This window comes from Eptesicus fuscus, chromosome 2 (genome assembly GCF_027574615.1).
Source record: "Eptesicus fuscus isolate TK198812 chromosome 2, DD_ASM_mEF_20220401, whole genome shotgun sequence".
NCBI classification, from domain to species: Eukaryota; Metazoa; Chordata; class Mammalia; order Chiroptera; family Vespertilionidae; genus Eptesicus; species Eptesicus fuscus.
This window is the reverse complement of record NC_072474.1, coordinates 115364287-115476274: the sequence shown is the minus strand read 5'-3', so window position 1 is coordinate 115476274 and position 111988 is coordinate 115364287. Positions and strand designations below refer to the sequence as shown.

The 111988-nt window shown below is 64.6% G+C and overlaps 2 protein-coding genes across 6 annotated transcripts in view; both read left to right on the top strand.

Annotated features, from left to right (window-relative positions):
* Positions 1–8818: 8818 nt before the first annotated feature.
* On the top strand, positions 8819–105755 carry ABLIM2 (actin binding LIM protein family member 2). 2 transcript variants are annotated; one of them, XM_054708360.1, is made up of 22 exons: positions 8819–8879; positions 35307–35450; positions 41792–41975; positions 47095–47210; positions 49981–50107; positions 52294–52387; positions 58665–58752; positions 60861–60919; positions 65362–65439; positions 66592–66735; positions 68137–68169; positions 69486–69606; positions 72484–72582; positions 76500–76598; positions 77361–77414; positions 80986–81038; positions 81683–81824; positions 89721–89782; positions 95087–95141; positions 96354–96361; positions 96586–96666; positions 104247–105755. In XM_054708360.1, the coding sequence occupies exons 1-22, from the start codon at positions 8870–8872 to the stop codon at positions 104358–104360; spliced, it is 1965 nt and encodes a 654-aa protein (XP_054564335.1). In that variant the 5' UTR covers positions 8819–8869; the 3' UTR covers positions 104361–105755. The 2 variants fall into 2 exon arrangements, with proteins under 2 accessions (XP_054564335.1, XP_054564331.1); XM_054708356.1 differs by lacking the exons at positions 72484–72582; positions 76500–76598; positions 77361–77414; ... (3 more) ...; positions 96586–96666; positions 104247–105755 and having other exon boundaries at positions 81683–81841.
* A 5840-nt stretch (positions 105756–111595) lies between these two features.
* The window catches only part of AFAP1 (actin filament associated protein 1), a 77681-nt gene continuing 77288 nt past the window's right edge, over positions 111596–111988 (top strand). For 2 of the 4 annotated variants that reach the window (XM_054708332.1, XM_054708324.1), the window contains exon 1: positions 111599–111767. The gene's annotated coding sequence lies outside the window, so the exon portion shown is untranslated. Of the gene's footprint in view, positions 111768–111988 lie in introns of all 4 variants that reach the window. The other 2 variants (XM_054708346.1, XM_054708339.1) reach the window with 2 other exon arrangements.

Here is a 111988-nt window from a genome sequence, read left to right as displayed (position 1 = left end):
AGAACACGGGGCCTAGCTATGAGTTGTAAGAAGTAAAATAGGAAATGTGAATCATGCTCTGTTAACCTGAGTGCTTGTTCTGATTAAAGAAGCACATTCTAACCGGCTGGGACTGGTACGTCCCCGGGACCTGGGACTCAACCTTGTGCCTGGGAGTCAACCTTGGACCCGGGAGTCGGCCTTGGACCCGGGAGTCAACCTTGGGCCTGGGAGTCAACCTTGGGCCTGGGAGTCAACCTTGGACCCGGGAGTCAAACTTGGGCCCGGGAGACAACCTTGGACCCGGGAGTCAACCTTGGACCCGGGAGTCAGCCTTGGGCCTGGGAGTCAGCCTTGGACCCGGGAGTCAACCTTGGACCCGGGAGCCGACCTTGGGCCTGGGAGTCGGCCTTGGGCCTGGGAGTCGGCCTTGGGCCTGGGAGTCGGCCTTGGGCCTGGGAGTCAGCCTTGGGCCTGGGAGTCGGCCTTGGGCCTGGGAGTCAGCCTTGGGCCTGGGAGTCAGCCTTGGGCCCAGGAGTCAACCTTGGGCCTGGGTGTCGACCTTGGACCCGGGAGTCAGCCTTGGGCCTGGGAGTCAGCCTTGGGCCTGGGAGTCAGCCTTGGGCCTGGGAGTCAACCTTGGACCCGGGAGTCAGCCTTGGGCCTGGGAGTCAACCTTGGACCTGGGAGCCAACCTTGGGCCTGGGAGTCAACCTTGGACCCGGGAGTCGGCCTTGGGCCTGGGAGTCGACCTTGGGCCTGGGAGTCGGCCTTGGGCCTGGGAGTCGACCTTGGGCCTGGGAGTCGGCCTTGGGCCCGGCACTTAACCCTGGAATGTGGGCCATCCCCATTCAAGAACGGCCGATTATCAGGAAAGATGAATAACCTTGTTGCCCAAACAGTGGAGCCTTCTCCCACCTCCACCCCAGCCCAGCCCTCTTCCCCTGGCCTGTGGTTCCCGCTTCCCCAGGTAACCCTTGTCCTCCCCCATAGAAGCAACTGGCTTATTGGGGGCGGGGGGGCCGGGGGAGGTTGCAGAGCAGATTTCCGGGGACAACCGGCTGCTCTCCCTGCTGCCGGGGGGATTGGAATAACCGCTCATATGGGATTCAACCCTGTCGCTGCTGAATTGGCTCAACCCACTGTCCGGGTTCACACCCTCCTTCCACCAGCCGTGACCCTGAAGGGCTGGCCAGGCCACCTTAGCCTGAGAGGGGGCCTGTCTGACGGGCCCTTTCCAAGGCGGGTTTCCTACACGTGCGGGAGCCAGGGCCCTTGGGGTGGGGGACGACGACCCGGAAGCTCGAAGGTCCTGGAAAAGGAACTGACCGCAGGCCCGGCCCCAGGAGCTCGGCATTGCGTGCACGGCTGCCCGGCCGGCCGCTGGGGCGAGAGTGTGGTCCGAGGTGGGGCTCACTTCCCTCAGGGCGCAGACGGGAGTCAACCAATGGATGCGTAATAAGTGCAACAGCAAGTCAACCCCTCTCTCCAATCAGTAAAGTGAAATAAGAGAAATGGATGGGCGTGGTCTGTCTCCTTCTGGGACAAGCGACCGGAGGGGACCGGAGCAGGGCAAGGAAGAGGAGCAGAGGCCGTGGCCTGCGGGCTGGGCGGGGCAGGCAGGGCCCACCAGCAGCCTGACATTTGAAAAGGAGGTTGAGCAACACCCCAAGGACTTGAACTTGGTCCTGAACTGGTCACAGGGGCAGGGGGACCCCGTGCAGGCCCCGTGCCCACCCGGCCAGGGGCGGAGGGACTTCTGACAAGGACTGACGCTGGCGGCCGCACACAGGAGCAGGTACTCGCTCCTCTCCTCCAAGGTAGAGGGAGGACGGGTTTCAAAACGTCATGATGGCTGAACTTCAAAAGGCCCTTCAGCCCAGCCGGCCTGGCTCAGGGGTTGAGCGCCGACCTATGAACCAGGAGGTCAGGGTTCCATTCCCCGTCAGGGCACATGCCTGGGTTGCAGGCTCCATCTTGGTGGAGGCGTGCAGGAGCTGATCCATGATTCTCTCTCATCATTGATGTTTCTCTCTCTCTTCCTCTCCTTGCCTCTTTGAAATCAATAAAAGAGAAGGAAGGGAGGGAGGGAGGGAGGGAGGGAGGGAGGGAGGGGGGAGGGGGGCACTTTAGAGGACAGAAACTGGACAGAGGACTGCAGAGCGCCTGCGTGGTCCTCCGGCCAGTGCGCTGAGGCGGTCAGTGCTCTCTGCTCCTGCGTTTTCCATGTGTGTTTCTCTGTGTGTTTCCGTGTGTATTTCCGTGTGTATTTCTGTGTGTGTTTCCATGTGTGTTTCCGTGTGTATTTCCATGTGTGTTTCTCTGTGTGTTTCCGTGTGTATTTCCGTGTGTATTTCCATGTATATTTCCGTGTGTGTTTCCGTGTGTGTTTCCATGTGTGTTTCCGTGTGTATTTCCGTGTGTATTTCCATGTGTATTTCTGTGTGTGTTTCCATGTGTATTTCCGTGTGTGTTTCCATGTGTGTTTCCGTGTGTATTTCCGTGTGTGTTTCCGTGTGTGTTTCCGTGTGTATTTCCGTGTGTGTTTCCGTGTGTGTTTCCGTGTGTGTTCCGTGTGTATTTCCGTGTGTGTTTCCATGTGTGTTTCCATGTGTATTTCCGTGTGTGTTTCCGTGTATATTTCCGTGTGTGTTTCCGTGTGTTTCCGTGTGTGTTTCCGTGTGTGTTTCCGTGTGTATTTCTGTTTGTATTTCCGTGTGTATTTCCATGTGTGTTTCCGTGTGTATTTCCGTGTGTATTTCCGTGTGTGTTTCCGTGTGTGTTTCCGTGTGTGTTTCCGTGTGTGTTTCTGTGTGTACCAGGTTGTCATCCTGGTTACAATCAGATGGTCCTCTTTGGCAGCTGTGACTGTGTGACGATGACGGCCGTCTTTGGGCACAAGGTTAGAAACGGAAGTGCTGCCCATCCAAGGAGGGGCCCACCAGGAACCTGTCCTCAAAACCCGGCTCCCAGGGCCTCTGCCCCAGGGTTCGATTTATTAGGGTGTGTCCCCCCCCCCCCCAAGCCCCTTGTGAAGAGCCCCAGGAGCGGGGAGGGGTGTCAGTTCTTTGCCTGGGTGACCTTGAGCAAGTCTCTCCCCGCTGGGCCTCTGCTGCCCTCCCCAGACCCAGGAGTCTGGATCCCTCCCTGCAGGTCCCAGTTCCCGGCTGCTCCGCCCGCACCTGGAGGAGAGGCTCCGCCCACCACTGCCCTCTAGTGGGGAGCAGGAAGATTGCCCACAAGCACTGTTGAGCGTCCTAGGATCCCCAGAGGTAAGACCTTCTGAGTGACCTTGGTGGGAGCGCCTGGAGGACATGCTCCTTAGCCACCCCCTCCACGGACCAGGGGGACGAGGCTTGCCCGGGGGTGGTGACCGACAGCCTTGCCCCCGAGAGCACCCAGCCCAAGAAGTCTCCCGGGCTCACTGAGGTAAACTGAGGCCAACTGCCGGGAAGCAGCTCTCAGCGGGCGGAGACAGACATGGCTGGAGAACGGCGGCTCTGCAGCTTATTTTATGCGTTAGAATCAAAGGAGGGGCCGGAAGGGGGCACAGGACACGCACGGGAGGTAGTTAAGGGCGGGAGGAAGCCAAGCAAGGAAACCTCGGGGGTTGGAGAGAAAGCAAAGCAGAGAGACAGGCCCTTCTTCTCCGTCGGAGGGGGCCGCACCGTTAGCATGTACAGAACCGGAGGAGGGTACACACGGTTAGCATGTACAGAACCGGAGGAGGGTACAGCACGGTTAGCATGTACAGAACCGGAGGAGGGTACAGCACGGTTAGCATGTACAGAACCGGAGGAGGGAACCACACAGTTAGTATGTACCGAACCGGAGGAGGGCACACACGGTTAGCATGTACAGAACCGGAGGAGGGTACACACGGTTAGCATGTACAGAACCGGAGGAGGTACAGCATGGTTAGCATGTACAGAACCGGAGGAGGGTACACACGGTTAGCATGTACAGAACCGGAGGAGGGTACACATGGTTAGCATGTACAGAACCGGAGGAGGGTACACACAGTTAGCATGTACAGAACCGGAGGAGGGTACACACGGTTAGCATGTACAGAACCGGAGGAGGGTACACACGGTTAGCATGTACAGAACCGGAGGAGGGCACAGCACGATTAGCATGTACAGAGCCGGAGGAGGGCACACACGGTTAGCATGTACAGAACTGGAGGTGGGTACACACGGTTAGCATGTACAGAACCGGAGGAGGTACAGCACAGTTAGTATGTACAGAACTGGAGGAGGGTACACACGGTTAGCATGTACAGAACCGGAGGAGGGCACAGCACGGTTAGCATGTACAGAACCGGAGGAGGGTACAGCACGGTTAGCATGTACAGAACCGGAGGTGGGTACAGCACGGTTAGCATGTACAGAACCGGAGGAGGGCACAGCACGGTTAGCATGTACAGAACCGGAGGAGGGTACGCACGGTTATCATGTACCGAACCGGAGGAGGGTACACACGGTTAGCATGTACAGAACCGGAGGAGGGTACACACGGTTAGCATGTACAGAACCGGAGGTGGGTACACACGGTTAGCATGTACAGAACCGGAGGAGGGAACCACACGGTTAGCATGTACAGAACCGGAGGAGGGCACACACGGTTAGCATGTACCGAACTGGCGGTGGTGTGTGAGCGGCAAGCGGACAGCGTGGTCCCGCTCTGGTGCAGTGGCTGTGCCTTCCAGGGGTTTGGGCAAGATTGCGCTGCTATCTCAAAGGCACCTTCTCTTAGGTGCACAGACAACAGGCCATGTCACAGGCATGTCATCTCAGGGCACAGGACTGTAGACAAGGTCAAAGGTAAAGACTGACCTTGGCCACAGGCCTAGGAAGGGACTCCTCCCCGCCGGCTTTTAGTTAGGAATCTTGGCGTCAGACGGTCCTGGGTGCTCCTTCCGGCTCTGGGTGTGAAAGGCCTGCCCTGCGGCCTCCCCGAGCCTGTGGGGTGGGGTGTGCGGCCTTTCCGCCCACAGCATTAGTGAGGCAGGGAGGCTCCTGGTCCCCAAGAGCAGGTGGTGCTCCCGTCAGCTCCTCAGAGCGCGGGGAGGCGAGGGGGATGGGGAGCGGTGAGGTTCCCTGGCGAGGCTCATGACCCATCTTCCCCAGAGCTGTCAGCAGTGCCCCGCCCCCACCCCCAATACCTGAATTCCAGCCGCCCGGCCTCCGGGACAGCGAGAGAACAATTTTCTGTTCTGATCCGCGGCCCCAGGAAACGGGTCCACATGGCGCTGTGGACCCTCAGAGGGGAGGGCGCCGGCCAGCGCTCCGCCTCTGGTTCCCAGCAGGGGCCTGGGATGCAGTCGGCACTCACCACTGAGCTTCCTCTCCCCATGCCCCCCCTCTCCCTCCCCCTACCCCCTGCCCCGCCCGTCCTGCCTCTCCTGGTCTGTCTGTGCCTGGGCGCAGAGTTGAATGACAAGAATGGCTTTGGAGCACCGGCCAAGATGCACGTCTCGTGCAGGGGAGTCCTGGTCAGAACCCTCTCGCCGTTTCCTGAGGTGACCGAACGCCACGTCCTCAGAGCTCCTGGGCAGGTGAATGGGGGCAGAGACCCGGCTGCTAGGGAGTCAGTGTGCGTGTAAGCCCCCGGCCCAGGTGCCCTCCGCGGCGGGAGGACCAGGTGACCTGCAGGTGTGTGCCGGGAGGTTGGGCCTGAGTCAGCGGGGAGCCGGCCGTGTGGCCCGGCTGGTGGCGAGAGGGAGGCCTGAATGTGAGTCACATGTTATTTTTACTCCCGGTTTCGCGTGGCAGGGTTTAAATTATTGAGCGGCTGGAGAGATCCCACAATGAAATCATATTTCATTTGCTCTCCACTTGGCCGTGAAGTCAATCAATGTCTGGGCTGGCTTTGGAGGCGCAGAGGACAGACCTGCAGTTTGGCGAGAGAATGCGCGGAGGTGCCCTGGGCTGCCCAGGCCCCGGACGCTGTGAGCACCTGCGACCCCAGGCTTTCTGCGCAGCTGGGTTTGGGGGGGACGCTTCTCTACGTGAGGCCCCTGGTGAGCGGCCACCGTGCTTTCCATGCGGAGCAGCCTGAGGGGGCCCAGCAGACAGGCAGGGGCCGGGGTGGTGGGAGGGGCTCGGGGATGGACCGCTTTCCCTTCCATTTGCTGAGGGAGGGGCTCAGGGAAACCGCAGGGGGTGCACGCTGACCCCACAGCTCACTGGCTCCTCCCCTCTGTGCTGAGCGTTTCAGCATGTGCTGGAGCCCCCGGGATGCCTGGAGCCCCCAGAATGCTCTGGAGACCCCATCATGAGGTGACCCCGCCCCCCTAGGAGACCTGACATCTGGCGAGGGAGCCAGGATAGAGACAACGGGCAAGATGATGGAGCCATGTGAGGGAGAGTGGGAGCCCTTGTTGCATCCCGGGGAGCAGAGGTGGCCCTGGCTTAGCTGGGGGTCGGGGGCTCCTCCAACTGGGGGATCTGCAGCAAAGTCCGGCTGGTGAGTCTGCGGGTGAGGGCGGGGCATTCCCGGGGGCAGAGGCGAGGTTTGGATCTGTGGAACAGGTCCCTCTGCGCTGGGCTCCGCCCCTCCTGCCCAGGCCTCTCGCCCCGAGGAGGTGATGACAGAACCGGGAGGGGCCACAGGCTCTCTCTTCAGAAGGGCCTGGCTGTGCACCTAGCAGCTCCACTAGCCAATAGTGTGCGTTTGGGTAAAGGCCTCAGTGTATGCTGCTCTAAAATGGGACGATGATGATGACGACGACGATGGCGGTTCTCTGGCACAGAACGGTCCCTGCTTGTGATTGCTGACCTGGATGGGCCCTCGGCATCTGGTGCAGTTCCTTTTCTTTTCTTTTTCTTTTTTTTTTTATTGGTTTCAGGGAGAGGGAGAGAGAGAGAAACATCAATGATGAGAGAGAATCATTGATTGGCTGCCTCCTGCATGCCCCCTACTGGGGATCGAGCCTGCATGTGCCCTTGACTGGAGTTGAACCTGGGACCCTTCAGTCTGCAGGCCGATGCTCTATCCACTGAGCCAAACAGGCTATGGCTGAACGACCGTGCTTTTAAATAAAGCAGGTGGTTTTATATATTTAAAGGTGTTCGTGAAAGCATATATTTGCATGTATTATTTTATATATATATTTATTTATTGACTTTTTACAGAGAGGAAGGGAGAGGGATAGAGAGTTAGAAACATCGATGAGAGAGAAACATCGATCAGCTGCCTCCTACACACCCCCTACTGGGGATGTGCCCGCAACCAAAGTACATGCCCTTGACCGGAATCGGACCCGACCCCTGTCCATGGCCCGCCACTCTATCCACCGGCCGAACTGGTCAGGGATGCATGTATTATTTTTGTGTTTTATGACCACCTTTGAATTACCAGAAATGGAACCCCAAAATTATAACCTGCTGCCCTCAGGGGAGCAGAGAGGACTTGACCCTGAAACCCAGTGCCTAGGGGTCTGAGGTTGCCCCCCTGGATCCTGCCCCATCGCCAGAACAACCCACTGAGAACAGGTGGGGTGGAGCCTTTACCATCCTCTCTGGCCTCCTGCTGACCCCGCAGGACCCCTGGGGCCCAGGTGCTCTGCCATGGCTGTCCTCCGGGCCAGGTTAGAACAAGCAGCGCGCCAGCCCACAGATCAGGGGAAGGGTGCTCCTTCCATCCCATCACACGCGTTCTGGGCAAAAGGCCCCAGCGGGCAGGCCCCGGAGCCCTGCAGCTGCCAGCCCAGCCACCCAGCGGGCCTCCGGGTTTCAGGGTGTGTGGGGCTGGGGCCGACTGGCCTTGACCCTGGCTGGCTCTGCAGGACTCCAGCTCTCTCCAGGAGTCATGAGGCCAGAGGAAAAGATCTCCTTCTGCCTCGGTATCCCATTCAGAGTCCACAATCTCCGTGGCCCGCCCTCCGCCCTTGCTGACAGCACCTCCAAGCAGCCCTGGCCCCGCTCCCTGCAGTGCCGGGTCCCAGAGATTCCGCCTCCTGAATGCTGGTCCCGTCCAGGCCATCTGCACCCCCTTCCTTAGTACAAGGCGCCAGTGGGTGCACCTGTTCCCACCCTCCCTCTCCCGTACCCATGGCCTGTGCTGGGCGCCTGACGTCACAGAGGGCAATCGGTCACTGCGGGGTCTGGGGCCCGTCCTGTCCTGGGGGCGCCCCTCCCAGAGCAGCTCCAGCCAGACCAGGCGGCCGCAGGTGCAGCGTGCCAGGAGCCTGGGGTGTGCGGCCCTAGACCTGGAGTCAGGAGCCCTGCGCCGGAACCACAGCCTGTTCAAGCCTCGCCGCGGAAATGGGCAAATCCTGCCCTGCCGCCGCCGCCTCAGTTTCCCCCTCTGCAAACGGGTAGGAGGGGGTGGACCCAGTAGGTATTCAAGGCCCTTTGCAGCTCCAGGACTCAAGAGCTGCACCAAGTTCGCTTTCCCCTCGGGTGTCCTCCTTGGCATTCCCGGGCCGCCAACAGCTGGCGCCAGCCAGGCAGACAGCCAGGCAACGGTGACAGCTCCGCAGAGACCCACAAGTGGCTGCAGGAGGCCGCAGCGGCGTCGACTCTTTGCGCATGCGCTAGGCGCGCGGCCTGCCGGGACTTGTAGTCCGTCCGTGAGGTGGCTGGGATGTGAAGGCGGAATGATGGGGGCGCGGCGCCTACACTTCCCAGGGTGCGCCCCGCCCGCGACGCGGCGGGGGTGGGGCGGGACGGGGCGGGACAACCCGGGGGCGGGGCCGACGGGGCGGGGCCGACGGGGCGGGGCCGGCGCGCCCAGGGTCTGCGGCGAGGCTGCGGGCCGGCGCCGCTGTGCGCGCAGCCGCTGACCCGCGGGCGGTGGGTCGTCGCGCCGCCGGGCGCCGCACCTGCGGGCTGGAGCGCCGGGCTGCAGCGGCGCCAGCAGGGCCCGAGTCGGAGCTGCCGCCGCGATGAGTGCGGGTGAGTGAGGGGACCGTGGCGTGCGCTTTCCCGAGCCGGGTCGCGGCGCAGAGAGGGCGGGGGAGCTGCACCTGCAGCCGGGGCACGTCGCCGAGCGGTGCCACCCAACTTTTGCTCCAGGGTCTCTCGGTCCCGAGGGCCCGGCGCGCAGCCCGCTCCCCGTTCCTGCGCCCCGGGCACGTAGCTGTGCCGCGCGGGCTGGGGAGCCTTCGCAGCGCACGGGCTGGTGGCTGCGCTGCGCTGCGCTGTCTGGACGGCACCGCTCCTCCGCTTCTCCTTGGGGTCCGGGGTCGCCGCGGGTGCAGGAGGCGGCCGGGATCCCGGAGGGCCGCGGGGCCGCCGCAGACCCTGGCGCGGAGAGCCGTGACGACGACACGGGGGCCTCTGCGGCAGGGGGCGCCGCCCGGGCGCGGTTCCCGCCGCGCTTGGTCCCGGGTGGAGGGCGTCAGGCCCATCCCCGGTGCCCTGCTCGCGCCAGGGCAGATTTGGGGCACGGAGCCTGCAGGTGTTTGCCACTCGCCCTCATCTCTGCCCGCAGTCCGCCGCCTCACCCCTGCGCATCCCCGCGGCCGCCTCCTGCGCCGCACCCTCCGGATCGCGCGGCGGCCTCTGTGCGGCGCTGGAAAATCCCTCGTCGCCACAGGCCAGCCGCGCCAAGGGCTTGGGGAAACTGAGGCCCGGAGCTGGGGGCCTTGGCGGGGGCGTCTGGGTCCTGGCCTGAGAGACCGGGTTTGACAGCCTCCTGGGGGCGGCCCTGGGCCGAGGTCTTGCCTTACATTCCCTGGCGGGGAGGGGCCCTCACCCTATTTTTCAGGGTGGGACCGAGGCCTGTGCGCTTGAGTCACTTGCTCAGTTCCCACAGCGGGGTGGGGACTCGAACCCGTGCTTCCTGCCTCTCCACAGCCTGCAGTGTGGCCCTTGGCCCTGCTGCAAACACCCGTGGGTGGGGTGGAGGGGTCGTCCTGGGGGGACTGTGTCTCCAGGGAGCCTTCCCTCCCGGAGGGGTTCCCCCCCCCTTCCCAGCCCAGGCAGGCGGGATGGCAGGCTGTGGGCGTTGGGAGACGGGCCGAGAGCAGGTGGTGGGGGCCGGGGGGGGGGGGAGGCCGCATTCATCCTCTGGAAGAGGCCTTCGGAAATGGCCTGGGAACAGGGCAGCCCCAGACCGGCCGACCGCCGGGCACAGTCGTCTGATGGGAGGCGGGGTAATGGCAGGGCGCGCAGGTAATTTGGGGCTTCCTGAGACCATAATTGATACCTCCCACCCTCCTGTAATCAGAGGGAGCCCCGGAGGACGCCCTGCCCCCCATTGGCGGTAGTCCTGGAAGAGGGGTGTGTGGGCACCGGGGCCATGGGGGTGGAGGATGGAAGAGCGGGGTTTGCACCTGCCTGCCCACCCGGTGGTCTCCGCACCCTCCCGAGCGTGGCTCCTGGTGTGTAGGAGCAGCATCGCTGGTTACCTGCACAGAGTAGGTTCTTTATAGCTTGTGACGGACATCACCCCGGCTTCCTGAGCTGATCCAGCGCTTCGGGCCGGGCAGTGAGCATGCTCGGCCGTCCATCGTCCCTCGAGCCCCAGCCCCTCCCCAGCCCCTCTGCACAGCTGTAGTTCCCACCGCACTCCCCCGTGCCCGCACCGGGCTCTGGTGTCTGGCCACTGTGCGCATCTGGCAGGTCAGGCTTCCGTCATCGGCAGGGGCAGGTCCCCCGGCCGCCCGCCCCACGGGAGGCTGGCATCACCCGGAGCCCGGCGCCAGCAGGTGTGGAGGTGTCACGTGGTCCAGGCTCCAGCTGCCCAGAGGGCGATGGTCTACACCGGAGGCAGCCTGCACGCCTCCCCTCGCCTTTGAGCCCCTGGGGCTGCGGGAGCGTCTCTCCCGGTTGGATAATGAGGTGGCACTTGTTTTGTTGCCATGCCGACTTCGAGGGGCTGGGGAGATGGTAGGAGATGGCACTGGGCACCCGTCGGATCCCAGTCCAGCGCACTCGCTGGGGGCTCCCCTTGCCTCAGTTTCCCCATCGGATAGAGGGCCAGCCCACAGCGGGTGGGGCCCCAGTAGATGATGAGATGGCAAGTGTGACGGCGGCTTCATAGCATCGCAACCCATGGGGTCACCGCGGGTCCACGTGGGGCTCAGGAAAGAACCCGAGCTGGGAGGGGTTCCTGTGTCAGCTCTGCCCCCCGTGGCACCTTGAGCGAGACCCAAGCTTCCTCCGAGCCTGTGACCTCCCTGGCGGCTGCGGCTCCGGGAGGCAGGGTCCCCGGGGTCAGAGGTTCGTGCGAGGGCGACGCTGTCCTGCCAGGGCTGCAGGAAGCCAGGCTGAAGCGATGGAGTTGATCCTCTCCCCGTCCTGGAGGCTGGAGGTCCAGGACCGAGGCGTCAGGAGGGCTGTTGGTGCCTCCCGAGGCCTCTCCGTGCCGTGTAGACGGCCGTCTCCTCCCTGTGTCCCCACAGGGTCCTCCTCGGCGTGTGTCTGTGACCTAATTGCCTCTTCTTATAAGGACACCAGGCAGACTGGATGAGGGCCCGTTGCTACGACCTCATTTGCCTTAATTACCTCCGCGAAGGTCTTCTCTCCAAATGCAGCCGCATCCCCAGGTCCTGGGGTTAGGACTTTAACATCTGGATTGGGGGGTGGCGGGGGGGAGGGAGAAGATTCAGCCCAGGCCGGGGGTGCAGGACCAGGTGGAGAGCCCGGGCAGCTGGCTGGCTACTGTGTTAGCATTGCAGAGCTGGAGGGGACCTGGAGGATGCTGGGGGAAACCGAGGCCTGGAGAAGTGAAACCACGGTCCAGGGCCAAGGAGAGTGGGCGGCAGAGCCAGGCCGAGCCCTGGCCCCACTCTGGCTGGCGCAGGTCCCCGTATCTGGGACAGAGAGGTGAGTCCTCCCCTAGCCCCATCGCGGGCAGGGAGGCAGCCACCACGGGTCCCTGTGAGCATCACGGATGACAGCTGAAGTCGGAGCCGCCTCAAGATGGAGGCAGCGAGGGGGTCGAGGGCATGTGATCATTCGTTCCGTCAACAAATGTTGGCTAAACGCCTGCGGCGGGGAGCGGGACGCGGGGAGAAAGTGCTTAAGAAACGTTACATTTAGAAAGCAGCGAGGACAGACTGCACGTCACCCAGGACCTGCGCCCTTCAAAAGAGCACTCTGACCCGCGGAGGAGCGGAGCCCGGGAGGAGACCCCCGCAGCGAGGCCCCCGGGAAGGGGAGAGCGAGCCCCTCCCCCCGCGTCCTTCCCGGTTCTGCGGCTTCCCCAGGACTCCCACATTGCCCTGTTTTCCCTTTGCCACGGGAATCGGGTGAGAGCAGAAGCCATCGCTTCCCGGGCTCCGGCGGGCGCTCTGCCGTGGAACCGGGGCTCGGGGAGAGGCCCCTGGCGGGCGTGGAGGGCTCCCAGGTGACAGCATCCGGAGCGTCCCTCGGGGGTGGCGCTGGTGACTCCATCTGACGTCGGTGCCGCAGAAGACAGGGCACCTGCACCCGGAAAGTCACCAGACGTCGTCGCCTCTGAAAGGGCCGGTGGTGGCCCAGGACCCCCGTCCTGCTCAGCTCAGCCTGGGCACCCCGAGCTCAGAACCGGGGCGCGTCCTGACCCCTAAGCGGCCACCCGGGACTCTTGGACTCTGGTTTCCGTCGATGAGGCAGTCTGGGGGCAGATGGCGCATTTTCTGCCATCAAGTTCCGAGTTTGGTGAAGGTGGGAAAGTCCGGTCTTACGGTCCCAGGAAAGTGGGTGTGTCCCTCGCTATGGAGGAGTCGCCTGTCGGACCCCTGACCCTCCGGGGCCAGGTTAGAACAAGTCCCCCCTTTCCCGCCAAGGGCCGTTTGGATATTTATAACATCGTCCCCGCCGTACACAATTAGCCACTAGCAATCAGCCTGCGGTGTCCGGTCAAACAGTTCATGAACTCACCCTGGTGTCCTGGTGCCCGGCGGGGCCAGACCACGTGATCTCACGAGGCTTATCGGCCCTGGGGCAGGACCTTCCCCGCCCCCACCCCCGCCCCCCCGCTCCAGAGCATCACCTGGGTCTGGGGGGAGCTGTGAGGGCCCGGGGACATGGCGGTGACAGGAGGGGGCGGGTCCAGCCTGTGGACGCGTGTGTCCCGCCTCTGGTCCTCGGGCCAGGCCAGCCGCCGGGGCTCTGGGCTGCTGGCCGGACCCCGGACCCCGGGCCCCGGACCCCTCCCTTGCATAGACCCGGCGCTCCCCGCTCCCCGCCTCGGCAGGACGTGGAAGGCCTCCCCTGAGCTGGAGTCTCGGGCTCCAATCCCAGCTCTGCCACCTGCCAGCCTCCTGGGTTGTTGGGCTTCTCTGAGCTGCCAGTGCCGCCCTCCGGGGCGTCCATAGGGACCGAGGGCGCCGAGGGCTGAGCATGGGGGGCGGGGAGGCCTGAAAGGCAGGTGCAGGCAGGGAACCTGGGCGTCAGATCGCGGCTCGTGCTTTCTCCTGAGGTTGACGTGGTCTTGCGAGCGGCCCAGGGGACCGGGAGCCAGGAGCCGGCGCGGGGCAGCGCAACCTGCTGCGCGTCTCTGTTTACCGGCCGTTTCCATCGCCGCGAGGCCGGTCTGCAGGGTGTCCCGGCAGCCGTGCCTCGGCCGGCCAGGCGCTCCTGAGTGAGGTCCGATGGCTGGGGCGTCCCCAGTGCACATGGGGACGTGAATGCCCAGGAGGCCTGTGGGTGGCCTGGCGTCACGTCACCCCACTGGTAAAGGGCGGCGCTGGACTTGAACCCCAGTTTGCCCAGACACATGTCTCCCCAGCGGGGCGGGCGCTGTCCGTCCCCGCTCTGCTAGCCGCTGCCGGGGTGACTTCCTGGCTCCGCATGGTGAGTGGCTGCGCGTTTGGGGTGGGTGAGGCTTGATCCGTCCGGGCATCGTGACGATGCTTCTTAGTGAGGGGGCCACGGCTCATCCTCTCACTTTTGTAAGATATTTTATTGATCCCGGAGAGGAAGGGGAGGGAGAGAGAGAAACGTCAGTGATGAGAGGATCATTCATCGGCTGCCTCCGGCACGCCCCACCCTGGGGATGGAGCCCGCAACCCAGGCCTGTGCCCCGACCTCCGTGTCCCCCGGACCTGATGCCCCAGTGGCTGCAGTGGGCTTGGGGTTCCGAGAGGGGAGACTTGCGAGGACCCCCTCAGGGCCACGTCCTTGGCGGCGAGTTTCAGATGATCTCACGACCCCAGGGGCGTGGCAGGGTGGGCGGCCGCTGCCTGTGAGACCCGGATGCTGTAGCTGGGAGCCCCGGTTCCCTGCCTGAGGCAGCGGCCCCTGCACAGCGGCATCATCCACACCTCTCGCCGAGTCATGGACTCTAACTCAGGGTGCCCCGAACCCCAAAAGTCTGTGCAGTTGTGAATCAGCCGCATGTGCAGGGTCCGGAGCCATGTCCACACTAGCTCTGGGGGCGCAGTCTCCCCTGCCCCCTGGGTGTGGGAGCCGGGCCAGCACAGTGTCCCCCAGGTGTGGGGAGGGGCCAGCACAGTGTCCCCCAGGTGTGGGGAGGGGCCAGCACAGTGTCCCCCCAGGTGTGGGAGCCGGGCCAGCACAGTGTCCCCCAGGTGTGGGGAGGGGTCAGCACAGTGTCCCCCAGGTGTGGGGAGCGGGTCAGCACAGTGTCCCCCAGGTGTGGGGAGGGGTCAGCACAGTGTCCCCCAGGTGTGGGGAGGGGTCAGCACAGTGTCCCCCCAGGTGTGGGAGCCGGGTCAGCACAGTGTCCCCCGGGTGTGGGGAGGGGCCAGCACAGTGTCCCCCAGGTGTGGGAGCCGGGTCAGCACAGTGTCCCCCAGGTGTGGGGAGGGGCCAGCACAGTGTCCCCCAGGTGTGGGGAGGGGTCAGCACAGTGTCCCCCGGGTGTGGGGAGGGGCCAGCACAGTGTCCCCCAGGTGTGGGGAGCGGGCCAGCACAGTGTCCCCCAGGTGTGGGGAGCAGGCCAGCACAGTGTCCCCCAGGCGTGGGAGCCGGCCAGCACAGTGTGGTGTCCCTGGTTCTGAGGGAGCCCCATGCTCCATGCTCAAGTCCAGAGGCTCACGGGCCTCCAGGCCCTCGGACAGGGCTCCCCTGCGGTTCTGGTCTGAAACTGAGCCTGGCCTGCCCGGTGCTGGGGAGCAGCTGTGGGTGCAGAGTTACAGCCGCAGCCACGCGTCCCGCCGAGCTCAGAAGTCAGGAAATGCGATCTGTGTGCGCGGGGCCAGCGTCCAGCCGGGCCGCCCGCCTCCCGGGGTGCGGGTGTGGGTGCAGTGCTGGTGGGTGCTGAGGGCCCAAGGGAGGATGGGGCTGGCCGGCTCCCGGGGAGGATCCCGGACTCTGTGCTGGACTGCTCTCCCCGCCAGCCCTCCCAGCCGCCCTCTAGTTCCCTCTCCAGCCGGGCGGGCCGCAGGGCCTGGAGCTGCCTCTGGAGAGCTTGGCTCTGCCCCATGCTGCCTCTCCCCCGCCTCGGCCCCCCCCCCCGCCCCCACCTCCCTCCCGCCCGGGCACCTGTGAGGGAACTAAGAGGAGTGAGCCTATCTGAGACCTTGTGGCGGGGGGGGGGGGGGGGGGGGGGGGGGGGGGGGGGGGCAATGGGGTTCTGGAGGAGGCATGTTGCAGCCAGTGCAGGAAGGTGTTCTAACTGGTGATGCCCTTGGAGGGGGGCGGGGGGCGGGGAGAAGGGCGTCGCCCCGTCCCTGGAGGTGCTGCACCCTGGAGGATGTTGAAGTAGGTGTGGGCACCACGCACTGCCCCCGAGGCTCAGGGAGGCTCTGACCCGCCTCTCCCGCTCCGGGGCTGCCCGCATCCCTTGGCTCCTGGCCGCGCCCCTCCCACCTGCAAGGCCAGCACCTCCAGACCTCGGTGCTGTCTGCACGGCGCCTGCCCCTCGGTGCGTGTCCAGTCCCCGCCTCCCTCCCAGAAAGACGCTCAGGTGGCATTTAGGGCCCCCCCCCCCCCGGATAACCAGCAAGCACCCGCCTCCAGCTCCTTAATTAACCCCACCTGCAAAGACCACCCCCCTTTAAAAAATGGCCTGAGGTCCCAGGCGCAGGGACTAGGGCGGGGTCGTCTTTGAGGGCCTTATCCGGGCACCGCAGGCGCCTCAGGAGCCTTCTCTCCCGGACCCACAGCTCTCTCCCCTGGGGTCTCAAATGGCTGCGGGTCTGAGAGCACGCCTTGTCGTGCTCAGTGCAACCCTCCCAAACCCGCAAGCTGGACGCGGCCGCAGGCTGCCGACGGGGTGGCCCTGTGTGCGCGTGAGGGGGCACCGAGGCGGGGCTGGGAGCCCTCGGGAGAACCCCGCGCTGTGGTGGGGTCCGGGGGAAGGCTCGGGAGCGCGGGCGGGATTTAGGCCCAGAAGCCGCTCGGGGTGGGGGCTGCCACGCCGCGCCCAGCGTCCGCCACAGTGAGACCACCGCCCAGGCAGAGGTTCTCAAACTCCAGGGCCTGTGCCCCCCACGCAGAGGGACTGAGGACGCACGGAGCTTCTGTCTAACGGGCGCTATTGGCACTCACGGCATCGCTAGTTAAACGGACAGAGGTCTGAGGTGCGTGCTCATCGTGAATCAGAACGACAGCCCTCTGTGCTGCCCTGGGCGTGTTGTCCGTGACCAGACGGCACGGCCGTGCGGTTTTGCAGATCTCCTTCCTCCCTGGCTCAGTGCGGCAGCCGGGACCTCGTGTCCGGTCCGCGGCCTCCGCACAGCTCCGCCGGACACTCGGGGGAGAGTGGAGCGAACAGGGAACGTGACACCTTCACCTCCTTCTCACAATGGCTTTGGCGTGGCTGGCCCCTGATTCGGTCTCGGGGATCCCTGGGGTCCCCGGACCACACTTGGAGAACTGAGGGTGCAAGACGGAATATTATGTGCTCACTGGCATTGGTAACATGTGTCCGTGCTGGTGGCAAGGGAAGATACGGAATCCAGAATTTTAGAGAGTTTCTTCTCTACAAAACCTGCAGAGAAAACACTAGAAGAAAACACAGCGCGATGCGGGGGGTGGAGGGGGGGTCCTGGAGGGGTGTCCCAGCAGCGAACCCCTACCCACGCCTGCTGTTTGACTCTCTCCTGCTGACTCGTCTGCACGTGAAGGGACAGACGCTTTTCAGGAGGCTCCGTCCCGGAGCAGCTGACACACCGGCCCCCGCGGCCGTGCCGAGGTCACGGTTCCCTGTTCGGGGCGGTGGACTCTGTGGAGCGGGGCTGCGGGCGGCGCTGCCGTGAGGCCAGCAGGGGACGTTAGCGGGCACCGTGTGTGTCCTCGGGCGGGACTGAATCTGTGGTTATAAACAGGTCCCGGGTCGCGACGGGGAATTCGGAGCTGGTCCGAGATGGCTCGCGTGCCTCAGCTGGAAGGCCTGCCCCGGCCGGGCCCCGGCAGAGCTAAACGCACCCTGGGCATGGGCTGGCAGCCGGGCCGGCCCCCACGCGCTGCCCCGCGCCCCGGGCAGTGACTGATGGGCCTCATCCGAGGCGCTGTCTGCAGGCAGAGGCCGTGCCGGCTCGGGCTCCGGTGCCACCCACCCCTGTGGGGTGGGGACCAGGGTGCTCGGACGAAGACGGGGGAGGCGTGCCTGGCCCAAGGTCTCTTGGCTGGTGCGGGGGCCTGCCCTGCTCTGGGAGCTCCCCGTGCCGCCCCCCCGAGAGCACACGTCTCCCCGCTGGTTCTTCCGAATCGAGGAGCTTCGCTCCCCCTTTCCTGATGACGGTGCCCCCGGGGGTTCTGGCGCTGCAGTAGGAGTGGGCACTGGGCAGCGTCCCTCATGCCACCTCTCAGCGTGCGGCGTGCTTCCCGTGACTGCCCATGTACAGGTGGCGTCACGGAGGCGGGTGATGCCCAGGAACCTGCCTGAGGATCCAGCGGGGGGGGGGGGGGGCGGTGGAGCAGGTGAGCTCAGGCAGCCTCCTTTCCTGGTGCTGAGCTCCCTCCCCCCTCCCGCCCTCTGTAACCTGCATCTGATGTGGGTCAGCCCGGCCCCCGCTGTCTGTCTGCCACCCGACCTGGTTCTTGTAAGGCGTCTCCCTGACCCTCGGCCTGCAGGGAGCCTGCCTCCTGCTCCCCGGCCGGCCAGCCTGGCGACCAGGACCTTGTCACCACCTGGGAGCTGTGGAGGGGCAGCCTTCTGAGGGGACTTGTCAGGAACCTCCTTTTCTTACTTAAAAGAGGCCCGCAGCTGCCCAGGTGGGCCCCTCGCACAGAACATGTTGCTGGAAACGGGGGGCTTGAGGGCCTTCCCCCCCCCCCCGGGTGCAGCTCGGAACCTTGGTGCTTTTCCCCTGACCCGGGGTACCCCGTGGCCCAGAAGGAGAGCTCAGCAAGGCTTTGGTCTGGATTTGGGGGGACGGCCGGGCCTCAGCCTGCCCGCTAGCCACCACCCTGAGGACGGGCGCTTCTCCCTGGACCGCCCCCCCAAGTTCCTAGTCCCCCCCAGAGGAGCTGCCTCTCCCCGCGGCGTCTGACACCAGGAAGGACACCCCCTTCGCAGAAGACCCTCCCCTGGCCCCAAAGGCGGGGCCCCATCCTGGGTCTCAGGGACAGTCACTCCTCTAACATGGGAGCAACCAGCCCAGCACCCCGGGGGGGGGGGGGGGGGCAGAGGCGGTGGTTTCATGTGAGTGTGCCCACCCAGGGCCAGGTGCACCATCAGGGCCGGGGAGGGACATGGGAGGCTGGCCAGCTGAGGAGGGGTCTCGGGGGGGGGGCTCCAGGGCGTGTCTGGCCCATCTCGCTCAGTCCCGATCAGCCGGACTCCAGCAGCAAGCTAACCTACTGGTCAGAGCATCTTCCCCCTGGTGGTCAGTGCACGTCATAGCGACTGGTTGACGGGTCCACTGTCTGCCCCCTGGTGGTCAGTGCGTGTCCTAGTGAGCAGTTGAATGGCTAGTAAATCATTCGCATATTACACTTGGATTGGTTGGACAGCCGACTGGAGGACTGGACACTTAGCTTATTAGGCTTTTATTATATAGGATTTTTAGAGAGAGAGGAAGTGGGAGAGAGAGAGAGAGAGAGAGAGAGAGAGAGAGGGAAGGAAGCATTGATGTGAGAGTGAAACATCCATCCGCTGCCTCCTGCTCGCCCCCCACCAGGGATCGAGTCCAAAACCGGGCATGTGCCCGGACCGGCAATCAAACTGCGACCTTTCGGTGCCGGGGATGACGCTCAACCAACCGGGCCACCGGCCGGGGCTGCCGAGCTCCCTTACGGGGCCTTGATCAGAAGGGCAGGGCCTGAGGGGCAGCGGCACCATCCGGCCTGTAGCCAAGCAGGGCCCCGGTGAGGCCTGGTGTGGACGCCGGGGCCACTCCCACCCACACAGCGGGCACGCCCCCCCCCTCCCCCCCCCCCTGGGCAGCCCGCTGGGCCCGGCCTGTCATTTCACCGGAGAAGAGCAGACAGTTTGGGGCAGCGCTGGCCTCGGACTCTCCGTCTTGTTACACCTGGTGGCCCCTCGGGTCCCAGGAGGTGAGGGCGATCCCTGAAGCCGGTGTCGGGACACGTGCCCGCTGCCTCTGAGGGGAGAGCCCTGGCACCTGGCTGCGGTGCCCACCTGGATGCTGGGCCCTCTGTGCCCGCCCGACAGCGAGATGAGGCCCAGGGCCCCTGCGCCCGTAGTGCAGCCGGCGGGGAGCTGGCCGGGGGCGGCCGTAGGCGGGGCCTCTGGGCCACGTGGACCAGCCAGACGCGGGCTCAGGGAGGCTCCGGGGCGCACCGAGACCCCCCAGCGCCCGGCCTGGCTGTCCCAGTTCTGGGAAAGAGGCTGCGCCAGGAATAGAAGCTGCTATTTCCCCGGCTCCGCCTGACGGGGCCTCGTGGCCGGGCTCCGGCTTCAGGGAGAATGGCCGGCCCTGGGGCTCAGGAGCCGCTCTGCAGTCTGTGTCCCAGACGAGGGGGCCGCCGCCGACCACAGGTTCAGGGTCCGGAAGCTGGGTCCCGGGTGAGCGTGTGGACGAAGAAATGTCTGCGGCTCCCGCACACAGACCCAGGCCCGGGCCCTCTCCCTGTGCTGGACCCGGCCTTCCCAGGCTCAGTGCATGCTCTCCCCCCTCCCCCCCCCCGCTCCCCCACCCCCTCACCCTCCGGGATGGGGTCTCCCCACAGCGCCTCAGCTTCAGCCCCGCGAGTGATTCTGTTGGGCAGCTGATTCCCACGTTCCCTCTCCCTCGCTGGGCGGGGGAGGGGGGGGGGGAGGTGCTCTTTGAGTTTATTCTAGTTGTGTCCTATTGTGGTAAAATATTCACAGCGTAAAACTACCTCAGTGAGCCCTGACCGGTGTGGCTCAGTGGATAGAGCGTCGGCCTGCGGACTCAAGGGTCCCAGGTTCGATTCCAGTCAAGGGCATGTACCTTGGTTGTGGGCACATCCCCAGTGGGGGAGTGTGCAGGAGGCAGCTGATCGATGTTTCTCTCTTATCGATGTTTCTAACTCTCTATCCCTCTCCCTTCCTCTCTGTAAAAAATCAATAAAATATATATTTAAAAACAAAACAAAAACAAAACAAAAAACTACCTCAGGGAGGGAGTCCAGGTCCGGGGCATGAGGCACATTCGCACTGCTGTGCGGCCGCCTCCCCTCCACCTCCAGAAATTTCCATCTTCCCAGGTGACACTCTGTCCCCATTAAATAACCCCCCCGCCCCGCCCCGGCACCGCCATCTACTTCCTGTCTATGATCTGACTCCAGGGGCCTCCTATGCCTGCCCCCTGGGGCGTGGGTCCGCGTGACTGGCTTATCTGTCAGCACCATGCGCTCCGAGCCCCTCCCTCTGCCTGCAGCAGGCGCACGTGCTCCGGGTGTGGAGGGACCTCGGTCGGTCTGTCCCTCCCTCCGTCGATGGGCCCTGGGCTGCCCTCCCTTTGGCTGTTGTGAGCGATGCTGGGCACAGACCCCCGCGGGGCCGTCCTGCTGGCTCGCCTGCCCCCGCCCCTGAGCCACGTGCTCGGCCACTTGTCCGGCCGTCGGTGCCCTCTCCCGCGCTCCCTCCAGCAGCGACTCCAGAAGGGCCGTGGGGTCCCGGGCTCAGGCCTCCGAACCACCCAGCGCCTGCCGGCCCCCCGGGCTAGTGGCCCCGGAGAGCGGAGAGCCGGCAGCCTGGGCCCCGAGACCTGAGCCGACCCCCGCCGGCAGCACCGGCCGCTCAGGCCGCGGGTAAATTTAGCCTCGCGGCCGGGAAATGTGCGCACCTTCCTTCCTGAGCCTCCCTCTGCCCGGGAGCGTGAGTCAGAGGAGGCATTGTTGTCAGGGCCCCCGTGGCCCCGCGTCCGGTGACCCGGGGATCCCACGGGCGATGGACCCCTGACCCACACAGCGGGCCCGCCCTGCTCTGCCCCGGAGTTTCTCTGGCCGAGGCGCAGACAGCGCTTGGCGCCGTCCATAAAACTGCGGTGAAACACACACAACGTGGAGCTTGCCACCTTCTCGGTCGCTGATGCCCAGGTCGGTGGCGCTAGGCACAGTCATGCCGTGCGGCCGTCACCACCGCCACCTCCAGGACTTTCCGTCTTCCCAAACTCGAACCCCTCCCCCGCCCGCACCCCCGTCGGCGGCTGCCCGTGGGCCTGCCTCTGGGACGTCCCGTCAGCGGGGCCACAGCGCTTGCCCGTGGCTGCTCCTCTCCCTCAGCCCAGCTCACCACGCAGCGGGGCCGGTGCTTCCTCTGTGGCCGGGCGACGTGTTTCTCTGTGCGCGCATCAGTGGACACTGGTGGCCCCCACTCTGGCCGCTGTGACCCCGGGGTGCAAACCCACGGCTTTGATTTTAATGGTCCGTCCGCGCCCCGTGACAGGTGCCCTCAACCGTCCTGTGGACCCGCCCCCAGCAGGGACCAGGTGTCCGGCCCAGCAGAGCACGTGACGTGTGGAACTTCCCGTACCCCTCACCACAGCCCTGTGAGGTGGGCGCTCCCGGGTCCCCAGTGTACAGGGGGGGAAACTGAGGCCAGCACGGTGGCATGTCTTGCCTGCGATGCCAGCCTCGGGGCTGGGTGCGGGGTGCTCGGTGGAACCCACGTCAACACTTCTTGCGGGGGCTCCGTTGCCTGTGCATCTGCCCGTCCTCAGCCACGCGCTCAAACATGGCGCGGGCCCGCTCTGCGCTTGCCCTGGTGCCACCTCCCGGAGCGGGCAGGACGGGAGCCTGACGCACGCACAGGCACAGAATAGGCGAGCCCCTGTCCGGGCCTGCACGGGTCCACAGGGCTGTGTGTGCCCGTGTGTGTGTGTGTGTACAGGTGTCCCGGTCAATGAAGAGGACTTTGTTCACCAGCTGGAGTTACACATATGATGACATACATGCGATTTGGTATGTATGCTGTTTTGTTGTATTGACAACAAGCTTCAAAACTTCATATGTCAAATTTGCTGAAGGTGTTAACATCATAGATATTTTTACACGTAAAAATGTCGAATTTTGTGCCATAAAAGGAGCATTTGCGGGAAGATTTAATTCATTACTTTATTTTGAAGAAAAGTGCTGCTGAATACTTCGGGAAGCTTATGGTGAACATGCTCCATCTCAAGATACTTGTGAGCGCTGGTTTAAACGCTTTAAAAGTGATAATTTTGATGTGAAAGACAGTGTCCAGGTCAACCGAAAAAGTTTGAAGACCAACAATTACAAGCATTACTGGATGAAGATGCATGTCAAACTCAAAAACAACTTGCAGAAAGATGAAACGTTGCTCAGCAAACAATTTCCAATCGTTTACAAGCAATGGGAAAGATTTTAAAGGAAGGAAAGTGGGTGCCACATCAACTGAACGAAAGACAAATGGAAAACCGAAAAGTCATCAGTAAAATGTTGCTTCAACGGCACGAAAGAAAGTCCTTTTTGCATCGAATTGTGACTGGCGGTGAAAAGTGGATTTATTTTGAGAATCCCAAATGCACAAAATCATGGGTTGATCCAGCTCAACCATCAACATCGACTGCAAGGCCAAATCGCTTCAGAAAGAAGACAATGCTCTGTGTTTGGTGGGATCAGGAAGGTGTGGTGTATTATGAGCTTCTAAAACCAGGTGTAACAGTTAATACTGATCGCTACCGACAACAAATAATCAATTTGAACCACGCTTTGATCGTGAAACAACCAGAATGTTCCAGAAGACACGGCAAAGTAATTTTGCTGCATGATGACGCACCATCACACATTCAAAACCAGTTAAAGTCACGTTAAAAGATCTTGCCTGGGAAGTATTCACCCACCCGCCGTATTCACCAGACCTTGCTCCTTCAGATGACCCCTTGTTCCGATCGATGGCACACGCACTGTCTGAGCAGCACTTCAAAATGTCCGAAGAAGTGGAAAATGAACGAGTGAGCGCCGGGGCGGCCGCAGTGACCAGTGGGCTGTCAGGGAGCGAAGATCCTGTCAGAACGCGGGGCAGAGGCTGTGCCAGGATGAGGGGGCGGGGGGGGGCAGCACCGGGGCCTCTCTGGTCAGAGCCCCTTCCCCAGCCCCCCCGAGAGCCAGACTCCTCGTGGCAGGTGGGCCCCAGGGGGAGGCCGTCCATGACCTCCAGCCGCCAGGACACCCTCCTCGGGTTGGGGAGTCCTTCCGGGCGCTGTCAGCCCCGCCCCCCCCCGCCTGGAGCATCAGTTTTCCCTGGGCCCGCCCCGCAGGGACGCACAGGTGTGGGGTTAGGATAGAGCTTCCTACGCGGCGGGGGGCGACCCACTTAGGGCCCAGAATCAGGTTAGTGGGCCACGTCGGTTACGTAAGCTGAACCGCACAGAGACGCGGCAGGGCCCAGCGCGGGAGCGAGGGCGGGTACATACTTACGACCGTCCAGCCCAGGCTGAAAAGGCCCTCCCCGCGTCCTCATCCTGCCCCTGCGCCGCATTCGGAGAAGAGTCTTCGCGCTGGGCGTGAGCTCAGGTGCTGATGCGAGGGGGCCCGGGTGAGCCCTGAATGCAGCCACGGTGTCCTCAGAGGAGAGGCAGAGGGAGGCTGCAGACAGACACACAGACCAGAGGCAGAGGTGGGGGGTGCAGCCGCGAGCCACGGATGCCAGTGGCCACGAGCCACGGATGCCGGTGGCCCTGAAGCTGGCAACAGGGCCAGGCCCTCCCCAGCCTCTGAAGGGAGGTGGCTGCCCACCCCTGGTTTTCGCCCAGGGAGACCCATTCGGGCATCTGGCCCCCGAAGGGGAGAGAATAAACGTGTGTCGCTTTGAGGTCCCCGTTTGTGCTGCATTCTCACAGCGGCCCCAGCGAACTGAGCCACAGAGGGACTGGCCATCAGCCTCCTCGCTGTGGCCTGTGGCCTGCGGCCGGCTGGAGGCTGCCCCGCCGGACTCTCGGGCTCAAAGCCTGCGACCCGTCATGGTCACAGCACCGGCTCATCCGCGTCCCTGCTCAGTGCCCTCACGGGGACGGAGGGGTGGGCGTCCCGCCTGGGGACGAGGCGGCACGTGGACCCTTGTCCCTGTCGCCGCGTCGTTCCTGCCCTGAGTGGGCGCGGGGCTGCAGGGCGGGCAGCGGAACAAACAGGGAAACGTCTCGTTGATGCCAAAGGATGGCTCTCTCTGCCGTGGGTGCGTAACCCGCACCACCCGCAGGCCTGAGGCAGCCAGGGCCCCGCCCCCACTCCGAGCGCTGACGCTGACGGGGAGGGTGCCCGCAATGCCCCGGCGCCTCTGCCGGGGTCCTGGCCTGGTCCGCAACGGGCTGGTGTGCACACGCCACACGCACCAGGAGCCGCGATGATGCCGGGTGTGCACACGCCACACGCACCGGGAGCCGCGATGATGCCGGGTCTGCACACGCCACACGCACCGGGAGCCGCGATGATGCCGGGTCTGCACACGCCACACGCACCGGGAGCCGCGATGATGCCGGGTCTGCACACGCCACACGCACCAGGAGCCGCGATGATGCCGGGGCTTGCTCGCTGCGGCCACGTGCCGGGCCCAGGGCAGTGCGGCCACTTGCACTGCGGGCGGGTCAGAAACATGGCCACCTCCCAGGATCTTAACACCGAAACCGCAGAGGACGGGGGACGCCTCGGGGACTGTGGCGTCAGCCAGACGCAGGCAGGGGCCCAGCACAGGAATTCTTTAAACATATGTAGATATATGTAATTTTTTTATTGATGTCAGAGAGGAAGGGGAAGGGAGAGAGAGATAGAAACATCACTGATGAGAGAGAATCATGGATCCTCTCCAATAAGGACACCGGGCACTGGGCTTAGGGCCACCCTGAACCACGATGATGCCACCTCCATCCTCACTCATTGCATCTGCAAGGACCTCATTCCTCCTGCACGCCCCACACTGGGGATCGAGCCCGCAACCCGGGCCTGTGCCCTGACCGGGAATTGAACTGTGGCCTCCTGGTTCATAGGTCAACGCTCAACCACTGAGCCACTCCGGCCGGGCCCAGCGCTGTCTTTCATGCCCAAGGGTCTCCCATTAGTCACTGAGCATCCCGGCCTCAGTTTCCCCCGTTGCACGGGGCTGTGTAGGATAAATGAGCGGGGAGCAGTCCCTCTAAATTCCTGTCTGCTCAGAGCCCTGCCGTGGGCCTGACGTGGAATGAGGTCCTTGCAGATGCAATGAGTGAGGATGGAGGTGGCATCATCGTGGTTCAGGGTGGCCCTAAGCCCAGTGCCCGGTGTCCTTATTGGAGACAGGAAGGACACGGGCACGGGGCGAGGCCTCCGAAGGACAGTGGCGGAGATCGGAGCGATGCGGCCACGGGGCCAGGATGGCTGGAGCCACGGGGAAGGGGGGGCGGCACGCAGGCTCTGGAAGAGGCGGGAGGACCTTCCCCGCAGCCTCAGGAGGGAGCACAGCCCTGCCCCCACCGGGACGTCAGCCTCCGGCCTCCAGGACAAGAGCCACGTGTCCGTGTGGAAGCCCCGCGTGTGGGCCCGTTGGGCAGCCCAGCCCCTGGCAGAGACGAGCGGGTGGGAGGGCGTGGGGGCCGCTCCGCTGCCCCTGGCATGCCGGCAGCGAGTGTCCCAGCCCTCCGCCCCTCCCCCGCCCGCCACAGCCCCTTTCCGGAGCCTGGGAACAGGTGCGCCCGGAGCCTGGCGTCTATTTCGGGGTGTGGGCACCAGGGTAGCAGCGGCCACGTGACCCTCTGGGTGTCCGTCCGAGCTGTGCTGGCCTCAGAGGCGCCCGCACCAGCCCAGCTGCTGCCCGCAGCCTCCACGGTGCCCCCTCCGGAGGAGCCGCGCTCCATGGGGATGCCCGGAGGGGAGACCGGTAAGGCCCCACACCGCCCTCTGCATGGGACCGTGGCGGGAGGAAGGCCGTTTTTCCAGCGAGAAGTCTTGGGCCCCAGGAATAAGCCTTGGGCGCCCGACAGGGAAGGGGGCCGCCCAGCTGAGCTCCTTGGTTATGAACAAGGGGGCAGCGCTTACGAGCGCCGACTGTATGCCAGGCTTTGGGGCTTGGTGGAGTGGCCCCATTCTACAGGTGAATAAGCTGAGACCCAGGGAAGGTGAGGTGGGGGCGCCGGAGCGGGATCTGGCTCCAGCGCCCTTTGACCCCCACTGGGCGGAGTCGCGGGGCCCACAGCCCCTGCCCCAGTCCCTTCCTCCTCCTCCCCTCCCTTCTTGTCCTGGAAGGCGGGGCTCTCAGTCGGGCCGTTTGCTTCCAGGGAATGTCTGGCTGCGTTGCTGGTTGTCACAGCTTGAGGGGCGGGGGTGCTCCAGGCATGGGGGGGGGGCAGGGGCGCTGCTCAGCTCCCCGCGGTGGCGGAGGCCCCAGCAAAGGGTTGCCCGGCCTAAAATGCCAGCTGACTGAGGCTGAGGCCTGCTCTAAGGCACATCAGAAAGACGCCCGTCCTCCTGGTGTTGACACGAGAAACGGGCCGTCTGCCACTTAGATGGAACCGTCAGTAACTTCTCATCTTCTCCAGGCCCGCGGTGAGGGTGCCTGGGGGGGAAGGCTCCAGACGAGATGGAGGAGGGTGGGGTCGGAGCCTGGACCCCAGAGGCAGAGATTGGGGTGCAGAGGGAGCGCCTCTGTGAGCCCGGGGTGTGCAGGGGTGGGGTCCAACCTCGTCTCGATCCCGGAATGCTCCGCCCTGGTCCGGAGCCTCTGTCCCAGCAGGAGGCTCTGTGCGCAGCGGGCGCCCCCCCTCGGGGCCTCGGACAGAGCCTTCCCCTCAATGGCACGCTCCTTGGGCCGCGGGTCTGTCCAGACGCAGGGCCAGGCCTGGCGTACACCTCCCGTCGGCGCCGTGCACTCCAGGGTTTGCATTGACGGGGCAGCTCTGGGCTGGGGCAGTGCCCTCACGCTGGCCTGACCCCACCGCGCCCAGGTCCTGTCACCGGAAAGGGGGCCTGGCCCAGAGCGGGTCTGCCCGGGGCCGGCCAGTGCGTGTGGGTTCTTGACGTCATGCAGGAAAGATTTCAGAGAGGAAGGGAGAAGAGAGAGAGAGGGAAACATCGATGAGAGAGAATCATCCTGGATCGGCTGCCTCCTGCACCCCCCACAGGGGACCGAGCCTGCAATCTGGGCCCTGACGGGGCGGGGTGGGGGGGGCGGGAATCAAACCGGCGGCCTCTTGGTTCCTGGGTCGATGCTGAACCGCTGGGCTGCCCGGCGGGCTGGGGAGGTTCAGAGGAGGTGTGTTAACGGGGACAGGGAAGCAGGAGGGGCTTGGGGTGGAAGGAGCCACGGGAGAGGGACCAGGTGGGAAATGCTCCGGCTCACTGAGGAGTCCGGGGAAGGGGGCCTTGGCGACAGGGTCGGGGTGAGCCCGGACGAGCTGCCGCTGCCAGTGCTCCCCTGGGTGCAGGTCCGTGGGGTCCCTTTGTGGGTACGCCTGTGGGGGAGGAGGGGGATGCCACCCGCCTGCTCCTGGGAGGAAGCACACCGGGGCCTTCGTTCTAAGGGTGTTGAAGGCTGGGCGTTTGTTTTATTTTTATTTATTTATTTTATTTTTAAAATATATATATATTTTATTGTTTTTTACAGAGAGGAAGGGAGAGGGATAGAGAGTTAGAAACATCGATGAGAGAGAAACATCCATCAGCTGCCTCCTGCACACCTCCTACTGGGGATGTGCCCGCAACCAAGGTACATGCCCTTGACTGGAATCGAACCCGGGACCCTTCAGTCCATAGGCCGACGCTCTATCCACTGAGCCACCCTGGTCAGGGCAGGCTGGGGGTTTAGAAGAAGCCTTAGGGGAGGGTCCCAGTGGAATATGCATCCGTTCATGCTGATGTGCCAGGAGGAGGCTCGATGCCTAACTTCCCCTGTCCTGCGTGGTGGGCACAACAGCACTGATTGGAGTGCCACCGTCTGTGTCCCTGGTTACAGAAGAGAGGATTTTGCGATTTACTAGTTGGCTGTGAACTGCTTGGCCCTGTAGCTCTGCCTCAGTTTCCCTATTCTGCTTGTCCTGGCTTCCTAGCCTGTTTAGTCGGGGCCCCGTCTGTGAAGGGGTGACGGATCCTCCCTCCAGGGGCCCCTCGTGCGCAGAGCAGACACTGGGGTTTGTTTCCCGAAGCCGGCGGCCGGGGCTCCCCGCCCGTGGGCCTGCCTCGCCCCTTGCGGACCGGCCTTTGAGCTCCAGTTGGCTGGGGCTCAGGTGACGTCCCCGGGCCTGGCTGGGGTGCTGCTTGTTCTGAAAATACCCGTGGGCTCCCGGAGCCGCGACACGTGATGGTGTCCGTTTCTCAAATGGAATTTCCATGCTGGGGGTGGGGCGGGCCCCCGCCCGCCGAGGACACTCTGTCCTTCACGCCCTGTTGTGTTTCCCCGGGGCGTGGCCGGGAGCGCCGACGGCACAGAGCAGACAGGGCTGGAGTGCAAACAGACACTCCTGTTCCGATGCACCAGCGAAGCCGCGGCGTCTGGTGCCAAAAACAGCGGCAAAGGAAGGGAGCTGCTGCCCACATCAGCTCTGTGGGAGCAGAAACCGAAAAGCCATAGACCTCTTAGAAGAAAACAGGGAGAGGTCTGTGTGATCGCAGATCAGGCAATGGTTTCTCTTCTTTTTAAAAGGAAGATGTTTTTATTGATTTCAGAGAGGAAGGGAGAGAGAGCAATAGAAGCATCAGTGATGAGAGAAAATCACCGGTCGGCTGCCTCCTGCGCGCCCCACACTGGGGATGGAGCCCGCAGCCCGGGCAGGTGTCCTGAATGAGAATCACACTGGCAGCCTCTCGGTGCACGGGACGGCGCTCAGTCAACCGAGCGTCACCAGCGGGCGGCCGTGGGTTCTTCAGCACGGCACCAGGAACATAACAGCACAGAAAACGTACAGGAGCCCTGGCCGGTGTGGCTCAGTGGATAGAGCGCCAGCCTGTGGACTGAAGGGCCCTGGGTTCGATTCTGCTCGAGGGCACATGCCTGGGTGGCGGGCTTGATCCCCAGTAGGGGGCGTGTGGGAGGCAGCCAATCAATGATTCTCATTGATGTTTCTATCTCTCTCTCTCCCTTCCTCTCTGAAGTCAATAAAAATAAAAAATATATATAAAAAAGAAAATATACATGAGTTTGATTTCATAAAAATTACACTTTTTTGCTGCAAACAACCTTACGAAGAGGATGTGAACACACCTCACAGGATGGCGGTAGTGTTTGCACATCCTGTACTTGATGAGGGAGCTTGCATCTGGAACGTAGAAACAATGTATGAACCGGTCATAGAAAAGACGTTCGAATTAAACGGACCAAGGACCCCGAAGAAGACGCAGATGGGCCCGCGTCCCTGCGTCCCGCGAGGAGGGCGGGTCACTGTGGCCTCAGTGGGGCTGACGGAAAGGCCAGCGTCCAGCGTCTCTGCTCCCCGCGCTGGTGGAGTCCAGTCTGTGTCAGGCTGGCTCAGTCCGTCAGCCCGGGGCCCGTGGGGAGCTGGGGGGGGGGGGGCAGGGGTGGGTGCTGAGCCAAGAGTGAGCCACCAGCCAGGAGAGCGGGCGCCTTGGTTGAGGAGATTATTATTCCCAAATTTCCGTGACCTTGCAGTGGCCATACCCATTCCGGCCCCTGACCTCGGTTCCCAGGTGTGACTGACAGGCACCCTCCCTGGGCACCCACCTTCACTGCGCATGCGCCCATCCCTCTTTGTTGGGACCCCCTCGCCCCCAGTGACCTGCGGGAACGGGCCGGGCTCCCCGGGGAGTGTGACGCCGCAGCTTCCCGTGCGGCTGCCAGATGACATGCCGCTGGTGTCTGCTCTCCCCTCTGCTCCTTCCTGTGACTCAGAACCAGCGAATCACACGTACCATCTGGAGGTCAAGGCTGCGGCCCCCTCTGCAGAGGCCTGGGCAGGAACGGGCGGCTGGTGACTCTGAGCTGGCCAGAGCCTGCCTGGGGGTGCGCGGGCAGGTCCCGAGCCCCAGGATCTCCCTCACTGGGGTGTCCCGTGGCCGGCAGAGGCCTAGCTGGCCTCACAGACCCTCTCGGGGGGGTGGGAGCCTGCGGCCGCGGTACGGATCCTGGCTGTGCCCTTTGCCCATTGCCAGCTGGCCGCCGGGGCTGGTGGTGCAGGTCGCCGAGCGCAGTGCCCGGACACCCAGGCACAGGCCCGGGAGAGGAGGACGCCCAGAGGCTGTGCACCACCCCTGCCGGGCACTGCGCGGGGCTCCGTCACCCAGCGCGCTGCCTGCTTCTCGTTAGGCTGAAGGGACGTTTACTGGGCGTCGGCTGGGTGCTGGGCGCTGGGTGCTGGGTGCTGGGCGCTGGGTGCTGGGTGCTGGGCGCTGGGTGCTGGGCGCTGGGCGCTGGGTGCTGGGCGCTGGGTGCTGGGTGCCGGGTGCTGGGCCGCCTGGCCAATGGCGTGTGACCCAGGCACAAGCACGGCCTGGGAGCCCAGAGACCCGAGTCCCGGCCCAGACTGCCGGGCCTGGCATTTCCCCGTGTGTGTGTGTGTGTGTGTGTGTGTGTATGTGGGGGGGGTGCGGGGGGGTGATGGGCCCAGATGCCCGCTAAGCATGACCTTCCGGAATGCCGCCATGGGGTCCTCAGACGCCTCCCGGTCAGGAAGGCCTGCTCTTCCGGGGATGGAATATCACCCTGGGGTGGGGGTGGCGCGGGCGCCGGACCAGCTGCTTGAAGCTGGAGTCGTCCCAGGAATTGCCGGAAGCCGGGGCTGAGCCCGTGGGAGCTCACGGCCCTGTCTCTCCCAGCTCCTGCCTCTGGAAGGAGCCCCCCTCCCCGCCCCCAACACCCCTGCTGAGCCCCCACCAGGTGCCAACCGGCCCCGTCACCACCCTCGAAGCAGAGGGACCGGTGTGGACAGACAGGAGGGGAGGGCACAGCACGCGCGCCCAGGCCCCGTCCTGGTGGGAGAGGCCCCACGGCACCCGGCAGGGCCACGGGGGGGGCCACAGCGAGCGCGGCCTCTGCCCTCAGCCCCCGCCAGCCTGTGCCTCCAGCCTCCATCGAGCGGGAGCCGTGAGGGCGGGCGTTCCCAGCCCCGGCCTCTCCATCCCAGCGGCCGTGCTGGGTTCATTACCACCGGCTACGCAGGCCACGGCCTCGGGGATTGATCCAACCACCCGAGTGTGTTTCGTGCTGTCAGCACAGTCAGGCACTTGGCAACCACAGGCTAGAGCCGATCTGGCAATGACGGTGAAGCAAGCCTTGGTGTGTAGGTCTCAAATGTGACAGTTTCTCCCTGTCTCCTTCCCCCTCTCCCCTCCGTCCCCCTCTCCCTTCACTCTCCCTCTCCCCTCTCCCCTCTCCCCTCTCCCCTCTCCCCTCTCCCCTCTCCCTTCCCCTCTCCCCTCCCCTCTCCCCTCCCCTCCCCTCTCCCCTCTTCCCTCTCCCCTCCCCTCTCCCCTCCCTTCTCCCTCTCCCCTCTCCCCTCCCCTCTCCCCTCCCCTCTCCCCTCCCCTCTCCCCTCCCCTCTCCCCTCCCCTCTCCCCTCTCCTCCCCTCTCCCCTCCCCTCCCCTCTCCCCTCTCCTCTTCCCTCTTCCCTCCTCTCTCCCCTCCCCTCTCCCCTCTTCCCTCTCCCCTCCCCTCTCCCCTCCCCTCTCCCTCTCCCCTCTCCCCTCCCCTCTCCCCTCCCCTCTCCCCTCCCCTCTCCCCATCCCCCTCTCCCTTCACTCTCCCTCCCTCTCTGAACATTTTTTACAGACTATTTCTTAGAGCAGTTTTTAGGTTGTAGAAAACTTCAACAGCCCTAGCTGGTGTGGCTCAGTGGATAGAGTGTCGCCCGAGGACAGAAGGGTCCCGGGTTTGATTCCAGTCAAGGGCGTGTACCCAGTTGCAGGCTCCACCCCCGGCCCAGGTCGGGGCGCGTGCGGGGGCAACCAATCGATGAGTCTCTCTCACATCAGTGTTTCTCTCTCCGTCTCCCCCCCCCCCACACTCTCTAAGAACCAATGGGAACACACCCTCAGCAGAGGATTAGCAACAGCCAGAGAGAAAGAAAAGGAAATAAAAGCAGTGCTTCCGAATCCACGTTTTTAAAAAGAAAAGTTGAACAGAAAGTCCAGTGTTCCCGATATGCCCCCAGCCGTGTCCGTTGTTAACCCCACACAGGGGGGGGTTCCCTGCAGCGGGTCACCCCGTTCGAGGCGTCGAGTTAACTGCAGTGAGCGCGAGGGGCGCGCCTGGCGCCGCGTGTTCTCTGGGTTTGGACAAAGGCTGCGACAGGTGTCCGCCATCACAGGGTCCCGGAGCCGCTTCTCCGCCCGAGAGCCCCCCCCCGCCCCCCCCCCGCTCCCCCTCCCGCTCCCCCACCCACAAGCGCTGGGTTTTCCCCGTCGCCACGGCGCTGTCTCCTCCCGCGTGGCCTGTGGTTGGAAGCGCGGTGCGTGGCCTTCTCGGCCGGCTCGTGCCTTAGCCACACGCGTCCAGGTCCCCTCCACGCCCCCTCGGGTTGGAGGGCTCAGCTCTTCATATTCACGTCTTCCTTTTCTTTTGTCAGAGAGCGTTCCCTGGGTAAGCAGAGGTGGAGAAGCCACTCGGGGAAGAAATGGGAAGAAATGGGCGTAGGACACACTGTGGAGGCAGGGAGGGCCCTGGGGGCTCGGGGTGAGGACGCTGATGGGCACGTGCTTGGGGCGGGGCGGGGCGGGGCGGGGGAGGGGCAGGGAGGCGCACTGGGTCCTCGGTCCTCAGGGCTTTAGGGGGGAGGTTTTTTGTGACCTTCACACACCAGACAGGAACCGTGGCCAGCGCTGCCCATCCCTGTCTGGAGCCGCGTGGAGAGAACCGTGCCGTGCGCGGTCCCGGGCATTCTTGCCGCGGCCCCGTGCCAGCGGGCCACCCCTCTGGGCCTCGGTGGGCTCGGCGGCAGCAGCGGCAGCGGCAGCACCTACTCCGCCGGCTGCTGTAAGGGGCGGGCCCCCTGCGACGCCCCGTGTGCACGGCTGACCTCGCCCATCTTTGGGGTAACAGGCCCAGGTCCACACGAGGCACAGACCAAGCGGGCAGAGGGGCAGGTGCGGGCTGGCGGGGTCACCGGCCTGCACCCCTTGTACCTGCATGGGGACTGGTGTCTGTCGCCACAACGCAGTGTCTGTGTCCCACCACCAGGGGGCAGCACCCTGCTCTCACCCTCACAGGCCTCAGGTCCTCCCAGGAAACCATGTCTTAAAGCTGTACCCTGCCCCGCCCCCCGCTCCCCCCTCCCAACCCAATACAGCTCCAGGAGCCAGGAAACTGGAGGTTCAGGCCGTGGGGCCTTGGAAAGGACCGTGGCTGTTGGGTACTGAGCAGAGGGGTTGCTGCACCCTGGGCTGGCACATTTTTGTCTGTGGCCCTGGCATCTCCCGGGCAGGGGATGTGGGTGGAGGGTGGATGGACCGACAGATGGAAGTCTGGGAGCTCCGGGTCCCAGCACGTAGGAGGTGGGGCTAGGGCTGCACCCCAGCGTCTGAACCGCAGCCGGCCGTGCCTCCAGGTCCCAGGCTCTGACACTGATGGGGGAGGGGCGGGGGGAGGGGCGGGGGGAGGGGCGGGTGACGTCCCCCTCGTGCGCCTTGGGCCGTCCCGGCAGCACCAGCACTGCCTGTGTTCCTGTGGGGATGAGGATTGTCCTTTGTGTGCCTGGATGAGAAGATCACAGTGGACGATCCTGGTCCCCCCCCCCCCGCCCCCACAATGTCGATTTGACCTCCGACCTGGACTTGACGGCTGTCAGCCCCCGAGCCCCGGGCAGCCGGCTGTGCGTGGCGGGAGCCGGCTCTCTGAGGCTTCAAACCTCGCTGGCCATGGCTCGTTCCCCACGGCGTCTCAGATTCAGGCCCAGGAAACCCATCGATGCTATTGGTCACCGAGGAGGCGGCTCTGCAGTGACTCTGTGGGAAGGGGAGGTGGCATGGGATGCTGCTGGCGCTGACCCAGAGCGGACCTGCGCCGTGGCTCCCGGACCGCGGGCCGAGCGGCTGCGTGGTCTCCGCTCTTCTGGAAGCGCCAGGCGGGCACGGACGCGGCCCGGTGCCACGGGTCTCCCTCCCGGCACCGCCTCCCCGGCCAGGTGGTGCCCGTCCCAGACAGCTGGCACCCGCTCCCCGTGGGGCACTCAGAGCCCCCTCCCCGGAAGGCCCGCTGTCCCCAGCGTGGCCCGGGCCCTCTGTGCCGCCGGCCAGGGCAGTGACGGGGGAGGGAGGAGCCCTGCCCTGGCCGGGGGGGGGCTGTCCGAGGTGGGGCTCTGGGGCAGGGCCCACGGAGACGGAAGGGAGCACTGTCCTCCTCGGGGATGGGCCTTGCAGGCCTGGGGCCCGTCAGTGCCAGTGCTCAGCGGCTGTGGCTTTTCGGAGCTGGTCCTGAGTGGGAAGGGGTCCAGCCCACTGACCCCGCGTGGGCCTCTGCCGCTCACCAGCTCCTCGCTGTGTGGCTGCGCGGGGAGAGAGCTGGTCCCAGCCCCGGGCTCCCTGCCCCCCACCCCCACCCCCGGCTCTGACACGGGTTGTCCCTGTTGCTGCCCAGCCGCCTGCACCAAGCTCCTCGGGGCAGGCCCTGGGCCCGCGACCCGCACGCTGGCCTCCGGAGGTCTTTCATGGGGGCGGGGGGGGCGGTTTGGAGCCCACAGTCCGGCCCAGCCATTCACCCGACCTGGCCTGTGTGGGTCTCCGGCGCCTCCCTGCACCTCCTCGGCTCTGGGCGCAGCAGCAGTACCCAGGCCCATGTCCCCGGCACAGAGGGAACGGGGGGGGCCACAGAGGACTGTGCTTAGGGCGCCTGCATTCGAGGGAGCTGGGCTCCTGGCTGCAGAGGCCTGCCCAGCTCCTGGGTGGGGTTCTGAGGCCCTGGGACCGGGTCATGCCAGGTCCAGCTGCAGGGGCGGGGCCCTCCAGGGGGAGGTAGTGATCGCCCCGTCCCTGCAGGGGTGCTCACAGGGAGGGGGCAGGAGCCCCTCATGGGGGTTGACCACGTTGTCCGACTCCCACGGGTCCCCAATGAGAGGAAAGCCGGTGCCTGACGCCCGGGGACTGTGCTGTGGAGGGCGGGGAGGGAGTCCCTGCCCCCTGGCCGGCTGCTCGCCCTGCGCCTGCCTGTCCGCCCCCGTTAACGCGGCTCCTTTCCCCCACAGTGTCGGAGCCCCCGGCGGCCCCGGGCGCCCTGGAGAAGCCGCCCGGCTCGGCCATCCTGTGCACCACGTGCGGGAGCGTGTGCAGGGGCGAGGTGCTGCGGGTGCAGAGCAAGTACTTCCACCTCAAGTGCTTCGTCTGCAAAGGTGGGTGTCGGCCCGCCCGGCGGCGGCGCCTCCGAACCGGGCTGCCGGCCGCCATCGGCCCGCAGGGCGTCTCCGGGCACCGGGCAGGCCGGGAGCCTGGAGGTGCGAGTCCAGAGCCTTCCTCCCTCAGCGCCGTGTTAGCCGTGTGGCTGTCACCCACGGGTGTGGCGGGGGCCCCAGGGTCTCCGCACGCAGCTGCGCCCCCACCGAGGACTCAGGTCCAGGGCCGAGCATGGCCGTGGGGGCCCAGGGTGGGTGCTGGGGCCCTGCCGTCGGCTGTGTGGGGGTGCGGGGCCCCCGCCGGGCATAGGAAGAGAGCATCGCCGTTCATTCCAGTGAAAATGGCCTCCGTGGTCGGACGGTAGAGACGGCGTGAACAACACCCGCGATGAGATGAAACCAAAGCAAAGCGTTGTGAGGAGGCCCGCCAGGAAGCTGGGCCCACCTGCTTCTCTCTCTCTTTTTAAAATGTGTTTTTATTGATTTCAGAGAGGAGGAGGGAGAGAGGGAGAGAGAGAGGAACAGCAATGAGGAGAGAGGCATGGGTCGGCTGCCTCCTGCAGGCCCCACGCTGGGACCGAGCCCGCAGCCCGCGCTGGTCTGGGCCGGATTCCAGGCCTGCCCCGGAGACAGCGAGCGCACCTCCTCCTGGGGTGGGGGGTCCACGCGGGCGGCGCCTCCGGGAGTGAGCGAGCAGCAGTGAGCCCACGCCCCGGAGGGCCTCTGCCTGCCGCCGCCGCTGTGGCCCGCCTTTTGGAGAGGAAACTTGAGACCCCAGTCACGACCCCCCCTCCCCAGGGAAGGGGCCTGAGCCAGCCTGGAGCCCCCTGTCCCTGGAGGGTCACAGTCAATGGGCGGACCCTGGGTCGGCTGGGGGGCCAGTGACTCAGAGAGGATGGGCACCCCCACAGCTGCCCCACCTGGGACCCTGGGACCCCACCCCACACACCCCACCCCTTGCAGGTGCCGCCCCTGGTCTGGGGCCTTGGTGGCTGTCAGGGACGTGCTGAGGGTCACGATGCCCCTGAATTTCCTGGGTCCGGCCGGGCTCCCTGGTGCATCCCCCGCAGCGGTCCCCCCAGGCCCCGCTCCCCGCCCTCAGGAAGGTGCCGGGCTGTTGGGCGTTGAGGGGAGGGCCGGGCAGCCTGGGCGCTTGTTTTCCGGGAGAGGATGGGGCGGGGCGGAGCCGCAGCGTTTCCGTGGCGGGAGCGCAGTCCATGCCTCCGGGGCCCGAGCGAAGGGACGCGCAGCCGGGAGGTCTTCCTGGAGGAGGTGCCCTGCCCGTCGGGCCCGCCCGCCCGAGGCGTCCCTCCCTCCCTCGGAGCCCGGCCGCTGGGCGTGTGTCCGGTTCAGTCTCCCTCCTCCCCATAGCGACCATCGGCCACGTGGCCGAGCAGCAGAACCGGCTGGGCCCGTGTTGAAAGCGGTTCACGGCCGGAGGGGAGAGCGCCGTGTTGGAAGGGCTGTTGTCCTTAGTGCGAGCCTCAGCGGCACATGGACGGCGCAGGCTCCGAGGATGAGCCTCCGGGCTTGACCCGCGGGTTTGGTGGGAGGCGGGAACTGCCCGGTGCCCCCCCCCGCCCCGCCCCGTGTCACAGGGCAGATGGCGCTGCCCCCTGAGCTCGCCGCCCCTGAGGACCGCAGGAGCCAGGCCGAGAGCCGCCCGGGCCGGCTAGGGGAGGGTGCCCAGTGCCTGCGCCCTCGCCTTTGGGACGTCCCAGGCCTTGTGGGAGACCCCCCTGCTCCCCTCCACCCCCGGAGCTTACAGCCCCGGGAAGCTGTGCAGAGTGCGGCATCCGTCGGGCACAGCTTGTCCGCAGGTGACCCCGGCGGGGCGCGCCAGGACCCGGGTCCCGCGGGAGAACCGCGGGAAGTCACCGCGGGAGGGATCTCCGACGACACGCCTGTTATTCCAGGTGGCGAGGCCACGGCCCAGGTCAGGGTGGACCGGGCAGCACAGCCCACCAGCCCGGCCAGCTCGCTCCCCTCGGGCGAGCCCACGGGTCCTCTGCTCTCTCTGTCCTGCCGTCCTCCCGCCCAGCACAGGGGCCCAGGCCACCGGGGCTGCCGTCCTCCCACCCAGCACAGGGGCCCCGGCCACCGGGCTGCCGTCCTCCCGCCCAGCACAGGGGCCCCGGCCACCGGGCTGCCGTCCTCCCGCCCCAGCACAGAGGCCCCGGCCACTGGGGCTGCCGTCCTCCCACCCCGCACAGGGGCCCCGGCCACCGGGCTGCCGTCCTCCTTCCCCCGCACAGGGGCCCCGGCCACCGGGCTGCCGTCCTCCCGCCCAGCACAGGGGCCCCGGCCACCGGGCTGCCGTCCTCCCGCCCCGCACAGGGGCCCCGGCCACCGGGCTGCCGTCCTCCCGCCCAGCACAGGGGCCCCGGCCAGCTGGCCTGGGCACCGCGTTCACATGTGGAATCGTGCTGCACACACATGTCTGTCTCGGGAACATTCATGTTGAGGGCGGAGGAGCGCCCCCATGAGATACGCTCCTCACCGTGCCTCCCACATCTGCCCGGATCCTCCGAGCGCAGGGCCCACGCGGACCAGGCCGGCCCTCCCGTCGGGCATTTGCGTCGATGCCACCCGGGCACCCGGGCAGTCGGTCCCCGAACCTCATCTCTGAGTCTTTCCGACAGTCCTGCCAGCGAACCCTGTTTTACAAATGAGGACTTGGAGGTTCAGAGAGGTGAAGGGACTTGCCCCAGGTCACACAGCGGGAGAGCAGGAGGGAGGACTCCAGCCCAGGCTGCCCCCAGGGACCACTGGCCACGGGCTGTGTGACGCTGCAGCCAGCGCAGGGCCTGTCTGTCCGCGGGGGAGCCTGGTCACTTCCTCCCGGGGTCAGGAGGTCGCTGGGTCAGAGGGCGGGGGCGGTTCTCACATTCTTTAGAGTCAGTGCCAAATGGAGTTCCAGAAAGTGCCTTCCCCCCACGGCGCCCTCCTGACCGCTTCTCGTAAAGGACCACAGCGAGTGCCAGGGGCTGAGCTCAGGGTCACCCCGCTGCTCCGCGACCCCTGCAGTCTCGACGGGTCCAGTGGGCAAGAGAGGCTGTACGAGCAACTATCTTAAATAGGAGTTCTCCAATTATTCGTGAACTTGGACTTGGACTCAGACTTATAGCAGGCCTGTCCGTACCAACCCCGGTGAGCACAGCAGCCGAGGTTCGATCGGCAGCCACGTGACCGGGAGGAAGTGGCAGCTGCCCTGGGCGGGCGTGACAGGAAGGCGGCCTCGGTCCCTGTCCTGGCGCTGGCGTGGCGGAGGCTCAAGTTTCCATGGGGCACGAGGCCCGTTACACACTTCGCCCTCCAGGGGGCAGTCTGGCCTCACGCCCTTAGGAAGAATAGGAAAACAGCCGGACGCAGAGGCCGGGTGTCCAGGGCCTAATTGGTATGGGGGGGGGGTGTTGCAGAAAAAGACCACAGACCTCCTGGCAGGCCCAGAGAGCCTGTTCCTCCCGAGGGGGCACCGCTGTCCGGCCTCTGTCGTGATGCGAGACTCAGCAAAGGGCCCCACTCCCGTGGGTGTGAGCCGGATTCAGCTCCGGGCTCTGGGTGAGAGACGTCAGCACAGCCGGCCTGGCAGGTCCCCCTGCCGCACTCACGTCACCCCAGCTCCTCTGCGCTGCACTTTTACCTCTGAGGAGGCCCAGAGAGGTCAGGAACTTGCCCAGGGGCGCACAGCACAGCACAGGTGGAGCCTGGAGCCGGGGCCCAAATCCAGGCGGCTCCCGCGGCCGGGCCCTCAGCGCTCAGCCTGCGCCTGGCCTGTCCGGGGAGCTGGCCTCCCCTGGAGAAGAGGGAGGAAGGACTGTCCGAGGCCCTCATGGCCGTCCCCAGCCCCCAGCACAGGCAGCCCTCGTGCCGGGAGGGGGCAGGGAGACGCAGGAGGGCCCCCCTCCCCCTGTGGGTGAAGGGCTGGGCTGGGGTCCACCTGATGTGGGGAGGGGGGTGCACTGATGGAGCGTGACCTGAGGGAAGGGCTGGCCAGACTGAGACGCCGTGGAATCAGTTTCCACGCTCCACACTCCCAGTGCTCTCGGCACGTGGCCTCCCTGGGAAGTTGGTGGTGGAGGGAGGTGGCTGGCCTTGTCCCAACCCCCGGGCACCACGCGAGGCTCCGGTCAGCAGTGGGGCTCCCTTGGTGAGACCCAGCACGCTGTCACAGCCCAACCATCAGCGCTGTGCTCAGCGCATGTAGCACTCAGCGGGGTGTGTGCCACGCATGTTCCAATAGCATGTAGCATTCAGCGGGGGGGTGCCACGCATGTTCAGGTAGCATGTAGTACTCAGCAGGGGGTGTGCCACGCCTGTTCCGATAGCATGTAGCACTCAGCGGGGTGTTTGCCACGCGTGTTCCAATAGCATGTAGCACTCAGCAGGGTGTGTGCCACGCGTGTTCCGATAGCTCTGTACTCATCGTCGTCAGGGTAACCCAGCCCAGGCCTCGCGGAACCCCTAGAGCCTCGTGACCACAGGGGCTCCCAGGAGCCGGTGTCCCGGCGGCGTCCGCGGTGGTGCGGAGAGTGTGTGGCACGTGCAGTGTCCAACGCCTGCATGCGTGCAGCTCTCCCGCAGGAAGGGGCGGGAGAGGCCGCTGTGCTGGGAGCCTGGAGGCGGGTTGTGAGCGGCTGTCAGTGGTCTCGCCCTGGCACCTGCCTCCCACCGGAGGTGCTCAAGTTCAGAGAGGCCAGGCCTGCCCGGGCCGTTGGGCTCAGTTCGGCCTGCAGGCCGAAGGGTCCTGGGTTTTGATTCCAGCAAGGGCAGATGCCCGGGTTGCAGGCTGGGTCCCTGGTAGGGGGCATGCAGGAGGCAACCAATCGGTGTGTTTCTCTCACATCGATGTTTCTCTCTGTCTCTCCCTCTGTCTCCCACTCTCCCTAAAAATCAATGGAAAAGCATCCTGGGATGATGCCGGGGTTCTTGTCCCAGCCTTAAAAGGGTTCAGCATTCTGGAGAAAGGGGCTGATGCGTAGATGATTAAGAAGGAGTCCAAAGACGAAAGGTAATTTTGAATGGCATTGGGGGTCAGAGGAGCTTCAGCTAAAGGAACTGAAGACTCACCTTGTCTGAGGACCCCGTGCTATTTATTTAACACAATTTGTCCTAAGACAAGGTGGAGATAATACACTTCAAAGGGTAGGGTACAGAAGCATTGTCAGTTTGGGGAATAGCCTACAGCTGTTCAGGTGTTTGGCCAACAGGAAGCAATAACATGTAGATTAAGATGCCCTGAGCTGTCTGGCAGCAAACAATCATCCTGTTCAGGTTTGGGGGAAGTGCCATTTAGCCGTTCCAACAGGTAAACTACACTTGACTCACCCTTGTTGAGCCCCCAAGCTTCACCAACCTTTTGGTGAAACTCGTGTCATTAGTACATGCTGGCGTTGGTTCCCGGCAGGATGCGGATTAAAAACCAAACAAACAAAACCCCACAAAGACCCAGTACTGGGAACTCGCGGAAACGACACCCTTTGCCGTCAGTTAATATTTTAACAAAAATTCCGAGGGATCGATTCAAAACCTTATGAGGGCCACGTGGTTTTTCACGCCTCTATAGGCCATGACCTGTGAGGACTGGCCTGGCCGAGGTGCTGGGGCTGCCCGGAGGGGTCTGGGGCCTCCAGCAGGGAGGGGGGGGTCCAGGCAGTGCTCCCTCTGAAACCCTGCCTGGCTCCCACGTGTCCCTGGGGCAGGAGGGGCGTGTGCGGGGTGAAGGCTCAGGTGTCCCGGTGGTTGAGTGACCAGCTGCCCCCAGGCTGGGTGCCCAGTCTCCGCCCAGCAGAGTCCCCCAGCCCCTCAGCTCCCTGGGGCAGCAGCTGTGTGTTGGGGGCCAGGGGACAGAAGGGTTCATGGTCAGGTGTCCCGGGTCCCTCCTGCAGGGCCTGGCCTTGTCCACAGGTGGGAGGGTCAGGAAGCTCACAGTGACCTGGCACAGACCTCCGGACTCATCTGTCCTCTGCCACAGGGACCTTCCCACCCAGGCAGCCTCGCGCGGAGTAGGTCCCTTTCTGATCCTTCTATCCCGCACGGGGACAGGAGCCCGGTCGGCGGGGGGCTGGGGCCTCAAGATCCCCCTGGTGGGTCCCGGAGCGAGGGAGGGAGGCTGGCGGCCCTCAGCACCGCGAGGTGTCCGCCCAGGCGTGCGCCCCTTTCTGGAAGCGTCCACAAGGAAGTGCACTCCATCAAGGCCGAGGGCGGAGCTGGAGCGGTGCCGGCCCGGGCCCCACCCGAGGTTTCTCAGGGAACCGCTGAGCCTGCATCAGGTGGGGGGGTCTGTGGGGGCCCTCCCGTGGGAGAGGGTCCCGCCTGACGCTGCCTCGCGCTCTCCCCAGTGTGCGGCTGCGACCTGGCCGAGGGCGGCTTCTTCGTGCGCCAGGGCCAGCACATCTGCACTCGGGACTACCAGCGTCTGTACGGCACCCGCTGCTTCGCCTGCGACCGCTTCATCGAGGGCGAGGTGGTGTCGGCGCTGGGCAGGACCTACCACCCCGACTGCTTCGTGTGCGCCGCCTGCCGGTGAGTGAGCCCCGGGCCCTGCGCCCACCCGGGCCCCTGCGCCCACCCCGGGCTCCTGCGTCCACCCCGGGCCCCTGCGTCCACCCCGGGCCCCTGCGCCCACCCCGGGCCCCTGCACCCACCCCGGGCCCCTGCGCCCACCCCGGGCCCCTGCGCCCACCCCGGGCCCCTGCACCCACCCCGGGCCCCTGCGCCCACCCCGGACCTCTGCGCCCACCCGGGCCCCTGCGCCCACCCCGGACCTCTGCGCCCACCCCGGGCCCCTGCACCCACCCCGGGCCCCTGCGCCCACCCCGGGCCCCTGCGTCCACCCCGGGCCCCTGCGCCCACCCCGGGCTCCTGCGTCCACCCCGGGCCCCTGCGCCCACCCCGGGGCCGGCCGGGCTCCCTCCCTGCTGCCCGGTGGGTCACAGCTACAGAGGGAGGCAGGGCCCAGCCCGGGACGGCAGGTGGACACTGGGCAGCCGCACAGCAGAGCACAGCCTCACAGCACAGACCCTGCGGCCTCCTGCCCTGCCCGTCGCCCAGGACCGAGCCCCCTTTCCTGGGGGTGCAGAGGCCGGGCCGCTGAGGCTGCTGGTGCGTGGCCTCCTTTGGCTTCTGGGAAGGTGCTCTGTCCCCGACCCTCCTCGGCCCCCGCGGCCAGCTCCTCCTGTCCGCGTCCTCCTCACACGCCATCTCCCGGGGCACCTGCTTCAGCCCCTCCTGCCCTGCCTCTGCCGCTCCCCGGCTGCCTGGCATGTCCCCCTGCCTCTCACCCCGCGACATCACACCCAGCCCCCAGGCATGTGTCCCCCTGACTCCCGGCCTCTCACCCCCATGACACCATACCCAGCCACCGGGCGCGTGACCCCAGCATGGGCAGCTTCCAGGATCCCGCCCTCTCCAGAACCCCCCGGCCACCGTCCCGCTCAGGGGCCCCGCCATGGTCTCCATGCTGGGTCCCCTCCCCTCTGCCTGGCGCTGCCCACAGGGCCCCTGGGTCTCCACACTCCTCAGCCCGGCTCGGCCTCCAGCCAGCTCCCATCATTCACTCCGCCGGGCTTTCCACACACCTCGCGGGCCAGGCCTGGTCACCTGGGCGCGCATCAGCGGACACCCCCAGGGCTCAGACCCAGACACTGCAGTGCAGGAAGGTGCCTCCAGAGCCTCTCCCCCGGAGCAGGCCAACCCCCCCCCCCCCCATTGCATCCTGTCCTGACGCTCTCCTGGGCCAACCTCTCTAGCAACCCGTCCTGGAGCAGCTTGATGTGAGCCCCGTGTGGGCGGGGCCGGGCTGAGTCCCCTTTGGCCGGGCTGCCCGGCACCCTGCGGGGTGCAGTGACGGATGCGGGGGGCAGACCCAGGTCCCGACCCTCAGCAGCAGGGAGACCGCCTCCCTCCCTCCCTCTTTCTACCGCCACCGACACACTGCTCCCAGGGGAACGTCTCATTTCTGGAAAACAAAGAACGAAAACCCTAGTGTGGCCTGGCCAGTGTGGCTCAGTGGTTGAGTGTCGACCCATGAACCAGGAAGTCACAGTTCAATTTCCAGTCAGGGCACGTGCCGGGCTGATCCCCAGTGTGGGCGTGCAGGAGGCAGCCAGGCCATGATGCTCTCATCATTGGTGTTTCTCTCTCCCCCTCCCTTCCGCTCTCTGGAAAAACTAAACAAGAGGCGTGTATGCTGCTCTCTTCTCTGTCTCCTCACGCCCAGTTCAACGGAGCCTTTTGCGTGTGGTCCCCAGGCCGTGCCTGTACCGCGGCACGTGCACCAGCAGAAGGGGGCTTTGTCGGGATGTGGAGAGGGCGGAACAATGCCGGGAGCGTTTCCAAGGAGTCCCTGTGTCTTACCCAGCGTGCGAGGGCCAGTGTCCCCCAGGCTGTCTCAGTGATTTCTGGGCGAGTTGCTTAGAGACCAGGGCTGACGTCGTCACAGTGGGGCTGAGAGACCAGCTCCGGGTAATCTGCTGTGTTGAGGATAACAGCCGACGGCTCAGTCCTGCTGGGCCCGGACCCCCGGCCACCATAAACAACGAGAAAACCGGACAACACACACAAAACACCTGTTTGCAGATGTCGGGCCCAGGCAGCTGAGGGCGGAGAGAAGGAGGGCAAAGGAATGGGGCCCTGTGACCGGCCTGGCCTGCTGCCCGGTCCCAGGAGGGACCCCGGGGCCTGGCATTCTCGCTGAGTTGGGAGACGGAGCTCTGAGAGACGGAGCAGCACGCGGAGGGGGAGAGCGGCGTGGACCAGAGCTCCGGGAGCTGTGGAGGGGCCATCGCATCCCGACCAATCCAGAGCCCTGTGGGCCCGGCGGGCATCTCACAGGGTGAGGCAGAGAAGGACCAGCTGGCTGTAGCTAAGCAGCTCCCAGGCCTGGGAGGCCTTGGGTTCTGGCCAGTCGGACAGTCCGTGCCGAATACCCAGCACGCAGTAGGGACACCACAAGGACCATCCACGCATTAACGGTGGGACGGGGCCAACCAACTGCAGGACAAGCCTCAGGAAGGTCAGGCTGATCCGCAGACCCGGTCGCCGCCCGCCAAAGCGCAGTGCAACCCTCCCTATCGGAAGAAAAGGAAGTCCCGCCCTCGGCAACGTGAAATTGACAATGTCCAACTTCCGATCAAATGCCACCGCTCATAAACAGGAACAAAAGCACCACGGAGCCAGGAGAGAAACTAGCCCGCGGCAGGGGCCCAGGGTGGAGAGCCACGGCGGGACGCACAGACAGGGCCTCGGAGACGCCTCCTGTCGTGTGTCTAGGCGTGTGAAGGAAAGCTGAAACATAAGAAAGTCACAGAAGATGCTGAAAGAAACCACGTGGAGCTTCTAGAAATGAAAATGACAATGTCTGAAAGGAGACATTCCTTGGGAGGAATGAGCAGTAGCTTTTGCTGAGGAAAAGATTAGTGAACTTGACATAACTATAGAAACTATTTATCTAAAGCAAAGAGACCAAAAAAAAAAAGACTGAAAATGTGAAGAGAGACCGGGGGGTCTGTGGATATAGATCTATCTGTCTGTCCCTCTAGGTTGGGAAGGGGAGACCCAGGGGATGAGAGAAGACTGAAAAAAATTCGAAGAAATAAAGGTTGGAAAATGTCCAAATTTGATGAAAACTGGAAACGCATGGTTCCAAGAATCTCAGTGAACCCCATGCAGAATAAACAACAAAAACCTGCCAACTCGAGCACAATCAAATTTCTGAGAAACAATAATAAGAAGAAAATCTTAGAGGCAGCAAGAGAAAAAACACCACCACATATGTACAGTGGAATCTATCCTATATAATAAAAGAGTAATATGCAAATAGACTGAACAGCAGAACAACTGAACAACCAATCAAAGCGTAATATGCTAATGATATGCTAAGGCTGCTCAACCGCTTGCTATGACGTGCATTGACCACCAGGGGGCAGATGCTCCGACTGGTAAGTTAGCTTGCTGCTGGGGTCCGGCCAATCAGGACTGAGCAAGATGAGCCAGACATGCCCTGGAGCTCTCCCGCAGTCCCTCCCCGGCCCATTCGTGCACCAGTGGGGTCCCTCAGCCTGGCCTGTGTCCTCTAGCAATCTGGGACTCCTCAGGGGATGTCAGAGAGCCAGTTTCAGCCCGATCCCGCAGGCCACTCCCCTTGGGAAGGTGCCAGATGCAGGGCTCACGGCTGGTGAGCCCTGCTACAGCAGCATGAGCCTCTCCCAATCGGGACTGATTGGGCCGGAGCCGGCGTCAGGCACATTGGGGCCGGGATGAGCAGGAGTGGCAGGTAGGAGCTGCAGGCAGTGTTGGACTGCAGGTTTCAGTCTGATCCCTATAGGCCACCCAGAGGGACCCCACCCGTGCACAAATTCGTGCACCAGGCCTCTAGTATATATATAAGGCTAAAATGCAAAGTGTCCCCACAGGAGTTTGACCAGGAGACTGGGAGTTCTAACGCTCACTATGACGTGTGCTGACCACCAGGGGGTGGCATGGAATGAAGGAAGGCCCCAGCCGGCAGCCTGCAGCCAGGGAAGGGAGGCCCCAGCCGGCAACCGGGAGGCCCCAATTGGCCCTGATCACCAGCTAGGCCTAGGGACCCTACCTGTGCAAAAATTTCATGCACCAGGCCTCTAGGAAAAGAATGACTGCTGACTTCTTATCTGAAACTATGTGCACCAGAAGACAATAGAACAGCATCTTTAAAGAGCTGAAAAAAAAATCTATATATATAAAAAAAACACAACCCTTCAAAAATGAAGGCAAGACCGGTAAAGGGTATGGCATTCTTTTGGGGGGGTGATAAAAAAATGTCCTCAAATTGATTGTGGGGATGGTCGCACAGCGTTGAATACCCTAACAACCTTTGAGTGGGATGTGACTGTTAGCGTGTACACGAATAAAAGTGCCAGTAAAGCCGTCAGTCAAAAAGTGAAGACTTGTAGACACACAGACGCTAAGAGAATTTGTTGCCAGAAGTCCTGCACCTGCAACACAGTTAAAGGAAAATTTTCAAGCTGAAGGAAAATGCCAAAAAACACCGAGAAGAAGCAAAAGCAAGCCATCGGCTGGTAGATAATACGTATGTCATGAAGCACTGGTGTCCGAAATCTGTAAAGAGCTTCTGCAAGTCAATATTAGAAGACAAAAAAAAAAAGAAAAAAGAAAACCCTATTAAAAAGTGGGAAAACGAGTTTAACGTGTACTCCACAAGAAATATATGTGAGAAACAACCTGAGCATCGTCCATCGCCAGGGGAGGCAGCCTGGACTTAGGATGCAGTGCCGTCCTAGAGCCACCAGAATGACCGAAACTGAGATGGAGGGTGTGGGGCGTCGGGGAGGACCGCAGCAAAAGGAGCTCTCAGACACTCCTGGTGGGAACGCAGAGGGTGCCACCTCCGTGGAAGGCAGTTGGCCAGACACACAGTTGGCGTGTGACCCAGCACTTCTCCTCCTCGGGGTTCGCCGGCTCTCTGTCTGCTGGTGTGGGTGAGGGCGCTGCGGCTCCGGTGTCACGGACTGGCCTGAGGTCACACCGTGGGGACGCGGCAGCACTGGGTGGAGGGACCGGGCGTCCCCGACCTGTGAGGGCCCAGGGGGAGGGGACAGTGTGTGTGGTGGGTCCTGGCTTGTCATTCCTCCTCTTGTTTCAGGTTGCCCTTCCCGCCCGGGGACCGAGTGACCTTCAACGGGAAGGAATGCATGTGCCAGAAGTGTTCCCTGCCCAAGTCCGCGGGTGGCAGCGCGCAACTGTCCCAGGGCCTCTGGAGTGAGTGGGCACTGAGTGGCGTGGGGGGAAGGGGGGGCTGGCGCTGACCAGAGGTGGGGGGATTATGAGGAAGGGAACAGGGATAGAAATCTCAGGTACGTTCGTGCCGTCCAACCTTTGCACGGGCAGTGCCCGCTGCCCCGTGTGCCACTCCTGCTTTTCGCCCACCTCCCTTCCTGCGTTTGGCCCAGCTCTGGCCTGCCTCCTCCAGGAAGCCCTCCTGGCCTGCTCCCCGTTCTCTCCCTCCAGCTCACTCAGCTCCCCGCCGCTAATTCCAGGCCATCTAGAAGCCCCTGGGGAGAGCCCTCAAAAGAGCATTGACCTCTGGGCTCCTGTGGTCGGGGGCTGCCCATGGCAGGAGCCTGGCCAGGGTGTGTATGTAGTAGGTGCCCAATGTGTGCTTCTTGCATGTAGACGCTGGAGATGTTCCTCTAAAAGCAGAAGCGCCAGCTGGCCGGTGGGTGTGGGCCGAGTGAGAGTGGGGCAGGCGCGGCAGGTGCTGGCCTTTTCCAGCGTGGGTGACTCTTCGGGACCGAGAGGGATGTGGGGACTGGGCCGGGCCCCAGCGTTCCGGGCCCTGCTGCTGCCACGATCCCACCGCGGAGGTGGCGTCGCTGTGGGGTCCCGGCACCAGGGCCACGTGTCCTGGGACAGAGTGGGGGTTCCTGCTGATTTCCGGAGCCAGGCCCTTGCCCAGGTTTGATTCCTCCCGCCCACGTGGTTCCCACTCACTCATTCATTCATTCATTCATTCACACGTGCACACATTCATCCGCTTGGTCCCCACCCTCCTGCCTGGGCAGCGAGTGGAGGAAAGCCCCATCCCCTCGGGCGCTGGGTCTTGGAGCTGGAGTCTGTCTTAAAGTTGTTTTCCAAAGTTGCATGTGGTTTGAACCGTGTGATAATTTGGGAAAGCCAGAGCTTGCCAGCAGCCCTGGGACCGTGCTGGCTCTGGCTGGAGGGTGCACCTGCCCAGGCCCAGATGCTCCACCCCTGGCAGGCAGGCCTCTGTCTCCCCAGCTCCCGGCCCGGTGCCTGCAGTCAGCTCAGCCACGGCCCGGTGCATGCAGTCAGCACTCAGCCACGGCCCGGTGCATGCAGTCAGCTCAGCCACGGCCTGGTGCATGCAGTCAGCACTCAGCCACAGCCCGGTGCATGCAGTCAGCACTCAGCCACAGCCCGGTGCATGCAGTCAGCTCAGCCACGGCCCAGTGCCTGCAGTCAGCTCAGCCACGGCCCGGTGCATGCAGTCAGCACTCAGCCACGGCCCAGTGCATGCAGTCAGCACTCAGCCACGGCCCAGTGCATGCAGTCAGCGCTCAGCCACGGCCCGGTGCCTGCAGTCAGCTCAGCCACGGCCCGGTGCCTGCAGTCAGCTCAGCCACGGCCCAGTGCATGCAGTCAGCTCAGCCACGGCCCGGTGCCTGCAGTCAGCACTCAGCCACGGCCCGGTGCATGCAGTCAGCACTCAGCCACGGCCCGGTGCATGCAGTCAGCACTCAGCCACGGCCCGGTGCATGCAGTCAGCTCAGCCACGGCCCAGTGCATGCAGTCAGCACTCAGCCACGGCCCAGTGCATGCAGTCAGCTCAGCCACGGCCCGGTGCATGCAGTCAGCACTCAGCCACGGCCCGGTGCCTGCAGTCAGCTCAGCCACGGCCCAGTGCATGCAGTCAGCACTCAGCCACAGCCCGGTGCCTGCACTCAGCCACGGCCCGGGGCATGCAGTCAGCTCAGCCACGGCCCAGTGCATGCAGTCAGCACTCAGCCACGGCCCAGTGCATGCAGTCAGCACTCAGCCACGGCCCGGTGCCTGCAGTCAGCTCAGCCACGGCCCGGTGCATGCAGTCAGCTCAGCCACGGCCCAGTGCATGCAGTCAGCCCTCAGCCACGGCCCGGTGCATGCAGTCAGCACTCAGCCACGGCCCGGTGCATGCAGTCAGCCCTCAGCCATGGCCCGGTATATGCAGTCAGCTCAGCCACAGTCCAGTGCATACAGTCAGCACTCAGCCATGGCCCAGTATATGCTGTCAGCTCAGCCACAGTCCAGTGCATGCAGTCAGCTCAGCCACGGCCCGGTGCATGCAGTCAGCACTCAGCCACGGCCCAGTGCCTGCAGTCAGCACTCAGCCACGGCCCGGTGCATGCAGTCAGCTCAGCCACGGCCCAGTGCATGCAGTCAGCTCAGCCACGGCCCAGTGTATGCAGTCAGCTCAGCCACGGCCCAGTGTATGCAGTCAGCTCAGCCACGGCCCAGTGCATGCAGTCAGCTCAGCCACGGCCCAGTGCATGCAGTCAGCTCAGCCACGGCCCGGTGCCTGCAGTCAGCTCAGCCACGGCCCAGTGTATGCAGTCAGCTCAGCCACGGCCCAGTGTATGCAGTCAGCTCAGCCACGGCCCGGTGCCTGCAGTCAGCACTCAGCCACGGCCCAGTGTATGCAGTCAGCTCAGCCACGGCCCAGTGCATGCAGTCAGCGCTCAGCCACGGCCCGGTGCATGCAGTCAGCGCTCAGCCACGGCCCGGTGCCTGCAGTCAGCTCAGCCACGGCCCGGTGCATGCAGTCAGCTCAGCCATGTGGGAACAAACTTGGTGACTTGTTTTCTACATGTTTGCCCCCCTGCCCTGTAGCAGGGTCCCCAAAGCACACTAGCCAGACTGTCCCTCTTTCTGCTCCCCAGGGCACTAACTGCCTTAGGGTGTCCCGAGACCCCGCGGTGAGGCCCCCCCTCCTCTGGGCCCGGCGGTGACGTCTGTGTCCTCCTCCTCGCAGGCTGTGGGGGCTGCGGCGCGGAAATCGGAAACGGCCGGTCCCTGGTGGCCCTGGATCGGCACTGGCACCTGGGCTGCTTCAGGTGCAAGACCTGCGGGAAGGAGCTGAACGCCGAGTACATCAGCAGGTGAGCGGGCGGCGGCGGGCCGGAGCCCGGGTGTGGGCCTCCGCCTGGCCCCGCCCTCCACCCGCGCTCCTCCCTCCCGTCTCCACGGCGAGGCGGGAACCCTGGCTGGGCTGGCGTCTGGCCCCACAGCCGGTGCAGCCCGGCTTCCCTAACGTCTCTGCAGAGACGCCGCCGCCATTGGTTTTGCTGACGGAGCCGATGTCGCGCTCCCATCTTTGACAGTCACACGCCTCCGCGCCTCTGCCCGAGGTGCCCCCCCCCCCCCGGGAACTCGCCCCCGGCTGGCACCGGCTCTCCTGCTCAACCAAAGGGGCCGTCGTGAGGGGCGGAGGGCTGCACGGTCCCGGTGGTCATGACGGGACGCCTCAGCCCGGTGCTCAGACCGCTCCAGCACAGGCCCCACAGGGCGCTCCCCGCCGGCGCTCCGGAGGCCGTGGCTGGTGTGGGGGAGGGCGCTTCTGGGAGACCTTGGCCCTGCGCGGGCACCTGGTGTGCCGAGGGCGTGCACGTTCATCCAGGGCTCGGACAGACAGGCGAGCCCCGGCACAGGAGTGGGGGTGGGGTGCAGCGGGCGGCCTCGGCTCAGCACAGCAGGGCTCCCTGCGCGGCTCTCCTGGAGTCTTGGCCAGTCCTGATGCCCCGGGGACAGAGCATCACAGGGACTGAGCCGGTTAAAAGAAGGCCTGCCGTAAAACGGCACCGAGTGCAGCACACACATGCTGGCACATGCACACACACGCACGCACGCACACAGCACACACACACATGGGCACATGCACATACACACATGGGCACATGCACATGCTGGCACATACATATGCTGGCACATGTACACACACATGCGCGCACACACGCACAGGAGGTGGCCCCGCGTCACTTCTGGTGACCTTTCCTCTGATTCTGCAGGGAGGCCTTGCTGGCTCTGTTTTCTTTCTTTCGGCTGCATGAGCCTCTGCTCATCTCAGAATAACCCGCGTTCAGTGGAAGCCCCTCTGTGCGGCGGGGCCCCTCGCCGCCGGCCCCTGTCAGGTGAAGGGAGGGACTCAGAGGCAGCCCGGCGGCCCGCGTGTGTGAGAAGGGGGCGAGCCGCCCAGCCCCCGGAGCGCAGCGGCCGTGGCAGCGGCCCACACGGCGCTGTTACTTAGCAGCCTCCGACTGTCCCAGAATGAGGAGGAGGGCGCCGTGGCGTTGCCATGGAGACATCATCTTTGAACCTCCGGGGTTTGCTGCACATCCACCCATTTTTGGGGAATCGCAGGGCCCCGAGGTCGGCGGCCTTTGAAAGTGGCTCCTCGGGCCCCATTTCTTCCTCCCTGTCCTGTGAGCCGAGGCTTCCCCCTCGGGGAGGCTGTGCGGGCAGAGGCGCCCCTGCAGCCAGGGCCTGTCCCCCCAGCAGGCCCCGCCCCTCCCGCAGGCTCCCTGCGACTAGAGGAGGTTGGTCATCATCATAATCGCAGTCACTTTCAAAAGAGCTCCCAGCCAGCGACGGCAACGTGGCTCAGGGGTTGAGTGACGACCTGGGAACCAGCAGGTCACAGTTCGATTCCCGGTCAGCGCACAGGCCTGGGTTGCAGGCTCGATCCCCAGGGTGGGGCGTGCAGGAGGCAGCCCATCAGGGATTCTCTCTCCTCACTGATGTTCCTATCTCCCTCTCCCTCTTTTCCGCTCTGAAATTAAAAAAAAAAGAAATGAGCTCCCGGCTGGCAGACGCTGGGCCCAGCGCGATGCCTGCGGGATCTCCCGTCCATGAGCACGCGGGTCCTTTCTCTCACGGCTCCCGCAGTGGGGGCTCCGGGGTTAGGCGACCTGCCCCAGGCTGCCCAGATACCCAGGGGCAGCGCCCCAAATGGTGTGTCACTCGTCACTCATCCCACCACCACCAGCAGCGCCTGGCGCGGAATGGGCCCGCTGTCAACCTCTGGGGGCGCCGCCAGCCCCTCACTCTGCCGCTGGGCAGGTGGCCCCAGCGCGGGGCCCCTCACTTTCTCCGTCTTCGCGGTCTCTCGTGGGGCTGGTGTGACGACGGAGGCCGTGCTCCCGCCTGCGGAGCGCGGGGGGTGGTCCTGCCACTTGGAGGAAGAGGAAGTGGGCTTGTCCCTCTGCCACGGCCCCTCTCCCGGGCGAGGGTTGTGGGCCTTGGGGTGCTGGGGTGACCCCGCCCATCCTGACTGCCTGGCTCGTTGCAGGGACGGGCTGCCCTACTGCGAGGCCGACTACCACGCCGAGTTCGGCATCCGCTGCGACGGCTGCGGGAAGTACATCACGGGGCACGTGCTGGAGGTAAGGCCGCCCGGGCGCCGCTGCCCGCGTGAGGACCGGGGGGGCCTCCATGACCCACAGCCCTGTGTGTTTGTGCAAGCATCTGCACCAGAGCCTTTGCCACCTCGTCCTCCCCGCCCTGCCTGGGGACCCCTGGGAGCGAGCCACCTCCTCCAGGAAGCGCGCCAGGGCCTCTCCCCTGTGCCCTTGACGAGCTGCTCGAACTGGAGAGGTGGGAAGGCCTGGAGATCCTGGTCCAGCCCTTCGCCTCGATGGGGAGCCCGAGGCCTGGAGGGTTTAAAGCGAGCGCGGCAGGCAGGACTGTGCCCGGGGAGGGCAGAGGGGGCCGGCCGCCCGGCAGGCCAGGTCGCGGAGCACTTGCAGGCCGGGTCCTCCCGGGGCCGCCTGTGCGCGGCTAGATCCGGCGGCAGCCGCACGGCGTCCCCCGCGAGAGAGCGCGTGCCGTGCGCTGGCCCACGTCTGCGCGGGAGGATGAATCCCGGGACGACTGGGACCGAAGCCCGCGTGCCCGGTGCCCAGGCTGCCGCCCTCACCCACCCCACGGCCCCTCCTGGCTCCGGGCTGGCTGCCATCGGGGGAGGCAGGTGACAGGACCTCAGGGAAAGGCAAGCGGCTGAGCATGGCGGAGCGGGGGGAGGGGGGGCATGGCGGGGGCGCGGACCCAGCCCAGGTCCCAGAAGCGGCCTCTGCGGGGAGGACCGGTTGGGGCTGAGGCTGCAGAGCCCCCCACACCCCCGAGAGAACCCCTGGGACTGGCTTGTATTGTAACGAGCTGCGTCCACCTGGAGAGCAGGATGTGAGAGAAACGAGCCCGTCAGAAAGCTGTGGCTTCACTCACGTGGGACATAAAGCTGGGGCGCGTGAACACACACAGCGGAGTGGGGGTTGCCGGCGGGAGGGGTGGGGGAGGCGGGGGCCCTAGTATCTGGTGCCGGGAGGAGATGTGACCGGGTGGTGGGCACGCGGTGTCACACACAGATCTTGTAACAGAGAGACGAACCCACCCGACACCTGTGTGTGCGTTGGTCCTGCAGGCGTGTGACCCTGGCAGCTCCCTGACAGCCGTGGGCCCTGCCCCTGTGCCCGGGAGCGGCAGACCTGCCCCAGCCCCGCTGCCTGCCCTGCTTCTTGGCCCCATAGAAGGCTCCAGAAATGTCCTCAGGGACGCCAGGGACAGGGCCTGGGAGCTGTCCCCACCTCAGTGCTGGCCAGGGGTGCCTGATGGGGGGAGGGGGGCAACCAGCAGGCCTCCCTGGGTGGCCCCGGAGGCAAGGGGAAGGCGACCAGTCTGCAGAGTGAGCGGCCGGTGTTGGATTGCAGCCGAGCACAGCATGGGGTGCGGTGTCCGCGTGCCCTCCCTCCCCCCCCCGTCTGCCCCCCCCCCGTCTCCCCCCAATGCTTCTGTGCATCAGCAGGCACAGCTGGGCTGCGCTCCCGGCCCGCGGAGGCTGAGGCTCCGGGGAGATGGATGCCCTGTTTTCTCTGCCGGAGCCGGGCTGGCTGCGCCGTGGGCTCTGCACGCTCTGAGCTCCCTCCTGGAGAGGAGAGGCGGCAGCGAGGGCGGGCGGAGACGAACCTGGGCGGAGGCGAGCCGGCGCGGCAGCGGGAGAGCAGCCGCCACGGTGGCTCCACCTGAGCCCGCCAGAGCGTGCCGTGCGGCTGGGCGGGCAGTGGGCTCCCGGGGGCGGCAGGTGGCAGGTGCAGGACCTGGAAGAGAAGGGGAAGGACCCGGACCGCCGGCCGCAGGGGAAGTAGGCGGCCGTCCTCACGGTCACGCTGCCCGTCCAGGCCCGTCCTGGGAGTAGGCCCCGGAGAGGCGCCGTGGGGGTCGGTGATCGGACTGGGCTTTGGTGCCCGGACCCCGGCAGGTAGGCAGCCTGGCCAGGTGCCCCCGAGGGCTGGTGGGGAGGCCAGAGGCCCCGTGCGGGGCTGCAGGTGGGGGGCTTGCAGGGAGCAGGGGCCCCTGTCACCCCCCTGCCCCCCATTAGGCCCCCAAGATGTTTGTCACCCAGAGCCAGAGCGGGAGAGCCGCCAGGCCCTGTCCTCGCTGCCCACCTCTGGTCTGCGTGCCCAGGCAGAGTGCCGTCTCAGAGCTGCCGCCAGAGTGCGTGTGCGTCGGCAGCAGTGGGCGCTCCCTCCCCCGCCTCAGTCTCGCATATGAGGCATCCTGTACCCCGGTTCCCGCGTCCTGCATGTCGGGCGTCTATCTTGCTGGGCCTGCTCCATGCTGGACCCCGGGGGAGGAGCATGGTGGGTCCTGCAGGGCCTGAGAGGTGCTGATGGCGGGGGGCGGGGGGGCTGGGAAGGGCCGAGGTGGGTGCCTAGAGAGCGCTGGGCTCCAGGGGTGGAGTCTCCCAGGGCGAGTGCTGGGAGGCACTGGGGAGTGGCCAGGACAGCAGTGCAGCCAGATCCTCCAGACCCGCTGAGTGAGGGGGAGTCAGACCCTGCTGTCACCTCCCCGCACACCCACTTCACTCTCGATTTTGTTCTCAGAATTAGCTGCAAGGCTTCCCTGCGCGGGTTGGGGGGGCGGGCGAGGATGGGTGCTGCTGTCTGAGCCCCACCTGTGTCAGCAGCCTAGCTGTCCCCATGGCAACGAGAAAGCAAGTTTCCTCTGGGACCACCAATTCCTCCCTGCCTCCCTCCCTCCCTCCTCCCTGTATCCCCTCCTCCCTCTTTCCTCCTCTGTCCTGGCGCCTTCCCACTTCCTCCCTTCCTCTCCCTCCTCAGCCCACCACTCACCTGACAGGCCCCAGCGGCCGGGGCTGCCTTCCTGAGAAGGTAGAGACAGGGTCCCTGCCTGCCTTGCAGGAGACCCCGTGGGAGAGGGGCACAGCCGGCCCATGCCCAGCCCACGTCCGCCTTGTCACCCGTTTCTCTGCTCACGCGCCGACGGACACGGGTTGACGCCGCTGTGAGCGTCCATGTGCGAGGGCTGCGTGGACCAGTGTCTTCGTTCCTCTGGTTCTGGCCTCTTCATCGTTCTTGCATCGCTAGGCGTGGGGCCGCTGGGTCACGTGGTGATGCTCTGCTTTTTCGGGGACAGACGGTCGCACGGCGGCTGCACCGTTTCCTTCCCACAGTGCCCAGGGCTCCCGTCTGTCCTCATGCTCGCCCACGCGTGCTGCTTTCCATGTTGTTCTGCTCTAGCATCGCCCCGGGGCCGGCACGGGTGCCTCCCGGGGTGTGGGTGCCAGCTCCTTCGTGACCCCGGGGCCAGCACGGGTGCCTCCCGGGGTGTGGGTGCCAGCTCCTTCGTGACCCCGGGGTCGGCACCTCCGTTGCTTCTTGGCCACGTGGACGTCCTCCTTGGCAGTGCCCGCGCCTTCGCCCGCCCGTCAGCAGGGCTGTGGGCGCTCTGTTCCTGGGCTGGAGGAGTTTCTGGCACATTCTGGGTCCTGAGCCTGTCCGATCCGTGATCTCAGATATCTCCTCCGGTCTCAGCGTCGTCCCTCTTTCCTGGCAAAGTTGTTGCTGCTCATGCGTTTGGTGTCCTGTCCAGGAACCCACCGCCCAGGGGCGTCGTGAAGAGCTGGCACCCACACCCCGCGTTTCCTTCTAAGCGTGTGTACATTGAGCTCGCACATTGGGCCGCGTGGGGGCAAGCTTCGCCAGGCGTGTTTCACCCCCAGCGGTGAACACGCAGCTTCATACATGTTCACAAACTGGACCCCGTGCAACCGGCCCTCGGACAGAAGTGTGTCAGCAACCCCAATACCCGGGCCCCCACACCCCCGGGCAGCCACCACCCCGACTGAGAGTGCTTGAGTCTGTGAAGATGGAACCCTCCTTAGTGTCTGGCTGTTCCAAGCCCGTCTGGGTCTTCTCGCCGCACACGGGGTCACCTTGGGCCTGGTCCCTGCTGACAGGGGGGCGGGGGCGGGGGGAGAAAGCGAGCGGCTGATGAAGTTCGCCCTGTCACTCGCTTGCGAGGAAAGTGACCCTGACTCAGGCGAGTCCAGGGAGAGGTTGTGGGGTTCGTCCCGTTTCAGGAAAGAGTGAACCATGGGGTCAGCACCCACTTTTTTTTAATCCTCACCTGAGGATATTTTTTCCGTGGTTTCTAGAGCAAGTGGAAGGGAGGGAGGAGCAGGAGAGAGAGAGAAACGTCCATGTGAGAGAGACACATGGATGGGTTGCCTCCTGCCCCGGCCGGGGCTGGGGAACTTGCTACTGAGGTACATGCCCTTGACCAGGAATCGAACCCGGGATCCTTGGGTCCATAGGCCGATGCTCTATCCACTGGCCACACCGGCCAGGGCCAGCATCCACTCTTAGCCACAGGCTGCAGCCCCCCTCCCTTTACTGTAGGGGTAAGAAATACTCACTATAAAGTAAGACAGTATTTTGAACACAATACTTTGGGGTGATTTATTTTGTTTGTTTTTCGGCACCATGTAGAACTAAGCCGAACCAGTGAATGTAATTTGTTTAGGGCAGTGGTCGGCAAACTGGTCTCACGAGCCACATGCAGCTCTTTGGCCCCTTGAGTTTTTAGCAAAGGCCAGCTTAGGAGTACCCTAATCCTATCTAATAATAGACAAATATGCAAATTGACCATACCTCCGACACAAGCCACGCCCACCATCCAATCAGAGCGAGTATGCAAATTAACCCAAACCAAGATGGCTACAGCCACAGAGAGCAATGTTTCCCAGGTAACAGAGGAAGCCAAGCTTTCTGCCAGCCATTGCAGGCCTAAGCCTCCACTCAGGCTACAAAGTTTCAATTATAGAAGGTAAACAAATTCAAACAAATGGCGGCAGAATGGAGCTTGAGAGAGCAGGCCAGGGTTGCCGCCGGCAACAGGGGAAGCAAAGCTTTCCACATACCCTGGCCGGGCCCACCTGCTTAAGGCAACAAAGTTTCAATTATAACCCCAACACAAATGGCTGCCGGCCTCGGAGGGAGCCCCAGACATGGCTCTGCTCCAGGCTACAAAGTTTCAATTGTAGAAGGAAAATAAATTCCAGATACCAGGGCCTCCGCTTGGGTTGCCAGGGGGCGTGGCCGGCCTGCAAACCACCACAGGCCCCTCACTCAGGCCGCTCCACACCCCAAGGGAACCCCACCCTGATCAGGGACACCCTTCAGGGCAAACCAGCTGGCCCCCACCCCTGTACCAGGCCTCTATCCTATCTAATAAAAGAGTAATATGCAGATTGATCATCACTGCAACACACAATATAGCTGCCCCCATGTGGTCAAAGATCCTGCCCCCATGTGGACACAAGATGGCCACCACAAGATGGCACCCGGCCTGCAAGGGAGGGCAGTTGAGAAGGACCAGGCCTGCAAGGGAGGGCAGTTGGAGGTGATCAACCCTGCAGGAGAGGGCAGTTAGGAGTGACCAGGCCGGCAGAGGAGGGAAGTTGGGGGCAAACAGGCTGGCAGCAGAGTGGTTAGGGGGTGATCAGGCTGGCAGGCAGAAGCGGTTAGGGGCAATCAGGAAGGCAGGCAGGCAAGCAGTTGGGAGCCAGCAGTCCTGGATTGTGAGAGGGATGTCCGACTGCCCGTTAGGCCCGATCCCTGGGATCGAGCCTAAACGGGCAGTCGGACATCCCTTGAGGGGTCCCAGATTGGAGAGGGTACAGGCTGGGCTGAGGGACAACCCCCCTCCGTGCACGAATTTCGTGCACCAGGCCTCTAGTTAAGTTAATAACAACGTACCTACCTATATAGTTTAAGTTTAAAAAATTTGGCTCTCAAAAGAAATTTCAATCCTTGTACTGTTGATATTTGGCTCTGTTGACTAATGAGTTTGCCAACCACTGGTTTAGGTTATTTCAGTATTAACATTTAAACCTAATTTAATGGGTTTTAAGAATTATAAAAGTCATAAATGCTAAGCGAGAAAATCGAGCACTAAGAACATTACTAATCATTCTCCCCTCAGCTCCCCAGTCCCTCCCCCGCCCCCAGCTCCCCCGTCCCCCCCAGCTCCCCCCTCCCCCTGCAAAATAATGCCAGCTTTGCCCCGCCCCATGCCTCCTCCTCCTGGGGCCCTGGTACAGAGGTGACCGGCTGGCCCTCTGCCTCCTGGCGGGAAGGGGGGTGGGGGGGGGGATGCCCTTCGACTGCTGAGCCGGAGCTGCTGACGCCAGTGGCATGGCCGGGCCTCTGTGCCCAGACGTGGTTCCCAGAGGGCAGAGCCAGCTGGCACACACAGCACCGGGCACTCACCCAATCGGGCTCTGTGGACTCCCTGCCGGCAGCATGCCTGCCCGCATCCCCGGCACCGGCTGCACCCCGCAGGACCCTTGCTCTGTCCCCACAGGCGGGCGAGAAGCACTACCACCCGCTGTGCGCGCTCTGCGTCAGGTGCGGCCGGATGTTCGCCGAGGGCGAGGAGATGTACCTCCAAGGTAAGCGTGAGCACGCCGCCTCTCCCGGGGCAGGGGACCGACATCTCCCAGGCCCTTCGCATGAGCTCTGTGAACTGGGGGTCACGTGTGTGTTCCGCTAGTTAGGGGGCCCCACGATGCAGTGGGGAGCGGGGACAGGGCCAAGCAGGCTTTCCTGAGTGGGCTTGGCAGGAAGGCGGGCGGTGGTGGGCCGGCGGGCGGTGGTGGGACAGCGGGCGGTGCTGGGAAGGCGGGTGGTGCTGGGTGCTGGGAAGGCAGGCGGTGCTGGGTGCTGGGACGGCGGGCGGTGCTGGGTGCTGGGAAGGCAGGCGGTGCTGGGTGCTGGGACGGCGGGCGGTGCTGGGTGCTGGGAAGGCAGGCGGTGCTGGGTGCTGGGACGGCGGGCGGTGCTGGGTGCTGGGAAGGCAGGCGGTGCTGGGTGCTGGGTGCTGGGACGGCGGGCGGTGCTGGGTGCTGGGACAGTGGGCGGTGGTGCGACGGCAGGCGGTGGTGGGAGGCAGAGCCCACGGGCCCTGGTCTGCCTAGAGGCGGGGCAGGAGCTGCTGGGACCCTCCCCAGAGGCCTCAGGGAGGATGGTCGGTATCGAGACCCATCTCTTTAAAATAGATTTGTATTGATTTCAGGGAGGAAGGGAGAGGGAGATAGAAACACCAATGAAGAGAGAGAATCATGGATCGGCTGCCTCCTGCACGCCTCCACTGGGGATCGAGCCTGCAACCTGGGCCTGTGCCCTGACCGGGAATCGAACTGTGACCTCCTGGTTTGTGAGTCAGAGCTCAACCACAGAGCCACAGGGCCAGGCGAGACCCATCTCTTTAGCTGCAAGTTCTTTTCAATGATCTCTCTGTCCCCCAGCGCTGGGGGCCGCCAGGCAGGGCAGGGGGGGGGCCAGGCAGGGCAGGGCGGGGCCGGGCAGGGGCAGGCTGCACACTGCCCCGCAGACGGGCTGTGTAATGGCATCATGTGGCGACATCTGGGCCAGTGTGTGCCACACAGGCCTCCCTGCTGCGGCCGAGCCTCACGGGGTGATGTCAGCCGGGATGGCCGCGTCCCCGGCGTCCCGTCCTGTCCCTCCAGTCCCGCTGCAGAGCCCGTGCAAGAGGTCCTTTGTGCCCCTACAGCAGGGCCGGGCTGTCTGGTGGGAGGGGTGCCCCCAGGTGCCCACCCCTCCACCCCCACCGTGATCCGCGCTTTCAGTCCCTCCTGCTGCCAAGCCCTGTGGTCAGGACGGCAGCGAGGGGACATGAGCTCACCACATGGGGGCCCCGTGTCAGGACAAAGACACTCGTCCCGGCCCTGGGCTGAGGCCGGCGCCCATGTGTAAACTGATTCCTGCGGGGACTCCCCAGGCCCGCCCCGCGCCGGCCTCGGGTCTCCAGTGGGTTAGATGAGGTCTGACCAGGCCGAGGTTTTAGAGCTCCAAGCCATGGACCCCAGGCACCCCCCCTCCGCCCCCGCCTGGACCCCCAGACCCTTTGCCTGGTCTGCCAGGTGCGGGGCTCCACGCAGGTGTAACCTGCAGGTGACTCAGGCAGTAAAGCTCTGACGAGCAGGGGTCCCCCGACCACCCCTTCCTCTGGGCGGCTTCCCAGCACAGACCTCCCAGTGCAGCCGTGCGGGATGTGACGCTCATGGTCATCAGGTTACAATAAGGAGCAGATGTTCCGTTATGCCCACTGGGTTGACCAAGGGCGCGCCCCCACGTCCCCACGTCCTGGCATTCGAGGCAGCGGGCCGCTGGCCTGGCGGGTGGGGGCGAAGTGGGAGTGGCCAACAGGCCTCAAGGGCCTTACGAACGCCACGGCAGGGAGCCCCTGAGGACCTGGGAGAGGCGGCGGCCCGTGCACCCCGCCCGGTGCCTAGAGATGAGCCTGTGGGAGCCGCGAGCTCGCGGTGGTGTCTGCCAGGTCATGTCCCCGAGCTGGGCGTGAGTCCCCTGGGGCAGGGCTGCCACCGGCCTGTCCAGGCCCAGCACAGAGCGTGCCCGGGGCCTCCTCGGAGGTGATGGCCGAGTGGACGTCCGTCCGTGTGTGAGCCCCCCCGCACCCCGACTCCCCCAAGGCCCTGCCTCGGGGAAGTGGCACTAACCCCCTGGAATCTGTCCCCAGGCTCCTCCATCTGGCACCCGGCCTGCCGACAAGCAGCCAGGACTGAGGACAAGAGCAAGGTTGGTGGCTTCCCGATTTCTCCGGCCGCGTCTCCGCGCTCGGGTGGGGTTGTCATGCAGCGGAGGGGCCGCCGGCAGCGTCCACGGGCTGAGGGGCGTGGACGGCACGGGGGGGGGGGGGGGTCAGGTGTAAGCAGTGGGTTCTGGGGTCGGTGCATGGTAGCTCCCGGGGCTCCCTGCCCTGCCCTCTGACCTCCTCATTTGCTCAGGGGATGCTGATGGCCACATACCTTTGGGGACAACTTTGAAGTTAGCGAGTCCCCAAGTGGTCACCGCCATTTTGGCTCAATTCCCACAACGGTCACTAGAAGGGCAGGCCGTGGGGTTTGGCACGAGAGCAGCCCCCCACCCCCACCCCCCGCCTCCTTCCTCCTCCTCGCTGCCACCTCCCCGGGGCCGGGCCCTGACCCCCTCGCCTCATAGGGACCCTGCGGTCACCCTGGACCCCCAAGAATCCAGCACAGCCCCCCCCCCCAGGCCCTCAGTCCGTCTGCAGAGTCCCGTGGCCACAGGAGGCAGCAGCTGCAGGTGTGGGCGTGAGGGCCTGAGCCTGTGGGGACGCTGCCTGGCCTCCCGCGGTGACAGGACTGACGGTCACTGTGTCATGTGCACCGCCAGGCCCCAGTCCGTGACCCTGCGGTGACCTCCAGGGCCCGACCTTTGTCCTTGACCCCCATCCCGGAGGCCAAGCCCAGGCCTGCCAAAGGGGACCCCCGCCAAGAGGCCTCCAGACCTCACGCGTGCATGGCGTGTGCACAGGGAGACCGACCAGGGGTGGGAAGGGGACGGAGACCACAGAGGCCACGCAGGGACAGCCAGGGTGGCCACAGCGGCTCCCGGGCCCGAGGGAGCCCAGCGCCGGCCTCTGCTCTCCGCCGGAGGCCACCCGTGCTGACCGTGGCCACGGGCCGGCGGAGGGAGGCTCTGCACTCCGGAGGGACAGGGAGGGAGGGTCACGTCGGCGGCTGCGCATCCGTGGCTTCCTGGGCTGTTGCCAAGATGCTTTGGGCACATTTAGGGGGAGGCTGCAGCCAGACAGCGGCTGCCCCCTCGGCGCGGTGCCCTGGGGCTGGCGCCTGCCCCTCGGTGCCCCGGGACGGGATCCAGGCCCCAGTCATGCCCTGCTTGTCCCTCGTTTCCCCTCCCAGCCCTCAGGGCCTCTCTGTCTCGCCCAGGAAACGAGGGTAGTGTCCGGGGCCTGGGTGGCCAGGCGGACGGGTGGGTCAGCTGGCTCTCCCTGGGGACGGGTCCCGGGGACTGTTCTCCGGCCAGCTGGCCGCTCTGGCCTGGGAGGCAGGCAGAGAGCCAGTTAATGGCCATGGACCGGCCAGCCCGCCAGCCCGCCAGCTCAGGGTGCGGGGTGGGCTCCGGAGGGCGGCAGCGGTCATGGCTCGTGAACTCCTGAAACCGCCCGGTCAGGGTGGCGCCAGTGACCTGTGATCGTAGGAGAGCTACCGCCCGTCTTGGGTGTGCTCAGCAGTCTCTACCCACGGCCCCTCTGGGCCGGGCCCTGGGGCCCTGGGAGGAGGCTCCTGTCCTGCCCCCGGAGTCCAGCTGTGCCTCTGCCCGGCTGTGTGACATCGGGCGAATCCCTAGCCCTCTCTGAGCCTCGGGCCCTCAGCTTTAACCTGGAGACGGGTGCGTGTCAGACCCCCGCACGCTGTGACCCTGTAGTCAGTGCTGCTTGGAGGAGGCTGAGTGGGGGGCCGGGGGGCGGGGAGCTGCGGCCCCTTCCGACTGTGGGTGCAAACAGACCCTGGGGCTGCTGCCGACCCAGGCCCAGCGCACGGGTCAGGGCCGCGCCCAGGGACCTGTGGGCCCCTCCCGTGCGGAGACACTCCCCGGGCGTGGGGAGCGCAGGGCCACCGCTCCTGCACCCAGGGTGGGTCTAGGGGCTTCCTGTCGTGGCCCAGCTGGACCTGAGGTGAAAGCGAGGTGGCCTCGGAGCCCAGCTCCTCGCACCGTCAGACACGGAGCCCCCGGGAGCGTCTCGGGGCTCCTCGGGGAGGAAGCGAGGTGCAGAGGGTTCAGACGTGTGAAATGTGTGCGGACATCACCTGTGGCCAGTAAAACAGGCCACCTGGCTGCAGGGACGGCGAGAAGAACAGACCCCAGTTACCTGCCTCGGAGTGGCCATCGTACCTGGGGGGGGCGGGGGAGGGGGGGCTATGGACCTGGGACTGCACTGTGGGTTCAGGCTGAGCTTGGGGGAGACCCCTGCCCCCGCCGGCCTTCGGAAGCCTGTGTTCTGTGGGGACAGGCAGTCCCACGACTACGCCCCATGCAGCAAGCAGAGCCCGGTCCAGGGGCCGGGGAAAGCAAGGCAGGCCTCCCGGAGGAGGCGGCCCCGAGCTGGGTCCCAGAGGATGCCAGGGGCGTGGAAGGGGGCGGGCCAGGCGGACGAGTGGGCCGTGCAGAGGTGAGCAGCGAGCATCACGCCCTGTCCCCTCTCTCCCTTCCAGATGCGGAAGCAGGTTTGCCCGGGTGCCGCCCCCTGTGCCTTCCAGGTTTGTGCCGGACGGCGGGCCCTGGCGTTGTCCCGTCCTCGCTGCTGCCGCGCTGTGTGTAGGGGAGCGGGCTGTGCTCCGCCGGGAGGGGCGGCCCCGGTCTGTGTGCGTTAGAGTCCTGGGCCGACAGTGCTCCAGGGGCCTCAACACCAGACACCCCTTTTCCCGCCCGGAGGCCGGAGGCCGGAGGCCCGAGGTCTCGGTGTGGGCAGGGCGGCTCCTCCCGAGGCCGCTCCGTGGCGTGTAGACGGCCGTCTCCTCCCCGTGTCCCCACGGGGTCGTCCCTGTGTGTGTGTCTGTGTCCTAGTCTCTTCTTTTTAAATACGTTTTATTGACTTCAGAGAGGAAGGGAAGGGAGAGGGAGAGATAGAAGCATCAGTGATGAGAGAGATTCATTGACCAGCTGCCTCCTGCACGCCCCTCACTGGGGATCGAGCCCACAACCGGGCAGGTGCCCTGACCGGAACCGGATCTGGGACCCTTCAGTCCGCAGGCCGACGCTCTGTCCAGCCAGGGCGAGCCTGTCAAACTCAGGCCGACACGGGCCCAATGAACAAGGTGTGAGTGTCTGTGGGCCGCAAAACCCGAAAGCTTCCATTTTCCTGGAAACGCCGGTGTGTTTGGGCAGAGACAGGCTGAAGTCAAAGGGCCGAGATGAATGAGTCGTCGTTAATGAGCATTTGCTGGGGGCCACACGCGGCCGCGTCACAGGTTTGACATGCTTACGTAGGGCGTACTCTCCTCGCAAGGACTCCAGTCGCGTTAAGTCAAGGCCCACCCTAACGGCCCACGTAACCCCATGAGGGCTTTAAAGGCCGTCTCTGAACACAGCCCCGCTCTGGACTGGGGTGAGGACTCCGCATGCGAGTCGGGGACACCACTCAGCCCATAACGAGGCCCCGTCCAGGCTGCTGGCCCTGCAGCGGGTGTGGGTGCTGAGGGGGGCCGGGCAGAATGGGGGGAAGGGTCTGCTTAGGAGAGGAGAGGGGAGGGGGCAGGGGGTGGGGAGAGGGGTTCGCGCTATTGGCTGGGAGGCTCTTCGCAGAGAGGGTTCCGTTTAGACGGGCGAGAGGGAGAGCTAGTGGGGCTGGGCCAGGCAGGGCCACGCCGGGCCAGGTGAGGGGAGCGGCCACGTCACGCCCTGCAGGTCGGATGGACGCAGGCGCGGTGATGGGGCGGGAGCCGGAGAAGGAGCGTCCACGCGGACACGGGGCAGGCCGCCGTGGGGAGCAGAGGAGACAGCGGTCCGGGTGCCGTCACCTCGGGGGAAGTAGGAGCTGTGCTGGGGAGGCGGGGGGCAGGACGGGTGTCGCACCGCAGTGGGCACTCGGGGGCAGGTTCCACGTGTGACGGAGGCCCCGGGCCAAGCAGTGACCTCCGGGGGCTGTCTCTGAGACCTCGCTGGGGTGCGGGACCCAACGCGGCTCCTCAGGGGCTGCCAGGGCTGAGAGAGGCGAGGGGCGGAGTCAGGCGCCGGAGGGCGAAGCTGTGGCGCGGGGCTGAGACTGGTCTTTAGGTTCAGGGGACAGTCCCCCTAAGTCTGACAGCAGAGCCGCTGCTGGCATGCGCTGCCCCACGTCCCCGTAATCTGGGCGGAAAACGTCCCCGAGCGGCATGGTTCTGGGTCGGAGGCGGCCTTGCCCCGGCGCTCAGAGCCCTCGCCTGCTCCCGTCCCCCTGGAGCTGGTCCTCTCTGCGCCGTGAAAGCTCGGACTCGCCGGCGCTGCCAGCCCTGCCGGCTTGTAGCCGTCGCCTCGGTCTGTCTGACGGTCTCGGCTGTCCGTTCAGCTGCCTGTGGCTGTTAGAACCCTCCACCCTGACCACGACAGTAACCGCCGGGGCCGGCCCTCGGTGGCCGCGGGACTGACGGCTGCCTCTGGACGATCTCCGCTGACGCCTGTTTTCCGTCCCGTGCCCTCCCCGCCCCCTCCCCCAGGAGACCAGGACGTCCTCCGAGAGCATCATCTCCGTGCCGGCGTCCAGCACCTCGGGGTCCCCCAGCCGCGTCATCTACGTGAGTTGGGCTCTTTCTATGGGGAGGGGGGCCTGGGGGCGTCACGGAGCCAGGCGCCGGGCATCGGCGCTGCCCTCCCTGCGCGGGGCTGGGGCAGACCTTAGGGAGCTGACGCGGGGCCTCCTTCCGTGGGCGGGGCCCAGCGCTCCCCGGGCCCGTGGGGACAAGGGCGCGAGGAGGCGCTCACAGCTGCTGTCGATGACGGCGTAGAGGTGACATCGCCCACGCACGCACCAGGGCTTCCTGAATAGAGCGCCCGGCACACGCGGGGTCAGGCAGGCGTGAATGCCCTGCACGTCTGTGCGTGTCAGCGGGAAAGTGCTCCTAGCGTGTGCCTAGGGAAGCATGCTGAGGATCACATATCACGTATCCCATTTCCGTTCAAGAGGATGTGTGTATGTGTGTGTATGAGTGTGCGTGCGTGTAAGAGTGTACGTGTATTAGTGTGTGTGTGTATGTGTTTGTAAGTGTACATGTGTGGGTGCATTCGTATTTATTTTTTAAATATTTTTATTGATTTCAGAGAGGAAGGGAGAGAGAGAGAGTTAGAAACAGCAACGAGAATCTGATCGGCTGCCTCCTGCAGACCCCCCCCTGGGGATCGAGCCGCAACCCGGGCATGTGCCCTTGACTAGAATCGAACCCGGGACCCTTCAGTCCACAGGCTGACGCTCTATCCACTGAGCCAAAGCAGCTAGGGCATGCATTCGTATTTATAATACTTGCTTGCCTGCACACATGGCTGTGTCCGCATGTGTGTATACATGCATGCATATGTGTTCTGACATGTGCACACGTGTCTACGCGGTCTATGTGCACACAGAAGTGTCTGTATGTACTTTTAAACCACGGACTGAGCATCGCTGTCGGCCTGTGTCAGGCCCGACACCGGCGGCAGCTCTTGGACGCCCGAAGCCATCCAATGGGGCCACCTCCACCCCTTTGTGGAGAGGCATGGGCTCCGTCCGAGAAGGCGTCCCGCAAGGCCACGGCGGCCCTTCGTGGCCTGGCGTCGGGACCAGGCCCCTGAGATCATGAGGCCTCCCGGCCCCAAAGGCTGCTTGACCCTCACGGGGCCGGGGCGCAGGCCCGGCTCCTCCACACACTGCCTCGGCTCGTGGCCTGACTGCCTGCTGCCCTGTCCCCCCGCAGGCGAGGCTGGGTGACGAGATCCTGGACTACAGAGACCTGGCTGCCCTGCCCAAGAGCAAGGCCATCTACAACATCGACCGCCCCGACATGATCTCCTACTCGCCCTACGTCAGCCACGCGGGAGACCGGCAGAGCTGCCTGGAGGTACGGCCGCCCGTGTTGGTCCGCGGGCGGGTGGCAGCCACGGCGCGGCCCCTCGCTGTCCTCGCTGCTCCGCGACGCGGGGCCTCACTTCCGGAGACGCGCGTGGGCGTCCTCTAAGGAGACCCCGCTGCGCTCTGCCCGGACGCCCCTGGCAGACGCACGCAGCGCCCTGGGGCCGAGCCCGGGAAGCCCCGTGTGGCCGGAGCAGGCAGGGCAGGTGTTCGGAAATGATGGGAACGGAGTCGCACATGATTCTTGAGTTCGGGTCGATTTTCACGACGTGCGAGATGTAGTTTTCCTTTATCCAGTGCCTTCAGCCTGCTCCCTGTCACCAGCCGGCCCGCCCCTGTCCCCACGTCCCTGGGGCGGCTGCAACCCGGAGGACTTACTCCGTGGGTCCCAGGGGCAGCGTCCGTGACTGACTCCCGGCCGCAGCCGTCCTCCGTGTACTGCGGGGCGCCGTGGGTGCCCGCTTTCTTGGGGGGCTTTGAGGTTCCCATGTGCCCTTGTTGCCTGTGGCCAACAAGAGTGTCTGCCAGCCGGCAGCCCGGGTGTGTGTGCCAGGCGAGTGGGCGGCCCGGCGGCAGAGCCCCCCTCCGCAGGCCCCGGCCTCCTGTCTGAGGCTCCAGCAGGGCTGCCTGGGAGGGGAGGCTGGGGCTTGGGGCGCCAAGGTGGAGGTGGTGGTTGGCGCCAGCCCCGCCAGCCCCGCTGACGTCTGCAGTCACAGTGGCTGTGCACACCGGTGCTCAGGGCAGGGCAGGGAGGGTGAGGCCCCAGGGCCCTCCTCACTGGCTCTGTCCCTGGGGACATGCAGGGTCTGAGTGTCAGTCCCAGAAAGAGGCAGTGGGCGGGCGGAGGGGCGGGTCTGACCTGCTCCCACCTCCCGCTGCCTGAGCCGAGCCTGGCAGGGCCTCCTCCTTCCTGTCTGGTCGGCTCTGCTGGAGGCACTGGGGGAGGGTCCGGAGGCCAAGCCGCTTGGCCACCACGTCCTGGAGCCAATGTCTGTGGGGCGGACGGTGCTCCCTACTCTAATGGGGGGGGGGGGGGCCCTGGCTGGGAGGCTGCCTGCTCCCAAGGCCCCGCCAGCAGCGCAGGCCTCGCCGAGCCCCGAGCCCCGAACCCCGGAAGACCTCTCTCCCTCGGACTCCCAGGGCATCGCCTCCCCACGCCCTGAACCACGTCTTCCTGTTGGAAAAACTTCTTGGGGAGCAGGAGGTGTTGGGGGGACCGGGACGGAGACCAGCTCCCCTGTCCCGGCCTCTTTCTCGGGGTGCCATTCCCTGACCGCATTTCTCCAAAACGAAGGTCTGGGAGCCCCGGGTGGGAGAGTCTGTGCCCGTGTCTCCCCACGAGCAGCCGCCGGCCCGCGGGCTAACAGGCTGCTCTGTGTTGTGTCCACAGTCGCCCCAGTTGCTCTCGCCAACGCCGATCGAGGTAACCGCGCCCCCACGCGTGCTCGCGTGCTCCCGGGTTATAAACATAACCACCCGCCGCCCAGAGGGCCTGGGGGGCCTTGGCCGTGGCGCCGGGGTCCCCTCGGCGGTGGTTATGTTTATGATCGCGTCGCCCCTGCATGCCGCCCTGCAGCCCGGCCTGCGGTCTGGGTCACGGCTCCTCAGGGGCGCTCCAGGCACCCGGCGCGGCCCCGCTCCTGCGCCTCCGCGGGGACGTCCGGGAAGTCCTTGCAGCTGAACATTCTGGAGGCATTGCTCTGTCCGGCAGCGCTGGTCACGGGCAGCCTGCTCCTCTGTTTCCCAGGGTTAATGCAGAGAGAGCGCCGCCAGCCCGGCTCCAGGCTGCGTGGGCCTCAGACCCTGGGACTGAGGAGGCCTGAGGGTGTGGCCGGCCCCTGGGGCCGGCAGAGGACGCCCGAGACGGAGATGGACCGCGGGACTGTGGCTGCCCAGCGCGTGCCATCTCCAGGGCTGGGACCGGCGGAAGGGCTCGGGGTGCGGCACCTGCACGAGGCCTGGCTGAGCTGGGGGGGGGCGGGGGGGTACAGGGCCAGCTTCAGGGACGGTGGCTCATGCATTGGCTGGAGAGCGAGCCCCGGGGGCGGTGGTAAGCTGGGGGGGGGTGGGAGCCCTGAGTGCCAGGCCCAGACTCTCACCTTGCTCGTCCCCACTCTGGCCTCGGGGGCCAGAGCAGCCGCACCCGCCGGCGGCCGGACACTGGGCTGGGGTGTCAGGGCTCAGGGCCACCACGTGCTGAGCCGCAGTGGCCCGCAGCCTGCTCCTCCCTGCCCCGCGTGCCACGCCATCTCACGCCGCCTGCCACCCGCTCTGACGCTCCGAGCAGCTGCTCATCCTGCTTGAACGGAGCCCGCGTTGTCCGTGCTTGTGGGTCTGGCTCAACGGGGCCCACGCCTGGACCCTATGGAGGCTGGGGAGAGCACAGAGCCTCAGTGGTTCTCAAACTGTGTTCCGAGGAGCCTTGGGTGCTGGGAAGGACCGCAGGAGGGGAGCTGAAGGCTGTGGGAGGACTGGGTGCCTCAGCCACAGTGGGGCTGGTGGAGGGGGTGGAGGGGGTGGCCCCTGCCCTCTGACATGGGGGGGGGGGCAGGGGCACGGGCACCAGGCTCAGCCTGCAGGAGTTCAGCACCAAGGCCAGCCCCCTGCATCCTCCCCTGTACCCACAGGCGCAGGGAACTTCCGGGCCCTGCTGCGTGGGCTCCGAGGTCAGGAGAGCGGACACTGAGCGGAGGGGGTGGGCCTTGCTCGGCCCGTGCTCACCCGGTGTCTTTCCTCCAGGGCGACCAGGACGACCGCTCCTCCCGGCAGTGCCGCACCTCCAGCCCCAGCTCCGCCGGGTCGGTCAGCCTTGGGCGCTACACCCCGACCTCACGGTCGCCCCAGCACTACAGCCGGCCAGGTACTTGGCCCCACGGCTCTGTGGCCCTCCGGGAAGCAGGATCTCTTGTTGCTTTTCCTGCTAAACCAGTCTCTTACCTACACGGGCGGGTGTGGGCTGCCGGTGGGCGATGGAGAACCCGTCCGTTAGCAGGAGGCCCCCTCGTGTCCGGGCGGGAGGGTGACCGCGAGGCAGAGGGGCTGTGCCACGGAGCTGGTCCGCCTGTGGGCAGAGGGGCTGTGCCACGGAGCTCGCGGGCACATCTGAGCACGTGGGCCCTCGCGCTCGGAACTCAGGTCTCAGTAGAGCAGACGCCAGGAGACACAGTCGCCCGGACGGAAGGAGCCCGTCAGTTCCCAGCTCACGTGGGCCTGGGAGGAGGAGGGAGAGTCAGTGCCCAGAAAATAGTCAGTTCCCGCCGCATCACCCGCAGCCGGCGGTGGCCCCAAGGACAGCAGCCCCGTGGGGAACGGGCCGGAGGCCACCACCAGCTGCTCAGAGCAGGGCGAGCCCGAGGAGGCCCCCTACCCCGTCCCACCCCATCCCTGCTTGGTGCCCGCTGTGGACTGCTGACCCTGAGCGTCCAGCGCCTCGCCGCCCTCAGAGTGTCAAAGTCCCAGGGACACGCCACACACAAAAAGGGCGCTGCCTTTTTGCGGGATTTTTCCACACTGCTTCCTCCTCGGCCCGCTGCCGCATGACGTCATTTCACATCCATCGACAACAGCTCTCAGCCTCCAGCCTCTGTGGAAAAATCACAGCTCGCTCATTGGCAAAGCACTTCCATTGCCCCCTGCAGTGTGGCTGGTGCATCCTGCTCAGGAATAGGTGTTTGGAGAGTGAACGAGTGCGTGAGAGAGTGAGTGAGCGAGCAAGCGAGTGAGTGAGGGAGGGAATGAGTGAGTGAGTGAGGGAATGAGTGAGGGAATGAGTGAGTGAGGGAGTGAGTGAGGGAGGGAGGGAGTGAGGGAGGGAATGAGTGAGTGAGTGAATGAGTGAGTGAGGGAGGGAATGAGTGAGTGAGTGAATGAGGGAATGAGTGTGTGAGTGAGTGAGTGAGTGAGGGAGGGAATGAGTGAGTGAGGGAGGGATTGAGTGAGTGAGTGAATGAGTGAGTGAGTGAGGGAATGAGTGAGTGAGTGAATGAGGGAATGAGTGTGTGAGTGAGGGAATGAGTGAGGGAGGGAGGGAGGGAGTGAGGGAGGGAATGAGTGAGTGAGTGAATGAGTGAGGGAATGAGTGAGTGAGGGAATGAGTGAGTGAGTGAGTGAATGAGTGAGTGAGTGAGTGAATGAGTGAGTGAGTGAGTGAATGAGTGAGTGAGTGAGGGAATGAGTGAGTGAGGGAATGAGTGAGTGAGGGAGGGAGTGAGTGAGGGAGTGAGTGAGTGAGTGAATGAGTGAGTGAGTGAGTGAGTGAGTGAGTGAGTGAGTGAATGAGTGAGTGAGTGAGGGAATGAGTGAGTGAGGGAGGGAGTGAATGAGGGAGTGAGTGAATGAGTGAATGAGTGAATGAGTGAGGGAATGAGTGAGTGAGGGAGTGAGTGAGTGAGTGAGTGAGTGAGTGAATGAGTGAGTGAGTGAGTGAATGAGTGAGTGAGTGAGTGAATGAGTGAGTGAGTGAGGGAATGAGTGAGGGAGGGAGGGAGGGAGTGAGGGAGGGAATGAGTGAGTGAGTGAATGAGTGAGTGAGGGAGGGAATGAGTGAGTGAGGGAGGGAGTGAGTGAGTGAGTGAATGAGTGAGTGAGTGAGGGAATGAGTGAGTGAGTGAGTGAATGAGTGAGTGAGTGAGGGAAAGAGTGAGTGAGGGAATGAGTGAGTGAGTGAGTGAGGGAGTGAGTGAGTGAGTGAGTGAGTGAATGAGTGAGTGAGTGAGGGAATGAGTGAGTGAGGGAGGGAGTGAGTGAGGGAGTGAGTGAGTGAGGGAATGAGTGAGTGAGTGAATGAGTGAGTGAGTGAGGGAATGAGTGAGTGAATGAGTGAGTGAGTGAGTGAGTGAGTGAGTGAGGGAATGAGTGAGTGAGGGAGTGAATGAGTGAGTGAGGGAGGGAGGGAATGAATGAGTGAGTGAGTGAATGAGTGAGTGAGTGAGGGAGGGAGAGTGAGTGAGGGAGGGAATGAGTGAGGGAGTGAGTGAGTGAGGGAATGAGTGAGTGAGAGAATGAGTGAGTGACTGAGTGAATGGGTAAGTGAATGAATGAGGGAATGAATCAGTGAGGGAATGAGTGAGGGAATGAGTGAGTGAGGGAGGGAATGAATGAGTGAGTGAATGAGTGAGTGAGTGAGGGAATGAGTGAGTGAGGGAGGGAATGAGTGAGTGAGGGAGGGAGTGAGTGAGGGAATGAGTGAGTGAATGAGGGAATGAGTGAGTGACTGAGTGAATGAATGAGGGAATGAATGCCTGAGTGAGGCAGTGAATGAAAGAATGAATGAGTGAGGGAATGACTGAGGGAGGGAATGAACCAGTGAGGTGAGAGTGATTGAGCAGGCAGGCCAGTGAGTCCGGGAGTGAAGGGCCCCTCTGCTGAGCCCTGACCACTATACTCGGGTCACCTGGGCTGGTGGACTGTCCCCAGCCGGGTGGTAACCCCAGGGGGCCAAGACCTGGATCTCGGCTGGTGAGGCCTTGTGATTGCCGGGGACAGTGCGCACACCCAGCCTAGCCAGCTGCCCTCCACCTGCGTCCTTGATCCCAAGGAGCCCCCAGGAGGGGAACGGGCAGGGCACAGGGGCCAGCGGCTCCTGTGCCCAGAGGGCGGGGCCTCTGGCGACGCCCCTCCCCGAGGTCTGCGTCCTTGGAGAGGAAGCGAGGTGTCGCTGGCAGGCGGGCCTGGGGCTGTTGCGGCTCTGCGGCCGGCACGCCCGGCGGACTCTGACTTGCTCTCTGTTGCCCTGCAGCTGGTACTGTGAGTGTTGGTACCAGTAGCTGCCTGTCCCTGTCCCAACACCCAAGCCCTACGTCCGTGTTCAGGCACCATTACATCCCCTACTTCCGAGGTAAGGCGCGCAGTGCTGCGGCTGCGGGTGCCCCAGGGCGTTTGCCACACGTGTGTGTCGTGTCCGTGTCGCCGCATGGCTTCCCGAGCCCCGTGTCTCATGCCTGTGCTCCTCGCTGTGTCTCGTGAGTCCAGCTCCGTTTCCGTTCGTGTGTGAATGTTCCCGGGCGGGGTGGGGGGAGTGTAGGCAGCTCGTGTGAAGGATGAGCGGTGAGGAGAGGGGTGGAGAGCTGCAGGCAGAGGTTAGGGCGTCTCCATCGCCTGCCCTCGGACCTCCATCATCTCATTCTGTTCCCCACCTGTCACTCCACGGGCGTAGGGATGCCAGCGGCGGGTACCAGGCCCAAAGGCTGAGGCTGAAGGGGGCAGGGCCGTGTCCACAGTCAGAGCACAGAGTGGCCTGGGGCAGACGCACACCCTGCATGGCTCCCACTCCTGCCTCTTCCCAGGGGCCAGACCCTGCACGGAAGCGTGTGTCCATCCCACTAGGAACATGGCCGAGCTCTTCTCCCACATGCTATGGACTGAGTTGTGTCCCCCAGAGTCCATATGTTGAAGCCCTCACCCCCCAGGTGACTGCCTTCAGGGAAGGGTCTTTAGGAGGTTATTAGGGCCGCACGAGGGCGTGCAGGTGGGGCCCCAGGCCCGTGGGGTGGGTGGTCTTGTAGGCAGAGGAAAGACCACAAGATCTCTCGGCCACGCCGCATGCGCTCAGAGGTCCGGCCACGTGGAGACGGGGCTGTCGACAAGCCAGGAGGGGAGCTCTCTCCAGAAACCACACCTGCTGCTGACCTCCAGCCTCCAGACGGGGAGGAGATGTCTGTGATCCAAGCCCCTCAGCCGTGGTGCTTGTTACGCAGCCCTAGCTGACTCACACGCCTCAGAGACTCAGTAGGAGCAGCGTGCTGTTCTGCCCTCTGGCCCCGGGGACCAGGAGGAGGCAGGCTCTGCTGGTTTAGCTGTCACCTGATGGTCAGCAGACAGGCTCCTTGCTTCTCTTACACCGTCACCATCCGTGGCTTCTCGTGGCCTCTCAGGCCGGCTGGGAAGAGGCCCCTGGTCCCGGGGACCACGTCCTCCTGGAGCACCGGTTCCGCCGCCGCGGTCCCTGCTGGACCCACTGACTCTTGAAAAGCAGCCAAGCCGGAAACGGTGCATTTTGTGACGGGTCCCTCGGGGGCGGTGCGGCAGGGCAAAGAGAGGATCCGTCCGGTGGAGAAACCGGTCACCACCACGACCTCGGCCAGGGGACCCGGGTCCACATCACGTGACGGGTCGTGTGACAGCAGGTGCCCTGGACCCGATGGGGTGGGAGGGCACCTCTGTGGCCTTCTCCCGAGAGCCATGACCTCGTCTGGTCGGAGGAAACATCCGAGGACCCCGCCGCGGGCCCTTGGCAGACACCTGAGCCGCTCAGAGCCGAGGTGACGGACAGGGAGAATCTGAGAAAGGGCCGCGGCCGAGGGCCCAGGGCGGGGACGGCTGGACAGGACGTGTGTCTGGGGGATCCTGGGAGGAAAGCTCTTCAGATAAAAACGGGTGAAACGCACGGAACGCGGCGTTGACGGAGCGCCGCTGCTGCGATGCTTGGGAAGTGAGCCGTCGCTTGAAGTAAAAGAAGGGGACTTTTCAAAGGCCAGGGCTCCACGTCGCTAGAAGCACCGCCCCCCACCCCCCACCCCGCCCCCCGCCCGGCGTCTTCTCTTTCTCGCTGAGGGATGAGCCTCCCGGCAGATGTCGGGAGCCGCCTTGGTCCTGAGCCCCCTCCCTCGGAGCCGGGAGCCTCGCCAAAGGGACCTCTGTGCCTCTTCCTCGGCACCAGGGCGGCCCCTCTGGTTCTCGCCGTCCGCGGTGACGTCAGCTGGGGATTTCACCGCCGAGGCCCGGAGGAAGCCGGTCCCGGACCGTAACCAGGGCCTCCCCGGGCCCCTCCGCCCTGTCCCTCCCGCGGAGGTGGCCACGGGGGTGCGCGCCCTGCAGGCTGTCGCGGACGTCCCGACAGCTGGCGTGCCCAGCGCTGCACGTGGCCTCGCGGGGCCGAGGCTGGCACGTTTCATTACCATGGACTCACCGTGAGCGGCGGCCAAGGGAAGCAGTGCCCCTGAGCCCGACCAGGAAGCGTGTGGACGCGTGGGGAGGACTGGAAAGGGGGTTCCAGGCGGGCAGGAGGGGCGCGGGGCGGCCAGGAGGAGAGGATGTGAGCAGAGAGGCGTCTCGGGCAGGGACCGAGGTCACGGGGCGGTGGCTGGTGTGGAAGCCCCCGATGGCGGAGGTGAGGAGGGCGGCGTGGGCCTGGGGCCGCCACGGCTGTGTCCCAGCTGCCCCTGGGTTTGGGCCCCTGAGCCCGGGCGGAGGCTGGGGACCCCTTAGAGAAATGTCCGCACACAGCCCTGCTGGTGACCTGGGAGGACGCTGCCTGCGGCCGGGTGCCGGGAACGGAGACCTGTGGCCTGTGGGGCTGTGGCCGGCCGGATGGGGGTGAGGCCATGGGTGCCAGGCAGAGGGAGCGATCCCTGGGAGGCCTCCCGGTCCCGAGGCCCTGCCAGGAGCCCGCCGCCCGGGGATGGCGCCGGGGGAGCCGCGCTCACTGTTCTGGCCTCCGAGCAGGTGGGCTTGGTGCAGCTGAGTCACAGCCGCACGTGTAGGGAGGCCTGGGAGCCTTGCTCCCTGGGGTGGTGCGCAGGCAGGAAGCTCGGGCGGCGCCAGACAGCGCTGGGGTGCGGCCGCCGGGGAAAGGCAGGGCTCCCACCAGGAGGGGCTGCACAGCTGTCTCCCTGATGTCCCGTCAGCGCCGACAGGTGGCATTGGGCCCAGGCACAGGAAGACGCTGGAAGTGACCAGCGGCCCCTCAGTGGCCTCGGCCTGGTGGGGGCCCTGGGTGTGGCTCCTGGAGCCGAACTCCACCCACCCTGTGAGCCCCGGGCCCTGCACACCCACCCAGGCGAGAGCTCTCAGAGCCGGCGCCCCGGCAGCCAGCATGGGTCCCCGCCGGCCGCCCCCCCCGGCCCCCCTCCCCCCCCCTCCCCGCCCACACAGGGCCGCCCGCTGTTTAATGCGGCCTCATCACCCCAGGCCCCGTGGCGTGAGCAGCTGCAGCTCCACGGGGTGTTTGGGGTGGCGAGTGGCCTGCCCTGGCCGAGGTGTCATCGAGTGCAGCAGGTCCCTGAGGCCACGGGAGAGGCGGCGCCGTGCCTCACTGGTCCTCCCAGTCCATGCCATTGCGTCCTGTCCCTCGCGTGTTCCTTAAGCACGGGTGGGCGGGGGCTTACCGGGGACACGGCCGTCCGCGCTGCGACTTGATAATCCAACCTCGTTGGCCAAACAGCAGGGGCACATCCAGGCGGGTGAGGAGTCGGAGCCCGCTTCGGGGTTCTTGCCCTTTAACTGCCCCGCACTCGCCTCGGGAGGTGCGGGTGCTGGGCCCACGCGGCCTTGTGCGGCGGTGGCTGTGAATTCCCAGAGGCTCTGCGGGCAGACGGTGCTGCGGGCGGGCGCTGGGATCCCGTGTGGATGCCGATGTGGCGTCTCCAAAGAGGCCACGCCTTCACACAGATAGGAGGGGGCCTGGCCGATTCCAAAACCAGCGCACAGAGCCGCAGGCCGCGTGCCCCCCAGGAGACCGCCGTGCCCCCCACCCCCCAAGGGGAGCGGGCTCTGCCAAGGCGGCCACCCCACCCTCCCGGGCACCAGGAGCCATGGCTCTCCGCCCTCGGAGCCGCTGTGCCTTCGCCAGGGGGCCCGGGGGAGGGTGGGCGCGAGGTTGGATTAGCACGTCGTGGGCCCGTGTGGAAACGCCGGGCAGGGGCGGGGGCCCACAGGCAGGGGAGACGGGGTCACCGAATGAATAAGCTCTCTCGCTTGAAATCCTCTGCTCTGCCCCGCCCCCCTGCTCTCCGCTGTCTGCGCTTCGGCCTGGAGGCAGCGAAAGCGGCCGGAGCACCCCCAGCCTCTCGGTGCTGTCCGACAGCAGGCCGCCCGCCACCTACCAGCAGGCGCCGCGCCACTTCCACGTCCCAGGTAGGCCCGCCCGGCCCGCCTCGCCCAGCGGGTGCGGGGGTTCCTCTCGGTTCCCCCCAGTCCTGAGATGCTTGAAAAATCAGCACATGGGCGTGCACATCCCCCCACTTCCTGTCTCCAAAGGCCCACCAACACCGGGGAGACGCTGTGCCTCCAGGGAGTGGGCTGGAGGGAGGGGCTGTCTGGGCAGGCGGGGTGCCCTCTGCCCCTCCCACCGGGGCTGGCACGGGGCAGGCTGAGGCTGGGTCTGAGGTGGTGGGGCCTGGGTGTCCGCCGAGGGCGGGTCCCGGATCTTTCTGGAGACCCCGAATCCGGGTGCCTGGGGAGCGCTGACCAGCCATCCATTTGCTTGCTGACCCTGCTTTCTCTCCTTCCTTCCTTCCTTCTTCCTTCCTCCCTCCCTCCCTCCCTCCTTCCTTCCTCCTTCCTTCTCTCCTTCCTTCCTTCCTTCCTTCCTTCCTTCCTTCCTTCCTTCCTCCTTCCCTCCTTCCTTCCCTCCTTCCTCCCTCCCTTCCTTCTCCCCTTCCTTCCTCCTTCCTTTCTTCCTTCCTTTCTTCCCTCCTTCCTTCCCTCCCTCCCTCCCTTCCCTCCCTCCTTCCTCCCTTCTTTCCTCCTTCTCTCCTTCCTTCCTCCTTCCCTTCTTCCTTCCTCCCTCCCTTCCTTCCTTTCTTCCTTCTCTCCTTCCTTCCTTCCCTCCTTCCTTCCTTCCTTCCTTCCTTCCTTCCTTCCTTCCCTCCTTCCTTCCTTCCTTCTTCTCCGCAGACACCGGCGTCAGAGATAACATCTACCGGAAGCCCCCCATCTACAAGCAGCATGGTACCGTGCCTCCTGGCCGCATGGTCCTGCGTGCCTGCGGTGCTCTGGGTCCTTGCTTGCGTTGTGTTGATGCCTGGTGCCCCCCCCCCCCCCCTGCGCACCTCTACCCGCGCCCCCCCCCGCAGAGGCCCTGCAGCCTGAATATTACATGCGCCTTCGCTGCAGGCCCAGGGCAGGGCCTCTGCATGGAGTCCGAGGAAGGCGGGTCTGACACGGACACCCTGTGTGGCAGGGACCGGGGCTGACGCTCACGGCCGGGCTGGGGGGCGTTGTGCCGAGAACTGGCTCCGGTGGCTGGAGTTTGCTGCTTGGAGAGAAGCAGCGAGGCTGACCGCAGCCGAGGGGGGAGGCAGGACAACGAGCTGGTCAGTCCTCCCCGCGTGGGAACGAGGCCCCGGGCGGTGAGAATCGCTGGCGAGAGAATGAACGCCAAGCCTCCCCTGAGGGACTCCCTGCCTCAGCAGATAGGGGCTGCGATGCTTACGGAGAGAGGGTCTCCGGGCCCCCAGCCTCCCTCACGGTGGCCGCCCGTGCGCTCCACCGGAGCCTGCGGGGCAAGTGCGCAGGGAGCACCGGCTGAGCCACGGCGCGGGCGGCGGGAGGCGGAGGCTCACGGTGTCCCCTGTGTCCGCACGGAATTTCTGGGTGATTTGGGCCATCACACCGTGAGCCTGTTTCCTCATCTGCAAAATGGGACGGGCCCTCCACCCCGCCCTCCACGGGCCGCGGCGAGGACCGGTGCTGTACGAGCGGGAAACACGTCCTGAACGCTGGGCGCTGTGTGTGTGGGGGGGGGTGTTACCACGTTGCTAGGGAGACGGGCAGAGGGATGCCCACCCCTGAGGTCCTTGCTCGGACGCAGACAGAAAACAGCCACGGCCACACGGACACCTGGCTGGACGCTCCCCGGTGGGGGGCACACGTGTGCCCGGTGGCTCGCCGGCCGTCAGGGCCCGGGCGCAGACTCGGCAGCCGCCGCCCGGTGCGGGTGGGTCTCTGCCTCCTCCCAGGAAAGGAAGCGAAGAGAGACAGCCTGGTTTCCAGGGCGATGACCTTTCCCGCTGCCTCCCAACCAGGGCGCTCAGAGCCCAGGTCTTCCCGAGGGTCAGAGTGGGACGCACTCCCGCGGGCACGAGTGGGGAAACGGAGGCCCAGCTGAAGGAGGTGCCGTCCTCGGGTCCTGCCGCCCGAGGTCTCGTCCTGCACGCGGCGGGCGCTCGCCTGGCCCGTGCCAGCCTCAGGCGCCCTGTGCGCAGTGTGGGGGGAGAGACATCAGTGCCGTCACCACGTTCCTGGGGAGTGTGGCCCGGCCAGACCTCCGACAGAGCTGCGACGGCGGGGTCGGAGGGGTCACTGTTCACCGGAAATTAACGCCTCTCCCATCCAGTGGCCAGTGAACTCCTGTGTGACCGAACCCTGAGCAATGACTGGATTCCTAGGCACGTCCCAAAATCGGGGCTTGTTGGCTCTTCCGTGAACTAACCGGCGTACAGCGCCTTCTCGGACGCACAGAGGGCCCGGCGTGTGGTTGCCGTGGACTGGCCTCACCCGCGTGCCCTGCGGAGCCCGTGTCCGGCGGGGCAGTGGCACGCCGCTGAGCGCCAACCCGTGGCAGGTGTTTGACTGTGACACGCTTCCCCACCCCGTCGGCATGCGCCCTGTCAGAGGTGTGTGTGTGAGCATGCAGGCATGCGTGTGACACCGTGCATGTGGGCATGTACCCCCCCCCCCCAGTCTCAGCACACAGACCAGCCAGCACCTCTGGGGGACGGAGGAGCGCGACGCGGGCGGGAGAAGCCACCGCGCTCCGGAAACAAACGGCGGCGACGACGTGTGGCGGCCGTTTAGTTCACCCGACGTGGTGTTCTCCACGAGCTCGAGGTTTAGGCTTTTTCATCGCTGTCACTGGTTTTCAACTTCCACTTCCAACTCACGCTAAGCCTTTCTTAGCTCAGCACCACTCTCGCCCGGCGCTCTCGCCTTCCTCCTCCAGCCAGCGGGCGGCCAGGCCCGTCGGGCGGGGGGACGAAGGTGGGGACGAGAGGACCAGCGCTCCCGAGGCTGCCACTGGGCGTGTCAGGGCACGTGCGCGCTCGACACGCCAGCTCGTTCCCTCCTGGCTCTGAGGTCAGGTGGTGAAGTGACCGGTCAATGGCCAAGCTGAGGTCCACACCCAGGCTGCCTGACCTCTGACCCCCGGCCCTCCAGGCCGCCTTTGACAGCATGGAGGCCCCGCAGTGTTTTCTTGTGCTACAGCAGTTCCAGCTCTGCTTGGCTACGAGTTAATGGCTTTTTTAAAGTGAAAGAATAGAACGAGAAGAAAGGAGGCAAAAGGAAATAATGGGGCATTTTAAAGGGGGAGACCCGCCCCCCTGTGCGGGCAGCAGCGGATCGGCAGCAGGGCCGACCGTGGGACAGGCTGGGGGCGGCGCAGCCAGGCCACCCAGCGGCTCGTACACGGCCCTGAGCCCAGAGCTCAGAGCTGAGGCGCCACAGGGCATTCTGATGTCCCCTGAACGCCAGCCCCTTGCAGTCACGCTGTGGGCTGCCTCGTGCAGAGCACAGCCCGTCACCGGGGCCCACCCCCTCAGAGACCCTCCTCCGGACGGGTTCCTGGCCACCTCCCTCGCTGTCCAGCCCGAGCAGGTTTAAGTGCGGCTGCGTGAACCTTAGCAGAGAGCAGGGCCTGGTGGTCCAGCCCCTGAGGGGCGTGAAGCGGGGCCCGTGTTTAGATGGTTGAAAATGATTCAGGAGGCCCTGGCCGGTGTGGCCCAGTGGGTTGGGTACTGTCCCGTGCACGGAGAGGTCACCTGGTTGATTCCCAGTCAGGCACATGCCTGGGTTGCGGGCTTGATCCCCAGTAGGGGGTGCACCGGAGGCAGCCGGTCGATGTCTCTCTCTCTTCCTCTCCCTCCTCTCTCTAAAATTGTAAGAGGTAAAAGGACGCCTCCCCGGTTTCCCAGGAGGTGGGCACGGTCTCATCACCGCCAGCTGCCCGTGGGGCACCTGGCTAGGTGGGCACAGGGTGGGCTGGGCGGCTGAGACCGCCTCACTTTGAAGTTAAACCCGGCGGGAGGAAGTGCGTTCTTCACAATGCCCCGTGGCCGCTCCCCGGGGGCGGCTGGATTGTTAGGCGTCACTCACCCACCTGCCCTGGGCGGTGAGGACTGGCGTGCACGGGCACACGGCCCCCAGAGCTCCTGCCAGCCCCTCCAGCTCGCCGGCGCCTCCGCCCTTCAGAGGCTCCCACTGGGGCCTCGTCTTTATTTCCCATTTTTAAAAATGTATCTTTATTGATCTCAGAGAGGAAGGGAGAGGGAGAGGGAGGGAAACATCGATGATGAGAGAGAACCATGGACCGGCTGCCCCTGCACGCCCCACACTGGGGATGGAGCCTGCAACCCCTGTGGGCCTGTGCCCTGACCGGGAATCGAACCGGGACCTCCTGGTTCACAGGTCGATGCTCAACCACGGAGCCACGCTGGCGGCACGATTATTTCCAATTTTTGAGCCTAACTGGGCGTGGGACCCAGGCTAAAGGGCGTGTTCCTGACGATGGCTTTCCTTCCAGCCGCGAGGCGCCTGGATGGGGAGGACGGCAGTTCCGACCAGGACGGCAGGAAGGTAATGCGGCGGCTGGTTCCCAGCGGCTTGTGCAGGAGAGATGGGGCCTGTGGGCGCTTCCAGCCTGCAGCCTCGGCTCTCCTCTTCCATGCTCCTGAGAGGTCCCTCGCGGCCCACGAAACAGGCACCAAATGCAAGAGCCGGGGCTCCTCCCTGCAGCCTCCTCTGACCTCGGGGCCGGCCCAGCCCCTCCCGGCCCCTCCTGTGCCCAGGCGGCCTGCTCACGGCTCTGTGGCTGGCAGGTGTCTGAAACGAGAGGAGAGTGAGCCGCAGGGCGCTCTCGGGCACCGGGGAGGATTGTTCTAGAACGGGCGTGGCAGGCATTTTCAGTAAGAGGCCAGAGGAGACACCTTGGGCTTGGGGGCCACGCCAGCCCGAGGCGATGCATGAGGAGGGGGGGCGAGGGGGCAGGGGGAGGGCTTTCCTCGCCAGCGGCCTGGGGGCGGGCTTGGCCCTCCGGCCCCGGGAGCTGCAGCCCCTTCTTGTCCTTGAGGAGGAGGCGGGTGTGGAAAGAGCCCCAGGCTGGCTCCCCCGTGTGAAGCCATTTGGGCCCTGGACCTCCCTGGGCCTCGGTTTCCTCATCTGTCAAGTGGGCGGGGCCGTTTCAGATGACGGGGACATTCACGCCACTTGGTGTTTTCCAGCAGAAGAGCAGCTGGCTGATTCTCCAGGGCGACGCGGACACCAGGACCACCTCGCCCGACCGGGACAGCCAGTCTCTGTCCCACAGCAGCGGGGCCGACCGCGACCCTCTCCCGACGGGCCCGGGAGCCGGCTTCTACTCACGTGAGTGGTTCTTCTGAGCCAGGAGCCATCGTGTGGCCCGAAACACCCCGCCGCAGGGGCCCCCCCCCCCTGCGCCGCAGGCCGCTCCCCCAGGGCGAAGCCTCGCTCTTAGAGAAGTTTAGAGAAGTGAGGAGGAGCCACAGGCCTGAGGGCGGCGGGCGGAGGCCGGCCCTCCGTGCTCGCCCTTCCCTCGGAGCCGGAGCCGCAAGCGGGCAGAGAGCGCGGCCGGGAAGGCCCCCGGGCTGCCGGCTGGACGTGGCCGTTTCCCTCCGGAGCAGAGACGCGCACGGTCCGGGCAGCGGGTCCAGACTCGGAGTGGATGGCGGCAGGACCCACGCTTGTCCTGAGCCAGGGACCGGGCGCTGGGACTTGGGGTCCCCAGGGAGCGCGGGCGACAAGGTGACGTCGCGAAGCCTGGGCTAGGAGCCATCTGCAGATGCAGGACAGACTCCGAGGGGAGGGGGCCTTGCTCCCAGGGCTGGGCGCTGTGGAGCCGGGCTCTCAGGGGACCCGGCACGGTCTCCGGGTCCCGGGGGCGGATGTGGTTTTCTGGGGCCAGCTCGAGGCTTAGCGGGGAGCAGAGCCGAGCAGGGATGGGTGTGGGCGCGAGAACACGGAGGAAAGGTGCCAGCTTTGCCTGAGCCAGTTCTGGGTTCAAGTCCCCACTCACCATGACCGGCCTCATGGCGTGGCGTGGCGTGGCGTTTCGCTTGTCGCTGGGCATCAGTCCCACTGTGTGCCTGGCCGGTGTTTGAGCCCTGAAGGAGGTGATACGTGTACATAGCCGGGCGCATAGTAGGTGCTCAGGAAACAGACCATTCTGATCCTCACCCTCATCCTCAGCTGGAGAGTGATCCCGTGGGAGAGCGGGGAAGCTTGGACATTATCGTTGTTAAAGAAAAACTCAAACGAAGAAAGGTCATTGTTTTGTGTATGAATTTGCAAGCAGGAGGCTTAGCACCCCACACTGTCCCTCCTGGGGTGCAGCCGGTGCACAGGCTGAGGTCACCATGGGCAGGTCACCCCCAAAACGTCCCCGGAGGGACTTGTCCTGGAGCAGGTCTGGAAGGGGTACGGCAGCTGCCCGTCCCCCCAGCAGGCAGGTCGTGGGGTACAAGGCTGGTCACAGGAGAGCCACGGGCAGACTCCTGACCAGGCAGTGGCCGCCAGTCCTCCAGCCCCTCCCTGCTCCCGGCACCCGTCAGCGAGAAGCCCATTGAGCAGCGGCGACAAACCAGCGTGACACCCGCTCCTCAGCCGTGGGGCTCCCTCTGCAGAGAGGGCCTCCTGTTGCCCGTTCATGACAGACAGCTTGTGTTGGCCTTCTTGCCGGAGCCCACGGCCCAAGTGGGCGCTTCCTCCAGATAACGGCGGTGTGTGTGTGTGTGAGTGTGTGTGAGTGAGTGTGTGTGTGAGTGTGTGTGTGTGAGTGTGTGTGAGAGTGTGTGTGTGTGTGTGTGTGTGTGTGTGTGAGAGTGTGTGTGAGAGTGTGTGTGTGTGTGTGTGTGTGTGAGTGTGTGTGAGAGTGTGTGTGTGTGTGTGAGTGTGTGTGAGAGTGTGTGTGTGTGTGTGTGTGTGTGTGTGAGTGTGTGAGTGTGTGAGTGTGTGTGTGTGAGAGTGTGTGTGAGAGTGTGTGTGTGTGTGTGTGAGTGTGTGTGAGAGTGTGTGTGAGAGTGTGTGTGTGTGTGTGTGTGAGTGTTTGTGTGAGTGTGTGTGTGTGAGTGTGTGTGTGTGTGTGTGTGTGTGTGTGTGAGTGTGTGTGTGTGTGTCCATGTGTGTGTATGTGTGTGTGTGTGTGAGTGTGAGTGAGTGTGTGTGAGTGTGTGTGTGAGTGAGTGTGTGAGTGTGTGTGTGTGTGAGTGTGTGAGTGTGTGTGTGTGAGTGAGTGTGTGAGTGTGTGTGTGTGTGTGAGTGTGTGTGTGTGTGTGTGTGTGTGTGAGCATGTGTGTGTGAGTGTTTGTGAGTGTGTGAGTCCGCCACGCTGATGCTCGCTCCTGGTGACAGTGACACTGTCATCCGCTCGCCTCCGCTGGTGCTCTGACGTCCTGTCTCTGAGTGGAGACCACGGTGCCAGCCTTCGCAGCTGTGACTTCACCTCCGTCCTGTGACCGTGCCTGGCCTCCCCGCGTGCAGGAAGGTAGCGACGAGGGCCCCGGCTGCTGGCCGCCTCTACCGGCCGCCTTGCTCCCTGCCAGCCTCTGGAGAAATATGGCAGATGGGCAGCATGCATAGAGGTTCTCCACCTCTTCTCGGGGTTCCTTTGAGCCCCCAAATGTGAGTTCATCGACGCGTTCCATTGTTACTAAGCAAAGCGTTTGCACAGAGCGGGGCACGCCGCCTGCTCCCGGTCCCTTTCACCTGTAGCGCGCCAAGGAGGGCAGGGCTGTGACATCCAACACAGTGGGCGCTCAATAAATGTTTGTTGAATTGAGATGCGTTACATTCAACGGGTATTTATTGAGCACCCACTCTGTGCCAGACGCTGTGCGGGGCGCCCAGGGGGAGCCGGGGGAGACGAGAGCAGCCCCTGCCCTGGAGAAGCGTGCAGGGAGCCGGGAGAGGCAGCGACGCCGGCGAGAGCGAGCACACGTGCGTCCCGCCGCCGCCTGCCGGGGTCCTCCCTGGGCTCCTGGGCCGGTCACAGCCTCATCCCACTTGTGACACCATCAGCACATCTCACCTGGGATCGAGTCATCGTTCAGACATTCATCCATCCGTCCCCCAAACACGTAGTGAGCACCTGCTGTGTGCTGGGCCTGGTGCTAGGCAGCGCAGAGGCGGTGGTGAGCACGGCCCGGTCCCCATTCCCACCAGCGAGAAGCCCATTGAGCAGCGGTGACAAACCAGAGTGACACCCGCTCCTCAGCCGTGGGGCTCCCTCTGCAGAGAGGGCCTCCTGTTGCCCGTTCATGGCAGACAGCTTGTGTTTGCCTTCTTGCCTCGCGCACGCGTTCTCGGGACTGCGTGTCACAGGCTGTGTTGGTGAGCCTGGGTGCTGCACGGGAAACGGGTGGCGTTGATGTTTTGTCATCAGGAAAGGGTCTTGACACTTGTGAGAGGAGACGCACGGCCCCCAGAGGAGCTGAGGTGATGGGCGCCCCTCTGGCCTGGACCCTGTGGGTGGGCCTGCGCGGCTCAGGGCCCCACCTCCCTAACCCTTCAGGGTCCTTCCTCTCTTTTGAGGTTCCCACGCGCCCCTCTGGGTGGTCAGACTGGAGGCTGCCGGGACAGAGTGAAAGGGACTGGGGAGCCCAGAGAAGCAGCACGGGCCCCTGGACGGTCTGAATGGCGGGACCACGTGTGAGCAGTGAGGAGGATGGGGGCGGGGTCAGGATGAGGCGGGCTTGCTCTGGCTCAGGCGGGCGGAGGCACCTTGATGCAGAGGTCAGGAGCGCGGCAAGGTGGGCTCTTCCTGCTGTCGAGCCTGCGAGGGGCTCGGAGGAGGACTGGCTGGAGACAGTCCCAGATGGGCCTGGGTTCATGGCCGTGGGCGGCCCGAGTCCCTGGACTTTCCTGTCGTGTGCCTGATAAAATGTGCTCCCGAGTTCACGTTACTTTCTCAGCAGGGCCCAAGGCCCCGCTAAGGTCCTTCTCCTGAGTCAGCCCAGCTACTCCCAGGCCCCTCCCGTCCCCATCTCTCAGAACCAGGACACCGGAGGAAGGAGAGAGGCGGTCGGGGCAAGGCACCAGGAATGGATAGCGCCATGCAAGTGGAGTGGGCCCAGAAAGCTGGAAGCGGGCAGCCAGCAGCGCTGTCAGCCAGGAAGGGCAGGGAGGGCAAGGCCGGGGGGAGCGGGAGGGCTTGGGTCCAGCAGCCCCAGTGTCCGGCGGGGGCCAGGAGGTCACCTGGGGCAGAGACTCCTGGAGAGAGACTTGGCCAGGTCTTTGTGCAAGGCCTTGGCCTCCAGCTGGATGGACAGAGTACCCTCTGGCCCCTCCCTGTTTGGCCCTCAGGGTGGTGGGAGCCCCAGGCGTCAGGGGGAAAACCTTGGCCCAGGAAGAGCCACTACTGGCCCCTCCCTGGGAGAGACCACCCGGAGCCCAGGGGCAGGAGGGCAGCACCCCAGGAGCCGCTGCCATTCGTGGGGTTGGCTAGGGACCCTATTTTTAGCAACAACCCCCGTGTCCCACTGTGCCCAGCAGGCACCGGCCCAGGGGCTACAGTGTGTGGCCTCTGGTGCTGTGGGCGGGGCACAGCCGTCAGCAGGGCACCAGCCCCTCGGGAGTTCGTGGCGAGGAGCCCGTGTCTCGCGTCACACCTCTCAGGTCTCCTCTGCCCCACCCCAACTCTGCCACGGCGTCTTGAGACACCCCCCCCCCCGGGAGCCCTTCTCCCCTGTCAGCTTCCGTGCCGCCCCCACTGCACATCGCAGCTTCTCGTGGGCGCTCGTCGGGCAGGGGTGGCTGGTCTTCCCTCAGCAGCACCTTCTCCCCTCGGTGGGACCCAGCGCTGCTCTGGGGCTGGGCTGGGGGGTGGGGGAGTGTGGGGGGGGGCGGGGGGATGCGGGCGGGGGGGAGGATGCGGGGGGCCTCAGCTAGCACAAGGCAGCAACGGTGTCCACAAGACCACGTGAGGGCCGACGGAATCCATGAGATCGGGGTGTCGGTCCAGAGGGGGTTGAGTCCTAGCTTGTCCCTTGCCCTGTGACCTTGGATGTGAGTGCAAACGTCTCTGCGTTTGAAACCACCTCGTCTGTAAAAGGGGGGTGATCCAGTCCTCCGGCAGGAAGCAGCTGGACTTCGGGGCTCCTGGGTGGGCGCCCCAGCATCCTCTGTGCTGGGCCTGTGGGATATCATGGCAGAGTGGGGTCAAGACCACAAGCCTGGCCCCGGCGATCCCTCCGCGGCCCCCCGGCTTGCTTCTGAAACGAGAAGCTCAGACCCACCAAGGGGCCTCCTGTCCAAAGTCACTGAGGGCTAAAGGGGTTCCAGGTCCCTCCTTCCTCAGACGGGGACCTTGAGGCGCAGAGAGGAGACCCACGCCCGCACAGAGCCACGCAGCTGCAGAGTTACCCACGCATCCTTGAACAGAAAACCACTCATGGATCTGTTGAAACTGACGGAGACCGGCCCGCGGAATGGCTGACTGGCCAGCCAGCCACAAGCACCCCAGGAGAGGCCACTTTAATGGGTGCAGAGAGCAGCCTCGGGGGTGTGACAGTGGAGACCCCTCTCTCCTGGCTCTCCCCCACGAAGTGCAATGGGAAAATCCAGAAACAGTGCAGCAGACAACCACGGAGCTCTGCAAGGGGGACAGGGGAAGGTGGACTGGCTCGGGGACTAAGAAACGCAGGACGCCATGGGTCACGGCCCACGCAGTGGCATATGGTGACCGGGTGGGTGTTTCCCTCCGCCAGCCACACTGCAGATATTGAGCCGGAGGCCCGTTGGCACCCATCCGCCTGGAGAGTGGGCCCAGGGGAATATGCTCCATCCACAGCCGCAGTCTCCAGCCCACCTCGGGGCACAGAGCATCCGGGCAAGTACAGCTCACTCCCACACCAGGTGGGCTCAGCAGACCAGGAGAGCACTTGGACAAGCATTCTGAAGACTAAGTTGTCATCAGAACCACAACCCATAATAAGCCAGGCCCTACGTAGTAAACCGAAACAGGGTGGCAGCCTGCTAAATAGGAGAATCAACTAGAGCCCAGAGTCTCCCAGACGTCCAGGAACAAGGGAGAATTGGTCTTCACACCGAGAACCATGAAGATAACTATTTGAATGAGAAAAGACAGCAGATGCAGCACCAAGAAGAATCAGCTGTTAGGAGGTCCCTGACAAGGATCTTCAAGTCAACTGTCACCAACATGCTTCACCAAACAATTACAAATACTTTTGAAACAACTGGGGGGGAGGGGAAAGAAGAAAATCTCACCAAAGAAATATAAAACATAACCAAATGGAAGTTATAGGCCTGAAAAAGAAAATAACCAAAATGAAATTTTTTCTGGATGGGCTCAATAACAGAATAGAGAGGATGACAGAGGAGAGAATCAGAGAATCTGAACAACAGAGAGAAAAGAGCCTCCATCTGTGGGACAATCATTGTATCCTGAGAGTCCCAGAAGAAGAGAGGTGAGTGGGTCTGAGAAAGTATTCAGAGAAATAATGGCTCAAAACTGACCAAATTTGACAAAACACATAAACCCACAAGTCCAAGAACAGGTGAACCTCAAATAGGATAAACCCAAAGTAACCTACTCCAAAAACACATCGTAGCTAAACTTCAAAAAGCTAAAGAGAGGGGAAAATTCTCGAGAGCAGAATAAGACAGATTTTCTATAGGGGAGCACCAGTTCCACGGACAGCCGATCTTTCGCCGGAAACGATGGAGGTGAGTGGGAAGTGGCACCACATTTTTCGGGTGCTGACAGACAGTTGCTGTGGATGTGAATTCTAATTGGCTGAAAGTATCCTTCAGACATGACTGGGAATAACGACATTCTCAGACAAAGGAGGCCTTGTCTTGCAGCCCAGGGGCTGGGTGACCTGGGACAGGTCCTTCTGCGTCTATGCCTCCATTTGCCCTCTGTGAAATGGGAGGAGTTGGCCTCCATTTGCCCTCTGTGAAATGGGAGGAGTTGGCCTCCATTTGCCCTCTGTGAAATGGGAGGAGTTGGCCTCCATTTGCCCTCTGTGAAATGGGAGGAGCCGGCCAAGTCATTTTTCTGGAGCAGCCGTGGAAGAGGCCGGGAGGAGGGAGGGGCGGCCCAGCGGGTCTGGCCCCAGGCCCCTCTCCCACTCTGTGCCCAGCCCGACTCTCATCTGTTGTGTGTGTCAGAGCTCACGTAAGATTTCAGGTGACAAGAGGGTTCCTCTGCTAGAAGGAGTTTGGGAACTCTGACCTGGATGTTGCAAAAGGCCCTTTCTGACTCACACCCGGAACCTTCCGAAGGCCACGGGGGCCAGCAAGTCCCCGAGGCAGGGCCCTGGCGGAGGCAGTTCCCCGGAGGCAGCCTGTACAGGGTTTCCTGTCCTCCCTGAGTTCTCCAGGAACCCTCGCGAGGAAGGGCACCTGGCCCCTCATCCTGTGCTCGGAGCGGGTGGGGGGGCCGGCCCTTGCAGGGCACCCGCCTCCTGAACACCGAGGGGCGGGACCCGCATCCCCTCTGAGCCCTCGTGGGCAGCCCGGCGGCTCCCAGGGCGGGCGCTGGCCTTTGGCCCTGAGCATCGTGGCCTGAGCAGCTGGGTGCCGGCCAGGACGGGGGGCACGGACCCCCAGATAAGCAGACATGGGCTCTGTCCTTGGAGCCCACAGGCTGTGGAAGGACTGACAGCTTGGGACAGGCCTCCTGCGGTGCTTCCGGGTGGGACCTGCCTCTCCAGGGAGCCGGGATGCATGCCTCGCTCACGTCTGCGCCAGGCGGGCCCTGCGGGCGCCCCTCCCCGCTCTGCAGACTCGGTGTGGCGGGTCGGTGTCAGTCCCAGGCGGCCGGGCGGCGGTGTGAGCCGCAGGTGGACCCGCTATGGGCTCCCCACGGGAGGCAGGGCCGTGCCTCAGGCTCTGAGAGCCCTAGAAACGAGGGCTTTAGCGTGAAATGCCCCGTGGCGAGGAGCTGAGGGTTTATTTTTAATAAAACGGTCTGCAGGCCCTGTGGTTGGTGGTGGCCTCCATGCCGCTCCGGCTCCAGGTGGCACAGCCTGACCGCCCTCCCCCGTGGTCAGAGAACACCGTGCCCGCCTGGGTGGGGTCAGGTCCGAGGTGTCCCTGGTGTCCTGGGCTGGCTCGGGGACGTCCCCCTCCCTGGCTTCCCCTCAGTCCCTGGGGACAGAGGTCAGGACGGAGGCTGGGCGTGGTCCTCGGGCCCTCCGGCGTCCCCTGCCGGCCCACACCCCGGCCTCTCCGCGGGGCCGCGCCTGCCGCGTGCGTGACGCTGTGCTGTGTCTGTTCCAGGGTCCCCCTATTCCAAATCTGACCCTCTCCCAGGACACGGAAAGAATGGCTTGGACCACCGGGTAGGTATCCCGTCCCCGGCCCGCGGTGTACTAACCTCACTGTGAGCCTGAGCGGTCCCCACAGCGTCCTGCCTTCACAGCTGGGGGGTGGGGGGTCTGGGACCCCGCTCGCCCGCCTGCCTGTGCCTGCTGCTCCATCAGGGCCCACCTGCTGCTCCTCCAGACCAGAAAGAACCGGCAACACCCCTTCCCCCTTCCCGGGAGACCCCCCCCCCGGCCCCCGGGACACCTCAGCGTGTCGGGGAGGAAGGTGGGGCCGCGTCCATCCTCCCTCTGTGACCTGGAACCTAGTAAGGACCTTAAAATGTGAGCGAGGAGCCCCTTCCTTCCTGGAGGCCACGGCCCCGCCTGCGTCACCAGCACCTTTGCCCCCACGCAGGTGTCACTGGCACCTGATGTCCCCGGAGGCCACAGAGCAGCTCTCCCCAGCTGCGCCCCGGGGTCCCGTCGCGGGACGTCCAGGGGACTCTCTGACGGTTTGCTGCCTGACTGTCCCCCACGATAGGCAAGACCCTGGCGAAGAGTCGCCCCTTCTGACCCTCTTCCCACCGTGAGGACCGGGTGGGGTGGGCATGAGGACACCATACGCACGCACACGTGCCAGGCCCCAGGAGGCTCTGCCCGTGGGGATGCTGGTCCGTAACCAAGGCGATTCAGCCTCGAGGCTGCGTCCCGTTGGCGGCTCCGTGGCCGCCGCAGCAGTGAGTGGGGCCCGGCGACAGCTCCTCGGCCTCCCCGGGGGACCTCACAGCCGGGCCAGGCCCTGGGACACGGCCTCGGACAGGGACGCGGCCCAGAGCCGCGGGCGTCCCTCGGCCTCTCCGTCTGCCCCAGCCCTGTGGGCGCTGCCGTCTGTCCGGGCCGGGTCGTGCATGCCGGCTGCTTCGGCTTCCTCCGTGGGGTCTGTCCCTCCTCGTGTCCACATGGAAAGTGGGGGGAGAGGAAGCAGGCGCTGACCCCTGTCCACTGGCGGCCCCAGGAAGCTGTCGGGGTCCTGAGGCAGGGGGCCGTGGCCGGGTGCTCTCTGCTCACCGGGCACAGCTGTCCTCTGACCCGGGGTCTGGCGGGGCCAGGCGTCCTGCCCCCGCACCCCACTTCCCCCTTCTTCAGAGGAGAGTTAGAGAAGCCGTCTCTGTGCCTCTCGCCTCAGTGGTCCCCGGTGCCTCCGCCCGGGACACCGGTCATGTCCTCCCAGCCCCTGGCCTTGGCCTCCACCCCCTCCAAGGGCTTGGGGACAGCTGGTCCTGACCCTTGCGGGTGGCAGGTCCTCGCCCGCTCTAGAGCAGAGAGCAGGACTCAGAGCCCCTCGGGACGCCCGCTGGCCTGCGGGCGGGGCAGTCAGGCAGGCGGTGTGGCCTGCGTGTGCGTGGGGATCATGGTCACGTGGAGAGGGGACTTCCCAGTCGCTTCCACGGGGACCGGTGAGCGTGGCGTGTTCTGCTGCTTTTCTCCCTGCAGCGCCTTCTCCTCCAATCCTCTCTTCCCGAGACTCTGGCGCACGTCCGTGCCTATTTCTCGGTGGGAAGCCGGTAATTAATTACCTTTTCTGCCCAGCCTTTCCGGGCAGCTGCAGTCACCCTCCCCGCAGGTCCCCGGGGAGCCCTCGTGCACCCACAGCCGTCGAAGACCTGCCGGGCTCCCGGGTCCCTGACAGGAAGGGGACCGAGTCATCGGGAGGCACACGTGTCCCCATTCCTGCTCTGAGGGGTGTGTCACAGGGGGCCACCCCTGCTTGTCCCCGAGCTCCTTAACATGTCCCGATGCTCCTTAACATGTCCCGATGCTCCTTAACATGTCCCGATGTTCCTTAACATGTCCCGATGCTCCTTAACATGTCCCGATGCTCCTTAACATGTCCCGATGCTCCTTAACATGTCCCGATGCTCCTTAACATGTCCCGATGCTCCTTAGCATGTCCCGATGCTCCTTAGCATGTCCCGATGCTCCTTAACATGTCCCGATGCTCCTTAACATGTCCCGATGCTCCTTAACATGTCCCGAGCTCCTTAACATGTCCCGAGCTCCTTAACATGTCCCGAGCTCCTTAACATGTCCCGATGCTCCTTAACATGTCCCGAGCTCCTTAACATGTCCCGATGCTCCTTAACATGTCCCGATGCTCCTTAACATGTCCCGATGCTCCTTAACATGTCCCGAGCTCCTTAACATGTCCTGATGCTCCTTAACATGTCCCGATGCTCCTTAACATGTCCCGAGCTCCTTAACATGTCCCGAGCTCCTTAACATGTCCCGAGCTCCTTAACATGTCCTGATGCTCCTTAACATGTCCCGATGCTCCTTAACATGTCCCGAGCTCCTTAACATGTTCCGATGCTCCTTAACATGTCCCGATGCTCCTTAACATGTCCCGAGCTCCTTAACATGTCCCGATGCTCCTTAACATGTCCCGAGCTCCTTAACATGTCCCGAGCTCCTTAACATGTCCCGATGCTCCTTAACATGTCCCGATGCTCCTTAACATGTCCCGAGCTCCTTAACATGTCCCGATGCTCCTTAACATGTCCCGATGCTCCTTAACATGTCCCGAGCTCCTTAACATGTCCCGATGCTCCTTAACATGTCCCGATGCTCCTTAACATGTCCCGAGCTCCTTAACATGTCCCGATGCTCCTTAACATGTCCCGATGCTCCTTAACATGTCCCGATGCTCCTTAACATGTCCCGATGCTCCTTAACATGTCCCGCGGTGCCCGAGCTCTGCAGTGAGGAGAGAGGTCACTGCCCGCTGCCGGCTCTTCTGGGACACGTGCCTCCTGCCCCCTCCCCTCCTGGCCACCGCAGATCCCAGTGGGAGCCCCAGGGCGCCCCGTCGGGAAAGGCCCCATGCTAACTGTGAACAGGCTGACTTCTCCACGAGAAGACAGTGTCGGCTTAGAACCCGCGGTGTAGAGGGGGGACCCAGTGCACGGGCACCGTCTGCACAGCAGGTTCATACTCACAAGCCTAAACCCTCCGAGCTCGCTAACGTGCAAGGCCATTGGCTGCTGTGGCAGCGAGCCTGGCAGGTGATTTGAAATCAGATCTAGTGTAAAATAACAAATACATGGAGCCATTGAATACACGGAGCCATGGCAAAACCCCCACACACACACTAGGCATGTGAGAAACATGGCTGTCTTTCGAAGCAGGTTTTCACATGTCCACGGAGCATGTATACCCATGTCCATGTGTGCGACTACGAGGAGCACCTTAGCCCGTTAAAGAAGGCCCCTGTTTTCCGGCTGGAAAGCTGGACAGAGCACGGGCATCAGCACCAGACGCCCCGAGTTCTGTCGGGGGGCAGGGGGGTGCTGGGCAAGTGACGCACATTTCTGAGTCTTTCCAAATGTGTCCTTACCTCTAAGACTATTGTGAGGACGTCGTGGCTGTAAGCTCTCACACGCTCTGCAGCGCGGTCCCCACACGAGGAAGTATCACAAAAGCACGTTCCCGCCCTCCTTGCTTCCAGGCCCGGGGCCGCGGAGCGGAGTGGCGGGATCCACCGCGACTCCAGGAGGAGAAGTGCCGGCCCGTGTGAATGGCCACCGTTTCGCTCCTACCATTAGCAATTCCCAAAAAGTAAAACTCACGAGCGAAACTTTTTGCAGCACCATGCATGCGCTGTGTGATCCTGGGCAAGTTGCTTAACCTCTCTGAGCCTTGTCCATGAAATGGGGATGATAATGCCCACCTCCTCGGGTGGCCGTGGAGATGAGTGGACGTGGCTGTAAGAGCAGCGGACACAGAATCTCACCGGCGAGGGGGGAGGTCAGCGCTTCGTCGCTTTTCCCTCCTGTGACCCTCTGCTGAGCACCGCGGGGAGCCCTCCAGTGCAGCCGCTGTGGGGTTCCCCGGCGGCGCCGCTCTCCTGCCAGCACACATGGGGCGGCAGCCCAAGGCTCCCTCGCGCCAGAGAGGTCGGGAAGACCCCAGGCCCACCTGGCAGCGCTGGGCTGACCCTCCGCTCCCCTCTGCCCCCGGGCGATGCCCCACCCTCCCTCCCGGGAGGCTCTGTCTGGTCTCAGGGCCTGATAGAGCGGCGGAAGCTGGTTGTGGCCCTAGGAAGGGTTCCCGCTGCCCACGGTGGCCCTTGCGGCCAGCTTTGATGGCCTGTGATGCAGGACCGTGGCCACTAGAGGGCGGCCTTTCCCGTCTGTGTCGCAGAGGGGAGGAGGCGAGTGGCTGGCGGCTGGCGGGCCTGCCCTGCTTTGTCCCAGGCGGAGGCTCCCTAACCGACAGGTGCACCTGGGGTGCTCGTCAGGGTCCGAGAAAATGTCTCCAAAACGGGTTCTTACAGCTCAGGAGACGCGCTCTGTCGGAGTCCGCCCCCGGGTGGGGCGCAGAGCCGGCGGGGGCTCCAGGCCGGAGGGGGTGGGCCAGCGAGGCACTTTCCAAAGGACTCCGTAACCGAGACCAACGTGTGTTAACGCAGCTGTTTCAGAAATCCAGATTAATGCAGACAAACCCACGGTGAACCAGATGTCAAACACTTACGGGACCGGCTCCGGCCCTGCACCCGTGCTCTCCCCTCGCTGCCTCAGTTTCCCCCCTGGGTGAAGGGCTTTGGCCTGGCTGCCCTCTGAGGCCTTTGTGCCTCTCGCCAGGCGGGGGGCCCTGACTCCCGCCACCGCCGCCCCGGCAACTGCGGGTCCCTCTCCTTTGCACTGAAGCCAGTTGCGAAGTGCTGTGCTGTGCCCGGGGCGGTGGGGAACCCCGCGGGCTCGGTGCCCACGGCGGAACCTTCCGGGTGTGCAGGGTTGCTCCTGCGGGTGGGCAGGAGGGAGAGAATCCCAGACGTTCGTGGGCAGGAGGCAGTGAAATGGCAGAGCGTGGGCAGGTGAGGGCGGCACCTGAGTTGGGGGGCGGGGGGGGGGGGCGCGGGCGCAGTCCAGCACAGCCACTGTGTGGAGTGCTCGCGACACGCGCTCGGGGCTCTGTCCCAGCGGCTGTGCAGACACGGCCACCGAGCCCGGGACGGCGGGGGCTGGAGGGGGCTCAGGCCCCGGAACAGCTTCCACGCTGAGCCACCCCCGGGGCGTGCCAGCTGCAGAGCTCAGGGGCCAGGCCCCGGGGCGTCCTTAAGGGCGGTTCGGCAGGAGCTGCCTGGACCTGGACTGGCAGGGTCGGCGCAGGCCGGGAGGCGACAGCGGCCGGAGCAGAGCTGCGGGGTGAGGGCGGCACCCGGGGGTGGGGGCATCCATTGCAGCATCTGCAGGCTCGGTGATCCGACCCGCCCCGCCCCGGCCCCAGGCCCAGCCGGCCTGCCCGCGGCCCGCTCCTGCTGCCTCTCTCTTTCTCTTCCAGAACGCCAATCTGGCGCCTTGTGGAGCAGACCCGGATGCCAGCTGGGGCACGCGAGGTACACGGAGCGGGGACCCTAGGTCTCGGCTGGGGCAGGGAGCACTAACACGGTCCCACAAACTTCGCTCTAAAACCACCCCCACCCCCCAGGCCGCCGGCAGAGGCGCCCAGCCTGGCGCCGTGGGGGAGCCCGGGTGCTCGCTGCCGCCTCCCCTCGGGGTCGGCTTACTCCGTTCTCACGTTGCCGAGGTGCTCCCGCTCTCCCAGCGGCCCCTGCGCTGGCTTGTCTGTCCTCTGGTCACTTGGGGAGAGGGATCTGTGTGGGAACGCTGCCCGTGTCAGGGCACAGGCCCGCCCAACCTCCAGGGAAACCTCGGGCAGTAAGGGAGCAAGTCACAGGGGCAGGCCCCCAGGACGGGGCTGGGCCCCCACCCCCTCGCTCGCCTGGGCACTTCAGGGGGCGGGCTGCCTGCAGGAGGTTGGCAGGGACCTGGTCACGGGGCAGGTGTCTGGCGGAGGCTCTGCCCGCTGGGAGCCGGCCCTGAGCCTGCACGGGGCCCGGCAATGCTCCCTCGCCCTGTCACCCCGAGTGCAATGGGTGGGGGGCGCACTCTCACGGGCGGGACTGCGCTGCAGGGTGGAGATTGGGGTGTCGAAGCTGCTCCCTCCACGGGGCTCTCCAGGTCCCCGGCTCACAGCTGGCACGTCTGGAACCCCACATGTCGCGTTGAAAACTTCAGGGACGGGCCCCCCTCGCCTGGGCCCCTGCCAGGGACTCTCCCGAGACAGGCCTGGGCCGGGGTCCCAGTGTCTGCCTCTGTGGGTGCTGGGCGCTCACGGGGCTCCCCCCCCCCACCCCCGCCCCGCGACCTCACTGTGTAACAAGACCTAATCCAGGGACACCTCCCAGCACTGCGTCCGAGCTCAGGAACTCAGGGGGCATGGAAGGTTCAGAAGGAAGGAAGTCCACCAGAAGGCCCACTCCACAGGGGTAAACTGAGGCAGGCAGCGTTCTCAGCGGCTCGGCCCGGCTGGGGAGACAGCGCCGCAGGGACACAGCGCCGCGTCCAGCTCCCAGTCTGGCTCAGCCTCCTGCCCGCCTCCGGCTCTTGGTTTCTCCCTGGGACGGGCGGCTCCCTCCTCCGCCCGTGGCTCCAGGGCCGCCGCTGCGGGGACGGCCCCGCTGACGGCAGGGCGGGGGTGCTTCCACCTCTGCGATGGGCTCCCGCGCTTGCTCACCGGCCCGTGGCCTCTGCTCTTTCTCTTACAGAATACAAGGTAAGGGGCCGCCGCCTGCGCTGACCTCTGACCTCCGACCTCCTCCTGCCGCGCCTGCCCAGGTTAAAAGTTCCTTTTGCTGTGCTTTTCCTATGAAATGTGTGTCCCGTGCAGATGCCAGTATGTACCTTCCTCCCCACCCCCATCCCCGGCCCGGCTCCTCGCTCCCCCCCCCACCCCCCGCGTGTCCGCCTGAAGCCCCTGCGTCTCCCCTGCCCCCCCAGGTCTATCCCTATGACGCCCTCATCGTCACAAACCGAATCCGCGTGAAGCTGCCCAAAGACGTGGACCGGACGAGACTGGAGGTGAGAGAGGCTGGGGCGGGGCCCCTCCCACTGAGGGACTCTGAGGGGCCTCCCCACACTCGTCGCCCGAGTGTCCCCACCAGGCGGGGCGGGGCGGGCACGGCCAGGGCTCGGTGCCCGGGACCCGCGCTGCCTCATGGCGGGAGCACGCCGTCTGGTGCTCGCTGCCCAACCGAGGCGGCCGCGGGGGCCGAGCTGTGTGTGGCCGGGCAGGAGCGGCTGGGAGGGCGAGTGGGAGCCGTCCGGTCCGCGGCCTCCCGGGTCTGGGATAGCACACTGACGGGGGAGCAAGTACCTCTGACCCTCAAACAGCGTGGGGAGGGTCACTGACCCCCAGCACCGTCGGAATCCGAGGGTAACGGCTGACCCCCCCAAAACGTAACCGCTGTGTCCAGGGGGTGGGTTCCGGGACCCCCAGCGGGCGCTCAAGTCCCTCCTATAAGATGGTGCAGAACAGCACCTAGTCAGCCCGCGGCCCCGAGGGCTCCCTTCGAGGACTGGAGATCCTGCTTTGGGTGGATGGATGGCGGGGTTGGCTCTGCGGGTGCAAAGCCAGGGCTGCGGGGGGGCTGACTGGTCTAAGGAGAAAGCCCTCAGAGCGCTGGGCCCCAGGGGACGCCCCGGTCAGGGCCGCAGTGCTGCGTACAGGCCCGCAGGGGGCAGCGCGGCGTAGGAACCGGGAACACTGCTGCTGGAAGAGCTCACTTTGCTGAGCACCTACTGTGAGCCAGGTCCAAAGTGGCCCCCGTGCAGGACTTAACCTCACCCTCACCGTCACCCTCCAAAGGAATCGCAGCCAGACGGGGGTCCAGGCACCGGGGCAGGAATGTTCCGGGGCCTCTGCAGGACGATGGCACTGGGTGTGAAGGGTCTGGAGATTCCTGAAAGCCCATCTGTGCCTGGGGCTGGGCACACAGTAGGTGCTGGGAGCATATGAAGCCTACTGTGTGGCCAGCCAGCGCCAGACCCGGCCAGACTGCCTGCCCAGGCGGTGACTCGGGCGGCTGCCGGAGGGGAGTGACGGGGCCGCGGACGCTGCCGCATCCTGGGCTGAGGAGGAAGCGCTGAGCGGCCCGTAGAGGAGGGACAGGACTGTGAGCAGCGGAGAAGGGAGGACAGGGAAGCACCTGGGCAGGAGGCCCTCGGAGAGCAGTGTGCACAGAGCCGGCCGGAGCCCCGCGCCCCCTCTCCCTTCAGGGCGCCCACCCTGTGGCCTTGAGCCGATCCCGGGCAGCCTGCCTCCCTGGGGACAACGCCGCCTTCTCTGCAGGGACGCACTGTGGCTGTCGTTGTTCACTGTGCGGTCTTGTCCCCAGTACAAATGTCACTGCTGTGAAAGGGGCTGCTGGCCAGAGGCGCGGGGTCAGGAGCCGCCTGGAGGGCTCCTAGCTGGTGTGGCTGTCCCCCAGGGCCGTGCCCGATGGGTAGTCACTCTCTCCACGGAGAGCTCAGAGCTCAGCAAGCTGCCCCCAGGCACAGCCGTAGCCGTGGCCGTGGCGCCGGGCCTTGGGCCGGGGTCACTAAATGCCTCCCATCCACCCCCTTCACTGTAGCACAGAATGGATTTCTCTCCCGAAGCCTCGGTGTTGGCTCCGAAGGCCTCCGTGGGCTGGAGGGGGCCCTTCCCCTGCCCACCACCACATGATGGAAGGGCGTCTTTTATTATTATTATTATTATTATTATTATTATTAAGATTTTTTTATTGGTTTTTAGAGAAGAAGGGAGAAAGAGAGAGAAAAACATGTGTTAACATAAGAAACATTCAAACCTGGGAAGAAATTTTGTGAGTTTCTTTGAGCCAAAATGTCAGCAGTTGCCGGGGAGCAGAATCTCACCGGATTGGGATACCCTCCGGAGAATGGCCGTTTTCTGCCTTGTTTTCCACATTAGAGTCAAAGGGCAGCGTGGGTGGTCACACGCAATCCACCGGAGATGGATTCGGGAGGCGGGAGGGAGCGAAGCGGGAACCTCTGGGATTGGATGGAGTGAAATGATGGACACGTGCCCATTAGCAGGATAGCAATACCTGTGGGGGATTTGTGGTCTGGGACCTGGTGCATTGGTTGTGCCCCGAGGATCTGGAAGAAGGGAAATTACAAGTTACCTTGACATTCCCAAGGTGTGTTAGCATAGATGCAAAAAAAAAAAAAAAGGCTCAGTTAAGGTCAAAGAGGATCTCTGTCCAGGAAGATGCCGGCCGAGGACTGGACTACCCGCCATAAACTGCTTTTAGTTAAAGCTTTAATTTCAGACCATCCGTGTGGGGTGGTTATTCGAGGTCTCTGAGTTTGCAAGACCTCCATGCAGGCCTTCCCTGAGCTTGTCAGGTTAGCATGTGGCCCCTTTTCTTTCCTTCTTTTGTTAAAAAAAATATATTTTTTTATTGATTTCAGAGAGAGAGAGAGAGAGAGAGAGAGAGAGAGAGCGAGAAACATCAATGATGAGAGAGAATCATTGATCAATTGCCTCCTGCACATCCCACACTGGGGATTGAACCTGCAATCCGGGCCTGTGCCCTGACCGGAATCGAACCCGGGATCCTTCAGTCCGTAGGCCGACGCTCTATCCACTGAGTCAAACTGGTTGGGGCGGCATGTGGCCCCTTTTCATCCACACATGGATGTGAGAGAGAAATGGCCATCGGCTGCCTCCTGCACGCCCCCGACCCGGGATCCAGCTCGAAACCTGGGCATGTGCCCTGACGGGGAACCGAACCAGCAACCTTTCGGTGCGTGGATGACGCCCAGCCCACTGAGCCACACCGGCGGGGCTGGAGGGCCCTCTCCTTAGCCAGCTGGTTGCAGATGTGAGCCACGTCTGCGGCAGACCTGCCCAGCAGCCCTCGCTAGGTTGGCTGGGAGCTGGGCGCCAGGCCTGGCCAGACTCACAGAACGTGTGGCCATGCGGACAGGAAAGGGGCCGTGGGAAGGCGCTGCTTGTCTGCCGGGGGCTGGGGCAGTGTCCCTGTGCGTCACTCCAGTCGGTCCCCCTTGATTCAGCAGCCAGACCTTCCTTCCTGAGTGCCACAGGGCAGGGCGGGGTGCAGGGCGGGGTGCAGTGCTGAGTGCAGGGCTGGGTGCAGGGCGGGGTGCAGGGCTGGGTGCAGTGCTGAGTGCAGGGCTGGGTGCAGTGCTGGGTGCAGGGCGGGGTGCAGTGCTGAGTGCAGGGCTGGATACAGGGCTGAGTGCAGGGCTGGGTGCAGGGCTGGGTGCAGGGCTGAGTGTAGGGCTGGGTGCGGGGCTGGGTGCAGGGCTGAGGGCAGGGCTGGATGCAGGGCTGAGTGCAGGGCTGGGTGCAGGGCTGAGTGCAGGGCTGGGTGTAGGGCTGGGTGTAGTGCTGGGTGCAGGGCTGGGTGCAGGGCAGGGCTGGGTGCAGGGCAGGGCTGGGTGCAGGGCAGGACCGGATGCAGGGCTGTGTGCAGGGCTGGTGCAGGGCTGGGTGCAGGGCAGGGCTGGGTGCAGGGCTGAGTGCCAGGCAGCGCAGGGCTGACCGCGGGAGGGGAGAGGCTGCTCACAGCGCTGTCCTGTGCTGTCCTGGCGGCGGACCGGGGCTGACCTGACCGCACAGGGGGTTAGCTTGAGCCCAAGCTGTGGAATGTGCCTGAGAAAGAAGGCCCGGCAGCTATAGAAGAGCCTGCTTTGTTGGAACTCACCCGACCGGTCTGATGAGACCCTGGTAGATGATGGTGATGCACAGACAGGTCCTGAGAGATGGGCCTGCGCCAGCACCCAGGGCTCTAGAGGCTGAGAGGGCTGCAGTGATTGAGCGCTGAGGGGCACAGCACTGCTCGAGGGCCTGGTTGGCTGGGGCAATCCCGGAGGGCCACCTGGAGGAGGGGACCTTTGCCCTGGGATCTATAGGTCGAGGAGGAGCCACTGTGTGGAGTGGGGGAAAGTGCATTGCCGGCCCTGGGCTGGCAAAGAGCCTGGCATGTCCCAGAAGCCATAGATGGCAGAGGGCTGGCACAGCGCCGTACGTTCCCTGTGGTTGCCACTCACATTCCTTTAGTGGCGCTTGCTGGGGGCCAGAGGTTAAGTCGTTACCAGGAAACCTCTGCCCCTGGTTCCAGGTCACAAAGCTAGGGCAGAGATTCACTTCTCCGGGCACAGGGTGTCCCCCCTGCAAAGCCTTCCCCGGTCCCTCAGCCCGCAAGGACCTGCCGCTCTCTGACCCACCTCCCCCTAGGGGGGGCTCTCTGGGGGCAGGGGCCTGGTCTGCTAAGGTCAGTGTCCCCGGACCTGGCTCCACAGGTGAATGAAGGAGAGAGCGGAGCCAGCGTGGGTCCCAGCCCTCACGTCCCTGCAGCGTGGGCCACCCGCGTGCCTCTGAGCACCCCACCTGGTCCCTGGCACAGGGCGCCTGTTCCTGTCCTCCCCGGGACCATGGCACAGGGCACAGCGCAGCGGCTGTTGGAGCCGCTCCCACTGTTAAGTTTTAGGAACCTTCATGCTGGTGTGAAACCCAGCCATCGCAGCAAGTAAGTTCCGTAAACGTGGGTGGAGGCGATTCTATTTAAAGCAAAGGTGCAAATACTCAAAACTCCACCCCACACCCCCCCCAACGTCTCCCACCGCCTCTGCCATTGATGTGGCAGCACCGTCCTGTCCTGTCTGGATGCGGAACACTCTGTAACCGAGTGTCACGGGCACCTCTCCCAGCTCTGCACCCAGGGAGACACTGCACGCTGGCTGCTGGGCACTGAGGCTCTGGGAGCGGGGGCGGGGCTGGCAGCCGCCAGGTCTGAGGAGTGAGGAGGGGCTGGCCGGCCAAGCAGAGGAAGAATGGCATCACACCTGAGCTCCAGTCCCTCAGCAGCTGTGTGGGGGAGGAGCCAGCTGCAGGGGGTGGAGCCAGCTGTGGGGGGTGGAGCCAGCTGCGGGGGGTGGAGCCAGCTGCAGGGGTGGAGCCAGCTGTGGGGGGAGGAGCCAGCTGCAGGGGTGGAGCCAGCTGCGTGGGGGTGGAGCCAGCTGCGTGGGGGTGGAGCCAGCTGTGTGTGGGTGGAGCCAGCTGCAGGGGGTGGAGCCAGCTGCGTGGGGGTGGAGCCATCTGTGTGTGGGTGGAGCCAGCTGCAGGGGTGGAGCCAGCTGCGTGGGCGTGGAGCCAGCTGTGTGTGGGTGGAGCCAGTTGCAGGGGGTGGAGCCAGCTGTGGGGGAGGAGCCAGCTGCAGGGGTGGAGCCAGCTGTGTGGGGGTGGAGCCAGCTGTGTGTGGGTGGAGCCAGCTGCATGGGGGTGGAGCCAGCTGCACGGGGGTGGAGCTAGCTTCAAGGGGGTAGAGTGAGCTGCCCAGGGGGCGGAGCCAGCTGCAGGGGCTGGAGCCAGGTGCAAGGGGGTGGAGTGAGCTGCACAGGGGGGCGGAGCCAGCTACAGGGGGTGGGACGAGCTGCATAGGGGTGGAGCCAGCAGCAGGGGGTGGAGCGAGCTGCACAGGGGCTGAGCCAGGATGGGAGTCCTAGGCTATGTGGTCCTGGGTTGGAGGTCTTTGCAGGGCATGGCCCTGGAGGGTCACCTGTAGGCAGACTCCCCAGCAAAGCCTGCAGGCCATGCCATGGGGGCCGGTGCACCCCAGGAGTGGGCTGTCCCGGAATGAGGCTGACCAGCCCTCTGCAAAGGCCCCACGCCCTGGGCTTCCTTCCTGCCGGCTCAGGAAGGCGCTGGGCTGTGCCTGGCCTTGGTGGGTACCTGGGGGTGAGAGGGTAGGGCCGCCCTCCTCCTGGGGAGCCTTTGGAAGCTAGGGGTCAGGGGTCATCTGTGTCCCGCCCTGTCCTGCCTGCTACAGCGAGCACACGGGGCGGCCATAAGAGCCCTGGATGGAGCCGGGGATGACTCTGCTCGTGGCCTTGAGCGAGTTTATCTCGAGCCAGTTTCCCAGCAGCCCCGAGCGGGGCCCCTCACCCCTTCTCACCTGGAAGCAGGGCGCTCAGCCAGGTGAGGCGGACACTGGACCACAGAGCCGGAGCCGGGGGCGAACAGGTCCGGGCCAGCAGGTCCCTCCTCACTGACCCTCCCCGGCGCACAGCCCGCAGGCCAGCTCTGACCTCACAGAGGAGGAGCGGACCAGGCCGGGTGGGCCCCTGCTGGCCCGGGACTTGATCTTAGCCTGGAGGCCCCAGCCGTGCTCCCATCGTCCGCTGGGGGCGCGTGTGCGCATACAGGCTCCCGGGCCTGTGCCACGAAGCCTGTGTTGGTAGGTCTCAGGGCCTCGCAGTTCTCAGATCTGACAGCACCCGGGTCATTGTGACCGGCCTGCAGGGCTGCAGACTCAGCAGGGACCCCCTGCACGCCCCTCCCTCCCTGCGGGCCCCACCTGCCTTCCCAGCTGTGGAGTGGCTCCTGCAGGTGGGACCCCGTGGGGGCAGGTGGGGGAGCACCCCCATCAGCAGGGCAAGGATGACTAAGGGGCCTGGCCCCGGCTCGCCCCGCCCGCCCCTGAGCGGGCGCCCAGACCCCGGGCGCGGGGAAGGAGAGCACCCGCCTCTCCGAGGCCCGGCCCCTCCTGAGCTGCCCCTCCCACGGCGGTGCTCAGGAGCCGGGACAGAGGCCTTGCTCTTGGTCAACGTGTGAGCCGCCCCCAGCGGCGCCCCAGGGCCCGGGGTCGCTGCGTGGCAGACCCCGGTGGATTCTTGCTGAGCCTGTGGGAGCCATGTCCCTTTCTCCCGCCCTCTCCTGTCTCCACTGTCCCCGGTCCTCGGGAGGACTGTGATCTGGCCTGGACAGGGCGCTGCTGTCTGCAATGACAGTCCCGCGTCTCTGTGGCCGGGCGGCTGCCTCCGCCACCGGGAAGCCCCCACCACAGCACCCTGCCCCGCAGCTCGGGAGCCATCTTCCTGTTGCTCCTTCAAGTTCGCAGCAGCAAGCCCACGGCCCCTTCCCGGCAGAGACCGAGACTAGCCTGATGGGCGTCTCCGTGTGTATTCCTGTCTGTGTGTCTCTGTGTATGTCCATGCATGTGTGTGTCTGTGTCTCTATGACTGTGTGTGTGTCACTCTGTGACTGTGTGTGTGTGTCTCTGTGACTGTGTGTGTCTCTGTGACTGTGTGTGTCTCTGTGACTGTGTGTGTGACTATGTGACTGTGTGTGTGTGTGTATGTGTGTGTGTGTGTGTGTGTGCATGCGCACTGAGAACTCTGGGCCCAGATTCGATTAGGAGGGACTTTGTGACTCAGGACAGCGGAGGCTGGGGGACAGGGAGGGCTCAAAGTCAGGTCTGGGCCCTGCGGGCTTCGTTGCTCAGCTCCATGCCTCAGCTTCCTTGTCTGTGAAATGGGCCACAATGAGCCCGCTGCCCCCCTCAGATGGCACCGTGGGGATTGAGCGCCGTGAGCCTGTACGCTCACCCCTGGCCCCGCTGCTTCAGGCAGGAGGGCGTCCCATCCCCACGCGCTGTGGCCTGGGCTCCCAGGGGAGCTGCGTGGCTGCGTCTCTCCTCTGGGTGCCAGCAGCAGGGAGGCAGCGGGACCGGGACCGAGGCCCACGCAGCCGAGGGCGGCCCCACCGCGCAGCAGCCTGCCTCTGGCGGCCCAGCCCGGCGGCACGTGGCTGAGGTGCTCACCGCTCCCCCTGGGGTTCCCTCTCTTTGAAGAGACACCTGTCGCCCGCCGAGTTCCAGGAGGTGTTCGGGATGAGCGTGGAGGAGTTCGACCGCCTGGCGCTCTGGAAGCGGAACGACCTCAAGAAGAAGGCCCTGCTGTTCTGATGGCGCCGGCGGCCGCTGGCTCCGGCTCCTCTGTGCCCACGGGGCGGGCGGGCGGCGCCTGGGCGGGTGGGGCCCGCGGGGGCGGGGGCAGGAGCAGGTCCCACAGCGCAGCCGAGCACCTGAGACCCTCCTGCCTGTAGCCCAGGGCCCTGGCGCCGGCTGTGCACCGCCCTCCCCCGGTGCTGGCACCAGCGAGATGCTGCAGAGCTGCTGTCCCCGTTGGGGGGGGGGGGGGGGGCGGGCGTTTAGACAGCAAGCCCGCCTCCCCGGCTCTGGGGGCATGAGGGGACCAGGACGGGGATCCGAGGAGGCTTGTCCGGGACAGGCCCGGCACCATCGCCGGGGGGAGGGTGGGGGGCACAGGCCTCCAGTGTCCGCTGGCCCCGGAGGGCACTGGCTCGTGGCCTGCAGCCGGGGGTCCCAGGGCGGTGCCAAGTGTGGGGGGACGGGCGTTGCCGCTGGGTGTGCACAGGGTCTCCTCCAGGCCCTCGTGCCCTCACGGCTCTCCCACGTCCCCCCAGATGCCTAAAGGATGTCTGTACAGGAACACAAAGCTTTATTTTGCTAAGAAGCTCGCCCGCGGGCCCTGAGGCCACAGGGTAAAGACTGGGGGGCCCAGCCTCGGCCCCGCCCTCCGCGCTGGGTGGTCTCCGTGCTCCGTGTCCCTCGCACATGGACTCCTCGAATGTTTTCTTTTGCGTCTCTTTCTTTCGTACCTGTCACACGGTCCCCCGAAAGGCCGCCCCCCCCCCAATAATTCTGTGTGTCAGTGCGTGTGACGTCCACGTCCACGGCGATTTCCTCGCTGTTATTCTCCACGTCTCGGGGCGGATCCGCCTCCCCGGCGGCCAGGGCCCGGGTTCGGGACTTCCGTGTACTCGGCCCGACGCCCCGTGTGGCTTTTTGGTGACATGGCCAGCAGTGCCCCACCTCCCCACAGAGAACACACACGTGGCCCCGGAGCGATGCCTCGTGGGTGGTCCTGGGACGGACACTGACCCTCGGGGCAGAGGCTGCGGCACTGAGAGGCGCGGGCTGTCCCCGGGGCTGGGTGGTCCGTGTCACCATGTCTGTGAAGGGCCTCGATGGCCTGTGGAAACCAGCCAGGCATCGCCCACGTCTGTTCCCGGCGTCCCGTGGAGCCGCACCCCTGTGTCCTGGCCATCCCGCCCGTGAGTCAGCCTTGCTCAGCTTCCTCCCAGCCCCGCACACGCCAGGCCGGTGGCGCCCGGCTCCCGCCAGCCCGGCTCGGCCAGGGAAGGGGAAATTCTAGCACCTAACACGCTTCCGTCCACTCAGCGGTCTGAGCCCGAGCCACTGGAAATCCCCGTCTCCGCCTCCGTGCGATGGATGTGAGGCCGCCGGGAACCGGAAATAAAGGACGGTGTATTCTAACCTGTGAGCGTGCCACGCCGCTTCTTAGAACCGCGGGCCCTTCCCAACGGGCCGGCCCTCCTCTGATGGTGCGTGGGGAGAGGGTGGCCCCGAGAGGTGGCACTGGGCGTGGGCATAGCGTGGGGGGTGCCATTAGGGGCCGGACCGGGGGGTGGGGAGGCGTGGGATGAGGGGAGGCCACAGGCCTGGGACCCCTGCTTGCTCCAAGGCATGGCTCGGCCGGGCTCTAGTGACATTTTTTTTTTAATTTATATTTTTATTGATTTCAGAGAGGAAGGGAGAGGGAGGGAGAGATAGAAACAATGATGAGAGAGAATCATGGATCGGCTGCCTCCTGCACGCCCCCCACTGGGGATCGAGCCTGCAACCCGGGCCTGTGCCCTGACGGGAATCGAACCTGGGACCCTTCAGTCCGCAGGCTGACGCTCTATCCACTGAGCCACACCGGCCAGGGCTAGAGCGACATTTTGAAAACATCAACAGGATCATGCCCGGCTCCCAGTGTCTCCCCTCTAAGCCCCACTCGCCACCCCACCTCGTGGGGTCCTGGTGCCTGTCCCTCCTGTCACGGCCACGCTGCTGTCTCTTCCACCTGCCGGCTGCCCCCAGGTTCTTTATCTGGTCCCTGACGCTGCCCGCCCCCGGACGGCACACCGGGGCTGACGGTCCTGGGCCAGCTCTGGCCTGGGTGCCACTGGGGTAGTTGGTGGTGGGACAGGAGCTCGTGCGGACACTGCTCGCCCCGGCTTCTCAAGGACAGCTCGGCCCGAGGCCTCCCTGTGGTGATGGGACGTCTGTCCACACGCTGTCCACATGGTAGCACACGCGTGTGAAGCGCGGCCGCGGGACTGCGGAGCTGGGCTGCACATGTCCGGGTTCAGGAGCCGATGTGGCTCGAGGTTAGAAACGGCCGCTGCCCGGCCCGGGCCCCGGTGCCCCAGGAGCCCGGGATCTCCGCGCCGTCCAGCCACGAGTGTGCCCCGGGTGCCCGGGATACGAGGTCAGTTTAGAGCGCGCGTGCCCAGCGCCTGTCTGTCTGCGCCCGGCGCTGCCCTGGGTGTGGAGCGCCCGGGGCCGTCCCCGCTCCAGAGCTCGGGGTGCGCCGAGCCCCGCTTGCCCAGGTGCTAAGGACCTGCACCAGCCACATCTGGCTCCGTTCTGCACGCCAGCCTTCGTGTCTGCCAACGGCAGCCCCCTTCCCGAGTCGTCCGTCCCCCACCTGGGGTGTCAGGAACCCCAGGGCGGATGGGCAGGGAGGTGTCAGAGCCTGAGGCCTCCTTCCTGGACCCTTCTCCCCCGGGGCTGTACGTTCCAAGCTACTTAAATCCCAACCCACAGCCCCAGAGTTCACGGCCGCGGAGGGAGAGGGCGTGTGTGACGAACCAGCAGGCCCTGGGGCTGGCTCAGAGGGGACACGTGCCACCTTCAGGCCGGCCTGTTGGCCAGAACTTGTCCCATGACCCCACCCAACTGCAAAGGCATCTGGGAAACGCAGACACCCGCGTGTCAGAGGAGACAAGGCCAGCGTGTTGGTGAGCAGCCTTTTCCCAGGGACATTTTGTCCATTGATTTTCAGAGAGCGTGAAAGGGAGGAAAGAGAAACCTCCACAGGAGAGCAGAACGTCGATTAGCTGCCTCCTGCACGCCCCCACCGGGATCCAGCCCGACACCCGGGCATCCTGGCTGGGAGTCGGACCAGCAACATTTTGGTGTATGGGATGATGCCCACCCACTGAGCCACACTGGCCAGGGCCCACCCTTGGTTTAACTGAAACCTTGAGCGACCTTGAGCCAGAGGCGACCAGTTAAGCTGTGAGTTAATAAACGTCCGTTGTTTAAGCCGCTGGGTTTGGGGCCTTGGTTGCATAGCAACAGGTGCCAGCAGCGGGCCGGGGGCTTTCATCGCATCGGTGAGCCGACGGCGCCTCCCAAACCGGACCTGGATTTCCCGCAGGTGCCCACGTGGCTGACCTCTGCCCCCCTGAGCCCCAGAATCCACCTGGGCCTATACACAGCGTGTCATTTATTTTTTTCTAAAGAGAAAGGTCAGTGGGAGAGTCGGGGAAGAGGTCTCGGCACTAAGCCACCCCCTTCCCCTTCACAGCATCAGACGAGGTCAGGAGTTCCCACGGGAAGTGCCGGTCCCACTCTTAGATCACTAAACCTGATCTACTCCCCATCGCGTGCGCACGGCATTGGAGAGGCGGGGGGCCAGGAGGGCCTGGACTTCCTTCTGCCGTGATAAAGCGGCCTCCACGTTTCAGTTCCTAAACGGAGAAGCTTTCTCTTCAGCTGGGACACCTGCCTGGCTGGCTCCGGGGCGGATGCAAGCCCCATTGGATGGGTGCTGAGGAAGTAGCCTCAGGCCGGGTTACTCACCCACAGATTTTGTGGAACGCCTGTGTACTTCAGGCAGGAGTTCTGTAAGTCACAGAACAACGGACTGACGTGGCTTAAGCGAGTCAAGGACTTGGTGTTTTAATCGAATAGAGAATCTGGCGGTAGTTGATGGGAGGTCTTGGCTCAGGGGCTCAAGGGCGCAAGAGTCAGAATCTCTCTGATTCCGACGGTGCTCCTGGTTGTGAGACGGCGGCTCCGGCTCCAGACACCACGTGTGCGTTCCGGGTAGGAATCCCTGCTGCTGAGCAAAGGCAGGGTCAGCTGCGTCTGTTCCCTTGCCCAGACAGCAATGGACTAACGTGGGGCAGCGAGGGGCGCTGGTCAGCCTTCAACTCCTGGCATTCTGGGGTGGGAGGAAGGAGAAGAGCCCTGATTTGCAGCAGCTGCCAATTTCTGTGGTGTAAATTCTCCCACCACCTCTGATCTCAAACTGTCAACATGACGTTGTCGGCCGTGTCTGTGGGAGGAGACTCCGCAGCACGCCATCACATAGCATTTCCATCACACAGCTACAGTGGATGCAGAATGCTTCGAAGCAGATCATGGTAAGCTGTCGTAAACGAATTAGGGAGTAGTTCTGAGTATTCTCTTTGTTTTTAATATAATTTTTCATTGTAAGTTTATGCAACTTAATGGTTAAGTAGTGACTGACTGTGTTGAACAACCGACTTGCAAAATTCCTGAACAACAAACACTCACCCCTGGGGTCTGGTCTAAATGGGCTGCAGGGCACCACGGTCAGAGGCCTTTCAGCCAACTTCCACTCCGTCTCCCCGGCCAGGACGGTGTCACGTGACCACCTCCGCGACCGGGGAAGCTGGGAAGCCAGAAGCTCTTTGGGTCTCTACAGCGGAACATGGCCAGGGAGAGAGGGTGGGGAGGGGGGAAGGGCCAGCCACCCACCTACGGCCCCAGAACAAGACGGTGATGAGCAAGACAGACTCCACTCCCATTCTCCTGGGGCCTTCATGCTAGGGGCAAGAGAGATGTTTAATTAATTAATTTGTTATTTATGTATTTATTTATCCTCCCCCGAAGGTGTTTTTCCATTGTTTTTTTTTTAGAGAGAGTGGAAGAGAGAGGGAGAGACAGAGAGAAACATCGATGTAAGTGAAACACATCGATTGGTTGCCTCCTGCACGCACCCTTACCAGGGCCTGGGCCTGGGAGGAGCCTGCAATCGAGGTCCATGCCCTTGATTGGAATCGAACCCGGGACCCTTCAGTCTGCAGACCGACGCTCTATCCACTGAGCCAAACTGGCTAGGGCGCAAGAGGGATATTTTAAACAAGTGAGTATGGTTGTGACAATTGCCAGAAAACAGTCCAGGGTGCTATGAATGTGTGCAATGGAGAGGAGACCTAGGTTGTTGTATTCATTTTTTTATTGTTTCCTGACAAACGTTTGTGGCATGTGCCCTTGACCGGAATCGAACCCGGACCCTTCAGTCCGCAGACCGACGCTCTATCCACTGAGCCAAGCCGACCAGGGCAAAGCACTCATTTCTTAACTCAGTTTCTGGGAGTCGGCCTTGGGCACATTTGACCCCCCCAGCACCGCTGCATGAGTGCAGGGGGAGCCTGGGACAGCTTCTAGCCAATCGGGGTGGCAGAGGCCATGGGCTGTCACTCCCATGGTCGGGTTCCATTACTCAGAATTCATCCTTACACACTAGACAGAGAGCTTCTACTTACATCCTTTGAAGCACTCACCTCCACGCTGTGAAGAACCCCCGGGGGAGGCTCTGTGGCACCTTAGGGCAGCCTCCGGCCCACAGCCCCCCGGAAGTGAGATCTGGCATCAACCCGAGGGAGCTTGGAAGTGGAGCTGACCCTAGCCACGGCTCCAGGTGAGGACACGGCTGCTGAAATGCTAGGTGATGCCTGCTATGCCCTGAGCAGAGGACTCAGCTGAAATGTGCCGAGATGCGTTTTCCTGACCTCTGAGCACATCCCCGCACCACACTGCGGCCCTGGCTGAGAGGGGTGGGGAGCTGCTTATGTTCCTGCAGGAGTTTGTTGGCAAATCAGATCAGGAGCCAGGTTTCCAGGTGTGTGCGTGTGTGTGTGCGTGTGTGTGTGCATGTGTGTGCGTGTGTGTGCGCGTGCGCAGGGAGATGGGGATGGGGTTTTCTCCAGTCACTGTCAAGACCTTACACATCTATCCGTCCATCCATCCACCTACCTAGCCAGCCAGCCAGCCAGCCAGCCAGCCAGCATTCCCTGAGTGCCTGCAGGGTGCCTGGCCCTGCTCTGGCACAGCGATGACTCCGACTCCGAGGCAGACCCCTGCTTGTGCTCGCAGGAGGTCACACTTCAGAGGGCAGCTGCAGCTGCTGTGACAGGCACGGTGGGCGAGGCCCTGGGAACGCGGGGGCGGCGGAGGGGCCAGGGAGACGGTGGTTCCACACTCGAGCCTGAGCCTGTGTGGATGGAGAGGCCTGGACTGAGCGGGGAGGGGAGGGGAGCAGCAGGTTAGGGCACTGGGTGAAGCTCTTTGCTTTGGCCCTGGCAGGTGTGAGATGCCTCCTGGGCATCCAGCCGGGAGAGGTCCGGGCTGGGGATAAGGATCTGGTAGTGACCGCACTGTGTTTAGAACCTGGGAGGGAGATTTCCAGTAAGAGCATCCCTGTGAATAGGAGGGCATCTGGCCGAGCCATGGGTCACCCCAACACCTCATCACACAGAGGCTGGGCAGGGATGGGGGCATCCTGGAGACTCTGGGGGAGCTGCTGGTAACAGGGAAAAACCAGTGGGGGGCACATGAGGCCTCCCTAGATAGCAAATACTGCGACGGATGAGGACAGAGGTGAAAGGTGATGGGTGGTGTCCGGAAGTATGGGGTGACAGGCGAGGGAAGGAGGGCATTTCGGTGGGAAGAGCAGAACCACAAAAGGGTCCACGCAGGAAGGGGTGGCAGCTCGGCTCCTGGCTCCCTTTCCAGGCGTTAAAGCGACCCCGAGATCCCGGGCCTGCTTGAAGGCGCTCCCACTCCTGACGCACCTCCCACAAGCGGCTGCAACGTCTGTTGAATGAATAAAAGGTGAACGAGCGAATGGGACTTTGTGACTTGGGGCAGCAGTTGGTCTCGCTCCTTGGGCCTCAGTTTCCCTTTATGTACAGCAGACCAAGCCTTCAAGTCTGAGTTCTGGGTTTGGGATGAGCCAGGCCAGCTGAGCGGATTCCCCATGGACAGGAAGCTTGGCCTCCCTCGCCCACGGGGCCTCGGACTGGACGGGGCAGCTGCTAGGCCCGGCCTCCCCGCGGGACCAGCCCCGCCCCCGCAGCCCCGCCCCACCCCACCTCCCTTTGTTTCTCTCGGCCACGCCCCCTCCGCGCCTCTCCCTCCCCATTGGCCTGGGGGCGGGCCCTGGACGCCGGGCGCCGCCGGGGGCGGGGCCGAGGGGCGCGGGCGGGGCGAGTGCGCCTGCGCGGTGCCCGAGTCCCGCGGCTCCTCGCGCCGGCGGCTGCTCCGCGGAGCCCGAAGCCCGGCCCGAGCGGCGCTGAGACGGGCGGCGGCGCCCCGCCCTGGGCCTCCATTGTTGCGGCGGCCGCGGCTCTGCGGGCCGCTGGGTTCCGTTCCGCTGGGCCCGGGCGCCGGCGGCGGCCTGAGGTGAGGCTGCGGGCGGCGGGGCGGGGGTCCCTGGAGAGTGGGGTTCACGGGCGGGCGAGGTTGCTCGGCCGGGTGGGGGGTCCTGGGACCGAGCGGGGACTCGGGGCCGGAAGGGGGGGTTCCAGCCCGGCTGGGGTCCCAGGTCCCGGCCCGGGAGGGCGGGGGTCACGGGACCGGGCGGGGGTCCCAGGCGTCAGGGTTCCCGGGCCGGGGTCCCAGGC

Bases quoted from the DNA above. Each gene is read 5' to 3' on its own strand.
- ABLIM2 (XM_054708360.1), top strand. The intron at 72,583-76,499 runs GTAAGGCGCGCA...TTCGGCCTGGAG, and splicing joins TTACATCCCCTACTTCCGAG to GCAGCGAAAGCGGCCGGAGC. The intron at 77,415-80,985 runs GTACCGTGCCTC...CTTTCCTTCCAG, and splicing joins CCCCATCTACAAGCAGCATG to CCGCGAGGCGCCTGGATGGG.